The following is a 133024-nucleotide window of genomic DNA, read 5'->3' as shown; positions in this document are numbered from 1 at the left end:
GCACAGCCTGGGGGTGCTTCTGGATCTGAATCTCTCCCTGGCATCCCAGGTTGAGGCGGTGGCCAGAGGTGCTTTTTATCAGCTTCGGCTGATACACCAGCTGTGTCCATTTCTTGAGATGAACAACCTCAAAACAGTAGTACATCGCTAGTGATCTCTAGGTTGGATTGCTGCAATGTGCTCTATGTGGGGCTACCTTTGTACATAGTCCAGAAGCTTCACTTGGTTCAGAATGCAGCAGCCAGGTTGGTCTCTGGGTCATCTAGGAGAGACCATATTACTCCTGCGTTGAAAGAATTGCACTGGCTGCTGATACGTTTCTGGGCAAAATACAAGACACGGGTCATTACCTATAAAGCCCTAAACAGCTTAGGCCCTGGGAATTTAAAAGAATGTCTTCTTTGCCATGAGCCCCACCGCCTGCTAAGATCATCTGGAGAGGTTCGCCTGCAGCTGCTGCCAACTTGTCTGCGGCCCCATGACTTTGGAATGCAATCCCGGTTGAAATAAGAGCCTCCCCATCTCTGGTAACTTTTAAAAAGGCACTGAAGACACATTTATTCACCCAAGCTTCTAATTAGATTTATAGTTCTAAATAATTTTAATACTGGGTTTTAAATGTTTTTATTCTTTTAAATGATTGTAATTGTTAATTGATTGAATGTTTTAAATGATTTTTATTGTAAACCACCCAGAGATGCAAGTTTTGGGTGATATTAAAATTTTTTAAACAAACAAACAAACAGAGTCGAAGAAAAATAGGGCCCTCTCAACCCCTCCCCCCCTTACAAGTAATTGTGCTTGTGCAAGGCTGATGTGCTGATGCCTTGCCTACAGTCTACAGGCAAGGTTAACACTATGGAGCTTGCTGCGATGTAGGCTAGGCAGATCAGTAACAAGGAGGGCTCCTCTGCCCTGAAACCAGACGTTACCCAACCCGGGTTTGAAGATCGTCTGCGGGACTGTGGTAGGTAGGTAGGTAGGATAGTATTTATACTGCAGGTACTTCGCAGTAATCCTATAGTGGTTTTCTTGTGTTTTGAAGTATGTAATGAGGAAAGCCGAGTAGACCAGTCTTCCACGGTGGGCTGATACACTAAATCTGGAGTGGAAGGCTGGTCTACTAGCTGATCCCTATTGTTAGACCAGCTCTTCCCAGAAAAATGGTGCTTAAATCATCCAAATCTATTTGGGTTATTTGGGGGTGATTCATCGAAGACAGCTGGCCAAGCCAACCGTTTTTGATGAATCAAGTAGCTGATTCTGTAATTTGATTCAAGCTCGAATCAAATTACAGAATCTGATTCATACACATCTCTACTGTCTTCTTGGCCTATGCTTATTCACTGTGTAATTTGTGTGGTTTCACCATGCAGGCTATGTGTGTGTGAGATCAGGCACTAAAGGGATCTAATAGACTTAGGAGAGTGGCTCTAGGAGCTGTCAATCAGGAAAGGAGTGCCCTCCTCTAAAGAGAACACTGAGATGAGTGGAAACTGTTGCTTTCTGGCAGTTCTTTCTGAGGTGATTCTGCCAGTTAACTCTGAGGGAAAAGCCTTTCTGAGAGGAGTCAGCAATGCTTGGGATGAGCTCTGAGGCCTGTCACATTGTTGTTAGTCTTTAGTTCAGGGGCAGCTTGGCAATAAGGCCTGGTGCACTTTAGCCAAATTAACCTACCAAGTTAGAGACTGTTTTCAAAGCTTTATTTACTCTGCAGAGCAAAGCAACCCTGGGAATAATTTCCAGAGCAGGGCAGCACCCTAATGGGGACTGCCAAGGGGTTTTATATAGGCAGAAACAGTTTCAGCAGAATCAGCAATAACAACAAACCTGTCAGGTAGACCAGTAATACATCACCATATTGGTCTTTAAAGATTCTACGCCTTCCTTTGTTGTGTCATAAACACTATGTATCCTGCTGAGCTACTTCTTATCCGCAACCTTCCCGGCCTGTGATTAGCGCGTCCTGCAGGAAGGCACAGCAATTTCACATATTGTTGCTAAAATCAAGGTCTCTACGGCAAATGGGTGAGAAACAGACCAGATGCTTTTCTTCGTGGGAACAAATGGCTGTCAAAATGGAGGAAACTCTTATTCAGTTCAGCTAGGATGCTAAAATGGCTCTGCTTTAGTTAATTCTCAGGTAACAAGTTCAGGGTCAGCTTGGCAATAAGGTGAGGTGACGGTGCCTCACATGGCGCATGCACCCTTGGGCAGTGATTGTGGGCAGCTTGGCCTGCTTCCACTGCCCTTGGACCTTGCCTCACCTGCCTTGTTGCTGCTCCCTGACACCAAGGCATAGGGGCAAGAGCTGTCCTGCCAGAATTTCCTGGCTAGCCAGAGCTTCTCTAGTTTCCTGGATGCCTCGATGCTAGCCACACCCCCGACGCACTAGCATTAAGGAGCAGGGCCAGCATCAGGACACACTCCACCCACATTCATATTTTCTGGCTAGTGGGTGGATTCTTAGAGAATGGAAGCCATCCAGAGGGCTAGTGAAGCACTGGCTAGCCAGGAAATGTCCATGGGGGTGTTGCATGGTCCAATGGCGATGATGCTTCCTAATGCCAGTGCATCAGCATCAGGTGCATGCCTGACACGATCTTGGTTTCATCCCAGGCTTGTCAGTGCTTGAGCCAGCACTGCTTTAGATATAATTTCTACTGAAGGAAAAAGAGTCAGAGTGAGATTACAAATAACAGATAGTCAGTTTGTTGCCTTTGGATCAGTATGTTTTCTGTGTTCCTGTGCGTTTTCCTTTAGTTTACCTTGTAACCCATAAGTTCCTAAATAAATCCCTGAGTGAGGGTTCCTCTCAGTGTATCTGCTCCACAACACCTTCCATCTGACAGCTCCACTTTATTATTAAGGAAAGGGTGCTGCTTAGCAGACCTAGATCCATAGATCTGGGAGAAGTGGTGGAAAGAAAACTAACAGAAACTGGTTCCTTCATGTACTTCTCAATGGTTCAAGGGTCTTCCTCCCCTCCTCCCCATATGAAGGTAGGCCACAAACCAAACTGGAATAATGCCCATTTTAGCTGAACCTGAACCAAAATGAAGCCAAAAGAATTGATGATTTGACTCTGCTTTATGCACTGAAAATCTTCCAGTCTGGTTACCCCCAGAAAGAAAAAGCACTTGTGAAGACTATGCTACTAAGGACTGCCCAGTTATCTTATTTTTTAGCTCACAAACACCACTACTTTCTTATGTTTTAGGTTCAATAGTTCACAAATCCACAAACATGCAAAGTGAGTAAGTTGTTTCCTTTCTTTCCTATGTTTGCCTTCAACAAGAACCATGATAATAAAACCATATTTAATTGGATGCCTCCTATGTTTCTGTTTTAGATCTTACTGAGAGGCAGCAACAGCAGACCCTCATAAAAAGAGTCTTTGGAAGATGTATTTATCATACATAACCAAATCATACAATACTGCTAGGAACAAATGAAAGGATTTGGATGTAATATTATCAAGAGTTGCAGTCCTGTATTCTGGAGCAATGCAAGTGAAATCAGTGAAATCATTTTGGAGTCAATCATTTGAGGGTCATAGCCCAATTTAATAAGCAGTTGGATCCATAAAGCAAAAGTAGTAGTTCTTTTATTGCAGCCATAGTTCAAACAGACATAAAACAAAATGATTGTGGAAAGTTAGCTAAGGAATAAGAAAAATTCAAGAAGTGAAACTTTGCCCCATCCCTGTATTCTTAAGGCAGGAAAATCTGCCCATGTTGAAGTTATGCCTGTGAGGTTGCTGTTAAGGGCTCACAGCCGCTGGAATGAAAAGCTGTAGGAGCCTTAGGTGTAAAGGAAGTGGAAATATCAATCCCAAGAGAACATTTGGAAACTATAAGGAGGATATGATGCAAAAATGCTTTATAGAAGTATTCTAGTTGGTGCTTTCTACCAAATAATGGCTGACATGATGGGCAGTGATTCATTGATGTCATCAGATCTGCCTAAGGCAGGAAGGCTCAGACTTGCCCTGATGTTTTGATGGGCAGGACAGGGAGTGGGGAGGGAGTTTGGGAAGTGGTTTTTGCCTCTTTTCCCTCCCCACAATAGTGATATTTATTGCCAGAAACAAGTCTGTCAGAGCCGTGCAACACTCAGGAACAGATTTATATAAGTGTAAAGAGCTTTTGGAGGGAGGGGAGAACTGTGAAATTTCTCTCCCCTCCCCCCCCCCGCCCCATCCCAACACACTGCACACGGAAGCTTTCCGTGCAGGGATGCTGAAGGCTTTATGCAGACCCCTAGCTCTCTTTCCAGAGGGAAAGAGAGGGCTGTGCATTGTTCAGGGGCGTAGCCACCATTGTGCGAATGGGTTCAAAGAACCCGGGCCACCAATGGTAGGGGCTGCTGAACCCCCCAGGGGGGCATGGCTCAGGCTCTGGAAGAGCACTGAGTGAACTCCCCTCGCCCACACCCGGACTCCTAAGAGCCCCAAGTGAGCACTTCCCCGTCCTTTCCAGGCAGTGTTTGTGTACCACCTAAAGGGGGTGTGGCCTCAAGCTCTGAAGAGCCCGAGTGAGCACTTCCATGTCATTTCAGGCAGCGCTTGCTGCCTGAAAGCAGCTATTCTCTCCCTCTCTGGAGGGAGGGAAAGGGAAATAAATGCTTTCAGGCAAAAAGGACGGGGAAGCCATAGTGCTCGCTCATGGGTGGGGAGGAGATTCTCTCAGGGCTCAGGCACACCCCGTGTGTGTGACGTCACATGCATGGGTTGTCATTGGAGGGGTCACCAGTGTCATTAGATGTCATTAGAGGGGCCGCACCTAGCATTGTTGTTGTGGTTGTTGTTTTGCATTGTTTGCTTGCTTGCTATCCTCTCTGTTTAAATGGAGAGGACAGATTTTTATAATGTTCTTGTTGGAATTTACAGGCAGTCACCCTTATGAATATAAGATGAGGGTTCTCAAGGAGTATATAAGAACTGTAAATAGAGATGACTCAAGGTTACATACCTGTATATGTTTGAAATGTCATTCCATCACTTCCAACAAAGCAAAAAACAAAACAGAAAATTGCTTGGGACCCCAAGCCTGGATACCCTGGGCCACAGGCACCATAGGGGTATCATCAGTATGCCTCAGGAACAGTTTTTCAAAGTTAAGTAATCAGCTGCATCTGGATACAAAGGATCTGGTTGGATCAAAAAATTGCAGACATGTTGCTGGGATGTCCATATTTAAGCCATACAGCTGCTTATTTTCTGCTCCCAGGTGCACAGAATTTCTTTAGACCTGATCAGGGTGTGCAGAACTAGTACTTTTTTATTTGGAAAAGTTGAGCAATTCTCTATTGATGGAAAAAGTAAAGAAATGCTCCACTTTTCTGTTCTCTGGACCCCTCCTATTAAAATGAACAAAAAGGGGTGAAAAATTCAGGTAGATGATAGTATTTTGTATATTGATTAATAACAATGTAGAAATTAATCTATACAGTGCTGGAGGGCCTGCTGTAGCTGAGTGTACTTTTAGAAATGTATGCTAAGAAGAATATTTCTCATCCCTTGTAAGTGTGTTGTAAGTAGCTGAATTGCTGGCCAAGAAAACAGTTAAGCCAAAGAAGTTGGGTGAAATTGATTTCATGCCACTGAAATATGTGAGAGATGCAAAAACAATGAATAGTAACAGTGATGCCAGCCAAATGTTATTGCAAGATATTCTAGAGCAGAGATGGTGCCACCACAGAAAAGTCCCTCTTTCTTGTGGCCACCTTTACCCCCCAACAGTACAGGGATGCCCAGGATATGGTCCTGAACACAGATATTAATTGACAGACAGCTTCACATGGCAGGATAAGTTCTTTAGGTAACCTGATCCCTGACTGTTGTTTAGGGCTTCAAGGTCAACTTTGAATTGTGCCCAGAAATGAAGATCCTCATTGGTACTGAATAATGGAGAAATAAGATCACTCTAGATACAATTGTCATGCTCTCTCCAGCTGCACAATGCTAAACATTCACCCCAAACCAGTTACATTTGCATAGATATATCATTTGTGCAGCATGTTCATATCTGCAAGCAGAGAATTGAGTATCCAGCCAGTCCACAAAACTGCTTTCTAACGTGTGATTCATGGCAGAATGATACACTAGAAAGCAGATTTGTGGACTGGTTGAATACTCCACCCAGAAATGGGGAGTAGCCTACTGCATTTCAGAAAATAAAATTTGCATATATTCATGTTATACTAGCTCTTGGTATGGGGGTGGAAGTAATATACAATGAGCTGGTTCTGACAACCAGGTGGGAGGAACGTCCAGTCATGCTCCAAGCACCATCCACGCTCCTGAGAAATGTTTGTATGTTGGCGGAAATTGAAGTAGGTGGAAGGAGAAGTAGCTGTGTGCTAGCCATAATCTAAGTACTGTAGGATGGCATGGGATATGCTTTTGCTGGGTACTTGTTATGGGTTGGCTACCACCATACTATCCAGATCACAGCTAGCACAATAACTTCCCCTACCTTAACTTTAAGGTATTAAATATTAATTCTTAAAGTATTACAAATATTTTAACATGTGCCAATACATCATGACTAGTGTTTCACTTCTATGTAAGATGTTGCTTAAGGAAGTTGAGCAAAGAAAGTAACCTGTTTCAGACTAGTTCTGGAACTATTCTCACAGTACAGAAATGTAGCACGAGTTGGATGCTGCTCAACATAGTCTAGAAAGCTATATGGCAATTCTTTCCAAACCATTTTTTTGGTCATACGACTTCCGCAGTCCAGAGGTTAAAATCATTGTTTGCATTTTTTTAAGGCACTCCTGATCAGCCTGCCCATAATCTCCCAGTTCCACTTTACCGTACTACAATGTGGATGCCAGCACCAACTGTGGTGCCTCTCAACTGTCCTTCTGGATTAGAACATTTAGCTCAGGTATGCATTTTCAAATTAAGTCTGGGTTTGGGGATATTTGATACATAGGGGGAAAGTAATACCTTGATGATCTGGCAGGAAATCAAATCCTGTGGGAACACTGAGCCTATTTAACATAGGAGCATATGTGAAAAGCATTCAAGATCCTTTTAATAATCATTGAGATGGCTGCTTAATTTTGAACCATGAACATGCATTTCCCCAGTTAGGATTGATTATTGCTATTGCCATTCTTTCTCACTTAAATTAGCAATATTTAGCAATAAATCCAAAGACTCAGAAACATGCCAGGACATGATCCTAGACCAGCTCTAGAACACGAATGTTCCTCTATGTTTTTTCACTTTGGAAAGTTCATACAGTGCAGCATTAGATGCAGAAATGCCCTCTCTCTGCAACTGCTAGCTATGTTACTGTAAAGTGAGAGAGAAGACATTCTCTTAAATATCCAGGGCCTTAGCCATGACAGGATATGGTACAATATTGTATCAAATTGTATAATCTCATAAAACAGATTTTTCATAGGATTATAGTATACTAGCTTGTAGGGGTGTGCAGAACTGGTCCGGAGGTCCACGGTCCAGTCTGGGGGTTCGTGGGTTCATGATCGAACCAAACCTCACTCCCCCGGTTCCGTCCGGACCGGGACCGAACCGCTGGGTCTGGTCTGGCAGGTCCACAAATTTTTTTTAATAAAAAAAAAAAGTTAAAATCCAAAAGGTAACTACCTGTAACCCCTTCGGGGGGCTTGCTGTAGCCGCTGGGGTGTGCATGTGTCCATGCGGGTTCCCTCTCCCCCCGCCGGTCCCCCTCATCACCACTGCGGCAGGGTAAACATAGTCTTTTTGGCCCTTTCAGGCCTCTGTAAAAGCGAGCACCTGCCATTTTGGCTGCCGCTGCCGCACATGAACAAATGTCCTCTGCGAGGCCGTAGGCCATGCTAGGCCTCACAGAGGGCATTTGTGCATGCACGCCGGCAGCCAAAGTGGTTGCTGCTCACTTTTACAGAGGCCCCAAAGGGCCCAAAAGACTGTGTTTACACGGCTGTGGTGGTGATGAGGGAGGCCGGCGAGGGGAGAGGGAACCTGCACGGAACCCCCCCCCCCGCGCGCGGCTACAGCTAGCCCCCCGAAGGAGCTACAGATAGTCACTTTTTGGATTTTAAATTTTTAAAATAAAAAAAAGTTCGCGGACCGGTCTTGGACCGGGGTGGGTGCGTTGATGGGGGCCGGACCAAACTGGTCCGGTTCTGTTTGAGGCCAGTCCAGCCTTGAACCAAACTGGGCCAGATGGTTCCATGCGCACCACTACTAGCTTGACCCGTTCAGAACATCTGTGCACTAGTACTTGAAGGCAGGCAGCGCCCACTGAGGGGGGAAGAGGAGGAGGCAGGTGACAGCACTCCGGGCCCGGCAAGTTGTCATCTCCCCCCTCTGCCTCCTCTGCCACTGAGGGGCCGGGAGGACAGGCAAGCTCGCAAGCAGGCAGGCGGACGGAATGAGGCGGCCCCGCCCCACCCGGAGAGGTGTGCGAGTGAGTGGCCTGTGTTCTGGCCCACATGGCTTTCCCCTCCCTCCCTCCCTCTGTCATGCAATCAGCCCCTCACTGTCTGGAGCCTAACAGGAGGTCAGGTGAGCACAGGCCAGGCCTGTGGACTTGAAGGTGACATGACAGGTGGGAGGGGGTAGCTCACATCCTCCCCCTCCCCTAACACAAAGACAGATGCAGCAGCTGTAGGTGATGAGCAGCAATAACTCGCACCTCCTCCTGCATGCATGCACAGTAGCCTCCAGAAGTCTCTCAAGGAGGGGCAACTCTCACGAGATGTGCCACATACCATGTTTCACCTAAGCCTTTTATAGATAGATAGATAGATAGATAGATAGATAGATAGATAGATAGATAGATTTAATAAAAAATTGTTGCATGAAGCCTGGATCATATTGACTCCTATTATTAGCCTAAAGTTATGCACAGTCCTATTACTGAATTGAACTGCCTCTGGGTTTTGTACATAGGGAACAGAATGCAAAATAACTGTGCAAAATTATTTTGATGACATTCCAGTTTTAACATTTCATTTGTTTGTAACTCCTTAACAGATTGATCAGCTGTTTATTCATCAGCATCTTGAGCCCATGGGAAGTATGTATCTTCATATGTCACTTGAGGTTATTGATAAATTCAAATGTATTTCAAATAATATCAGCTTAGGTATTTGAAGATGGACTTTTAGTGCATACAATGCACGCGTTCTTATACAAAGAGGATATTATTACAATCAGCAAAAATTGGTCTAAAGAAGCCAAGAAGCCATTTCTGGCTGATTGTAAGAACTGCCGGAATCATGCCCAATCCTGGTGGCACTTTGGACCCTTTATGGGGTTAAGGGAGTGAGTGCTCACTTAGCCCCATTTGCAGGATCGTCTGCCAGCACCAGCTGCTTGCAGGTGGGGCTGGGAGATATGGGGCTTCTGGCCGGTGCTAGGGTGCGGTGGAGAAACCGACAATGCATGGCACACTTACACTGTGCATTATGTGATTATTGGGACCAGGACGATGCATGCTGGCCCCTGACCCCCCAGGAAAAGCCAGTTTCTGTGCAGGTGGGCAATTTGCACACCCAGCCAGGACTGAGGGATGGTCTGCAGGGAGGTAAGTACTAGCAACTTTCCTCTCCAGTCTCCCTTGGGGTTTTTATGGTGGTTATGGTGGCTCCGTTGAGTATGTCCCACTTTATCTTTATAATGGGATTTCCTTCATCCAAACAGGGAAGCACAGACTGGCCCCCTTCACATATAAAGGCAAATAGCTGTTGAACGGAGCTGCGGTTTGCCCCCATTCCCCCCGCTGTGCTCCCAGATGATCCCATCTGGAGTCTAGGAGACTAGGGCAGGGGGGGACTGGCTGCACAAGCTTCATCATTTGCATGAAGGAAAGCTGCAGCTACCAATCAGAGAAGGAAGAGCAAGGAGCTTCCTACCTTCAACTCTGGTTGAAGACAAGCTGCAGCCTTCATACAACTAGGGATGTGCACAAAACTGGTTTGCCCAGTTCGGTTCGAATTTGAACCAGGTTCAAACCAGGAGGGGGAGGTTCGGTTTTGGTTTTGCTCTCATGCTTCCTGCTCCAACCCCCCCCCCAAGTGCAGTTATGGGGCTGCTGACACCCCCATGATATTTTATGGAGAAAAACCTTAAAGGCACGTAAACTTCAAAAATCACTTAAAAACCAGCCCTTTGCCCAATTCCTTTCAAATAATTCTGGTAGCTTCCTTGCCCCCCTTGGACACTACCACCCAGCACACTCTGCTCTAGGCCACCCCTTTCCCCCCAACGTGAAGCTATACATTTGCTGCAATCCTCATTATTCCCTATGAGGAATTAAAAAATACTTTAAAAATTCACCAAAAATCGGAGTGTCTGATTGCCTTGGGGTTTTGTGGGTGGTAGGCATCCCTGGGTGCCTACCACCCACCCCACCTTTGTGCCCCTAGGTGCTCCACAATAGGGAATAATGGACTGGTTCGAGTCCCATTATACCCTATGAGAAAAATAATTAAAAATATTTCAAATATTCATAAAATATCGCACGACTGTTTGATTGCTTCAGGGTTTGGATGGTTGTTGGCACCCTATTGCTTCACAATAGGAAATAATGGGCTGGTTCAAGTCCCATTATACCCTATGAGAAAACCTTTTTCAAAAAATCATTCAAAATCGTACAAGTGTCTGATTGCTTTGGGATTTGGGTGGTAGGTATCCATGGGTGCCAGCTACCATCCCACTCACTTTTGGAGGTTCAAACTGGTTTGAAACAGTTCAAACTGGTTCAAAATGAACCCCCAGTTTGGTTCAAATTCTAACCTGCAGCTCGAACCTGATGGCTGGATCGGTTCAAATTTGAACCATCGAACTGAACCGGTTCAAATTCGAACTGGTTCAAATTTTAACTGGTTTGCACATCCCTACATACAACACAATGCCAGTTTCTGACTGGAGGTTTTGGCTGTAAAACTGAAATGCCATTGATGGTCCAGATTCAGGTTTTGTTCCAGCTCCATCCAGCTCCAGAAAGGCGGCAGGATAGGGACTGTTTGCAACTTTACCCAGGGAGGGCTGTGCAACTATGGGTAGGGCTGGTTGTGAGAACTACCTTCTAGTCAGATTAGTCTTTTATTCAGGTAAATACAACACTTACTGTCCTCTGAACTGTAATTTACATCATATTCCCGCTCACTGTGGGCAGTAGTTTGCTTATCAAAAGAAGAAAAATATAAAAGCTGGCTTTTTGAATGGTATAGCTGATCCTCTATGGGCTCATACAGCCTGTCTATCCAGACTCTAGGAACTTGGACACAATCAATCAATTATATGTCTAGAACGTCTTGAAGGAGCATTATGGCAGAATACTGAAGTCCTTGTACCTTTCCTAGCCTCGACCTGCTTTCCTTGTCAGTGCTTCCTTTCACTTTCATTAGCTTCTGGCATTAAAAAGATCTTACAGAAAACCAAAAGCTTCCACCTCATTCACTTTATGGGTCTATGTCTTGCTTCACAATAGCCCTTTAAAAAACTCATTCTTGCACTTTCCTACTGTACACTGGAGGTGGCAGTAGGAAGTGGGGTCATGACAATTAGCCTCACTTCCTGCCTGACCCCACACAGTACATTCAGCTGAAGCTGGACACACAGGCTACATGCATATACCAATTTATCCAGGCAATTTGGACCCTGGATTTTTCAAGGTATCAGATAACATAAAGTGTGTATGTGTACAATCTGTGTACCCTTTAGACTCTGTGTATGGATCTCGCTAAGTGCCCTGAGGTTGCCAATAAGTGTCTTTGTGCTTTCTGTTTGCACACTCCCATACGGTCACTGTATGCAGCGAAGTCTTCTGAACAGGCTGAACAATACTTGTGTTATTTCTTTTTCAGTGATAACTGGCTGGTTGGAAATTCCCAACAGATATGACTTAAAAAATACTTTGGGGCAAAAGATATACTTTGCTGCTGAGGAAGATGATTGCTTCACACTAAACTGTTGTATTCCATCAGTCAGACCTTTTACAATTAAGATCTTCAACAACTTGGACCAAGAAGTCATAGAGCTCCGAAGACCTTGCAAATGCTGTTGTTCATGTTTCTTTTGGTGCTGCAACAAATGTACTTCTTGTTTGCAAGAGGTAAAATATTTTCTGTCCCTAACTTTCCTGTTCTTAGGAGAAATATAGACTTTGCCAGTCACCAGAATGGTGAATGGATACTGGGGATATCTTTTCATCTAAATGAATTGGTATTTGGCTTTTTAACCACCATAGGTTGACTCTTGTGTGTGTGTGCTTGTGTGTGCGTCACTCATGCATACACTTTCTCCCTCCCTTCCTTCCTTTTAGCTGCCCTTTCCCAGGCTATATGCAATTGCTTGTGTAAATGACTGGCAACTCTTCATTAACTAATCTCTTGACTTGTTCAGATTCTTACACTTTTAGACCTCATTAATGTATTATCAAGGGTACTGTAGTTTCTGTCAGAAATCCAAACATGGATGCTCTTCTGTGCACTTAGCCACTTGTCTGAAGCAGCCCACACAGCAACCCTAAGGCTATTCAAGGAAATGCCACCCCCACCCCAAAGCTTAGGTGACATCCATCGGTTTCTCAAGATCAGGTTCAGTAATTAGCTGGTACATGCCTCTTTATATCTAATATTATCTAACAATTTCTCCCTAAAAATTTTCTTCGATTCTTATCCATCACTTATCAAAGCTTTCCTTTGCACATCTTTGGTTCACAGTTATTTCTCTCTTGCTGAACCCTCCGGCCGTATTTATGCATACATGTTAACCGCAGTTAACACTAACCAAAGTTAGAATTCCAAACTCCAATTAATGCCGCATATGTACAGGTAACCACTGTTAGCCTAACTGAAGTTGAAAGAAAGGGGAGCTCATCCCTACCACTTAGTCTCCCAGTCAGCAATGCAACCAGACTGTGGGAAAAGAGTCACCACATCGGCCTCGACTGACTATGATCTCCAGCAAGGCGTGCCAGGCACAATCATGCATTTTCGGCAGGGAAGCCCTTTAAATGCTCTGCAATGCCAGTGCCGCCATGGCACTGCCACCTCCACTCCCAAGTGGCCCTGCACCCTGGAAGCCCCATGCAAACTCCGATTTCCATGGGGGATTGGGGGCATGGGGGGATGGAATCCAGCTTTCATTACGGGGTGGGGGGGAGGACCCACATTTGCTAGAGCAGGATATGCAAATGGAGCAAGGCAAAGGATGGTGGGGTCTGTCTCACCATGACCAGGGAAGACTGCTATGAGGATATGCAGATGGAGCTGGGCAAAGGATGCTGGGGTGAGGGCGGGGTCTGTCTCACCATGACCAGGGGATATGTTGCGAGGGGAGACCCCAGCAGAGCACTCCAGCCAGAACCATTGCTAAGCTGCTGTAAGCAGCTTGCTGCCTAATGGGCTAACGATCTCATGAGAGGGCCAGTCTATCATGGAAATGCCTGTGTCCACTAAGGCATGTTCCTCACCTACGGACCGCGAGCTCACGGCTGAGCCGGCCACTTAACCACCAGGGAATCCAAGGGGGTCTTGCTCTAGTGGGGTCCCAAACTATGTCTGTGGAAAAATAAAAGGAGAAAGCCTGTTTCCCTCTCCCCAGATCCCCCCACAGCATTTCATGTACCCCAGAGTATATCCCCACACCCCATGTGCCATAGTCTGGCCGTGCGCAAGGCCTTGGGGGTAGGCCAATGGGACAGTACATTCACTCAAGTTCTAAAGATTGCGACCCTGCTCTATTAGTGCACCATATCTAGATGAGCGGGTGTGGGGAATCTAGGGAGAGGGCACTTGCCTCTGCTCCTTGAACCTGGGGCAGCTGGAACAACTGCAGGGGCCACTGGCAATGGCACAGTTGTGCCAAGGTGCGAATGGCCAGACAGGTGGCTGGTTTCCCAGTCACCTAGGCCACCATCCCCAGGAGCAGAAAAGCAGTCTCTGGAACACCCCTGCCCACTACTTCCCAACACAGCTGTACTTGGAGCACCCATGGACTGACACTCTTGTGAGCGGGCATAGTCCATGAGCAGGTGTAGTCCATTTAGTCTCCATGCTCATTGGGAAAATGTTGGAGAGTGGGGTGGCCATTCCAAGGTGCTGTGAAGAGTACAACTGTGCACATGGACGTGTGGGCAGGAAGGTGGCAAGACATCCGGGCAGCTTGTCTGTGGTTCCCAAGATTAGGAATGTGTGCCCGGAAAAGCACTCCCTATGGCTGCGAGTCAGAAACCATCCTCACTCTATTCAGAGCACCCATGGCCTGACGCTCTCATGAGGGAGGTGTTAGGTGGAGAAGGGGATGTATTGCCATCTTGAATCAGCTATGCTTTCTATGGGCACATTACTTCTTTCCTCTCCACACTGATGGTCCCTCTCATGAGCTGTCCGGGTGGGCCTCCTTTCCACACTCTTTCTAAGTGAAAAATAGAACTTGGCAGCTCTGGAATCCTTTCTAGGGGTGTGTCTTTCAAAGCTTGCCAAATGCACCCCCCAAAAAAACCATTCCCATGGATAGTGAGGGCAGTGGGCTGTGGAGAGTCCTGGTTTCCAGCCCCTGCCCCAGATAGCTACATTGCCTAATGGGGGCTGCGGGTAGGGGTGCACATCTGCCACATTGGCAGGTTGGCTGGTAGGGCATAGAGTTTGACAGTGGTTTGGCGGTGGTCCCCGAGACCAGGAAAGCACTTGCCCAAGTGCACGTTTCCAGAAGTTTCATGCATGGAGCATCCTCCCTCACTTCCCCTAGTCTGCCACTCTCATGAGATAGCGGTCCGTGGGGTAATGGACTGGCATCAAAGATGTTTCTAACCCATGGGGTACAGGGTTCTCTTGTTTCTGAGGTACTGAGTGTGGATTCTATGATAGTATATTAGAGTGGATTCATGGTGTCTCATTGAAAATCTCATTTGCTATCATAGAATCCACACTCAATACCTCAGAAACAAGAGAACCCTGTACCCCATGGGTTAGAAACCCATGGGGGTGGTTGGCACCCTATGTGCACTACACCACCACTCTCTCTGGGCCACCGCAGCACCCCCCAAGTGCACTTATGGGGCTACTGAAAGCTACATTATAACTTATTATGAGGAAAAACCTTAAAGACGCGTTAACTTCAACAATTAACCAAAAATCAGCCCTCTGCCCAAATCCTTTGAAAAAATTGAGGTAGCTTCCCTGCCCATAACCGGCACTACCACCAACCCCACACCGCTCTAGGCCACCCCTTTCCCCCCGACGTGAAGCGATACACCCTTCATTATATCTAATGGGGGGAAACCTTAAAGACATGTAAACTTCAACAATTAACCAAAAATCACCCTTTTGCCCAATTCCTTTCAAATAATTCAGGTTGCTTCCTTGCCCACCCTAGGAACTACCAGCCACCACACTCCACTCTATGACACCCCTTTCCCCCCGACGTGAAGCTATACATTTGCTGACACCTCCATGCTTCTTTATGGAGAAAAACCTTAAAGACATGTAAACTTCAAAAATCACTTAAAAATCACCCCTTTGCCCAATTCCTTTCAAATAATTCAGGTTGCTTCCATAGCCCACCCTAGGAACTACCAGCCACCACACTGCACTCTATGACACCCCTTTCCCCCCGACATGAAGCTATACATTTGCTGCAATCCTCATTATTCTCTATGAGGAATTCAAAAATACTTTAACAATTCACCAATAATCAGAGGAGTGTCCAATTGCCTTGGGATTTTTTGGGTGGTAGGCACCCCTGTCTGTCCACCACCCACCCCGCTTTTGTGCCCCTAGGTGCTCCACAATAGGGGATATGGACTGGTTTGGGTCCCATTATACTCTATGTGAAAAATAATTAAAAATATTTCAAATATTCAAAAATATCATAGGGGTGTCTGATTGCTTCAGGGTTTGCATGGTTGTTGGCACCCATGGGTGCTACACAATAAGTAATAATGGCCTGGTTCGAGTCCCATTATATCCTATGAGAAAATCCCCCCCCCAAAAAAAAAATTCATAAAAAATCGTACAAGTGTCCGATTGCTTTGGGGTTTGGTTGACAGGTACCCTTGGGTGCCAGCTACCATCCTACTGATTATCAGGGGTCCAAACCGGTCCAAACCGGTTCAAAATGAACCACCCCTGGTTCGGTTCGAATCCGAACTGAACCGGTGGTGGTTCGGTTCGGATCCGAACCTCCGAACGGTTCGCACATCCCTATGGAGCAGCCACATCCTCAGGCAGGTCTGTGCCGCCTCCTCTATTATTATAGTTGGGAAATGGCAACTAAACTGCGGTTATGGGCAAGTCTGCCTTCAAGAGTAAGAGTTCATAACAGGCAAAACTATGGTTGTCGGTGGCAAACCTTAGGGACAATTTCAGGTTCCATTTGGAATTTGTCAGGCAAACTGGAGTTAACTTTAGACCCTTAATGGTGGTTTTGCATATTCGGGCATGCTACAATTACAAACTCTGGCAGATTTAACTGCAGTTAAAGTGTATGTGTGAACTGGGTCAAATACTAGGTACTCTGCAGGGCTGTGTCTTTTTCAGATATTGTGAGCTTGCTAAAAAGACTGAAGGACAGCCTTTGATTCTGATTGTGTTGTGTTTTTAAATGTTTCTTTTAAGCTTGAAGTTCACGCTCCACCAGGAACCCCTATTGGTTATATTAAAGAGACTTGCCATCCTTGCCTTCCTAAACTTTCTATCCAAAATGAATTCAAAGAGGAAGTACTGAAAATTGCTGGACCATGTATAATGTGCGTATGTTGTAAAAATACCAATTTCGAGGTAAATTAATCCTTATTCTGGGCCCTTTGTTTTAGGATTATGAGGAACTAAAATGGATTTAGAGGGCAACCAGGATGGTGAGAGGTCTGGAAATCAATTCCTATGAGGAATGATTTAAGGGGCTGGGCTGGCCAGGTCTCCCCAGTCCTAATCCAACATCCTAACTACTACTACACCACACTGGCTCTCTGTTTAGCTGTTTAACTGTGTATCTCTCTATCTCTCTATCTGTTTTCTGCATCTTTATACCAGTCTTCAAATATTTGAAGGCCAGACATGAAGAAGAGAAAGCAGATTTGTTCTCCGGTGCCCCAGAGGGCAGGACTAGCAGCGATAGGTAGACATTACAAGGAAGCAGATTTAGCCTAGACATTTGGAATAATTTCCATTCTCTCAACGGTTATGCCCGTGTCAGGCAGGAGCAGTTGAGACGATCGATCATATGTTGCTTCACTGTTTGTTTTATAGAGATATTCAGCTAGCACTTTTGTCACCTATTTTGTCTCGATTCCCAGGTAGGCCATTGGTCTTTTATGTGTCTCTCCTTTGTCTGACAGTAGCATTAATGTTTCTACCAAGGTGGCAAAGTTTTGCTACATTGCAAGCTGTGTAAGGAAGCAATTGGTAAAATCATGAGTGTCTATATATTGTACTATATAATGTTATATTGTAAACAGTGTTTTCTAAGAAAGTATTGGCAGAATTATGATTGCTGGAAGTTACTACTTATCTATTGTGTTGTGTTTTGTCTGGTCAATGGCTGAGATAAAGATTCCATGCCAAGAATAATTTCCAAATTATAAGAACTGTTGCACAGTGGAGCAGTCTGCCTCGTGCTCTAGTAGGTTCTCCTTTGTTGGAGGTTTTTAAATGGAGGCTGGTCAGCCATCTGTCGGGAAGATGTAGGAGGTTCCTCCACTGAGCAAGGGGTTGGAGTCAGGAATATGGAGCACTCGGGGGATGAGTACCCCCTAATAATATCCCCCATGGAGCATAGGGGGATGGGTATCCTCAGGCTGCTGTCATTCACCCTCTGCTTTTCCTCACATCTCCAGGGGGCTGCCCAAAGCTTATTCACCCCCACACTTCCTCTTCCTGTAGCCACTGGTGGCAAGATGGGCATGCTGCCCTTTTACTGCTTCTACTTGATGCTTCGTTCACATGGTCGGCCTCAAGCGAGTCTGATATTGAGCCAGCCCAGTTCGGATCGAGGTTGAGCCAAACCGCTCCCCTGAGCCAGCTCGGGGCCAGTTCGGGGGTTCTACATAGGATTTAAAAAGAAATACTTACCACCTCCAGTGGACTTGGGGGGTACTGCTACAGCTATAGAGGAGTGTGGGGAAGTCTCCAATGGTTCCTCTTCACCCTACCAGCCTCCCCTTGTTTTGGGGCCTTCGGCCCTTTCTGCGCTGGTGGCAGCCATTTTGGAGGCCAGTGCGCATGTACAGCAACCTCCAAAATGGTGACTGACAGTGCAGAAAGGGCTGAAATGACCACAAAATGGGCCAAAATGACCCTTTTAAGACCAGAGGAGGCCAGCAGGGGAGGGGAATTGCCACAGACCCCACCATGGCAGCAGTCTCAAGACAACCGGAGGTGGTAAGTTTTTTCAAACCCCACCCCCGCAAGCCGAGCCTGAACCAGTTCAGACAGGGCCTGGCTTGACATGCAGAAAACCAGACTGGGCCTGATTCTGCTCGATTCCAGTTTGACTCGAACTGGACTGGTGTTTTCCAGTTTTGTGCACACTGCATCCACTGGTCACCACAACCTGGCACTGTGGTGGCCAGCGTGTGCTTGTGCATGCAAAAAAAAAATTGAAAAGGGCCACTGGTAGATCCCATCCTGTAGCCAATGGTGAGCTCCCTACCACCCTAGTTCATCTAGAAGTCCGTCGAAGTCACTTTCAACTCCAATATTCTATTATTCCAGGGGTGGAGCTACCAGTGATCTGTGGTGTTACTAGAACATGGGTCGCCCTCTCTTCTTAGGGCAATGTTCTCCCAACCTTCCCTCCCCCTCCCTACTCTGGCCACCTGGCCTACTGCTCTTCTGCTGGTGCTACTCCTGCCGCATCACCTGCCTGCCCACCTTCTTGCCTGCCTGCCTGCCTGCCTGCCTGCCTGCCTGCCTCCCTGTAGAGGTACGAGCACCAGAAAGGTCCCATCACAGGTAACTGAGTTGCAGGCAATGCACCAAAATTCAGCATTGGGGAGGGCCCATGCCACAAGGGGGAGGGACATACAAAGGGGGGGCAGTGGTGAACAAAGGCCCCCTTGCTGCTAGCTACACCAGTGTAGGACTTTGAACCAAATCTATCCTGCTTACTTGAGCTTCTTTTGATGCCTTAATCTGATTTTATGTGCTGTCAGTTATGGCCAGTTTATATGGTTTTTAGGCGGGCTGTTAGTATTTATAAACCTCCTAAGGACTGATATGGTGAAATGTCAAGACATAAATGGCATAAATAAAACATCTGCTCTCAGCACAGAATGTCTACAATTTGCCCATGTTTCAAGAGAGTCTCATTTAAAACCTAGGTGATGTCAAGAGATGGGCAATATTCAGTTGGAAGAATTACAAAGCACTGGGCTGGCTGCTTAAGGGAGACATTTACAGATGCTGACAACTTTGGAGTCCAATTCCCAATGGACCTTGATGTCAAAATGAAAGCCGTCATTATTGGGGCTTCCATCCTCCTAGTAAGTCTAAGGGTATAGAACTTCTTGTGGCTCTCTGAGATGATGCAGTATCTCATGAAATAACTGTCGGTCTCTCATGTACTCCAAGATGCTAGGTACTATGTATCTCACCCTATAGCATTTGCCATTTAAATAGTTTCAATTTCAAATATTTTCTGTAAATATGGGGAAATCTCTGAATTTTAGTTTAGTTTGAGGGTTATCAAATGATTATTTAGTGAGTTTTGTTGTTTTTCCTTGCTGTTTAGGATTACATGTATTTTGAAGGTGAACGGAGGATGTCGCGAGCAGCAGTGATTTAGTTCAGAAGGCAACACTGTTCCATCAACACTTCATGACTCAGCATGACAGTCATTGTATTTTATGTAGTGAATTCATAAACATCAGATGGGATCCTTCCTTGGATGCATGCACCACACTCACAGGGGAAAGGAGAACTCTCAGTACTTGTGGTTCTTGAGGCAAGGATCAGACTCAGGCTTTGTATGCAGAGATAACAAAACACAAAGCTAAAAGCTCATATATTTGATTTTTCAGTGTTTCACTTAAAACAGAAATAGTTTATTTGCTGAGATGCTTATAAGATCTGAGAGTATCTAATATCTGCAAATTTTAATAAATCTGTAAGCTGCCTCCCTCATACACAAATGGAAATAATAAACTGGGGGAAATGCCTATAGTAACTTGACATAAAGGTAGATTAAATAAAGATAACTTTATCATTGGTTATAAAGAAATTGGAATAAAAATGCAGAACAGAAAGGGCTGCTTACTCTGGCTAGTATCAATTGTGTCTGCTTGAGGAGCCTTCTTCCCCTATACGGAAGAACTGCCAGTCCCCATATGCTGTAGGGCAGTGACTCTAGTGGAACCTTTAGCCTGGGCCTCAACACTCTGCTGGATTTTGATTAGGAACTATGAGATGGGTTGTCTCTGCACCTTTGGTCCTGTGTTCCTTCTGTTTTCTTTGCTTGCTTCTCTGTCGTCATCTACTGCATTATTTTTGCTATGCTGTCTTTTACTTCTTCTAAGTGGAATACTTCACCTGCTAGACAATATGCTTCTTCTCTAGCCTCCTTTCAAAAAGCTTCTTACTTTTCCTTTGCCTTTCCCTGGTTTGCAGAACTACCCCGGAGTGCTGGCTGAACACTCAAACTATGTTTTTAGGTGAATGTGAAGAATTTGCTTAGCTATGAGCAGTTCTGTTACAGTATCAATCTGAGCAAAGTTTTGGTCTTGGAAATGATGAGGAGACATAAATGCAGTTATGGGTAAAGGGGGTACGGGAAGGCAAAAATTAGCTAGGCAAGGTAATAAAATATTAATGAATATTCTTAACAAGAATCTCACTAAGAGGAATTTAGCTTAAAGTCCAAATTGTAGGTTAACCAGCTTAAGGTTTGCTGTAGAAAGGGCTTGAGTGCAGGAATAGGGAGAAGAGAAAGGGGATGAGGGGAGATAGAGGAGCAGAAAGTTAGTTTTACTTATTCTTGTTCTGCAGGTGCATTCAGTGCACTTGTAGATAGGTACACGGGCAGATATCCATGCAGATAAGCAGGGGAAAGAAAGAGCAAGTAACATAGAGCAAGTAACATAGGTTCTCACATGCTTGTGAACCAGTATGATAAAGGTCCAGATAGACTCCTATGCAGATTCTGAGGCCATGTAGCTTGGCCAGGGGTGCATGTGGTCAAAATAATGCCCTGAGGCAATTCCCAAGCCATGCACCCTCTCTGCAGAGGATGAAACTCAGAACAATGAAGTTCATGGTTGCATGAACTGATCAACTTTGGGTGTGACCCCAATGAGCCAAAGGCTGGAATAGCTTGGAGAAGTGTACTTGTAGGTCTGAATGGCTGAACTTAAAAGCTTATCTTGGAACAGGGATGTCCAGGTGCAGAGATATATTTTCTAAGTTTTAATGAGTTCCCTCCATCTGGTCACTTGCCAGCTAATTAAGCTGCTGATGGTGGAGTGGGGAAGTGCCATTCTTATCTGAGTTGTTGCAGAGAGGATTAGCAAGATTATCTCTCTTGTGAAAGGGGAGTTTGCTACTTCTCTCATAATGCGTCTTTGACTTAGGGACTGCTTTGCTAGTTGCCTTCCCTTTGACAGAGACAAAGAGAGGTTTGGGACTGCCTCCGTTCAATCTCCATTACTGTGACCTTGGGCTGCATTGCCTCGTATTTTGCTCATGCTAAGTGACCGGTTGCAAGTTTTGCCAAATATGGGCATGTGCTGAGTTCATGATCCCATGAACTGAAGTATCCAAAATGGAAACTGTGATCCCACAGTTCCAAGCATATGGTGGAGTGGCTTCTGTTATTCCAAAATAAAGCTCTTCTGGCAATACCCTTCATCATCATCATCATCATCATCATCATCATCATCATCATCATTATTATTATTATTATTATTATTATTATTATTATTCAATTAAAGAAAGCAACCTAAGGTCTACAGGAATAGTTGTGAGTGTGGCAGCTCCAACTGAGCTCCAAAAGGTGAGTGAATTCAATGGTGCATGATGTTCACACCATGAGGGTGGGAGATCTGATTTCCAGTCTGAGGTATTGTACTGGCCTTCAACATCATAACCATGGAAACACAATTTGTCTGGGTCCTCCATGTTCTAGTGCTCTACCTACATATCCTGATGGCTTCAGGGGCTGCATTCCTTACCCATTTTTAGCTCCTCTTGGGAACGGTTCAAGAAGCCACCTCCAAGAAATCAGAATCTGGAACAACTTGAGTATCAGCTCCTCCAGTCAATTAACACAAAAGAGAAAGTTACAGGCATTGGGGGAGGGTCTGGAGAAAGCTCCCTGCCTTGGAGAATTCACTTGGGCTAAATGTACATTTGATCTTCTACTAGTTTAGTTTTGTTATCTTTTGTTTTGTGGCGGGGGGATGCAACCCCTGCTTTCTCTCCCTTGCTTTCCCTTTTCTGCCCCCCCCTTTCTGCTTTCTGCTCTCCCACTTTCTGCTGTCCCCCCATGTTAATGCTTACTGCATCTTCTCTTCTGCTTCCCCCCTTTCTGCTTTCTCATTCTACTTTTGTGCCACTTGCCCTTACTTTCCTGCTTCCCCTTCTCTGCTTTTGTCCATGCCAATGAGCTTAGGTAAATACTCAAGTTCACTGGGATGGAAGGATGCTTCTGCCTTGGTGACTGCTTCCTACCTTGACCCTTTCTACCCTGCATTCTACCTGTTGGACCCACCTGCGATTTGCAAAATGGGCTATCGTCTCTCTGCAAGGCAGGTTTGGGGAAATCCCCTATAGCAATCGTGATTGTCCATTGTTCATTCTACCGTGACTTGTGAAGTGGATTGCTACTCCATTTATTATATACATTTCCAGGGCATTCAGATGAATTTTATGTTTCTTCAGTATTGTTAGATCAACATACAGGAGTCACCTATAAAGTTGCTAAATTCTGTGCTGCTGCAAGTAAGTCACAGAAGGGATTAGCTATAGACACTCCTGATCTATAATTACAATTAGTTGGGTTTTTTTTTTAAGAGAGTTGTATTAACATTAAGGGAACTAAGGGCATGGGAGTCAGGAATCAGTAGTGGGCCCTCAAGAGGTGCCCATGATACCAAAACATTGATGCCAGCCCTGCCGCTCAGACTCAACTATTCAGCCACTGTGACAGTGGGAAACATTAAACATATGTGTGCTGCTGTGTATTTTGGGCTGTAGGAAAATGGGTGTTATAAACATGTGTATTATTTTTAGTTGTTCCCAAAACAGATTATATGGAAATAACTTTATTTGTGTGTTTGTTTATATACTTCCTTTTATTAAAAAATCCCCAGGTGGTTTACAGTATAATTAAAACAATGCACAATTATGTTGTGTATTAATACATAAAAATACAAATATTAAATTTAAATATAAAAATACTACATCTCTATTTAAAAGTTAGAAACCTATATAAAACAGTAAAACACAAAACACAGAACAGCAACAGGAAAAAAAACCAGTTCTCTCTCTCTCTCTCTCTCTCTCTCTCTCTCTCTCTCTCTCTCTGGTTTTGTTTGTTTGTTTGCAACAGCAAAAAACCAGTTATCTCATATAAAAGCCTGGGTGAAGAGTCATACTGTTACTTGTTTCCTAAAAACTGTGATGGAGACTGACCTAATGCCAGCTGGGAGAACATTCTAAAGCCTGGGGGCAATGACCGAGAAGACCCTGTCCAGCAAGCTCAACAGCTAGGCTGCCCTCACCGATGGCAAGCAGAGCAGAACCTTCTCTGATGAACTTGTCAAGCAGGCAGAAAGAAACCCTTGGGAGCAGGCAGTCCTTCAGATATCCAGGGCCCGAACCATAAAAGGCTTTACAGGTCAAAACCAGCACCTTGAATTGGACCTGGAAACAAATTGGTAGCCAGTGCAGCTTTTTCAGAATGGTTGTAATATGGTCCCAACCCTAGCTGCTGCATTTTGAACTAGCTGTAGTTTCTGATTACTCTTCAAGGGCAGCCCCACATAGAGCATATTACAACAAGTCACCATCCTAAGGTGACTTGCTGGTTTGAACTTGTTTACTGCCATAACAGAAACTCTTCTGTAACATTAGTGCACCCATTTCCTCTATCAAATCTAAGATGATGTGGCCATGGCACGATATAATTTGTGACAAAGTTCACAGGAGTTGGTCTCTCAGATTTTAAAAAGTCCTAGAAGCCTTCGAATATGTGGGTGTGCTTCTGGGAACACACAGAGTTCTTTCTCTTGTGACTGAGCATCCAGTCATATAGGACTTTCATCTTGGCTCTCTTCAGCCTTGACCCTCTAATTTACTATCAGCAGGAGCAGGGTGTGGTTTACTTTCCATTTCCTGCCAGCTCTTGGCAAAGCTTCCCTTGGTTCTTTTATTTGATGTTTTCTTTCTTTTTATTCCTCTCACACCTTGCTGTTTTCTGCTTTCCCCACCTCTACACTACAAGGAAGCTTGCTAAACTCCTTTCTTAGCCTGCAGCTAAGGAGAGAAGAAGTGAATAGAAACCAGGAAATAACTATCAAGGTACTGATTCCCCACCCCACCTCTGGCAAAAGAGGGGGCATCCAGGGGGAGAGGGGCCATTGCTTCTTCCCCAGATGCAGCCATTCAATTAATTCAATGGGGCTTACTCCCAGGTAAGAGTGTATAGGGTTGCAGCTCCCCCCCCCCCCGCCCAAAGAAGTCCTGTGGGTGCCCATGCCTCAAAACAGAAAATAGAAGCAGAGGGTGGTGAGTAGAGACTAGAAATGGTTCTTAAAGGGAGTATAAAGGAATATTTCATTGGGCGTGCAGAGGAAGGAGGGTTAGGGACTTGGAAGATAGCAGGGTTGGGAATATAGGAGATTTTTGGTAAAAGGTTTTAATAGGTAATGATAACCAACCTACAATTCATACTTTTTGTTTAGAAACTATTGCTTCTGAAGTGTATTAGAAAGCAAAGTACTTTAAAATAGAGCATTTTCTGCACACAAAATACTTGTGCAAACTAAATGACAGTGAGTAGTGGAAATGTATTTTGTGCAAGCTATCCTGCCAGAACTCTCTGAACTGTTAATAAAGTGCGTAATGCAATGTTATTTCTCTGCAAAACAGAGGAACTGTTCACTTGAAATCCCTTCAACAACGTTACTTTCAAAAGCCAGGATTACTGAGCTTGCTTTTCGGTGATGGAGCACTGAACATCTGTATAGTGTGAGCAAATGTGTTTAAAGCTGAAAATTAGTTTTCACACATCAAATGCACCAAAGATGCACCCAAAGTGAGCCCTGCAGCACACAAATTGTACATTTGTGGAAATTCCATCTAAATCCTGTAATCTGTTGCCAGCCATGCAAGTGCAACACATGCCACTATCTGCCTCTGGACATGGAAATCATATGGAAGGTGGAATTTGTGCGTAGTGCACCTTCTGGCTGTGAGCTCTCCTAAGGCAACTGCTTCTCAGATCCAAATACAAGTGGACTTCATTATCTGTGGGGATTTCGTTCCTGCCAATTTCTGCAGATAATGAAACTGCAGTTAATGAGTCATTGAGGCGGGTCTCACGATCAGTGAGATCCGCCTTGAGAGGGTTAACGGGAAAAGCGGGCTTAGCCCACTCTCCCCGCACATGAGCAGGCTGCAGCCTTGGGTGGCCGGACTGGCCACCCACACGACTGCCAGCTCCGTCACGGAGCCAGCGGGGGCTGTGGGGTTAGGGGGCCATGCAGCCCCCGGAAGTTCCAGCATGCTCTGCATGAGTGCGCAGAGCATGCTGGAGAGACTCCCGAGCCGGGAGGCTGCTTTTCAGCCTCCTGGTCAGGGGTCTCCTCGTGAGTTGCCGTGCCGCAGAGCCAAGCTGCGGCAACACACAATCTGGAAACCCTGGTTAGCAGAGTGCTCGCTCTGCTAGCCTGGGCTAAGGGGAGGGCTTCACAAGTGGGTTACCCGTTTTGCGGCAACCGTGCTCGCCTGTGAGCCCAGTGCTTCGCATGGTCCGCTAAAATCGGGCTAGGCTCCCCTAGCCCAGTTTTAGCCGATCGTGAGAATAGACCCATTGAGTGAATGCAAATTGTGGGGTTAGGTTCCTGGAAGGCACATACTTAACAAATGCATGCTATTTTAATGTTTAATTTTAATTGTACAATCAGACCCAGGTGTCATACATGAAGAAGTTATTAATAAAGAAAGGAGGACTAAGTAAACAGGGATGTGCACGAACTGAGGTTTGTGTACTGGTTCAGCACCAAACCAATTCAGACAAGTTTCGAACCAGTTCAGCACTGCAGGGAGGAGAGCAGAGAGCAGGATCTTTTAAAAAGAGGAGAGCAGGTCCTTACCTGCTCTCCGCTGCCCCATGGAGCTTCCTGCTGCAGTGTTGCTTGTCCCAAGAACCTGTGCATGGTGCTTGCACACACATGACATCCATGCATGCGTGGGTGCCATTTGTGGGATAAGCATGGAATTACTGATCACACAAATGGCACCTACCTCTGTCACGCATGCATGAGTGTCATGTGCATGCCAGCATTGTGCACAGTTCTTGAGACCAGCAATACCACAGCAGGAGGCTGCAGGGGGGGGCGTGGCCTTCATTTGCATGCTGGCACCATATGTATGTTCTTTGTACAAACACCACCATATGTGGTGGTGGAAGCTGCATGTGGCTTTTTAAAAGATCCCGCTTGCTGCTCCCCTCCCCATGACACCAAACCAAGTTTGGACCTCGTCCGAACCACTTTGGTCTGTGCACATCCCTAAAAGTAAATAATAACTGTTACTGTGGGTAACTTGTCAAGATTAGGGCTGGGATTTTGATTTCACAAGTTAACCATCACAGTGGATCTGTTCTAAACAGGATTAAGTCAGGATCCTGGCCTATATGTTTTTGAACACAAACACCCAATATTTCAGCTCCTCATTTCCTGGATTAAATAAAGGCTTTTTACTGTTACTGAAACATCTGATATCAGTTGTAGAAAAGATGTACATTTTATAAGATTAGTATCTTGTTTTTCAGAAACCATAGTATAGGAAACCATGGAAATGAAATGTAAGTACAATAATTTTTAGGATTTGGATTTATTTATTTTTAAGATCCCTGGTTTATGGAAGTTGGAATGTTCATTTTCTGCATGGATCGTCAGTGGAGCTTTGCTTGTATAAGCTTGTCCTTTATTGCCACATACAAAATGCTGCTAATCTTTACCAAGGTTATAAGTCCAGGAATTGTACTGCATTGTAGAAGCCTGTGTTAACATATGTTTAGCACATAGACTGCATGCCTTGTGCTGGCTTAGTAGTTGATGCTCTCTGCTTTGAGAACCTGAGGTGCAGTTACTGGGATGCTGAGGTGTGTGTTTGAGCTAAAAATCTGAAGGCCCTGGGTGGGTGGAAACAAACCCAGTTTATTTCGATTTCCCCCCAAAGGATGTTTTTTTCTGAGAACTTGGAAAAATTGGATTATGAAATAAAAACATTAACACAATTAAAACAGTTAATTTCTCTTTATTTATTTATCATATTTTTATACCAACTGATATATACATCTCTAGTTGGTGTACAAAATTTAAGATATTAAAAAAACACAGATTAAAATACACAAAACAATAAAACAATAGTATAAAAGTTATTATAAAAATTAAAATTATTAAACATTCTAATTAATTTTTATTTAACATATTTCTAATATCAATGTGATGGTTTATCAGAATGAACATTTTATATACTAACAAATGTAAACTTTATCAATTGAAGTATAAACATTACAATCTATTAGTGTAGATGTATTTGTCAACATTCTCAGAATGTTAACAAACGAATTGTGATCCCAGTGAATTAATCTTTGTGGTCTACTGTGATGTTTTCTCCTCCATATGTGTATGATGGAACAGGTTTCCTTAAGTTATTTTTGTCATTAGCAGGCAGTGGTCTCACATAGGGAAATGAGAAATACGTGGACCTGGAAAATGGGTAGTGGGTTACAAGAGTAATACAACACAGCCTCAAAGTCTTTCCATTCTTCCAGCACCTTTGCCACCAGCTCCAGAATATCCAGGTTATCAAGCTACACAAATCCCATATGGATTTCCTCAGCATGTATCTCAGTCTGCTGTTCCAGGTAGGTAGTTGTAGCATATGCAGACCTCCCAGTTTGATCAAAGAAATGCAGATTTATTTAGCGGGAATATTCAGATTTTTGTCATGCTGCTACAAATAGTTTTGCTGATAGAGATTTCAAATTGTTATAGGCCTGTTATGATGGTATAATGTTAAGCCACAGCCTAAAAACCACTGAGAAAGTGCCCATCTTCTGCGTGAACATACACTTGCAGGATGTCCTACAGCTGCAGTCACCTTTTCTCAGAAGGAAATCAGCTTATGATTCAATGAAGCAAAATTATAATCTTATTAGTTTTGAACAGAATCTGAAGAGCGATGCATCTCTGTGTGCCTCTTGGACACTCTAGACATCTACTAACAACTAGTAGTATGTACACAACTGGTTTGCCCAGTTCAGTTGGAGTCCAAACTGGACTCAAACTGGACTGGGAATGTTGGGTTTTGGCACCCTGAACTAGAACCTGAACTAGAATGGCTTGCTGGCAGGCCATTTTGGAGATGGAGCTTGGTTTTCTATTCTTATTCATCTGTAACAAGGATTCAGAGGCATCTTGTCTCCAAACCTTTGAGTAGCATATAGCTATCAAGACTGGTAGCTATTTATAGACTTGTCCACATCACTTCTCCCTCCATCAGGGGCGTAACTATAATAGGGCAAGGGGAGGCAGTTGTCTGGGGGCCCACTGCCTTGGGGGGGGGCAGAGGCAAGTCACATGACTGACTCCCCCAGCCACGCACCTGCCTAGGCTTCCTTCAGTTGTATTTATCTTCTGAAATTGATGTGAGTGTTAAGACCTGGAGCTACCAGAACAGCATGTCTTTCTCTAGTATCATTAAATGACTTGCATCGTCCACAATTTACAAAACCTTTAAAAAAATAATTTAGGATGATGTTCTATTGTGGCACATAGGAGATAGATAGATAGATAGATAGATAGATAGATAGATAGATAGATAGATAGATAGATAGATAATTTTACTATGCTTTTTGTTAACATTTTTCAGCCTCATTTAAGATTTCTGTATTTCATGAGCTGAGCTTCAGTTAGAGGGGGTGCATTTTAAAATCTTGTCTCTGGGCTCATTCCAACCTTGCTACACCCCTGCCCTCCATGTAGGAACCTGTGTTCCTGTCAATTCCCAACTGCATCCTTGCAGTGTGGGAGAAAATGTTGCAGCATAGTACAATATACCAAGTGTTCTTACCTTGTCTACTTTGTGGTGGGTGGGGGAGAAATGGCTGCCACTTAGTTCTATTTATGAATGAAGGTGTGAAGCAGATGCAATGAATTGCTTACTTAACTTTTAGTTACTATCCCCTTGTGTCTTCAGAAATCTAGAGACTTGAACTCATGTTCTGTCTGGGTTTTTATTTCTTTTTAAAACCCCTAGGACAAGCTGGTTCAACTTTTCCAGGTCAACAGACAGCTTATGGAGCTCTCCCAATTCAAGCACAGCCTACTGTACGAGCTCCTGTAATTTGGATGTCAGTACCATCTGTACCTTCCCAATGTCCTCCTGGATTAGAATATTTAAGCCAGGTATCTCCCTTTATGTTTCTCTTAACTGATAAATAAGCAAGCATACAAGTAAGTAACGCCATAGTAAGGATGCACCCTCGGATGCACTCAAATGGTTTTGCCATTATTTTTCCTTTTTGAGGTTTCAGCAGAGGCGGCTCGCCAGTAAAGGTGGGAGGGGCTGCTCCCCCTCCCACCAAATAAACATACAAAACAAAGAAGATAGCACAGATGCTCAAACCTACAGACAGCCAGCAAATCTTCCAAAGCATGGAGCTTTCTCCAGCCCCTTCTTCATGCTTGTAAGTTCCTTTTTTTTTTTAAACTGGCTGGTACAACTGCTACTAAAGCTGTTCCAGCTTCTGATTCCCAGGGGGCACCTCCTGACACCAACTCCCAAAGGAAATTAAAGATGAGTAGAAAATAAACTTCCTTGTGGCTTCAGGGACTGTATTTTCTACACATTTTTAAATATCCTTGAGCGGGGGCGGGGGGGCAGTGCCAAGAAGTGCCCCCCTAGGAATCAGAAGCTGGAACAGTAAAACTGAAAAAAGAAGTTACAGACACAAGACACGGAAGAAGCTCTGTGCTTTATAGGATTTGTTAGCTGCCTGTAAGTTTGAGCATCCCTGCTAGCTTGCTTACTTTGTTTTCTGGGAGGGGGAAGCAAGCCCTTGTTTTCTCCCTCCTGCATTCTCCTTTCTTCCCCGCTTTCTCCTTTCTCCCTGCCTCCTGCCCCTATTTTTTCTGTTTTCTGTTTCATCCTTTCTGCCTTTTATCCCTGCTTTCTGCTTTATCCCCCCTTTTCTGCTTTCTGCCTTTTGACTCTGCTTTCTCCCTCTTTTTTTGGTTTCTGCCCCATTTATTTATTTATTTATTCATTCATTCATTTCATTTCATTTCTAAACCGCGCCATCCAAAGGCTCTGCTTAAAAAGACACAAGAACACACACCATTTAAAACACAGCTCAAGACAATATAAAAACAATTCAAAAACAATTCAAAACCCATTTAAAATTAACTAAAATATTTTTAAAAAACAATTTAAAAACCTTGGAAGGCCCAACCAAACAAGTAAGTTTTTAGGGCTCTCTTAAAGGCTGACAGTGAGCCTAAACTGTGGATATCTGCCAGGAGTGCATTCCATAGGCCAGGAGCAGCTACAGAAAAGGCCCGGTTCCAAGTCGCAACCAGACGTACTGGTGGTAACTGGAGATGGACCTCTCCCGATGACCTCACTGTGCGATGGGGAACATACAGAAGAAGGCGCTCTCTAAGGTAGCCCTGACCCAAGCCATTTAGGGGCAGAAGCCAAAATAAGCCCCTTTTGGCTTCTGCCCCTGCTTTTCTGCTTCCCGCCCCCCCATGCATTCCTCCATGTTGGTGGGCTTGGATAAATACCCAAGCCCACTGGCATGGAAGAAAGTGGGGGGGGGGAGGCTCCTGCCTTGGTGATTGAGCTCTCCCCTGCCCCCCAGCCCCATTGCCCCCCAGTCACTACTGGGCTTCACAATTTGAAAATGCTTTGAATTTTCTATCATATGCTGAACAGCAACCTCCAGTGCAAGTGCACTCAGCAATGCAAGTGACTGCAATGGAAACCTCAAGGAAAACACCATGTACCAGGGCCTAGTTTTCTCCCATGCATGCAAATATTGCAGAACATGTCAATGATTCCATTGAAGAATGGTTAGATAAACATAGAAAAAAAGTTAAATGGAAATGCTTATTGACTAGAGATATATTTAATGAACGCAGATAGTAGTGCACTTAGATATCTGCTGTTGTGTCAGATTTTTTATTCATTTAGAGAAGGAAAAACAGTGCAAAAATTCAATCTTTTCATTCTTGATATTATTATGATGCTTGGAATGATGTGACATATATGTGAAATACATATAGCATTAAAACAGTATTAAATATAACATTAAAACAAGTAGTACCATTTATATGAATCAAAGAAATATACTGATTGAGCCCTACAACATTAAATAATTGCATTTGCATAATTATTTCATAATTCATTATTTTAATGCTTGTTTGTGTGTTTGTTTTTACCATTGTAACAGATTGATCAGATATTAATTCAGCAGCAGATGGAACTTATGGAAAGTATGTATCTCTCTATGTTACTGAAAACATTCTGAGAATTTTAAATGATTGTGGCTGTGCTTTATAAGTTATCCTTAGGATTCAATATATAGCCACAAAGCTACACAGGGAATATTGTTCTCTTTACTTTTGTTTCCTAAAGTATTGCTCATTTGAGAAGATGAAAATATAGATAAAAATCGAATACGTTTACTTACTTTTGGACTAGCAGAAGTGTGTTTCAATCAGTATTACGCTGCTTATACTGTATCTGGTATTCTTGTATGCACACCCTTCATAAATGATAAATATGTTTACTTTGAAAAATAATTATTTTGGCTCTCTGAACTGATGGCATTCTCTGCTACCTAAAAAGTCCCGAAGCAGTTTCACATAATAATTTTTTAAAGCTACAGCATTAAAATTAACTTTAAATATTCATTCCTAAGAAAGCACAGTAAATGTAAAAGCATCCTAAAGACATCAGCAGATGAGCATCTAAGTTCAGTTGCCTTCCACCAGTGGTGTATATTTTCCAGAAGGAAAGAGAAGGGTCAGTCGAGTCAGTGATGACTCCTGGCGACCACAGAGCCATGTGGTTTTCTTGGTAGAATACAGGAGTGGTTTCCCATTGCTATCTCCTGTGCAGTATGAGATGATGCCTTTCAGCACCTTCCTAAATCGCTACTGCACGATATAGGAGTTTCCCATATTCTGGGGAACACAGCAGCAGGGATTCGAACCAACAGCCTCCGAGTCAGTTTTAATGTCCTCCAAAGATGGCTAAATTTGCTTCTGGTTGGATCACATTCCAAAATGCAAGAATGAGCACAGAGAAGCCATGAGATTAGAGCAGCTCCATCCCTGTTGGCTTTTAGGAAACAATTAAAGACACAACTCTTCACCCAAGCCTTTGAACTATTTGGTAGGTTTTATAGGTATATTAATTTAATCTTTTAATATGTTTTAACTGTTAAAATTTCTTGGCTTGTTTTATTGCTGTAAGCCACCTAGAAACTTCAGTAGTGGGTGGCATACAAATATGTTAAATAAATAAAAATGAATAACAACAACAACAACAACAACAACAACAACTTCATGTCCTCCAAATTCTGTAAATGCTGGAGCAGCACCTTCCCTGCAGATCTAATGTGAGGAGATGCATATTTATGTAGTTTTTGTAAATAATAATAGCCTGGGTTTTTTCCCCACCATTCAAAGAGTTTCACAGAAAAAAAATTAAAACAACATACAAAAACATGAGCAAGTATCACCAGATAAAAAAGGCAGAGAGATCAAACCCAACTGTGCCATACTCAGCCAAAATAAATATTTTTAACTCACTAAGGAAGGAATGTAAGGGAGTATGCCCAAAAGGTACACACAGGCCTCAGAGACAGTCATTTCCACCTCTGAAAAGTAGCTAAAGGAAAAGAAATACATATTAATAAAAATATGCCCAGATAACTCAAGCAAGTGAAGAAGTTACATTTAATCTAACAAAGAAAACATCCTTTTTGACACTGATATTGCCAGCCTCATCTTGGGTATCCTATAAAAAAGGGTAAGGACATCTGAACTGTTATGCTAGTCAATTTAATCCAACATATAATTATGCCACTAGATTTAATGGCCTGGTACAAAATATGGATCTGTAATAGTTGTAAAGTATACCTGTAGTGATAGTCAGGCTTGAGGGAGGACTAGACATCAATTAGAGTAAGTGCTTGGAAAGTGAGCCTCTCCAGATAATGAATAAAGCCCTGGAGAATCAAATCTCTGTGGCCCAATCAGAGTGAGGTGCAGGGTTTTCTGGACAACAATCTATAGAGAAGTAGGAGAAGGGTGTGTTAGAGTTCAGTTCTTCCCTAGGAGCCTCGGAGTGAGGTGTGATTAGCAACTTCTGTAAAGAAGGGGAAACTAACAGCCTTGGGCTGGGAATCAACTGGAAGTTCCTTAACTAGAAGTAAGTGGGAAGGATAGGGATCAGTTTAGCTAGATGAATCAGGGAATTTATTCTTGTTTAAGTGCTTGGATCTGACAGCATAGTTCTTGTAGTTTCTGGGGAAGAGTTTTACTTGAATGGGAGCAGCAATTGTTGATGCCTCCATAGTTTTCCTTATCATCCAATTATTAATAAATCCTTGTTGTGATTATAGAATGTCACTCCTTATTGGGTCCTGCCCTTGTCACACACTCATGAAGACCCAAGAATGTTCAAGCCATTCTTGTAGGGATGGGTTTACCACTTTACTCTCCCAAAATATTCCCTTGGAAGGTGAATCTGCTCATATAAAAGTGTATGGTGGCAGACTATCCAGGACTCCTCACAGCTAGAGGAGGGAATTTTGTATCTCCCCCTACACACACACACACACACACACACACACACACGAACATTACAATACTACTATTTCAAGCTGGTCTCGTCTTTCCCCAACAGTGTTCCCTCTAACAGGGATTCCCAGATATTGTTGACTACAACTCCCATAATCCCCAAGCAAAAGCCACTGCAACTGGGGATTTGGGGAGTTGTAGTCAACAACATCTGGGAATCCCTGTTAGAGAAAACACTGCTCCCCAGCCTCCACAATAGTTCTTCTCTGTATTATATTTTAATCTTATGTGAATAACTAGCCTCCCTCTCCCTCACACATTGGCCATATTCGCATGAAATGTGGAGCCATGGGTCCAATGGACCTGCGGATCTGCTCCCTACCCACTCCCACTCCCCTGTCCCAATTCAGATGTAATGGAGAGCAGGCTCTAGGAGGGGCCTCATGGAAACTGCAAAGAGGAGTGGGGCCAGTTGTGTGGACTTCCTTCCTGTATGAAGGACAGCCCACACAGCCAATCACAGCCAGAGAGAGGGAGGACCTTCCTCCCTCTACTCCGGCTACAGCGAATGCAGCCTCCAGTTCTGTATTCGCACGTAACGCTGGGGAACTGAAACTTTGAGTTTGAGCGGTGAAACTCACTACAACCCAGAGGTTCAAATGCAGTTTGGGGAGCGAAACCTCAGGTTGCTCTCTGTGAGGAACTGGAGTTTGAACAGGGTGTTCTGCATTTGGATGTACAGGTTTGGCAACCTCTGGCCCCTTCCAGCTCCAGTTTTGTGTTACATGTGAATTCAGCTACATATTTATCTGGCTATGGCAGTAGCAACAGCTCAGCACCCCAGACACTAGGGAATTTAGTTTTTCTATGATAAAAAGATAAGTTGTGTTGTGAGCTGCCCAGAGAACAGTTTGTTATGGAACATCTAATATAGTTGTTGTAGTAGTTGTTGTTGTTTTGTTGTCGTCATCATCATCATCTTCATCTTGATCATCATCATCATCATCATCATCATCATCATTATTTAATTAACATGTCCTGTTGTCTCCAGCACAGAGAAGCCTCTGTAACAGCATCTCAAACACTGAGTAGAGAGACAGGAGAGGGAGAAAGAATAGGAAGAAGAATAGAGAAGGAAAATATTCCTCTACTCAGTTTCTACCACCATAATCCCTGCCAGGTAGAAGGAGCTAATGCCGGCGGGGGGGGGGGGGGCAGGTGACTCACCAGGGCCCTAGTTGAGGACTCACAGATAAGGATTAAGCTTGTGTTGTACTTCTCATTGCATACATGACAGGATCAATGTTCCCTCTAAGGTGTGCACATGTGCGTGCACACACAAGCTTTTTGATGTCCACTCAGTCGATTTTAGATCCCGCTCAGGTTGAATCAGGAACGTCCCACTCTGAATACATGTGCGCACACACTGCCTTGATACTGTCACCTAGAACAAAACCCATTCTGCACACAGATGAAAACAATTAGAGGGAATGCTGGACAGCATCCAAATTCTACTTAGAATTAATTGAGCTATTTCCCATCTCCACCCCCATCCGTCCCCATTTTTCTTTGTTAAGAATAGCTTTATTTGATGAGCCCAGTTTCAGACTCATCAAATAAAGCTATTCTTAACAAAGAATAGTTTCAGAGATGCCAGTGTTTAGCCAGTCACTTTATCTTTCCAACTTCTTGATACATCTTCTTTTCCTTCATTTACTGAGAAAATGGAACATCCATATTTCATTGTGATATCTACCTAGTCAGCTAGTTGGGTGCTTGGAGAAGCAGATAATGCATATATAGCTATATGTCTTCTTTCATTAGTCATTTTGTTTGGCAAGCTGGACAGATAGGGAATTGAGCATTCTTTAAAGATATTATTGATGCAGATTTGAAAATAAATTTGGTGGTTTGGTTCCCCCCACCTTCATCTTTGTGAGACCTATGTTGATCCATTGAAGAGCTGTATTGATGTTGCTTCCTTTTCAGTGATAAGTGGTTATGAAACTGCCAACAGATATGAAATCAAAAACACCCTGGGTCAATGGGTCTACTTCGCAGCCGAGGAAAATGATGACTATACCCTGAACCGATATAGGCAATTTCGGCCATTCACCATTAAGATCTTTGACAGTAAATGCCAAGTTGTCATGCAAGTGAAAAGAGAAGGGCAACATTTTGGTTGCCCCTGTCCTTGCGTTTGCTGTTTGCAAGAGGTAAACATTTTTATCATCCCTTGGCTTTATATTTTGTTTTTCATATGTCATTAGCTTTGCTAATCAAATGACAGTGAGGGTTTTTTTTAATATCTCTTTTTTCAGACTTCAAATTTGGCTCGTTCTCAGTGCATGTTTGCATTTTTACTCTTATGACTTCCATCACTTTAGCAATAGCAATAGCACTTACATTTATATACCGCTCTATAGCTGGAAGCTCTCTAAGCGGTTTACAATGATTTAGCATATTGCCCCCCAACATTCTGGGTACTCATTTTACCGACCTCGGAAGGCTGGAAGGCTGAGTCAACCTTGAGACCCTGATCAAGAGCGATCTTGCAACCTTCTGGTTACAGGGCGGCAGTTTTACCACTGCGCCACCAGGGGCTCTTTAGCCTTTTTATTGTGCAGAATTTTCTGAGTTTGCATAATCAGACATTTCCAGTATAGACAGTCAAGTAGCCACAAGGGCGGGGACAGATATCCCAGGGCTGTGGGGGCTGCTAGGTCACCACTTGACCCTACCCACAGCACCACCTTACTAGTATTGCTGTGGCAGCAGCTGCCAGTTACTGCACACCCTCTTCCTAAGGAAGAAAGAAAGAGAAGTGGAAGGAAATGTGTCAGCCAAATGTGCCAGCCAAAAGAAAAAAGAAGACAATAAATGTGCCAGCCAAATGTGCCAGCCAAAATAAAAAAGAAGACAATAAAAAAAATAATTTGCTAATAAAAAATTACTATGCCCAGTCCCTACAGAGGAGAAAGGAGGCAGTAGATTTGGTATGAGTCAGGGAGCTTCCTCCTTCTTTTCCTCCCCATTGCTGCAGGTCCCCCACCCCCACCACTGTCCTATTGGCTGAAATAACCATTGATCAGGGCTATTCCAGCTTGTCATTGCTTGGGGATGAATTGAACCATCACCACCCCAAATAAGCCAAAAGGTGGGGGGAAATAGACATGCACATGTATTTTTCTCCCCTTTTTTGGTCTTGTGAAGCTGGTGATGGTCAAGGCATCCCCAAGTAATGAGAAGCCCTGATTAGTTGCCATTAATAGCACAGCAGAGAGGAAGCTGCAACAACAGGGGGGAAGGGAAGGAGAAAGCTCCCCATCTTACATCAAATCGACTGCCTCCTTTTCTCTCTTCATGAGCTGGACACCGTTAGCAGCCCGCTGTCTTCTTTTTCCTGTTATGTATTTATTTTTGATGGGGTGGGGGCCAACCTCTCCTGTCTGTACTGACTGGATGCCCTCCGTCATACCCTTTATTGTACCTGTTTCTAGCAGTGATCCATCTCTTGCCTTATCCCCAAGTAGTGTCCTTTCCATTTACCTTCATCCTTAGTTTGTCTGTAAATTCTTCAATGTTTTGTGTGATTTGGCCTATAAAAATTGTAAGATTGCCTGTCATTCTCAGTGTGTTCTTTTTTTCTTTCTTTCCTTTCCTTTTCCCCCCGGAAGCTTGAAGTTCAGGCCCCACCAGAAAGAGTCATTGGCTACTGTAAACAGACATGGCACTGCTGCCTGCCTAAATATGCTATTCAAAACGACGCCAGAGAGGACATGCTTAAAATAGATGTCTCTTGTTCATCATTTCAACGTTTTGCAGATAGTCATTTTGAGGTAAGTAACTGAAAACCTGTATTAGTGTGTCTGTGTTTCACAGTTCTCAGTATAGGCATATATTATATCTGAACACTGACTACATTAGAACTACTGTACAGATTTCTAGAATGGAGATGAGTGCTCTGCCTCCAGAGGACAACTCGCCCCTTTACATCTCTGCAACTCTTGGGCCCAGTGCATCGCACTGTGATACAGTTGCCCTTATCTACTTTATCTTTATTTAATACGGTATACCACCAACTCTACAAACTCAGGGCGGTGTACAAAGCAAGAACAGCATCCGAGATGTATTAGGGGAAAAGAAAAAAAAGATATAGAGGACAAACTCCTGGCGGAAAAGAAATTCCTTCATTAAGGTTTTAAAGGCTGAAAGGGAGGAGGCAGACTGAATCTACATTGTACAGGTTTAGACAGGTTATGTTTCTCTCTTGCTCCAGAAAGACAGGGCCATGCAAACCACAACTACTCCCATGAGCCAGTAGAAGATAGCCACTCCTAGTTCTGGTTCTGTCTTGCTCCGAGTGACAGGACTTTCACAGCTTCACTGCTCTGTTGCATATAATCCATTTCTGATAAAACTTCTACTCTGTTTATGGTTTGGATGACATGGCTGTTTGCAGAGGACCAAGCTGCCTTACTGAAAGCTCCCTCCTAGAAGAACCTTCAGCTTCTGAAAGACCAGGAAATGCCACAAAAGGGAATTACAGCTGCAGAGGGATATGGCAGCTCTCTGCTCAGTCATGCAGGCAGAGATTTCAACACCTGAGCTTCCTGGCTCAGCTGCCAGGACTTTTGCCCCGTAGAATGGAAACTCAATTAAGAATATTTTCATGATACAACTTTCAGGCTTGGAGTTCCTTGAGTAGATCTTTTGACTCCCTGACAAACCACAAAATCCCTAGATTTTTCACAAAGTTCATCTCCCAAGGACAACACAAGGACAACCAGCTGGCCAAGCAATCTACTGTACATGTTTTCATTAATGGCTCATCTAGCACACTTATTCAGGATGGTCAGTCAAGAGAACAGAGCTCATTTTGAGAGGTCTGAACTGAGCATCTGTGGAACCATACAGCTGTGGTTCTCGGCTCTCATCCTTATGCCCCAATGCCTTCATGGATCTTTCATCACATCTCCAGCCTTGTGACATAGGACCCCATCTCTCATTTGGATCTGGTCTGGCTCCAGGTCTCTGCGGAAGATTGCATTCTGCTATAATCCTCAACACCAGCATGCCCTCCAGATGCTCCAGGTCAAAATATATGAACCCACTTGAAAGGACTTCCTTGGCTGGTGTGGATGGTAACAAGTGGCAGAGTTGCCCCTGCTAAGTGAGCAAAGAAACACCTTTTAAAGTGGCGATTCTCTTATGTTTAGCAGGGGGAGAGCAATTGGCCCTATCCAACCCCAGCACAGCATCTCTCCAGTGGCTGTTCCTGGTATCTTCCTTATGTTTCTTTTTAGATTGTGAGCCCTTTAGGGACAATGAACCATCTTATTTCTGTCTTATTTATTTTTCTATGTAAACTTCTTGGTGAACTTTGGTTGAAGAGTGGTATATAAATATCCATAGTAGTAGTACAGCAGCTGGCTTATAGACAATTCTGGCTCTTACCTGCAATGTGTTGAACCAAGTTGTGATCTTAATACACAAGGCTACTCTTTCTACGTTCCTCTGACCAGGCATCAACTCCTCTTGCAAATCCTCCTTTAGCTGAAGTACTTAGTCAAGCAACTGCCTTTTCATCTCTTCCCCATGTGCATAGGTTCTTACCTGGGAATTAAAGAAGATCCATTAAGCCATCACTTTTGAGCATCTCCTCAAGGTGTCCCTTAAAATCCTATCTTAGAAAGGTATTAATTCAGCCGGCAACTGTCAGGATTCCCAGAGATGCCAGGGATTGAACCTGGGACCTTCTGCATGCAAATCATGTGCTCTATTCACTGAGCTATGGCCCATCCCCAAATATTTTTGCAAATTAGAGGAGGGACAATCTTGTATAATATGTTACATGATATACATTGAAGCGAGTCTCACGATTAGTGAGACTCACTTGAATGGGACAGACGAGCACGCCGGCAGTCCTGGGCGGCAGGATCAGCTGCCAACATGACTGCCAGTTCCATCACGGAGCTGGCGGGTGCTGCGAGGATCGGGGGCCGCGTGGCCCCCAGAAGTTCCAGGATGCCCCACATGAGTGTGCCAGGCATCCTGGAGAGACCCCCAGGGCCAGGAGTATTGTTTCAGCCTTCCAGCCCGGGTCTCCTCATGTGTTGCCGTGGCTGTGGCAATACACAATCAGAGAGATGAGGTTAATGGAACGCTCACTCCGTTAACCTCGGCTAAGCAGACAGGTACTTGGGAGGTTTGCTGCCAGGAGCCACGCAGCTCCCGTGACAGCAGACGATTGGCAAAAAGTGGGCTATGCTCCCTTAGCCCACTTTTTGCTGATCATGAGAATCTCCTCATTGGGGCTACTCTCACGATCAGCAAATATCGGCCTAGGAGAGCCTAGCCTGATTTTTGCTGATCGTGAGATCCACTGGGCTCAGCTGCAAGCCCGGTGGTTCTAAAGTGGGTAACCCGCTCAAGTACCCCTCCCCTCAGCCCGGGTTTGCGGAGCGAGCGCTCCACAAACCCGGGCTATCTGATTGGGAGTAGCCATAGCGCAGCTCCGTGCTGTGGCTACTTGTGAGTAGACCCCCAGAGAGGAGGCAAAAGGCTGCCTCCTGGCTCCGGGGGTCTCCCCAGTATGCCCTGCGCACTCGCACAGGGCATACTGGAGCTTCCGGGGGCTGCATGGCCCCCGAAGTCCCCAGGCCCCGCCGACTCCATCACGGAGCCAGCAATCGTGTGGGTGGCTCCTCCAGCCATGCAGGGCTCCCTCCCCACTTGTGTGCGGGGAGAGCAGGCTTAGCCCGCTCTCCCTGCACACTCGCAAAAACTGTGTCTCACTGATCGTGAGACCCAGTCCACTATCATACATTGAGGCTATTCTCAAGAGCAGCCTAACAAAGGCTAGGGCAGCCCAGACTGGGTTAAGCGGCTCATGTGGAGAACTGGGGTCAATGCCAATGCTGGCACTGCCGCCCAGCCTAACCCGCCTTTCTATCCCAACCTTCTACCCCCAGTGCCGGGGTAGCTCGAGCCACACAGAGTCGAGTGCCTAGAGGGCCCAACTCATGGGGGAATCCCCCAAATTTATTAGACTGCTTGCATGGTGCATTTGGGGAATCCTGGAGGCCAGGACTTATTTCCCTGGCCTCCAGAGATCCGCCCTGCCAGGAGCAGCGCAGATCATGTGGGCACACGAGCAGCAAGTCCCAGACATGGAGCATGATCATCTGCAGGGGAAGGTATACTCAATCTTGCCTTTCCCCCATGCCCTTCCAGCCCTCAGCAAATGGTTGTATGTGCAACCTTTTAAAATTATCCTAGAACTACATTTCTATCTAACTTTCAGAGCTCTCTTCTTTTCTGAGCAAATATTTGCTTCCTCCTAACAGACCAACACAAATACCTCACCTACAGCATACAACATTTGACATACATTTTGTCCAGACAATTGCCATTTCCTGTACTGGTGATCATCTGATAGAACTGTCATGCTTTAAGCTTGCTGGTAGATGCCCTTTGCTTTTTTCCGGTTTGTATCCAAATGACTGATTTTTATTTATTTCCTTTTTATATCCTAGCACTTTAGTTTGCCTCTTTATATTGACCTATTGTTAGAATATAAACAATACATGTGATTTAAGTATGTGATTATTTCTTAAATATCCCCTGGGAAAAATATCCCCCTTACTCACTGAGGAGTGTGTATGTGTGTATAAAATAATAATAACCCAGCATGTTCATTGCCCTTACAAGCATCCAATGAAATATGCTCTTGCTCAGAGAAGATCATTCCACAATACAGTTGCAACCAATTTGTAAACCTCTTTGGGATTATTTTAATGAAAAGCGGTATAGAAATGGAACAATAAATAAAAAATAAACCAACCCTCTTGTGTATCCCATGGTTCTCTCTTTGAGAAGAATAAACAGACTTTTGAGAACCAAAATTTCCAAAACTTCCACTGTATATTGCATCACCAGCATTCATCGCCACCTTATCTTGACAACACAGGCTTTGTATAGCATAGCATAACACAGTAACATGGTCTCAAGTTGCATAGGTTACAAGTTTCTCTTTCCAACCTATATAACATGTGGACCCCCCTGACCTTGCAGTTTATACAAGTATGAATGTTACAGAATATTTTGAATAAATGTCTATTTTTTGGAGTAAACTTTTAAAATGTATTTAAAAATCAGGTGAAGTCGCCAGATGGGAGTTCTACAATTGGAAGAATTACCAAGCAGTGGACTGGCTTGGCAAGGGAGGCCGCTACAGATGCTACCAATTTTGCAGTCCAATTCCCACTAGATCTCGATATTAAGATGAAAGCACTCATGATTGGGTCTTGCTTTCTCCTGGTAAGTCTAATAGTCTCAACTTTACTAATGGTACAGTCTTATGACTCACTGTGAGGGTGTTGTGCCAGCAGGCACAGTTCTTTTCTTGGGTCTGAGATGGAGAGACACGCACACAGGTGGGCATGAATAGATGTCATTTTAAATGGCGTCTAATAAAGGGATATAAGGTTTACATCCTTCAAAACACACACCTTACTGGGGATCCCGTTGCAATAGGAAATGTGGCTCTGGCGGGGTCTGAGGCACTTTGCACACTAGTCCACTGGTGAGATCCAATTAGCACTCTAAGGGGGTTGCCTTTTATCACTGATTACAAATAAGCTTCTCTTGCTGGCAAATAGAAACTCGTGAGCAAAGCATTGCCAACACAGGTGCACAGAGAGACAGTATAATGAGCAAGGTTCCCACACAGAACACTGATAAGGCGATGCAGCTAATGATATTAGTAACCAAAACAAGGAGCTCAGCAGAGATGAGAGGGAGAAACAATGTCCACTAACTCTCAAGCAAGCTGGCTGTCTTGTGCCTTCTACACAGGGCCTGGCACATGCATTACACAGTATTTCGTGGCTGAGACCCTGACACAGACACTAAATTTCCCTCCTCGAGATACAATAGACTTCCGCAAGGGGATCTATCTGTATCATGGCATAACAGAGGATCCACTCCACTTCAGGGTATCTTTGTTGCCACCACTCAGATCTAATTAGACAGGATCTGAGACTAGCTCTCACCTCTACCCCCACTTATTTGTGTAGTAGCGTGGTGGTGGGGGGTCTCTCTTCAGGTGATTTGGGAGAAGAAATAAAATGTTCTTGTTAAAGTCAAAGCATTAGTCTGAAATGGCGAATTCTGTAACTTTAATGGCAGGTATTCCCATGAACAGGTGGCCAAGGGCTCCAGTCCCAAACTCCTGATCATGGAAACACCTGCCATCACAGTTAAAGTGTTTGGCTCTTCAGATGAACACTGCTGCAATCCTGAGCAATGGAAGGTAGGGATGTGCGAAACGTTTCGGATACAATACGTTTTGTACCCAAAACAGCCTCTTTAAGGTGTTTTGTAGACAAAACAAAACACCCATTTCCCAGATCCAAAAGTTTTGTATACAAAACAAAACGTCCCTGTTTCGGCTATAAAACATTTTGTTGTTTCGGACCTCCATTTTGTGGTGATCTCTCAGTCAGTCTCCATTTTGTGTTTGGCATCTCTTTCAATTTCCCACTCTTCCAGACTTCCGATCGGTGACCTAAAGCATGGGCTGACCTGATGACAATTCCCTCCTTGTTCTGCATTGGCTCTTTTGCTTCTTGCCACTCTTTACTGACTCTACATTGGCCAGGGGAAGGGTTGCTAACCCATGAGGTGCTGGGTTCTGTAGTTTCTGTGGTGTTCTGAGTGTAGATTCTCTGGTAGCATATGAGAGTAGATTCTTGTTTTTCACTGAAAATCGCATATGCTACCAGAGAATTTACACTGAACACCTCAGAAACAACAAAACCCAGTACCCCACGGGCTTGCGGGTGTGGGGGTGGTTGGCACCCTATGTGCACTACACAACCCCTCGCTCTGGGCAACTCCAGTGCCCCCCAAGTGGAATTATGGGGCTGTTGAAAACTCCATTATTCCCCATGGGAGAAATCTTAAAGACATATAAACTTCAACAACACAAAAAAATCAGCCCTTTGCACAATTCCTTTGAAATAATTCTGGTAGTTTCCTTGCCCCCATTAGGCACTACCACCCACAACACTCCGCTCTGGGCCACCCCTTTCCCCTCAATGTGAAGCGATACATTTGCTGGAATCCCCATTATTCCCTATGGGAAATTTCTTAAAGATGCGTAAACTTAAAAAATTCACAAATAAAACCAGCCCTTTGCCCAATTCTTTTGAAATTTGGGTGGTAGCTTCCACCCATTGAACACTACCACCACCACCCACTATTTTTGTTCTGGGACCCTTTTTAAAAATCCAAATCGATTCAGATTCGGATTCTGAAAATTTGGCTACAAAACAAAACAGGGGAGATTCGGATTCTGAAAATTCGGGTACAAAACAAAACGAGAAAATTCCAAAATGCACACCCCTAGTGGAGGGGATAAAATGAGTTATGCATCAGTGTGGGACTCCCAGAGGCTATTCTCATAACTGTAGGAAAGCGGGCTAAGGGAGCTCAGCCTGCTTTCCTGCAGTCATGGGAACTGCTGGGAGCATATGTGTCCCCCCCCCCAACGAGGTTAGCAGAGTGGAGAAGGTAAAAGCATGCTCTCCTCACAAAGCCCGGTAAGGCACTCTGCTAACCCCGTTTTGGTGATTGTGTGCTGCTGCGGCGTAGCTCTATACCACAATGACACATGAGTAGACCCCCGACCAGGAGGCTACAAGCAGCCTCCCAGCCTCGGTGGTCTACCCAGAATGCCCCACACATTCCCATGGGCCATCCTGGGACTTCCGGTGGCTGGGCAGCCCCCGATCCCCACTGTCCCTACTGGCTTCGTGATGGAGCCAGTAGTCGTGTGGGCAGCCGATCTGGCTAAGCTCGCTCTTCCCACACAGCCCAGTAAGGCTCTCCACACAGCTCATGTGGAGAGCCTTCCAGTGTCCTTTGAGAAGCTGTACAGGAGTATGTCACCTTAAGTGGCGCAGCGGGGAAATGCTTGACTAACAAGCAGAAGGTGGCAGGTTCGAACCCCCACTGATACTGTATTGGGCAGCAGCTATATAGGAAGATGCTGAAAGGCATCATCTCATACAGCGTGGGATATGGCAAGAGTTAAACCCCTCCTGCATTCTACCAAAGAAAACCACACGGCTCTGTAGGTGCCAGGAGTTGAAATTGACTTGACAGCATACTTTACAGGAGTACAGCCATTATTTCAATAACAAACAGGCCTATAGTATTCTAGCCTTTGTGGAACCCACCCCACAGTTTTCCTAATTTAAAATTAGATTTCCAAGATATGCTATAAAATAAAATAGGAAATAGATCTGAATTTTAGGCTTTAATATTGCTGATGACTGTTTCTCCCACCCACAGGATTTCATGTTGTTCGAGCATGGATCACAAGTTCAGCAGCGACCTCGGTTCTCTCAATAGGGCTGATTGGTATTTTGCTGGCTAAAACTGAGGAACAAACCTACTTATAGGAGATAATTAAATTATTTCTGAAACCTATGGTGATAGCTGTTCTTACACCTGTGGTGCCAGAATATTCCTACTTGGGTTGCTCGAGATTCAACAAGATTTTGAACCTGTGCTAACTATGCAGGGGCACCTTTTAAAATGGTGGCTCTCTTTTATCTAGTAGGGAGAGCAACTGTCTCTATTCAGACCAGGATAGAATCCCTCCAGGGGTGGTTTGCAGGTATCTCTCTTGTTCCCCCTTTTTGATGATTGTGAGAGTCCCTTTGGGAAAAAGAATAATCTTATTGCTTCCAATGTTAACCACTTTTAAATATTTTTTAAAGTGCTATATATACATATTTTATGTAGTATTCATCGTATTCATAAATATTTGTTGTAAACATATTTTAAAGAAATAAATAAATTTGGAAATTCATGTGGATTTAATTGTATTCTTTAAGGTAATCTTCAGAGGCTCTCCTCTGGGTGCCACTGCCCACAAAGGTGTGATGGATGGCCACCAGAGAGCCTTCTCAGTAGTTGCCCCTCATCTATGGAGCTGCCTCTCGTCTATGGAACCCTCCCTAGAGTGGTTCATCTAGCAACAACCTTGTATTTGTTTAAGCACTCAGCGAAAGCCTTCCTCTTTGAACAAGCTTTTAATTTGTAACGGCTGTTTTTCTTGATGTCTCCTGGCTCTGTATCAGCTTATTGACTGTTTTAATTGTTTTAGGGTTGTTTGGTTTTGCTGTTGCTATTTTAGATTTTGTTTTTAATGTTCATTCATTTATTTGTCTGTCTGTCTGTCTGTTTGATTGATTGATTTATATACCACCCTTCCAAAAATGGCTCAGGGCGGTTCACACAGAGAAATAACAAATAAATAAGATAAACAAAATGGATCCCTGTCCCCAACAGGCTCACAATCTAAAAAGAAACATAAGATAGACACCAGCAAGAGTCACTGGAGGTACTGTGCTGGGGGTGGATAGGGCCAGTTACTCTCCCCCTGCTAAATAAAGAGAATCAAAAGGTGCCTCTTTGCCAAGTTAGCAGGGGTAACTGCTAACAGTTTTGCAGACTGTTTTGAGGACACTCATCAGTTGAGCAGTATATAAATATAATACATAAATAAACATTTTTTTGCAACAAATACATCATATATACTGATTCAATTCCTCTGAGAGCCATTGGGGACCCCACTGGGACTGTTGCACCCGCCTAGGGAAGGATAACAGGCTGTTCTGAGGAATGGGCGGTCCATGAGTGTAACTGGACTGAGTGAAGTAGGAGGGCCAGTTTCTGCTTTCTAGGAAACCTCAGGAAGGTGCCTTCTGCTGGTTCCCCCTTGCATTATCTTGATAGCAGGTGTTGCAGCAGACTCGGGCTTATTTTTAATCCAGTGGAATTTTTTTTAAAGACACTTTGAGGCCATTCACACAATCAAAAACTGTGTTCTACCTGTGTTTGGGAGCTGTGTGTGCTCCCATTTTTCAGTTGTGTGGAAGCAAGGTAGGAGGAAAACTTGGGTAGCTTTTCATTCTGCCTTGCTTCCACACAATCACTTCTACCCAGGTTTTCCTCTTACCTTTCTTCCACACAACCAAAAATTGGGGGTACACACAGCTCCCAGTCCCAGGTAGAACACAGTTTTTTATTGTGTGGATGACCTCATTATCTGGCAGCTGCTGGCCGAAGTTGGCTCTAGAGGAGGAGGGGGCAAGTTCCCCCTTAGAAAAGTAGTTGCTCCCCCACCTGCCCCCATTTCTGTTTCAGAAACATAACATGTGGGACATAGCTCATCCGCCCAGAAATGCACTTTGCCTCTTCTGTGCCCCCTCTCACATCTAGTTCTGGTGCCACCATTGCTGCTAGCAACTGGCTGTTATGTTTATTGCACGATGGCTCATGAGGCACTGTGTGTTGCATGAGGGGAACATGGTGGCTGCTCTTCTGGCTTGAATGCTAGTCTTGCTGATGCTTGTGCAAAAGGAAGACCTGTGTCTGCTGTTAACTCCTTCTGCCAAGATATGGGCGCTGTTTAAGATATGGGTGCTAATATAAGGAAGAGAGGACACAGGCAGCAACTGGTGGTCCCACTCCGCAGGCAAACATTGGCTGTGGCCTGGCTCAGTTTTTCCAGATGCCACTGGGCCCTGGCAACAGCTGAAGAGTGTTGCCAGGTCTGCATCACAGGCCTCCTATTCCTGGATGAAAAGAAACAAGGTGCTGCTTCTTTTTTCAACCTTTAAAACCCCAAACAGCCAAGGATGAAAGTATCTTAACAGCAGTCTTCACCCTTATCAATTTGCCCATCCCCTGAGATGTTTGGAAGCCCTGCCCTGGCTCTCCTCCCCATCTCTTTAGCCAGCACACAGTTTGCTCCTGTTCCACTGGAGTGAGGGCGGGGGGAAGCACTTGAATGTTCTGCACATCCTTTTGTGGGGGATGCTTCACAAAAGAGATATGCTGTTTAGGAGTCATGACGCCTATTTTCCCCTCTGTTTCTTACTTGTGTAGGTTGCCTTCATATTGCTGCCTCAATTGCAGCAGTGATGTTGAAGATTTCTGGTGCAGAGTGCATGGGAAAGAACATAAGACCAGCCCTGCTGGATCAGGCCCACGGCCTATCTAGTCCAGCATCCTGTTACTCACAGTGGCCCACTAGATGCCTCTGAGAAGCCCACAGGCAAGAGGTGAGGGCATGACCTTTCTCTTGCTTTTGTTCCCCTGCAACTGGTATTTAGAAGCATCTTGCTTCTAAGGCTGGAAAAAATGAGAAAAATTTATATTTTTATATATGTGTGAGCAAATTAATTATAGAAAGGTTAATCAAAGGGAACTGACAGAATGTAGAACTCATTTTACTCCACTTCACAAGTGCTAATCTCCTCAATACAGAAAGCCTCCCTTTTATTAAGTAAGTTTGAACAAGAATCTTAGACCAGTGGCCTCCCTAGCCATTTGTACAAATTGTGTTTATACACAAGAACATAAGAACAGCCTTGCTGGATCAGGCCCAAGGCCCATCTAGTCCAGCATCCTATTCCGCACAGTGGCCCACCAGAGCACACCATTGTGCTCAAAGGATGGAACACACTAAAAGTCTATCTAACTCAGTATCCCGTTTCCCAGAGTGGCCAGCCAGATGTCTCGGAAGCCCACAAGCAAGGTATGAAGGCAACAGCCGAACTGGGAGTTCTGTTGCCTTCCCAGCATTTGGTATTTGGTAGTACACTGCCTCAAAGGCTGGAAGTTCTGTTTAGGTGTTGTGACTTAAAATGATTAATTAACCTATCCTCCGAGAATTTGTCCAAAATATCATTGTTCATGTCAAAGAGAAGGAGACTTCATCATGCAAATTTGTTTTCTGGGCCCAGGTTAAGATTGATATGTGTTCAGAAAGCAAACACATAAAGCAAACAAAAGCAAGAGCTTAACCTTCATCTTCCTGAAGGGCTGATAGTTATTCAATCTGCCTCCTGATTTACAGTCCTGATGCCTTCAAAAATCACAGACTTTGGCATGGTAAGTGAATGTATGAATCTTCCTTAAATGTATCATTATGAACAAACTTCTGAACAAGTATATTATCATTATTGAAAGGTTCTTTTTCCTCTTCCAGACATGTATAAAACAACAATAATCATGTGTGCATCTGAGGTCATCTTTGGAAAAATGTTATCCAGGAAATAGTACTTCCTCACAAATAGCACTGATAGGCAAAAACAGTAGACAACACCTTTCATGCACACTCTGTTATCCCACGCCCCCCCCCCCCACATGCACATGGGAGAGAATGCCTCAGTACCCACTTTGTCTCTACCCCACTATCTTCCCTGGTATGAACAATTCCTAGCTTATGCTTTCTTTGGAATTTTACAGATGATAGACTACAGTCACACTAACCGAGTGAACCTATTTTTATCTTCTTTCTCCAATGAAAGCTTGGGGTAGCATAAAGTGTTTTCTTCTTTCCCCACAACAGCCTTATGAGGTAGGCTAGGATGAGATGTGCTGGCTAGACCCAAGTCACCCAGTCGAGATTTGAATGCAGTATCCTGGGTCCTTGTCAGACACTCAGACCACATGGTCCTAGCAAGCAATGGACATCAGATGCGAGGGGAGGGCAATCCCAATATTTCAAGCACTAGACTATGTACTGGCACTAGCAAAAACAACAACATAGGAACATAGGAAGCTGCCATATACGGAGTCAGACCATTGGTCTCTCTAGCTCAGTATTGTCTTCACAGACTGGCAGCGGCTTCTTCAAGGTTGCAGGCAGGAATCTCTTTCAGCCCTATCTTGAAGATTGGCGAAAGTGGCCCCTAAATTGGTCCACAGCTTGCAGACAAGCGCTATCTCGGGAAGAAAGATGACAGACTCATTGTGTCTGCCGAGAGAACTTTTTTACTCTATACAGAATGAAAGTTGGAAAGGTCACCTCCTCTTATTGGATCAAGTTAAGGCCTTTGACAAAGTGAACCACAATTATCTGTGGACATTGTTGAAAGCTAAAGGTATACCACCCCTTTTCTTTACTTGGATACAGCTGCTCTATACGAAAGCAGAGGTGACACCACAGATTAATGGATGGCGGGGCGACCCGATTACTTTGCATTCAGGTGTCCGCCAAGGATGCCCACTGAGCCCATTACTTTATGTTTTGGCCTTGGATCCAATCCTGATCAGGATTCAGAGAGAACCACATCTGCAAGGACTCTCGGTCTCTATCCCCCCGCCCTGCGAGACACGAAGGAGTGATGAGCTGAACTACAGACACTAGCAACATTTTCCTGAGCACATCAGCTTCTTCTTCTGGATTTGAGATCTTATCATTCGTTTTGTATGTACTTCTCACACCTCCACACCTGAAGACTTTTTGGACCTCATTTGGGTATCTTCACATATAGTTTTTGTATTCTTCAATTGCATGTTGCAATTTCATATGGTTTTATGTTAATGTATGTTCATATATGTGTTACAGATATGTTTGCTTGTTGCTATGTATGCTGATAGTTGGTTATTTATTCATTCAATATATATATATTTAATTCTAGTTTACAGTTATCATTTTCCTTGTCCACAGGTATCTTCTTCTTGTTGTTTTTGCTTCCTCATTCTGGGGACCCCAGTTCTTTTTCTTGTATGTACTGGCACTGGCAGTAACAGGAGAGGAGAGCTGGTCTGGTGGTAGCAAGCATGACTTGTCACCATAGCTAAGCAGGGTCTGCCCTGGTTGCATATGAATGGGAGACTTGATGTGTGAACACTGCAAGATATTCCCCTCAGGGGATGAAGCTGCTCTGGGAAGAGCAGAAGGTTCCAAGTTCCCTCCCTGGCAGCATCTCCAAGATAGGGCTGAGAGAGATTCCTGCCTGCAACCTTGGAGAAGCCGCTGCCAGTCTGTGAAGACAATACTGAGCTAGATAGACCAATGGTCTGACTCAATATATGGCAGTTTCCTATGTTCCTATGTTCCTAACAGCTGGCAACCTTCGACAGCTAATTGCAAGAATGTGCTGTTTGCCTTGTAAGAAAGTTGATATTTCACAATTCATACTTCAAAATGCTTTCCTTGGCTTGCTATTAAATCTCAGGAAAGGAACTTGCTAGTTTGGCTTGCAAAGTTGAAATCACTTAATAAGCTAAAACATTCTCTGACTGCTCTGTCTCTCATTTGTGATTCTGGTTCCTGTTTTAATCCCCCCTAAGTCCCTCCCTTTCCCCCACTATCGCGAAGGAAGGGTGGGTCCCTAAGGGCTTTGGGCGATCTGTGTTGCTTCCTAACCTGGAGCTCGGGAAAGCATAACCAAACCATACCGAGTTTTAACTCCTAAGCAACCCTCTCTAGTCTGTTTACGAGTGCAGTCTTAATCGGGAAAGGGTAGAGGTGGAGTATTCAGGCAGTTGTTAGGTTTACTTCTTTCCAAGTGCTGGTGTAGCAGATCAACGTCTTTGTCACAGAACAGCTCACGTGAGGGGTGGGAAAATGCTGAATCATCCCTGGTGAGCTACCTGGCTGGACTTCTCACAAAACTAATCAATATTAGTTTTAATAGTTTTATAATCTATATTAGTGAGCTGCTCTGAGACAAAGGCTTTAATCTGCTATAGCTGGGAAGTTAGGAGGATGCTGAATAGTAGTGAACAAGAAATGAAATCCTGGATTGCGACAGTTTCCGTGATCAGCAATATGTGTATATACTTCCATCAGGATTATTGATGGCACATCCCTGAACACAAGTGCTATGGAACACCCCATACACAAGTGTGGGGAATACACCATATTTTAAATAGTATTGCTAATTTTCCACACATTATACTCGAGTGTAGGTTATACCTGTCTGTGGGAGAATGTTATAAGAATGTTCATAAGTAGATCTGCTGCCTGCATGGGATGAGTTTTCTGATCAGTAGCAGCAGCAGGTGTGTTTCAGATTCCACTTCCTGTTCCTCTTGGCAGCGCTTCCCAGACTCAATCATTCTCTGATGTCTGACTCTCCTCCCTTTTCCCTACCCCATGTTGGCTTTCTTGGTTCCAAAATTACAGGCAAACAGAACGACCCTATATAGGAAATGGGAATGACTAGAATTTCCTTGTTAACCATTTGTTTTCTCCTTCCTAGATGATACATCATTGCACAGCAGGTACTATATTCCGTAAGGAAGTGTAATTCAATCAGCATAGCTTCTGAGTTAGGATTCTTTGTCAGAATTTGAAATCTGAAGCTATATTTTAACTATAGCTTCAAATTATAAAGCTAGGCATACTGTACATCAAGAACATAAGAACAGCCCTGCTGGATCAAGCCCAAGGCTCATCTAGTCCAGCGTCCTGTTTCACACAGTGGCCCACCAGTTGCCACTGAAAGCCACAGGCAGGAGTTGAGGGCGTGCCTCTCTCTCTCTTTTTCATTTTAGAAGAAAAAGCATAACATGAAAAAGCTCTCAGTTTGCTTTTCTTAATGATAAAAAAGATTATCATTTTTGAATTATGTCTTGCTGTGGCATTTTATTGCAAATTATAGATCAGTCCATTTTCATCAATCACAGAAATACAGTGAGTCATAGAAAATTAAATATTTATGCATTTGGTTTGTAGTATATTTCAGTTTTAAAATAGTCTTTGTTGTTTGTTTTGGTTTTGCTATTACAACAGATTGATCAGATATCTATTCAACAACAGATTGATCTTATGGAAAGTATGTCTCTTGCTGTGTTAATTTTAAAAACTGGTATTCAGGGGAAAAAATCAGATTTGTGGTTGTGCTTTGGTGTTTCTTATGATTAGATATATTAAATGTATGTATTATTTACAGAGCTACGTGGGAATTATTTGTCTTTGTTTCCCAAAGCTTTCCCAAAGCACTGCTCATTTTCAGCTTCTCAAATGTAATCAAAATACAATATGATTGCCTTCATAGGGTCTATGAAATGTGTCTCATTTAATCAGAGACTGTGTTGATTATTAGGGATGTGCACAAATCGATTTTTTTGATTCAATTTGTGCCCAAAACAAATCACCCCTGAATAAAAATCAGTCATTTGGATATAAACAAGAAAAAAAGCAAAGGGCATCTACCAGCAAGCTTAAAGCATGACAGTTCTATCAGATGAGCATCAGTACAGGAAATGGCAATTGTATGGACAAAATGTATGTCAAATTCTGTATGCTGCAGGTATTTGTTAATGTTGTATGCTGTAGGTAAATGTTGTAGGTGAGGTATTTGTGTTGGTCTGTCAGAAGGAAGCAAATATTTGCTCAGAAAAGAAGAGAGTTCAGAAAGTTAGACGGAAATGTAGTTCTAGGTTTATCTTAAAAGGTTGTGCATACAACCATTTGCTGAGGGTTGGTAGGGCATGGGGGGGGGGGTAGGCAAGCTTGAGTTTACCTTTCCTGAGATGATCACACTCCATGTGTGAGACTTGCTGCTCATGCACCCACATGATCTGCATTGCTCCTGGCAGCGTGGATCTCTGGGTGCCAGGCAAATGAGTCCTGGACTGCAGGATTCCCAACATGCACCATGCAAGCAGTGCAGTAAATAGGGGGATTCCCCCATGAGTTGGGAGCTCTAGACACCCGACTCTGTGTGGCTCGAGCTGTGTGTGCTTGGGCGTGCTCGTCTGCGGGGAGAGTGGGCTAAGCCCACTCTCCCCGCTAACCCAATTCAAGCAAGTCTCACTGATCGCGAGACTTGTCTCAGTATATATCATGTAACATAATATACAAATCATCCCTCCTCTAATTTACAAACACATTTGGGGATGGGCCACAGCTCAGTGAATGGAGCACATGCTTTGCATACCGAAGGTCCCAGGTTCAATCCCTGGCATCTCTCGGAATCCTGACAGTTGCAGGCAGAATTAATAGCTTTCTAAGATAGGATTTTAAGGCACACCTTGAGGAGATGCTCAAAAGTGATGGCTTGGTTGATGCTTGCCAGATCTTCTTTAATTCCCAGGTAAGAACCAAGGCACATGGGGAAGAGATGAAAAGGAGTTTGCTTGACTAAATACTTCAGATGAAGGAGGACTAGCAAGAGGGGTTGATGCCTGGTCAGAGGAATGTAGAAAGAGTAGCCTTGTGTATTAAGATGGCAACTTAGTCCAACACATTGCAGGTAAGAGCCAGAATTGTCTATAAGCCAGCAGATAACTCTACTACTACTACTATGGATATTTATATACTGCTCTTCAACCAAAGTTCACCAAGCAGTTTACATAGAAAAAGAAGTTTACATAGAAAAATAAATAATACAGAAATAAGATGGTCCACTGTCCCTAAAGGGCTCACAATCTAAAAAGAAACATAAGGCAGATACCAGCAACAGCCACTGGAGAGATGCTGTGCTGGGGTTGGATAGGGCCAGTTGCTCTCCCCCTGCTAAACAAAAGAGAATCGCCTCTTTAAAAGGTGTTACTTTGCTCAGTTAGCAGGGGTAACACTGCCACTTCTTACCATCCACACCAGCCAAGGAAGTCCTTTCAAGTGGGTCCATATGTTTTGACCTGGAGCATCTGGAGGGCATGCTGGTGTTGAGGATTACAATAGAATGCAGTCTTCTGCAGAGACCTAGAGCCAGACCAGATCCAAATGAGAGATGGGGTCCTATGTCACAGGGCTGGAGTGACCATCCTGAGCCATTACTGAAAACATGTATAGTAGATTGTTTGGCTAGCTGGTTGTTAGGCTGTCCTTGGGAGATGAGCTTTGTGAAAAATCAAGGGATTTTGTGGATTGTCGGGGAGTCAAAAGATCTACTCAAGGAACTCCAGGCCTGCAAGTTGTGTCATGAAAATATTCTTAACTGAATTTCTGTTCTACTTAGTCAAAGTCCTGGCAGCTGAGCTAGGAAGCTCAGGTGTTGAAATCTCTGCCTGCATGACTGAGCAGAGAGCTGCCATATCCCTCTGCAGCTGTAATTCCCTTTTGTGGCATTTCCTGGTCTTTCAGAAGCTGAAGGTTCTTCTAGGAGGGAGCTTTCAGTAAGACAGCTCAGTCCTCTGTAAACAGCCATGTCATCCAACCCACTTATTATTATCTTATATAGAGTCGAAGTTTTATCAGAAATGGATTATATGCAACAGAGCAGTGAAGCTGTCAAAGTCCTGTCACCCAGAGCAAGACAGAACCAGAATTGGGAGTGGCTATCTTCTACCAGCTCATGGGAGTAACTGTGATTTGCATGGCCCTGTCTTTCTGGAGCAAGAGAGAAACATAACCTGTCTGAACCTGTACAATGTAGATTCAGTCTGCCTCCTCCCTTTCAGCCTTTAAAACCTTATTGAAGACATTTCTTTTCCGCCAGGAGTTTGTCCTCTATATCTTTTTTTTCTTTTCCCCTAATACATCTCGGATGCTGTTCTTGCTTTGTACACCACCCTGAGTTTGTGGAGTGGGTGGTATATTAAATAAAGATAAAGTAGATAAAGGCAACTGTATCACACTGGGCCCAAGAGTTGCAGAGTTGTAAAGGGGAGAGTTGTCCTCTGGAGGCAGAGCACTCATCTCCATTCTAGAAATCTGTACAGTAGTTCTAATGTAGTCCATGTTCAGATATAATATATGCCTATACTGAGAACTGCGAAACACAGAAACACTAATACAGGTTTTCAGTTACGTACCTCAAAATGAGTATCTGTAAAACATTGAAATGATGAACAAGAGACATCTATTTTAAGCATGTCCTCTTCATGGAAAAATCCATGATGGTATTGAGGCATGAGGATGAGAGCCGAGAACCACAGTTGTCTGGCTCAGTTCAGACCTCTCAAAATGAGCTCTATTCTCTTGACTGACCATCCTGAGTATGTGTGCTAGAAGAGCCATTAATGAAAACATGTACAGTAGATTGCTTGGCCAGCTGGTTGTTAGGCTGTCCTTGGGAGATGAACTTCGTCAGGAAGTCAAAAGATCTCCTCGAGGAACTCCAAGCCTGAAAGTTGTGTCATGAAAATATTCTTAATTGGATTTCCATTCTACTGGGTCAAAGTCCTGGCAGTTGAGCCAGGAAGCTCAGGTGTTGAAATCTCTGCCTTTATGACTGAACATAATGCGGCAATATCCCTCTGCAACTGTACTTCCCTTTGGGGGCATTTCCTGGTCTTTCAGAAGCTGAAGGTTCTTCTAGGAGAGAGCTTTCGGTAAGATAGCTCAGTCCTCTGTAAACAGCCATGTCATCCAATCCACTTATTATTGTCTTAAATAGAGCTGAAATTTTATCAGAATTGGATTATATGCAACAGAGCAGTGGAGCTCTCAAAGTCCTGTCACTCGAAGCAAGACAGAACTAGGGATGTGCACAAATTGATTTTTTTAATTTGATTTGTGCCCCAAACAAATCACCCCTGATTTGTTTTGTTTCCAAATCTCCCCACCACCACCACAACCACCCCAGATTCAATTTGTGTTTGCTTCAGTTTGATTTGGATTCTTACTGATTCTGACCACTTAACAAGGACCTAGGTGCACCAAATTTGAGTGGTGGGTAGGTCCCCATGGCTGCCACCTACTGTACCACCCAAAATTTCAGGGCAGTGGGACATTTTGTTGATTTTTAATGAACTTTTTTGTCATTTTAACTGATTTTGAACATTTCTGCCATAGGAAACAATGGGGGTTTGAAATTGCCATATCCTAACCCTAACACAGATCCCGAGCTTTCTTTCTTTCTTTTTTAAAAGCTAAGCTCCAGCCTTGTAGAAGGGGAGTTGTGGAGCAAAATGTGCAGTCATTATTTTTCAAGTTTTTGGATTCTTTGGTCTATAATAACTTTTCCTCATAATGAAAGGCAGGCCAAAGAAAGGCAGGACACAGTGTAATAGGAGCCAAGCAGAACTGTCAAGAAGTAAGATGAAAAGAAGAATAAAAGACTGTTGCTTTGTATACACACATACACGCATGCTGTGAGTTTCCACTGACCCTCAAGTGGGCACGTGGAATGTTGATCATGGTCTTGCAGACTTTCACTGTGATGGCAGAGTACCACTTGGTAAAATATACTAGCTGAAATTCTAATTAACATCTTCCCAGTGCACCAGGAAGATTCACCTGAGCTGAAGAGAGCTAACAGCACCACTTGGAGCTCACAGGATGGAGGGGCAATTTTAGCCAAAATCTGCTCCCCCAAGAAACACCCTGCACCACCTGAAAACCATGTCCCTGATGGCTATGCATCCCTCAGGGAATATTTTCAGGTGGCACAGCACATTTCCAGGGATGCTGAGTTTTGCAAAAATCACACCCCAAACTCTGTGCACTCTGCACTGAAGTACTGTGGGAACTCTTTACCATCCTGGTGCACTGCCACTTCCTTAATTAGGATGTCAGCCACTAACCGGGATGGGGTTCACTCACTAATGAGAAAGCTAGCATGGGCTGCTTTCATGTAGTGCAGTACTGCCTGGAGTGGGGAAGGTTCATGTACTGTATATCTTGCTCCATTTTATAGACTCAGAATGGCTTACAGTATTTTTCTAAATTAGGAATTATGAATACCTTTAAACAAAAAGTTGTCAAAGTAGTTTAGATAGCACAAAGAATGAGAAAATGTGTCCCTACAACTGTACCAGATTTGGTTCATATTGGTCCAGGTGTTGCAAAGTTGATGTTGGTGGGAGACACACACACAAGGACTCACAAAATGCCTGGTGATCTCATAATCCTACTGGAAAGTAGGCTAAAAAGCAAGCATAGCAGGACCAATGACATGACTGAAGACAAAATTAAAGATTGACTGTCAGTCTGGAGTTCATATAATTATGAATTTTCCTTCTCGTTACTACTTAGCATTGCATGTTTTTTTAAAATGGTACAAGCAGAAGAGAGCGCAACTGAACCGCTGAGCTCACAGGTGACATGGACATCGCAGGGATTAACTCACCCACTTCTGGATTATGTTTGCTTCAGAAATGTTATAATTCATTCTTACAGATGAATCAATGACATGAATTGTACTAATTTCCATTAGCACTTACTGATTCCCATTAGTACTTATTTAGTGGTCTACCAAGGAAGACCACTAGAGGACAGATATCACTGTTGCTGCCACTGAATTACTGGCAGTAGCCAAAGATTTCCAAGTTTCTATCAAAAAGTATATCTTCTATACTAGCTGAACGCACACAGAGCATCTGTGCGGAAGTACACTGAGCCTGTGGCATCCCCTCCTCTCCTCCCACTCTCTCCCCTCCCCAACTTGCTCTCTCTGTCTGTCTCCCCCCAAAACTCTCTCACCCACAACCCTCTTGCTCATGCTCCCTGCCCCCCACAACCCTCTCGCCCTGCTCTCTGCCCCACAACCCTCTCAAACGTGCTCTGCTCCCCACAACCCTCTCGCTTGCACTCCGCCCCCACAACCTTCTCACTCACTCTCTGCCGCACAACCCTCTCGCTCTCCCCCCACAACCCTCTCGCTTGCTCTCCCCCCACATCCCTCTTGCTCGCTCTCCCCCACATCCCTCTTGCTCGTGCTCTCCCCATCCCTCTCTTTCTCTCTCTCCTCCACATCTTACTCACTCTCTCCGCCCACATCCCTCTTGCTCACTCTCTCCCCCCACATCCCTCTCGCTCACTCTCACCCCCCCATATCCCTCTCACTCGCTCTCACCCCCATCCCTCCTGCTCACTCTCCGCCACATCCCTCTCACTCGCTCTCTCCCCCCCCCACAAACCTCTCGCTCGCTCGCTCTCCCCCCGAAAATTGCTTCACTCGCTCCCCCCTGACAACTCAGCCCTCATCCTTGGCCCGCCAGCAGCCGCTCTCACCCCCACAACTCAGTCCTCCTCCTCAGCCCGCTGGCAGCCACTCCCCTTCTTGAAGCAGATTCGTCTATCCTTTGATTTTTAATGATTTTTGAATGTTTTAAAAAAGCTTCAAAAATGTCCAATAAGTAGCTTGTTTCATGACAGAAAATTACAAAAACTTCTGGAACTGTAGCCCCCCTGCCAGACCGTCATCCCATCCCTGCGTGAAGGAGTCAACCCTTTGCTTTTTAAAAAGTGCAATATGTCCCCCCTCTTTCTGCCAAATAGCCACCTAATGGTGCAGCAGGGAAATGACTTGCTTAGTGAGCAAGAGGTCGGTGGTTCAAATCCCCGCTGCTAAATTTCCCAGAATATGGGGAAACACCTATATCATACAGCAGCGATATAGGAAGGGGCTGAAAGGCATCATCTCACACTGCGCAGGAGGTGGCAATGGTAAACCCCCTCCTGTATTCTACCAAAGAAAACCACATGGCTTTGTGGTCGCCAGGGGTTGACAACTTTACTTTACTTTTTGCCCAGCCCTTTACATTTTCAGATTGGTTGGACTTAAAGAGTTCTGAAATTGGGCACACATGCAGCCCAAGATGGCAGGATTCTATACCTTTATTTCGAGGAAATTGGCTAATCCTGTGATGTTTAGTGCTCCCCCACCCCACTGCAGTAAAGCTGCCAGAAGATGTTTATCTCTATAGTACTTCACACTTTGGGAAAGTGGTACTAACAATTACATCTGAATAAACAATTTATTTAATCTCTTTGCAAATGCACTATGCTCCAGTTGGTTTATGATCCAAAAAGTCATCATGAGAACTGTGAAGCAAGGGGCATGCTTTGTGGTTTTCATTTATTTTCCTTATGAATGTAGTCTATGCCCAAGTTAGTTTTGTGTTTGAACTGTGGAGCAAGCAACCCATGTAGTGTCCCAGTTAGTTTGTGAATGGTCAAGAAGGAATGTGAATCCTTTGGGACTTGCCTAATCATTTTATTATTATTTTGGCAAATGTGCTCTGGTGCTTTGTGGATCAAGAAGATGTATGGATTCTTTATGGGTTGTGAAGTTTTTCCCCCTCCAGATGCACTGTGACCCAGACCTGTGGGTTTGTGAAATATATATATAGAGAAAGGAAGTTTATTGGGTGTGGTGTGCAGGGGTGGAGGTCCAGAGTCCAAAATTACCTAGCTTCACCTCTGTTGTGTAAAGTTAAAAATGAAGCCTTAGGCAATGTGTGTCTACACTTTTGCTCAGCCCTGCCAACTGAGCAAAGATTCACCTTTCAAAGTGGTGATTCTCAGGGGCGTAGCTAGGGGAGAGGGGGCCCGTGTTCATCCCTCTCTTGGGTGGCCCCCCAGAGTGAGGGAGACAATGAAGAAAATAGGGAGGGATGGGGCTGGAGGGCCCTCAGGAGCTGGTGGCCCATGTTCTTTGAACCCTTTTGTTCAATTATAGTTACGCCCCTGGTGATTCTCTTATATTGAGCAGGGGGAGAGCAACTGGCTCTATCCAACCCCAGCACAACATCCCTCCAGTGGCTGATTGGTGTCTACCATATGTTTCTTTTTAGATTGTGAGCCCTTTGGGTACAGGAAGGGAACCATCTTATTTCTGTATTATTTATTTTTTCTATGTAAAACGCTTTGAGAATTTTGTTGAAGAGCGGTATATAGGAACATACGAAACTGCCATATACTGAGTCAGACCATGGGTCTATTTAGCTCAGGATTGTCTTCGCAGACTGGCAGCAGCTTCTCCAAGGTTGCAGGCAGGAATCTCTCCCAGCCCTATCTTGGAGATGCTAGGGAGGGAACTTGGAACCTAGATGCTCTTCCAAGAGTGGCTTCATCCCCTAAGGGGAATATCTTGCAGGGCTCACACATGTAGTCTCCCATTCATATGCAACCAGGGCAGACCCTGCTTAGCTAAGGGGACAAGTCATGCTTGCTACCACAAGACCAGCAATCCTCTCCTTTGAGAGAGAAAAAATTGTGGAAATGGGTGCTGGACGTAAACCGCCCCCCCATTACCTGATGTGCCTTGTAATCCCCCCCCCACTCGAGTTACAGTACTACCTGCATATACTTCATAACCTTGTGGGTTTCCAAATCCTTGTGTGTAAATCTTTGTAGATATATTATGTACAACCACTTTGTATATAATTGTGCTTTGGCAACGTACTGTATGCTTTGATAGTTAATAAAAAAAATCTTGTCCTATCAAAAAAAATTAAAAATAAATAAATCTTGTCCTATCTTGGAGAAGCCAGGGAGGGAACTTTAAACCTTCCGCTCTGAGCGGAAGGCTTCATCCCCTGAGGGGAAGATCTTACAGTGCTCACACATCAAGTCTCCCATTCATATGCAACCAGGTCAGACCCCACTTAGCTATGGGGACAAGTCATGCTTGCTACCACAAGACCAGTGGTGGTGGTGGTGATGGTAGTAGTAGTAGTATATAAACATGAAGCAGCAAAGGATGGTATCAACGCATCCGCTCACTGCACTGTTCTCGTTCCACAATAGGTAGCAACAGGGCTTGTTCTTGGCTCCACTGCTCTCGGTCTGGAGTGAGTCGCTCAGTCTCCTCTGAGCCCTCACCTACCCCGGAGCGCCTTGCCTCCCTTGGCTGTTCCTTATTTTTCTGCAGCCCCTCCCTTCCCACCCACTGTATTAAGAGGATGGTTTCCTTAGAGGCTCCCTGCTGGCCTCTCTCTGATCACTGTCCACAGCGGCCGAGGTAAGAAGACGATAGAGACCACGAACAAGCGCCAAGGTACCGATTTTCCCTCGGGTAAAGGGCAGCAGCAGCAGCAGCGGATAGTGGGTAGAGGCAGGAACTGGCTCTTACTTTACAATCCTCACTTTTGGCAGCCTTCAAAATCTCCGTGCCTAGGGCAGGCACTTACTGTCGCTCCAGTTGGCAGACAGTCTTGCACTATTAGTTTTCAGTCCCAGTTCAAAAAGTTACCGGCAAGCGGAGTGTGATTGTAAACAGGAAATGAAAACTAGGACCTTTCCCCAATAGCAACTCTCTGGTTTAACCCTTGTATGACCTGGACAATCCAGAAACAACAGGAGAGACGCTTCCCCACACACACTCATATATCCTGAGAAAACTGCACCTGTTAATTTCTGCCTGTTACCCAGCGGCTACCGTCGTTTCTACAAACAAGGGGTTGTGTTTCGCCACACGGCCTTCCTTGCGTGGCAGAGTCTACACAACTTCTGAAGCTGCCTTTTGCTTTAACACATCGGTCACTTCTGTGCGTTTTAATAGATCACAAAAGCATAAAACAACATTAATTATTTACTCTCAAACTACACCCTACAGCTCCGTGTAGTTCTGTGACTGCCCTGCCCCTCCCTGCTTTCTGTTTATCATGCAATGCAACTGCAGGATAAAAAGGGGGCGGTCGGTTTTTTAGCCCAGAAATAAACAACGACACAGGTCTTCATGTCGTTTACTTCTCTGGGAGAACAGCAGCCGCGATGGAAAATGGAAGGATTTTGCGAAAGGAAGATTCGCAAAATCCTTCCATTTTCCATCGCGGCTGCTGTTCTCCCAGAGAAGTAAACGACATGAAGACCTGTGTCGTTGTTTGTTTCTGGGCTAAAAAATAAGTTGGGGAAGGGTTATTTTTGATAACAAGCTGTGAAACAAAGAGTTGCACAGCTGTGTCCTCCACCCTCCTGTAGACCTGCTTTTTCCGATTTTTGTTTTTAAAGCCTCAAGTGTGTTGTAGGGTTTTTCTAGAAATTGGTGTGTTTCAAACCCTGTTCAGACAATGTATGAGAGTATACAGGTGTCCACAACTCATTCATATGTTTGTGTGAATGAGTAACCTGTTTTCATTTTAAAAGTGAACCTTGTCAGGGTAGAGGCCCCTTCAACTGCATGGTACAGTCTGAATAGGGCTACAGATAGGAAGTGTACCTGTATTCAGTGTAACATGTAAATAACTGTACTGATGTTCAGATTTGTACCTGTGTACACTGTATACTTGTATGATTGTTGAAGATAGTGTCTGAATATCAGAGGCCTGGAATTTGTTATAAGCTTTTCTACTGTTTATAAATTACAATGCTTAAATAGGATTTTCTCCTTGGTTCTAGACCTGAGTCCTGTTCAGACATTATAAAACAGAGGAGCCACCTAATGGCACCACAGGGAAGTAACTTGCCTAGGGAGCAAGATATTGCTGGTTTGAATCCCCGCTGGTATGTTTCCCAGACTATGGGAAACTCCTATATTGAGCAGCAGCGATCTAGGAAGATGCTGAAAGGCATCATCTCATACTGCGCGGGAGATGGCAATGATAAACCCCTCCTGTATTCTACCACAGAAAAACAAAGGGCTCTGTGGTTGCCAGGAGTCAACACCGACTCAAGGGCACAACTTTACCAACTTTATACTCAGGTACAGCCTCCCCAGTGTTAGTTCCTCCCCAATGTGTTAGTCATCTCCCCTGCTCTGCTCACAATTTCAACAGCATTCATCTGAACATCTGCATTACGCAGCGTCTAGATAGGCTCCTAGGCAGTGCTGGGGAGGAGACAGCTGTCGTGGTGCACGTCGGCACCAACGATGTGGGGAAATGCAGTCGGGAGGTCCTGAAAGCCAAATTTAGGCTGATAGGTAGCATTTTGAAATCCAGGACCCCCAAGGTAGCATTCTCAGAAATGCTACCTGTTCCACGCGCAAGTACAGTGAGACAGGCAGAGCTGAGGGGTTTCAATGCGTGGATGAGACGTTGATGCCGGGAGGAGGGCTTTAGATTTGTTAGGCACTGGGACACATTTTGGGGCAAGCAAGGCCTGTACAAAAGGGATGGGCTGCACTTGAACCAAGATGGAACCAGACTGCTGGCGCTTAAAATCAAAAAGGTTGCAGAGCAGCTATTAAAATGACACCTGGGGAACAGCCGATGGGAGCTGGGCAGTATCTCGTTTGGCAAAAGCCATCCTTTAAAGTGTGAGGCTGCAAAGAATTCAAATAAAACAGATGGGGACGGAGCAGAACTGCATAAAGAGCAGACGGGAGGCTGTGCCAGCAGGTCAAAGAGTCAAAGGAATAGCATACATCAGGGGAAAGATTCAGTGTATAGGTGCTTGTATGCCAATGCCAGAAGCCTCCGAGCCAAGATGGGTGAGCTGGAGTGCTTGGTTGCTAATGCAGAAATAGACATAGTGGGCATAACAGAAACATGGTGGAACAGTGAGAACCGGTGGGACACTGTTATCCCTGGGTATAAACTCTATAGAAAGGACAGGGAGGGGCGCCTTGGAGGAGGGGTAGCACTGTATGTTAAAGAAGGGATAGAATCTAACAAGCTAGAAAACCTAGGTGGACTGGAGTCCTCCACAGAAATCCTGTGGGTGACTATACAAGGCCGGAAAGGAATCGTGCTACTGGGGACATGCTATCGCCCTCCGGATCAAAATGCCGACAGTGACTGGGAGTTGCAGGAGGAAATCAGGGAGGCATCAAGGAGAGGCAGGGCTGTAATTATGGGTGATTTCAACTACCCACACATAGACTGGGTAAATTCACATTCAAGTCAGGACAAAGAGGTCAAATTTCTAGATACGCTAAATGACTGTGCCTTAGAACAGTTGGTCATGGAACCGACCAGAGAGAAGGCGACCTTGGACCTAATTCTGCGTGACACCCAGGACCTGGTGCGTGATGTCAGTGTCATCGACCCTTTAGGGAACAGTGACCACAGTGCCATCAAATTCAGCATACATGCGGGGAGAGAATCACCAAGGATGTCAAACACAGACATTTTAAATTTCAAAAGAGGAAACTTCTCCAAAATAAGGAGTATGGTGAAAAGAAAGCTGAGGAGGAAAATCAGGAGAGTCACTTCGCTCCAGAGTGCATGGCGTTTACTCAAAACCACAATACTAGAAGCCCAGTTAGATTGTATACCCAAAAGGAGGAAAGGTACCACTAAGTACAGGAGGATGCCAGCATGGCTAACGGGTACCATCAAGGAAGCCATAAAAGGGAAGAAGACTTCCTTCCGAAATTGGAAGGCCTGTCCAAATGAAAAGAACAGAAAGGAACACAAACTCTGGCAAAAGAAATGCAAGGTGACAATAAGGGAGGCAAAACAAGAGTTTGAGGAACATTTAGCCAAAAGTATCAAGGGGAATAACAAAAACTTCTTTAAGTACATCAGAAGCAGGAAACCTGCCAGGGAGGCGGTTGGGCCATTAGACAATGAGGGAGTGAAAGGGATTATTAAGGAGGATATGGAGGTTGCAGAGAAACTGAATGAGTTCTTTGCGTCTGTCTTCTCAGCAGAGGATACTGAGCATATACCTGTTCCTGAACCAGGCTTTTTAGGGATGGAGGCTAGAGAACTGAGTCTGGTAGAAGTGACAAGGGATGATGTTCTAAACTGTCTGGAAAAACTGAAAGCTAACAAATCACCAGGGCCGGATGGCATCCATCCAAGAGTCCTCAAGGAACTCAAATGTGAAATTGCCGACCTCCTTGCTAAAATATTTAACTTATCCCTGAAATCGGGCTCTGTACCAGAGGACTGGAGAGTAGCAAATGTAACACCGATTTTCAAAAAGGGATCCAGGGGCGATCCGGGAAATTACAGGCCGGTTAGCCTAACATCCGTTCCAGGCAAATTGATGGAAAGCATCCTCAAGAATAAAATTGTAAAGCACGTAGAAGAACAGGCCCTGCTGGGAGTGAGCCAGCATGGCTTCCGCAAAGGTAAATCTTGCCTCACCAACCTTTTGGCGTTCTTTGAGAGTGTCAACAAGTATGTGGATAAAGGTGATCCAGTTGACATAGTCTACCTGGACTTCCAAAAAGCTTTTGACAAAGTTCCTCATCAAAGACTCCTGAGGAAACTTAGCTGTCATGGAATAAAGGGACAAGTACACGTGTGGATTGCTAACTGGTTGAAAGACAGAAAACAAAGGGTAGGTATAAATGGAGAGTTTTCACAATGGAGGGAAGTAAGAAGTGGGGTCCCCCAGGGATCTGTACTGGGACCGGTGCTTTTTAATTTATTCATAAATGATCTAGAAGTAGGCTTAAGCAGCGATGTGGCCAAATTTGCAGATGATACCAAACTCTTCTGGGTAGTGAAATCCCAAACGGATTGTGAGCAGCTCCAAAAGGATCTCTCCAAACTGGGGGAGTGGGCGACAAAATGGCAAATGCAGTTCAATGTTAGCAAGTGTAAAGTGATGTACATTGGAACGAAAAACCCCAACTTCAAGTATATGCTGATGGGATCTGAGCTGTCAGTGACGGACCAGGAAAGGGATCTTGGGGTTGTGGCTGACAGCTCGTTGAAAGTGTCTATTCAATGTGCGGCAGCTGTGAAAAAGGCAAATTCCATGCTAGGGATCATTAGGAAGGGGATTGAAAATAAAACGGCTAACATTATAATGCCCTTATACAAAACTATGGTGTGACCACACTTGGAGTACTGCGTACAATTCTGGTCACCACATCTTAAAAAGGACATTGTTGAACTGGAAAAGGTGCAGAAGAGGGCAACCAAGATGATCAGGGGCCTAGAGCACCTTTCTTACGAGGCAAGACTACAACACCTGGGGCTTTTTAATTTAGAAAAAAGACGACTGCGGGGAGACATGATAGAGGTCTATAAAATCATGCATGGCGTGGAGAAAGTGGAGAGAGAGAGATTCTTTTCCCTCTCACACAACACTAGAACCAGGGGTCACTCCATGAAATTGATTGCCAGGAGGTCTAGGACCAACAAACGGAAGTACTTTTTCACACAATGCGTGATCCACTTGTGGAACTCTCTGCCACAGGATGTGGTGACAGCCAACAACCTGGATGGCTTTAAGAGGGGTTTGGATGACTTCATGGAGGAGAGGTCTATCAATGGCTACTAGTCAGAGGGCTGTGGGCCACCTCCAGCCTCAAGGGTGTGCCTCTGAGTACCAGTTGCAGGGGAGCAATGGCAGGAGAGAGGGCACGCCCTCAACTCCTGCCTGTAGCTGCCAGCGGCATCTGGTGGGCCACTGTGCGAAACAGGATGCTGGACTAGATGGGCCTTGGGCCTGATCCAGCAGGGCTGTTCTTATGTTCTTATGAAGAGATGGACACTGTTGTTGTGATGGCAGGCATTTCCATGGTCAGGAGGCTGAGGCTGAACCCATGTACTACCTCTGATTAGTAACATCTGAATGGGGCTTCGGACTCATTCCAGTTCAACCCTAGCCCCACAATATACCATTGCCTTATGGGAAGATGATCACATAGCATAGCCATTCAAATAAAGTTAGTTGCAACTTAAGTCCCATTAAAGCAAATGGAACAAGTTAGTTTCAAGTCTCAACTAACACTTTTCAATAGAATATGCAATCTGATCCTAGGCATATTTACTCAGATATAAGGCTCATTCATGTTGCCTCATTCAGAAGTTATGAAATCGCCCTGCTGTAGCTGTGTACAGTGGGGTGAAGAGGGAGGAATCCCCACACTTGCTGTGTCACCCTTGTGGCCTCCCCTCTCCTGCTCACCCTTACAGCCGGATTTGTGGAAGAGGGGAGAGCTGACCTGGCCCAGCCGTGGATGCAAGGCGGTGGCAGCGGGCCCGGCCATGCAAGGCGGCGGCTGGCGGGCCCAGCTCAGCCGTGGATGTAAGGCAGCACTCGGCCCGCTGGTGGTGGCGGCCGCACTTGGCCCCGCCGGAGACGGGGGGTGGAGAGAGAGAGGTAGCCAGCCCCAAAGAGCACACAGATGCTCTGTGCGGGGTCGGCTTGTAGATATATAATGCCTATATCTATATAATATTTATCGCCTATATATAGTTATATAGGAGAGAGAGAGAGAGAGAGAGAGAGAGAGAGAGAGAGAGAGAGAGAGAGAGCACCATGAGATGGACTCGAGGTGCTATACATTAAACAAAAAAAAATTACTGTAAAAATACAGCCAAATAGCAAGCACAATCCATCACATAGACATAAGCTACCACCCACCAACCGGCCATATAAAGGCAGATTAGGTGACACAGGATGGTGCCCCAGGTGTGTGTGGGGGGGGGATCCAGACTTGCATCCCCACACTTCATGTGCATGCTTCTTGCCTGTGTGATGTGAGGATACATTGTCTGAACTAGTTCACTGGGGTGGTGATGTGTACTGCAATATTCAAGAACCAGGTATCAATAGGTTTAACATCCATAGGCCAATTCACACATTATGTTCAACGCTTATACAGCAAGTGTACAGTTTACGCAGGTACAGATCTGTACACAGGTACAGTCATTCACGTGTTATGTTGAACACAGGTTAGAAGTACACTTCCTGTCTTTACATGCATTTGAAGGGCCTGTACCCAGGTTCACTTTTAAAATGAACCCAGGTGCAGTCGTTCAGACAGTACATGCATGAGTGTACAGCATAATGTCTGAATTGGGCTCCTGTGTATACAACACTCATTGTACGAGTGCATTGTACTCTACACTCATTGTACAAGTGTCAACCATAACATGTGAATGGGCCTATTGACAAACTGTATTATGGTCAATAGGCACACAAAAGAGATGCAAAGAACAAAAGAGCATCACAAAACAAATTAATACATAAGAACATACAGAGTGTAAACAATACTGTAGCATAAGTGAGTGTGAAACAGAAGCATTTTTTGAACATGCTATCCCCATAGGGATTAGTATAGAGGAAAGTAATGTTAATCCAGATAAAACACAGGTGTAAATAACCCTGGCCTCATAAAAAGATAAGACAACACTGCTGGATCAGGCCCAAGGTCCATCTAGTCCAGCGTCCTATTTCTCACAGTGGCCACTCCTCCCACTTAGGGACCAATTGTCTACTTGTTCTAATAGTAAAGGACACAAATGTTTACTGTTAGAATGACTTCCTGAGCAGGGGCATAGAGACTATGGAGAAAGGGGGGATGCTTGTACTCCAGCCACCAGGGTCTGGGAGGGCCACCAAAGCACTCCCTCACCCTTGTCCAGGGCACCCCCCTGGCCCCTCCCACACTTGGCTGGCATTTGAAGCATTTGCTGTCTGGAAGCATGAGGCATGACCCTCTCCTCCCTAGCCAGTGATTAACTGAAACACTGGCCCCTGCATCTGACATCACACACAAGGAGGTGGGAACAATGCAGAGGATGGAGCCCATCAGCATCGGCTGATCTTTCCTTCCCCAGTCAGCAATTTCCTTGTGAAGGCAGGGAAAGGAACTCCTAGTCAGCAATTCTTGAACTGCTGACAGGGGAAGGGAAGATCTGCCGATGTTGGTGGGCCCTGCCCTCACCATTGGCCCTGCCCCCTTGCCTCTGATGTGAGATGCAGGGGTGTGGCTTGGAGTATGTGCACACTTTGCATGCACGATTGTAAAGCCTAGGGGGTGGGGGAGCCATCGGAAAACTTCATCTTCCAGCCGCAGCCAAGCTCCCTATACCCCTGTTCCTGGGATTCCTCTGCCAGCAGCTAACTAACATAAAATTCGACTGATCCTCCAAGTAGTGAGACCATTAAAGAAATTATTGGAGATTTCCAATAATTTTTATAAAAAGAGCAGTAGATGATGATCCATTAAATTCAACCTCTGCATTTTTGCGTGGACAGATCCTGCCAGAGAGCAGGATTCCTGGATATATTTCTGTGGTAAATTCACCTGATCTTTGCTGCCACCAATATAACCACAATCTAAAATTTCTTCAATAATCACAAAAGTTTCTTCCACAGTTGCTGGATTGGGCTTTGGGCATGGTATGAACGACAAAAGATGTCACTCCTCTTAAAATGTAAAAAATATAATTTTTATTTCAACAGACCAGAATATCATCCCCCTTCCCGCTTCTCCATAGCAGTGGAAAAAATTTAAATGCTTTTCTAGGTGCCTTCCTGGTGGACAGTTAAGACTGTGGCTTCAACTAAGAGGATACAATTATTCCTCTTATAATCCAGCAGCCAATTTCCTCCTTTTTATTCAGAAGTACTTCCCTAACAACTATTATGAGTTGCCAACTCCATATGTTCAAATAACAGGCTGCATGCTGGGTTGCAGGCTGTATAGAAAGAATTGTATCAAGCGATATAATTTCTAATACAGTACATTTTGTAAGTTTCAGTAATTGTGAGAAATATTGCTTATACTTTTGTCAGACAAGAAAACCTCAAATGTAGTGTGACCACAATTGAAGCATGCATGCAAAAGAGCCAGGGTTGTAGAAGTAAGCAGTTCACAACATTGGAAGAATGGCAGTGCAAATAGAATAATATTTGAATAAGAAGGTGGATTTTCAAACTCAGTGCAGAAACCAGTGCTTCAGAGGCAAGGAAATTGGGCTGAACGTGGAATTTGTATGTGTCTCAGCAGTTTATTTCACAATCCACAATAGTTCTTTGAAAGCAAAGTAGCCTCCATGGACTAACTTATCTTTCCATAAGGATTGACCAAATGTAACATGTTTATATTTTTGTCAGTGATGCCAAAAGTTTGGAAAAATCTGATATCAGTGGTAGAAAAGGTTTGTTCATATTATTTTATTACCTTTTTCTCCCCCAGAAACAATTGTATTAGAGAATGGCTATGCAACGTGAGTACAATATTTTTTCTGTGTATGTGTTTAGATATCTCTCTGTTTTGGAACTTGGAATGTGTATTTTCTGCATGGACCATGAGTAAAATGTTGCTTCCATTAATGCCTCAGTTCTCCTGCTTTTGCGCTTATTGACAAAAAGAGAAGGATGCTAAATGATAGGGGTGCTGAAAAAGCAGGACTTGAAATGGCACAGTAGAACCCTGCATCAGCATCTCATTAGCACATAGAATGTTTATGATGTACTTGATCAGCCGTCAATCCTCTCTGCCATGCAGGGGGGTGGAGTAACTGGGGATGGGTTACTGATGCTTGGATGTCAGTAATGCAGACAAGACCTAATAGAGTCAAAATTGCTTTGAGCAAACTCTCTCTTGAGAAGAGATCTGGTCTTGTGGTCGCAAGCATGACTTGTCTCCTTAGCTAAGCAGGGTCCAACCTGGTTGCATATGAATGGGAGACTACATGTGTGAGCAATGTAAGATATTCCCCTTAGGGGATGAAGCTACTCTTGGAAGAGCATCTAGGTTCCAAGTTCCCTCCCTGGCATCTCCAAGATAGGGCTGAGAGAGATTCCTGCCTGCAACCTTGGAGGAGCTTCTGCCCGTCTGTGTAGACAATACTAAGCTAGATGGACCCATGGTCTGATTCAGTATATGGCAGCTTCCTATGTTTTGACAGTGGCCAAAGATGATATTATTGTACTTAGGTGCCTCATAATAAGGCATATCAGCAGGCTAATAACTGTGCAACCTGGTGGTCTGGTTCAATGTAGCACAAACCCATGATTTCTCATTATGAAAACAAGCCTAGGAGGGCTCCAGCTCAAGTGCTCACCCTCTTTAGAGGAGAAGACTTTAGCTTTTGTAAACCACTATTTCCGAGTGGTCCCACTCAGAAAATGGACCTGTGGTTTCCCTTCCCTAAGTCCAATTGTCATCTTTGGTTTTAAGGTGATTTCGCTGCCATAAACTGTATTCTTGCCCAAACCAGGAGCTGCAGTTATCCCTTGGCTCAAACGAGAGTTGAGGGAGGAAGCTACTTCTTCGCTCACGCTCCTATTGGCTGCATGGGCTGTCCTTCAGGAAAGAAGGAAGCCTGCACATCCAGCTCCCCATCCTCTCTGCAGTCTCATTGATCAGCCCCGCGATTCTGCTGTGCAGCTGAACCGGCCCATTATGTATGAACTTGGTGAACTATGGTTTGTTCAGAGCACAGTTAGGTAAACCAAATGTGTTTGATATACTAAAACATTGTAGTATATCCTGCCTATTCACAGGTTTTGAATTTGTCATTTGTTGAACTGGAATTTTACATTTCATGTATTTACTTCTGCTGCTGAACGCCGCATAAATGTATACATCTAAACCTTATCAGTTGTAATACAAATGTAGAAATAAAATAAATAAATAATAATAATAAATAAAAACAAATTAGCACTTTTAATATACTGAAATTCAGGTGTCAGTATCCTGAAAAATATCCAAGATATTTTTAGCACTATGTGTAAATCAATTAATAGATTTTAAAATATCTTATTTTCATTAGTAGGCCTCAATATGAAATTGTCCCCCATGGGGGTCTGAAGAGTCTATGGCAATTAAAAAATATGAGTATGTGGTAGAAAAGTAATACATTAAAACTTATCTTATATTTCCATTTTACCAGCAAAGGAATCGGAATCTGTACCGCCACCTCCAGGTTATCAAGACTCATGTTATCCAGCTCCACAAATCCCACATGGATTTCCTGGATCTGCTATTCCAGGTAGACAGTGTTGGTATTTGCAGAATTTCTAGTTTGACTAAAGAAAAGCAGATTTATGTACAGTACTAGGCATTCCTATTGCAGTCATACAGTTTACAAACTGTTTTGCTCATCTAACTGCTCAGAATATGTATAGGCCTGTAATGATGATACCATGTTTGCAGGGATTCCCAACCTGTGGTACTCCAGATGCTGCTGTACTACAAATCCCATCACCCATAGCTACAATTTATTGTGACTGGGGATGGTGGGACTTGTAGTTCAGCAACTTTGGGATAACCACAGATTGGGAACCCCTGAGCTAAGGTATAGAACTTGAACACTGAGAGAGGCTCCGTCACCAGAGATTATCATCTTCTTGAGTATTATTGCAGAGAATTAATCAGTTGTAATTTTCTCATTTTTTGATGCAAATAGTTTACTGATAATCTAATGATAAATTACATTCTGAAATAGTTTTGAACTGAAACTGCAGAGGGCTCCATCTCTACATCGCGTGCAGGCCTCCAACACATCTGTCAACAAGAAGGCAGCAAAAAACTGTTTTACAACAGTTCTAGCCTGCTGATTTTTCTCTTAAATGCCATGTATAAACAGCATTGTGTGCACCATCTAGTGGATTTTTCTAACATTTGTTGGAATTAAAAATCTGGACCTGGATGTTTTCATGGAAGATACAAACAGCCTTCCCCCTGGGCCTTCCTCACCTGCCCAGAGTGATTGTGAGAATCACCCCATAGAGGCCATCCACACAATCAAAAACTGTGTTCTAGCCGGGTTTGGCTGCTATGTGTGCTCTCAATTTCCAGTTGTGTAGAAGCAAGATAGAAGGAAAACCTGGGTAGAAGTGATTATGTGGAAGCAAGGTAGTAGGAAAACCTGGATAGCTTTTCCTCCTACCTTGCTTCCACACAAACACTTCTGGTTAGTTTCTCCAGATGTTAGCCTCCATATTGCATGTAATATGGAATATGCTGAAACTGACAGATAAAGATGTCATTCACACTCAAAAACTATGTTCTACCCAGGTTTGGGAGCTGTGTGTGCCCTCAATTTTTGGTTGTGTGGAAGGAAGGTAGGAAGAAAACCTGGGTAGGAATGATTGTGTGGAAGTAAAGTGGTAGGAAAACCTGGGTAGCTTTTCCTCTTCCCTTGTTTCCACACAACCAAAAATTGGGAGCACACACAGCTCCCAAACCTAGGTAGAATACAGTTTTTGATGTGAATGTGTGATGAATGATATGGGATTGACCTCATGGTGTGCAATGTTACATGAGGGTTGCAATGTAACGTGCACACAGTTGTGCAAGAGTGCTGTTGTACTAAACTCATGGATTGCACAAACACAGTTGTGAAATTGATGGCCTTTGTAAATCATGGCCATTAATTGTGCAACTGTGTTCACACAATTCTTGCATTTAGTGTAACTGTTTAAATGTTATGTTGCAACATGCACATAATGTTGCACAGTAAATAGTTTAAATGAATACATAAGGGAAGGAGAGCTGGCCTCTTGGTACCAAGCATGAATCGTCCCCTTTGCTAAGCAGGGCTCACCTTGGTTTGCATTTGGATTAAAGTCTAATGCTGTCTTTAGTGCTGTAAAATATTCCCTTTAGAATACTGGGGCAAAAATACTATAGCTCAGTTGAAAACCATCTGCATGACTTCATGCAGAAGATCCTAGGTTCACTTCCTGGCATCTCCAGGTAGGGCTGAGAAAGACTCTTGCCTGAAACCTTGGAGAGCCACTGTCAACAATCAGTATAGACAATACTCTAGATTAGGGATGCTCAACTTCGGCCCTCCTGTAGATGTTGGCCTACAGCTCTCATAATCCCTGGCTGTTGGCTACTGTGGCTGGGGATTATGGGAGCTGTAGTCCAAAAACATGCCTAAGTTGAGCAGGCCTGCTCTAGAGAGATGTCAGTATAGACAACACTAAGCACATGGTCTAACTTGCTATAAGGCAGTAGGGACGTGCACAAAACCAGTTTGTCTGGTTTGGTTCAAATTCGAACCAGGTTTGAACCAGGGCAGGGAGGTTTGGTTTTGCTCGAACCCCCCTTTGGTTCATTTCAAATTCGAACCATTGAACCAAACCGGTTCAAATTCGAACCAGTTTGCACAACCCTATAAGGCAGCTTCCTATGTTACAAAGACAGCATAGTGGAGAAGCAATACATGATGCAGCTACGAACCCTACTGAAATGAGCACACTTAAATATTCTGTTTTCTTTCAATTACAATTATTATATATCTTCAAAAATATAGAGTATAAAATTAAGTTATCTAATGAGTCTTTTAGTCTTTCAAATCCCTTTAGGATAACTTTCTCCAACCTTTCTAGGTCAGCCAGGAAATTATGGAGCTCTTGCAGTTCAAGCTCAACCTAATGCACCTCCTCCTATAATTTGGATGCCAGCACCTCCAGCAGTTCCCAAATGTCCTCCTGGACTGGAATGCTTAAGCCAGGTATTAGCCAGAAAAACATTTTCTGCTTTTCCTCTTACCTTATAGTCAAGCACACAAGTAATTAAAACAGCAGTTAATAAGGCTATTCTCATGATGAGGGGAAACTGTGGAAAGGGAGCCCAGCCTGGTTTTTCCCCATTGTGAGAACCACCAGGCCCATGGGTTGGCCCAGTGGTTCAACGGTGGGTAGACCGCCAAAGTAGCCCTCCCCTTAAATGAGGTTAGCGGAGTGAGTGCTCCTCTAACCCCGTTTCCTCAATCGTGAGTTGCCACAGATCTGCACCATGGCGACTCATAAGGAGACCCCCCACCAGGAGCCTACAACAAGCCTCCCATCCTTGGGGGTCTCCCCTTAATGCCCCGCGCAAGTGCACAGGGCATTCTGGGACTTCTGGGAGGGGGAGGCAGCCCCTGATCCCCACAGCCCCAACTGGCTCTGTGACAGAGCCAGTTATCGTGTGGGCGGCTGTTCCGGCCACTCAGGCTCAACTACTGCTCATGTGCTGGGAGAGCAGGCTTGGCCCATTCTCCCCCCTAAACCCCTCCCAGCTCTACACACCGATCATGTGGAGCCTCAAAGACCAATGTATGCAATTGGTTGGTAATATATTTCAGTTCTAACCGATGCCTTTGCTTTTTTGTTTTTCACCCTGTCTACAGATAGATCAGATATCAATTGAACAACAGATTGACCTCATGGAAAGTATGTATTTTGATGTGTTAGTTAAACAGATTGGTATTCATGGGGGGGGGATCAAATTTGTCCCTGTGCTTTGTCTGGATTTGCTTATAACTGGATATATTAAATATGTGTGTGTTCTGTACAGAGCTAAACAGGGAATATTATTATTTTTTTCTTTCCCAAAGCATTGCTCATTTTTAGCTTCTCAGAGATAACATGCTTGCTTACATGTAAACTATCAGATATGTCTCATTTAATCAGGGACTGTGTTGGTTATGTCTGATATTAAAGAAATGTACATCCTTCATGTAGGTATTCCCCCCACTCCCAAACAAAGTTATTATTATCCATGGCCTAAGCAGTCCTTGAACCAAGCCCGTTTGTATAGGGCAAAAAGAAAAAAAAGAAAGAAAGAAAAACAATCACAGTGGCTGACATCCTGACTAAAACAGTGCCCATGTAGCAAAGGAAGTGGGTAAACAGCAACTGCATTCCCAATTAAAACAGCTCAGGCACTCACATGGTGGGAGCAATTTTTGTTAATCTCCCCATCCCTCTGAAGTACTCTTTGCCACCCAGAAATATGTCCTTAAGTCAGTTGTTTCCAATCTGGGAGCCTCCAGAAGCTGCTGAACTACAACTTCCATCAGCTCCAGCTACAATTTATTGTGGCTGGGGATGATGGGAGTTGTAGTTCAGCACCATATGGAGGTTCCAGTATCTGGAGGTTCTAAGTGCTACACAGCCCTCAGTTCAGAATGATGGAGAAATTCACAAAAATTAACTGTGTCTGCATTGCTTTTGTCAGAAATGGAGCTGCTTCGTGCATACTGCATTAGAATGTCAGCCATTAGAAGATATTTTAAAAATTGTTTCTAAAAAATACTGTAGGTAAATATACAACACAGACATAAAAGCATCCTAAAAACACCAACAGAAAGAAATTTCAAGTTATGTTGCCTTCAGCCAATACCAGCTGATGAAACGTCAACAGAGAACTAGCTAAACCTTGCTTCCAGTGGAAGCATATTTCAAAGGGTCAGCACTACCACAGATAATAAGGACCTCATGCCCTGAAAGCCCTGTAAATGCCAGGACATGGAGCAGCATCTCCCCAAGAACTATACTTTATTTTTTTTTAAATGATCTGACTTTTCTTAAATCTCCCACCCTATCCCCAAAAGCTTACATACAGAGGCTCAGGTAAAGCTGTACAGGTATGTATTGTGTATGAAGCTGTATTGGTTGTTTCTTTTTCAGTGATAAGTGGCTATGAAACAGCCAACAGATATGAAATTAAGAATACCCAGGGCCAGTGGGTCTATTTTGCAGCTGAGGAAAATGACGACTTCACTCTCAACTGCTATGGGTCATTGCGGCCATTCACCATCAAGCTCTTTGACAGCACACAACAAGCCGTCATGCAACTGACAAGATCTTTCCAGTGTTCCATTTGCTGCTGTCCTTGTGTTTGCTGCTTGCAAGAGGTAAATCGTTCCTTAACCCTCAGTCAAAATCAGAGTGGCTTGTACCTCATTTGACCTATACCGCCATCAGCATGTTCTAGGAATATGAATCATGGCCATTCAGGCTCACACGGTGATGATGGAGCTTCATCTAATAAATACACGAGCTGGAATGGCATGTGCTCACCACTGAGAAAGCTAATATAAACCGCCTTCCTGAGGTGGCCCCTTAACAAAGAAATTCTCAAAGTACTTTACATAGTGAAAAGCATTAGAAAAGCATTCCCTGACACAAAAGGGGTAACTAATTCTTGGTAAACCATACTGAGTGTTTGCCCTGAAATTCCTCAACCATGTTTGTTAGTCTTTAAAAGGGAAAGTGGAGACAGATTACGACATGGAGCACATCTAAAGATCTATGCTTAGGCAATACGTGCAGCAAAGAAGAGGTTCTTTTCTGCCCGTATTGCCTCTGCGAGTACACGTCTGGAAGAGTTTTTCAGGGTTGTGAAGGGACTAGTATCTGCCACCCCTCCCTTGAATCAGAATTTGGAATCATCAGTTACCCGCTGCAATGTGTTTAAAGAACTTTTCGCAGATAAAATCTCTCGGATTCAGGCCGACTTAGATGGAGACTCCACAAATAATTTAATGTCTGAACTGGAGATGTCCAACTATTCCTCTTATGTGATTTGACTGGATCAGTTTCAGTTTGTGACTCATGAGGATGTGGACAAGCTGCTTGGGGCGATGAGGCCTGCCACTTGTTCTCTTGACCCTTGTCCAACATGGCTTCTTCAATCTAGCAGGGAAGCTGTTGTAGGCGGCCTGGTGGAAATCATAAATGCTTCTCTGAGGGAGGGCAGGATGCCTTCTTGTCTTAAGGAGGCAATTATTAGACATCTTCTAAAGAAGCCTGCATTAGATCCCTCAGAGTTGAGCAATTATAGGCCTAATTCCAGTCTCCCATGGTTGAGCAAGGTAATTGAGTGGGTGGTGGCCTCTTAGCTCCAGTCGGTCTTGGAGGAAACTGATTCTCTAGACCCTTTTCAAGCTGGTTTTTGAGTAGGCTATGGGGTGGAGACTGCCTTGGTCGGCCTGATGGGTGATCTCCAATTGGCAATTGAAAGAGGAAGTGTGACTCTGTTGGTCCTTTTGGATCTCTCAGTGGCTTTCGATACTATAAACCATAGTATCCTACTGGAACGTCTGAGGGTGTTGGGGGTGGGAGGCACTCTTTTACAGTGGTTCCGCTCCTACCTCTCGGACTGTTTACAGATGATGTTGATTGGAGATTGTCGCTCTTCGAAATCTGAGTTTAAGAATGGTGTCCCTCAAGGCTCCATACTTTCTCCAATGCTTTTTAACATCTACATGAAACCACTGGGAGAGATCATCAGGGGATTTGGAGCTGGATGTTACCAGTATGCTGATGACACCCAGATCTACTTCTCCATGTCAACTTCTTCAGAGGATGGCATATATTCCCTAAATGCCTGCCTGCAAGCAGTAATGGGCTGGATGAGGGAGAATAAACTGAAGCTGAATCCAGATAAGACAGAGGTACTCATTGTGCGGGGTCAGAACTCTAGAGACAATTTTGATCTCCCTGTTCTAGAAAGGGTCACACTTCTCCAAAAGGAACAGGTTCACAGTCTGGGAGTACTTCTGGATTCACACCTCTCCCTGGTTTCTCAAGTTGAGGCGGTGGCCAGGGGTGCTTTCTATCAGCTTCGGCTGATATGCCAGTTGTGCCCGTTTCTCGAGATCACTGACCTCAAAACAGTGGTACATCTGTTGGTAACCTCCAGACTTGACTTCTGTAATGCGCTCTATGTGGGGCTGCCTTTGTACATAGTCCGGAAACTTCAGTTGGTTCAGAATGTGGCAGCCAGGTTGGTCTCTGGGTCATCTTGGAGAGACCACATTACTCCTCTGTTGATGGAACTACACTGGCTGCCAATAGGCTTCCGGGCAAAATACAAAGTGCTAGTTATAACTTACAAAGCCCTAAACAGCTTAGGTCCTGGGTATGTAAGAGAACGTCTTCTTCACTATGTGCCCCACCACCCATCGAAGTCACTTGAGGAGGCCCGTCTCCAGTTGCCAGCAACTCGTTTGGTGGCTACACAGAGACGGGCCTTCTCAGCTGCTGCCCCAAGATTGTGGAATGCGCTCCCTACTAAGATACAAGGCTCCCAATCTCTGTCAATTTTTAAGAAACCTTTGAAAACACATCTCTTCAACCAAGCTTTCTCAGCTTTTTAAAACTTGTTTTTAAATTGTTTTGGCTATTTAATTGGTGTTCTATGATGTTTTAATTGTTAATTATTATTTTATGCAGTTTTCTAATTTCTGTTTTAATTGATTTTAATGCTGTTTTATTGTAAACCACCCTGAGCCTTTTGGAAGGGCGGTATAAATTTTTAAATATAAATAAATAAATAAAATAGGGTGGGTTCACACGACTGCCACACACTCTTGAAGTGTAGAAAATGTCAGTAAACTGTTGGGAGATTAGAACATGCGCTCCGGGAGGTGTGACATCTCAGCCCACACAAGTTCCCATGCCACATTACTGAGATTATACCAATTCTATCTATATCTCTATAGATATTGATCTATATCTAAATTCTATCATTCAAATCTTGATGAAAGAAGTCTGTAGAATCTCAGGAGAAGTGCTGCATGAGCCAGGCTTGGGTCATTCACTCATTCAAGCTGGTAGCCATTATCACCACATCCTGTGAGAGAGAACTGCACAGATTAACTTTGCACTGTGATATTGCATCTGACCAATTTCAATACTTCCAAGCAGCAGCCTCTTGTAGGACAAAAGATTACTATAAGCCTTTTCATATCTTAGGCATCAACATGCTGTAGGTGATATGCAGAATACACTAATGGACTTTGCCATTTCTCATGGTTTGAGTAAAGCGTATTTGCTTAATTTCTAGAGCATACCTTTGTCTTTTTCTCATGTACTTATTAGTGAAGGTACCTCCCTTTCCTCTTTCATTCATTCTCAGAATTCACATTTCATGAACCACTACCATAGTAGTGTCTTTTCTATCCCCCACCCGCTGCTTAAATCCTCAAGGCCTTTTCTTTTCATTTACCATCATTTTTAGCACATCCCAATTCTGATTACAAACCCTGCATTTCCTAGTTTTGTGTGTTATTATCCTTTATTTAAATTTAACTTCATTTTTTCTTGAAGCTTGAAGTTCAGGCCCCACCAGGCACAATCATTGGTTATGTTAAACAGAAGTGGCACCCCTGCCTACCTAAGTTTGCTATCCAAAATGAAGGTAGAAAGGACTTACTCAAAATGGCTGGTCCGTGTGTGCCTTGCCGCTGTTATAAAGATATTCATTTTGAGGTAAGTTAACAATAAAATCCTGATTCCTTCTTTCTGATCCTTCAGTACTGGGGATATATCGGAAGGTTGGTTATCAGCCACATTTTCAAGATTACAGTGAGCACGGTTAAGAGTTCACGACATTCGCCAAGCTCTGCACACACCTGCGGAGTGTGATGTGAGAACTCATGATTTCTAGGCAATCATAGTCCAATCACAGCAGTTAAACTGCACTAAATGATAACTAGGACTAATTCTCTATCTGGGTTAAATGTGGTTTAACTGCAGCGGTTGGCCCAGAAATTCCAGGTTATCACATCACAGAAGCAAGAGCCTGGTGATCATGGTTAACTCTTTAACTGCGCTCACCGCAGTCATGGCCATAGTCATGGCTGACATCCTGAATGACACTGTGGTACACTCTGAACACTGTCAAGCACACAACTCTATGCTTCTGAAGCACTGGAAGAGTGCACAAATTCATTGTGCTTTTGTGCAGAAATGCAGGTTTGGCTTTGCATGCATGGTAGTCTTCAGAGCACGCACTTGGCATCTGTCTACTAGATGACAGATATTTATATACAGATTGTCAACAAAAGTTCCCATAGAGAAATAAAAATAAATAAAGATGGGCCCCTGTCCCCAAAGGGCTTACAATCGAAAAAGAAACATAATATAGACACCATCTGGGTGGATGCTCTGCTGGGGTTGGATAGGAACAGTTGCTCTCCCGCTGCTCAGTAAAGAAAATCACCACTTTAAAAAGGTTCTTCTTTGCTCATTTAGTAGGAGAAGCTACAACTGTGTTGCCATTCTTAGCTTCAGTAGCAGAGTGGGATAGCAACTTGTTCAGGGTTTGGGAACTAACGCTCATCCCTTGTACATGTTTTACTTTGCAGGCTATATAATAAGAACATAAGAACAGCCCTACTGGATCAGGCCCAAGGCCCATCTAGTCCAGCATCTGGTTTTGCACATTGGCCCACCAGATGCCGCTAGAAGCCACAGGCAGGAGTTGAGGGCATGCCCTCTCTCCTGCTATTACTCCCCTGCAAGTGGGACTCAGAGTCATCCTGCCTTTGAGACTGGAGATGGCCCACAGCCCTCCGACTAGTAGCCGTTGATAAACCTCTTCTCCATGAAGTTATCCAAACCCTTCTTAAAGCCATCCAGGTGTCATCCGTCACCACATCTTGTGGCAGAGAATTCCACAAGTGGATTATGCGTTGTGTGAAAAAGTACTTCCGTTCGTTGGCCCTAGATTTCCCGGCAATCAGTTTCATGGGATGACCCCTCGTTCTAGTGTTATGGGAGAGGGAGAAGAATTTCTCTCTATCTACTTTCTCCACACCATGCATGATTTTATAGACCTCTGTCATGTCTCCCCGCAGTCGTCTTTTTTCTAAACTAAAAAGCCCCAGGTGTTGTAGTCTTGCCTCATAAGAAAGGTGCTCTAGGCCCCTGATCATCTTGGTTGCCCTCTTCTGCACCTTTTACAATTCAACAATGTCCTTTTTTAGATGTGGTGACCAGAATTGTACGCAATACTCCAAGTGTGGTCGCACCATAGTTTTGTATAAGGGCATTATAATGTTAGCCGTTTTATTTTCAATCCCCTTCCTGTTTGGAGAGATCCTTTTGGAGCTCCTCACAATCTGTTTTGGATTTCACTACCCGAAAGAGTTTGGAATCATCTGCAAATCTGGCCACCTCGCTGCTTACCCCTGCTTCTAGATCATTTATGAATAAATTAAAAAGCACCGGTCCCAGTACAGGTCCCTGGGGGACCCCACTTCTTACTTCCCTCCATTGTGAAAACTCTTCATTTATACCTACCCTCTGTTTTCTGTCTTTCAACCAGTTAGCAATCCACACGTGTACTTGTCCCTTTATTCCATGACAGCTAAGTTTCCTCAGGAGTCTTTGATGAGGAACTTTGTCAAAAGCTTTTTGGAAGTCCAGGTAGACTATGTCAACTGGATCACCTTTATCCACATGCTTGTTGACACTCTCAAAGAATGCCAAAAGGTTGGTGAGGCAAGATTTACCTTTGCGGAAGCCATGCTGGCTCACTCCCAGCAGGGCCTGTTCTTCTAGGTGCTTTACAATTTTATCCTTGAGGATGCTTTCCATCAATTTGCCCGGAACGGACGTTAGGCTAACCAGCCTGTAATTTCCCGGATCGCCCCTGGATCCCTTTTTGAAAATCGGTGTTACATTTGCTACTCTCCAGGCCTCTGGTACAGAGCTCGATTTCAGGAATAAGTTATATATTTTAGCAAATAATATGTTGTTTACCCTTTTACCCTGCAGCTTACATAAGTATGAACCACAGGTCATTTAGGATGAATGTCTGGTTTGGTTTGGTTTTTTCATGTTTGTAGTCTGTAAAAAAAAACAGCAGTAAAATAACAAAAATTGTTTTTAAACGTCAGGTGAAGTCACTCGATGGGAAATCTAAAGTGGGAAGAATTTCTAGGCAGTGGACTGGTATGGCCAGAGAGGCTGCTACAGATGCTAGCATCTTTGGAATCCAGTTTCCATTGGATCTGGATATTAAAATCAAAGCAATTGTGATGGGGGCTGCCTTCCTCATGGTAAGTCTAATTCTTACACTTTGCAGTCTGTTAATGACATACGTGTTCATTATGGTCCAGTGTACTGAAGAACTGGCTTAAAGGAACTAGTAGTAGGGATGTGCACAAAACCAGCTTGGCGTGTTTGGTTTGAATTCAAACCATCTTTGAACCAGGATGGGTAGGTTCAGTTTTGGTTTTGCTCAAACTTGCCCTCCCTGATTTGGTTCCAATTTGAATCGGTTCTAAAAGGTTCTACATAGGTATAATGGGGACACAAACTGTCCCATTGCTCCCTATGTAAAGCACCTAGGGGCACAAAACCAGGGTGGATGGTAGGCACCCAGGGGTGCCAACCAACCACCAAAACCCAAAGCAATCGGACACCCCTATGATATTTAATGAATTTTTGAAGATTTTTCCAATTTCTGCATTTCTCCCATAAGGAACAATGGGGATCTTAGGCAGCCCCATTCCCACCTTTGGGACATGCCAGGGCACCTCAAAGTGAATCTGGGGGCACGGTGGGTTGTGCCACTACACCCCCCGGGCAGCCTCAAGCCGGTGGGTTCATGGGTCCCCCGCCCCGGAACCTTTTTAGTTACTGTCCTTTTAACAGGTCTGTCTCTATCAGAGTAGCTTCTCTGGTAGGTGTGTGTGTGTGTGTGTGTGTGTATAGAAAGATCTTCAGAGAGATTCACTGAGAAAACTCATACAGCCACCAAGAATCTAATTTGTGTTTGGACTTGCTGTGTATTTCTCTCAGTGAATCCCTATAAAGCTCTTTCCATACACACATATATAGAGACCAGAGAAGCTACTCTGATAGAGATAACAAACCCTATTTGTTAAAAGGAGAGTAACTAAAAAAATTCCTGGGGGAAAAACCATGAACCCCACCGGTTTGGGGATGCTTGGGGGGAGTTCTGGCACAACCCACTGTGCCTCCAGAGCCACTTGTGCCTTAGCATCCCCCAAAGGGGAGAATGGGACAGCTGGGCTGCCTCAAAACTAGGGATGTGCGGACCAGTCCGGTTTGGGGGTTCGGGGTCAAACCACCCCCCGGTTCCGTCAGACCGGAACCGGACCGCTGGGTCCAGTCTGGACCGGTCCGTGAATTTTTTGTTTTTTAAAATTAAAGTATAATTTAAATACCTTTAGCCCCCTTGGGGGGCTTGCTGAGGCCGCGGGGGAGGGGGGGTCCACGCGGGTTCCCTCTCCCCCCACTGGCCTTCCTCATCACTGCTGCGGCCGCCACGGCTGGGTATCTTAGTATTTTCAACCCTTTCGGGCCTCCGTACAAGCGCGCGGCCGCCACGCATGCACCAATGCCCTCTGCGAGGGCTGGGCCCGGGGGGTGGGGTTTGATGGGGGCCAGACCGAACTGGCCTCAAACCGAACCGGGCCAGACAGTTCCATGCACACTTCTACTCAAAACCCCTTATTCCCTAAGGAAGATATGCAAAAATTGAAAAAAATCTATAATCACAGAATTGTCCGATTGCTTTGGGGTGCAGTGGGTGCTTGGCACCCCTGGGTGCCCACCACCCACCCCAGTTTTATGCCTCTAGCAGGCCACCATACCAACACACAGTGACACAACTAAGATGACAGCCAACTGGAAACCAAAAAACCACCACAGAAACAGACCTGCTGCTGTGCCCACACAACTGCAAAGCCAAGGGGACCATACCAAACCACCTCACAGACTACACAACAACAGCCACAAACCAACAAGACCAAACAAGATAGCAAAAGGCAGTAAAACCAATCCGGCCGGCAAACTGCAAAGAAAGAGGGGCAAGGCAAAAGCACACCAACACACTGAAGGAGAACTTAAAGTAGCACATGCCACGCACCTGGTTCTTCTGCTCTTCTCGTCATGTGCAATGGATGCATTTTTCCTGTGGGGAAATAAATGCCTCAGAGTAGTTCTTCACATCATTGCTGGAGACCACACAGGGCCCCAGGCATGTGATAGCACCAGAGCACATATGGTCATCATTGGCGTGCATTCGTGTTTGTGTTTGGTGAGTACGTGTGTGTGCTGCTAGCTAGATGAGGGGCCGCAGTTGGCCTTCAAGAGAGCCCTAAAAACTTATTTGTTTGGCCTGGCTTTCCAAGGCTTCTAAAGTGTTGTGTGTTTTTAAAAGTATTTTAATTGGTTTCAAATGGTTTTAATTGTTTTTGAATTGTTTTTATATTGTTTTTAGCACTGTGTTTTGAATTATGTGTTTTTATGTCTTTTTAAACATTGTTGTACACCGCCCAGAGCCTCTGGATGGAGCGGTTTATAAATGTAATAAATAAATAATAAAGAAAGAAAAGGGGGTTCTGAAAAAATTAAAGAGATTGGAATGTCCGGCTCAGAGACGGGTCAGTGGAGGCTACGCACGATGTGGTGTGGCAGGAGACCAATTACACATCATGGCCAGTGATGGAGGCTGGTTTATGTCCCAATTATACCCTACGTAGAACCTTTTAGAACCTGTTTGAATTGGGTTTGAATTTGAACTGAACCATGGGGGTTCGAGCAAAAACAAAACTGAACCTACCCACCCTGGTTCAAAGCTGGTTTGAATTTGAACCAAAGAGGCCAAGCCAATTTTGTGCACATCCCTAATCAGGACTAAAAAACTAATTAAAACTGGAAACCCTATTAAAGCCCTTTTTAAAAAAAAAAGCTTATTTAAAAAGGAGGGTTTTGAGGTTCTTTTAAAAATAATAAAGGAGACTGACAAAGCCCCTTGAGTACAGCTTACAATATCTTGGTATTAGATAGTGAGGTCATTCAAGCAAACTGTGTTCTACCCAGGTTTGGGAGCTGTGTATACTCCCAAGTTTTGATTGTGTGGAAGCAAGGTTAGAGGAAAACCTGGGTCGAAGTGATTGTGTGGAAGCAAGGTAGGAGAAAAAGCTACCAGATTCTCCTCTAACCTTGCTTCCAGACAATCACTTCTACCCAGGTTTCCCTCTAACCTTGCTTCCACACAATCAAAAATTGGGAGTACACACAGCTCCCAAACCTGGGTCGAACGCAGTTTTCGATTGTGTGAATGACCTCATTGTATTAGGATTATCATGATAATCCTTGATCTAGCAGGGTAGAAACCAGTGAGAAGCAGGTAGGGAAGCATGATGAACAGATTATATCAATGTGCTGAGGGATTTTAGCTTTGATGTGAGTACAGGATAATTTCAAAGTAGCAGGTTTTCTCATTGTTTCAGTGTACCACAGGTACAATGTGTGGAATGTCAGCCAAAGAAAAGCAAAAGACAGACTGGCTGACATCCTGATTAATGGTGTGCTTGCGCGATGATCAGAGTCGCTCTTGCACAAGAAGACTGTGGAACTCCAGAAAGTTTGGGTGCTCTGTGATGATGGCACAACCACTAGTGGAAAACCTTCTGTGGGAGATGTACAAGGTTGTGCTACAAGGTTGCTCAGGGATGTTGCAGAACAGTCATTGCTCAAGGATACTGCAGGATAGTCTTTGCTCAAGGATGTTGCACAACCCGACAGATTCTTCTGCTAGGAGGGCAAGAACTAGTCTAGACCTGATATTCCTTTCCTTGCACAACATTCCTGTGCTACATGCTTAAGTTATTGCAATAGCATTATACTCGCACAGCACTAGCCTGAAACAGAAAATCCCAACATAGTTAAATTCTCCTGCATAACATCAAGCACAGTGCCCTTCCACCAGTGCTTTGTTAGGATGGCAGCCAATGAAGCTATTTAGGGATGTGCAAACCAGTTTGAATTAGAACCAGTTAGTATTCAAACCGGTTCAGTTCGATGGTACAAATTCAAACCAAACCAGCTATCAGGTTCGAGCTATAGGTTCAAATTCAAACCAAACTGGAGGGGTTGGGGTCAAACCGTTTTGAACTGGTTCAAACCTCAAAAAGTGGGTGGGGTGGTATCTGGCACACTTGGTTACCTACCACCCAACCCCCAAAGCAATCTGACATTTGTACAATTATGAATTTTTTGGGGGGGAAATTTTCTCATAGGGCATAATGGGTCTTGAACCAACCCATTATTCCCTATTGTGGAGCACCCATGGTTGCCAACAACCACCCAAACCTCAAAGCAATCGGACACTCATACAATTTTTTATGAATATTTGAAATATTTTTAATTATTTTTTCATAGGGTCTAATGGGACATGAACCAGCCCATTATCTCCTATTGTGGAGCACCTAGGGGCACAAAGGTGGGGTGGGTGGTAGGCACCCAGGGGTGCCTACCACCCACAAAACCCCGAGGCAATTGGACATTTCTCTGATTATTGGTGAATTTTTAAAGTATTTTTAAAGTTTTTGAATTCCTCATAGGGAATAATGAGGGTTCCAGCAAATGTATAGCTTCACATTGGGGGGAAAGGGGTGGCCTAGAGCGGAGTGTGGTGAGTGGTAGTGCTCAAGGGGGGCAAGGAAACTACCAGAATTATTTGAAAGGAATTGGGCAAAGGGCTGATTTTACAGTGATTTTTGAAGTTTACAGGTCTTTAAGGTTTTTCTCCATAGGGAAGAATGGAGGTTACATCAGCCCCCTAACTGCATTTGGTGGGTGCTGGGGTGGCCCAGAGTGAGTGGTGGTGTAGTGCACAAAGGGTGTCAACCACCCCCATGGGTTGCTAATCCATGGGGTACTGGGTTTTATTGTTTCTGAGTATATATTCTCTGGTAGCAAATGAGAGTGCATTCACTGGGAATCTCATACGCTACCAGAGAATCTACACTTTCAAGCATAACTTGTCCCCTTAGCTAAGCAGGATCCACCCTGGTTGCATATGAATAGGACACTAGAAGTGTGAGCTCTGTGAGATATTCCCCTTAGGGGATGGAGCTGCTCTAGGAAGAGCAGAAGCTTCCATGTTCTCTCCCTGGCATCTCAAAGATAGGGCTGAAAGAGATTCCTGCCTGCAACTTTGGAGAATCCGCTGCCAGTCTCTGAAGACAATACTGAACTAGATGGATCAAGGGCTCAGTATATGGCAGCTTTCTGTGTTCCTAAGGTGGGGGAATATAGCACTAAAGTTCACCACCACCACCTTGGTCCCAAGCCAGGCCAAGGCCCTTGTGCAATTGCTTTAGGAGGGGAGTTCATATTTAGGAGTACAGAGTTCATATGTTATGTATTTTTCTTTTCTTCACTATTTAGGATTACATGTTTTTTGAACGCACTGGTAACAGGCGAACGAGTAGTAGTAACAACGATAACGGGATGCACGGCGTTCACGGGATGCACGGCGTTCACGGGATGCACGGCGTTCACGGGATGCACGACGTTCACGGGATGCATGACGTTCACGGGATGCATGACGTTCATGGGATACACTGAGATCATGGGATACATGGACATTGCAGGTGTTAACTCACCCACTTCTGCACGATGTATTGTCTACTTTCTGACATAATGTCACTCTGTGGCTTGCTTACCAACATTAGTTACAAATCCAGTTTGTTGGAGGAATTTTAATTTTAATTTTGCTTATTTCTGTAAAGTAAAATGGACTGTATTATTCATTCATTCATTCATTCAATTTATGTACTGCCCTTCCAAAATGACTCAGGGCAGTTTACAACAGGATAGAAACAATTAAAACCACTTAATTAAAATCAAAACTATAAAAACTGAATAAAACCAATTAAACATGCAAAAAGCTAAAAACTCTGGAAAACCAGGGCAACTATCTATCTATCTATCTATCTATCTATCTATCTATCTATCTATCTATCTATCTATCAAATTTGTACACCACCCCAAACTTTCATTTCTGAGCAGTTAACAATAGCATAAAACAAGTTAAGAACATAAACAAAAACTTGGCGGTAATTGGAGACGGACCTCCTCAGATGACCTCAGTGGGCGGTGGGGCTCGTACTGAAGAAGGTGGGGCTTGTACTTAGATACCCAGGGCCTAAGCTGTTTAGGGCTTTATAAATTATAACTAGCACCTTGTATTTTGTCCGGAAGCCTATTGGCAGCCAGTGTAGCTCCATCAACAGAGGAGTAGTGTGGTCTCTCTAAGATGACCCAGAGACCAACCTGGCTGCCGCATTCTGAACCAACTGAAGCTTCTGGACTATATACAAAGGCAGCGCCACATAGAGCGAATTACAGAAGTCAAGTCTGGAGGTTACCAACAGATGTTCCACTGTTTTGAGGTCACTGATCTCGAGAAACGGGCACAGCTGGCATATCAGCCGGAGCTAATAGAAAGCACCCCGGCCACCGCCTCAACCTGAGAAACCAGGGAGAAGTGTGAATCCAGAAGTACTCCCAAATTGCGAACCTGTTCCTTTTGGGGAAGTGTGATCCCATCTAGAACAGGTAGATCAAAATCATCTCTAGAGTTCTGACCCTGCACAATAAGTACCTCTGTCTTATCTGGATTCAGCTTCAGTTTATTCTCCCTCATCCAGCCCATTTCTGCTTCCAGGCAGGCATTTAGGGAGGATATGCCAGCTCCTGAAGAAGTTGACATGGAGAAGTAGATCTGGGTGTCATCAGTGTACTGGTAACACACACCTCCAAATCCCCTGATGATCTCTCCCAGTGGTTTCATGTAGATGTTAAAAAGCACTGGAGAAAGTATGGAGCCTTGAGGGACACCATACTTAAGCTTAGATCTTGAAGAATTTCCAATCGAAACCATCTGGAATCTATCTAAGAGGTAGGAGCAGAACCACTGTAAAAGAGTGCCTCCCACCCCCAACATCCTCAGACGTTCCAGAAGGATACTATGGTCGATAGTATCGAAAGCCACTGAGAGATCCAAAAGGACCAACAGAGTCACACTTCCTCTTCAATTGCCAATTGGAGATCATCCATCAGGCCAACCAAGGCAGTCTCCACCCCATAGCCCGCTCAAAAACCAGTTTGAAATGAGTCTAGATAATCAGTTTCCTCCAAGACTGCCCGGAGCTGAGAGGCCACCACCCTCTCAGTTACCTTGCCCAGCCATGGTATGCTGGAAACAAGCCTACTGCTCAACTCTGAGCAATCTAATGCAGACTTCTTTAGAAGAGGTCTAATGATTACCTCCTTAAGACAAGGAGGCATCTTGCCCTCCCTCAGAGAAGCATTTATGATTTCCACCAGGCCGTCTACCACAGCATCCCTACTAGACAGAACAAGCTATGTTTGACAAAGGTCAAGAGAACAAGTGGCCTCACCTCTCCAATCAGCTTGTCTAAATCATCCTTAAACAATTTAAAAGAGTTTACAGTAGTTTAAAAACTCTGGAAGGTCAGGCTATACAGAGGGCTCTCCTGAAAGACAGTAATGAACTCAAGTTATGGATTTCTGCCAGGAGTGCATTCCACAGCCCAGGAGCAGCTACAGAGAAGGCCCGCCTCTAAGTTGTCACCAGACAAACTGGTGGTTACTGGAGACAGACCTCCTCAGATGACCTTAACATGAGGTGGGGATCATGCAGAAGAAGGCACTCTCCATGATATGATAACTCCAGAGGCGTAACAATAGGGCCTTACTTACATTTATATACCGCTCTATAGCCGAAGCTCTCTAAGCGGTTTACAATGATTTAGCATATTGCCCCCAACATTCTGGGTACTCATTTTACCGACCTCGGAAGGATGGAAGGCTGAGTCAACCTTGAGCCCCTGGTCAGGATCGAACTTGTAACCTTCTGGTTACAGGGCAGCAGTTTTACCACTGCGCCACCAGGGGCATTGAATTCATATGGAGTAATAAAAAAGGTGTCTTGAGGATGTGCAGTGTCATTCATCTGGGATTAGGAGAAAGGGCTGCTTGCTCAGGGTTATAAACAAATTGTTTTGCAGTTTTTATTTTTCTCTAAACTCAACAATAACAGCCATTATTGCTAGCTTGATGAACTGTGAATACTAATAAAATTATATCTGCTTTAATGGAATTACAATTAGTACATGGATTTAAAAGGATGGCATGAGGTGGACCAGAATGGGTAAAAAATTGTCAATTTGAAGTTCAATTAGACATTTCTTTTTAAAAAAGAGATACACAAATGCAGAATTACTAATGGGCTTTTAGCATGATGAGATTTTAAAAAGTTATTGCATTTTTGGTTATTTATTGCATTTTTGGTTATTTATTGCATTTTGAAATTTTTGGTAATTTTTATAATTTTTTAAATTTTTAAAATAAAAGTTTTCTGAAACATGTGTGTCAGTCAGATGTATGTGGGGGGGGGGGGGCGGGGGGGGCCACGGGGGGGGATTTCATTACTTGCCCCGGGCGCCGTTTTCCCTAGTTACGCCTCTGGATAACTCGGACCTAAGCTGTTCAAGGCTTTAAAAGTAATAACCAACACTGTATTTTGCCCGGAAACGTATCAGCAGCCAATGCAGCTGTTTTAGAACAGGTGTAATATGGCCCCTCTGAGTTGCCCCAGAGACCAGCCTGGCTGCCCCATGCTGAACTAACGGAAGTTTCCGAACTACGTACAAAGGCAGCCCCACGTAGAGCACATTGCAATAGTCAAGCTGGGAGGTTACCAGCTGATGCACCAGTGTTTTGAGGTCATCCTCTTCGAGGAATGGGCACAGCTGTAGAATCAGCCAAAACTGATAGAAAGCACTCCTGGCCATGGCCTTCACCTGAGATACCAGGGTGAGGCCTGGGTCCAGGAGTACTCCCAAGCTGCATATCAGTTCCTTCTGGGGGAGTGTAACCCAGCACAGGAAGATCTAACTTACCCCTCAGATTCTGAGCCCCCACAATGAGCACCTCCATCTTGCTTGTAGGCAGGCATTTAGAGAATGAGTGCCATTTCCTGAAGATGAAAAGGAGAAGTAAATTTGGGTGTCATCAGTGTACTGATAACACCCAGCACCACATCTCACGATGACCTCACCCAACAGTTTCATGTATTGAAAAGCATTGGTGACAGAATGACAAAATGGATTGGCCACCCAGACAATTACTGGCTACAACACGGAGCCGGTTGGGGCGGCCAGGTTTGGGGGCCTCCCGGACCCCAGAAGTCTCATACAGCACCATGTGAGTGTGCAGTGCCTTTTGTGGAGCCTACTGATGCTGGGAGGCTACTCATGAGTCAGTGTGGTACAGAGCCATGCTGCAACAACACATGATCAAGGAACCCACTTTGGGGGTGCAAAACACTAGGGAGGGCTAGCCCAATTTCTCCCAATCGTGAGAAGCAACGGGAGCCGCACAGCTCCTGGTGGCGGCTTGGTGGCAACCCCGTTTATGAAGCCCGGTGCTTAACCTGGGTTTTGGGTGCAAAAGTACCCCAAAGGCAGGTTTCTTGATCGTGTGTCGCCATGGTGTGGCTTCACGTTGCACAGAGTCACAAGTAGTCTCCCGAGCAGGAGGCTGCAACAAGCCTTCTGGCATCAGGAGCCTCCCCAAAAGGCACCACACACCCGCACAGTGCCATATGGGACTTCCAGGGGCCGGGAAGCCCCCAAACCCTGCCACCCCAACTGGCTCCATAACAGAGCTGGTAATCATCTGGGCAGCCAATCCGGCCGCCCAGGGAGGGCTGCCTGATCATCTGCGGGGAGAGGGTGTTGTGAACTACATCTGGTTTCACACTCTGTACATGCTCAGAGGGAAAGAGGGAAAGTCACATCATACGCAAACTGAATTGGTTCTTGGAGATGGTGGCCATGTAGGATCTGGGCGCGCAAACAGAGATAGAGAGAGACACACTCAGAAAGTTCAATGGGCTTTATTATAAAAAGTTGCTCAACAGGATAAAATAAGCCACATTAAAAACATGTTTCCGATTCAAAGTGTAGTGTAATGTGTCTAACTAACATATGTGTGTGCAATCAGTAATTACAGCTATCTAACAATCTAACAAATCCTAATAAAACATTTAGAGAGAAGCAGGGAAAGAAGAAGGAGGCGGCTTAGGAAGGGGGTAGCCGTGATTAGTAAGGAGGAGGAAAGTGGGGAGCAGCCTAGGCTGTGCGTTGAATAGGCATCTCACCAGGTTCACGAAGAAGGCTTCAAAGGAATTGTTCATTGCTGGAACTTGAGAGCGATGCAGGCTTCAGATGGAGGAGAAATGCGGGTGCTGGAAAACAGGAGCCTGGGGTGCAAGCTTCAAGTAGTCAAAAAGGCTGGAGTCGGCTGCTCAGAGCAAAGTGAGGAACCATGGCTGGGTAGTCTGGACTTCTCACTGTGCAGCAGAAATCACAGACAGTTCCTGTCCATGGACAGATTTCCTGCTTTTAGCCCCGCGGCTTTTAGCAGCAAACTCTGGGATGGCTCTTGAGCAAGTATGCTTATTAGGCAAGATTGCTAGGGAGTATCATGGCTGGGGAGTCTTGACTTCTCACTGTGCAGCAGAAGTCACAAACAGACAGTCCCTTCTCCCTGGAAAGAGATCCTGCCTCTAGCCCCGCGGCTTGGGTGGGGGGGGGGGCGGATTTGAAGCCAGAATTCTCCAGTTCTTGTCTGGCATTCAGACCAATATACTATATTGGTTTAGCAAGCATGGAAAGTCAGTCATCTCTGGAACAACTCTAAAATTTCAAGCATCAGACTATGCGGACTGTGAGAAGAACATAAACATTAAACACATAACTGTAAGGCTGTGCAGCATGGGTTGTAAGAAAGTTGATATTTTTACATTCATATTTCAAAACACTGCCTGAGGCACGTCATTAAATCTCAGCATACAAATACCCTGCTGATCTGGCTGGCTTGCTACCACACAAATCCCATCTTAATGTCTTAGAACTGCACCCATTTTCCTCTGTCAGGGGCCTAGTGCAAAGTCTAATTTGTGAGAAAATTTACAGGTGCTCAGATCAGGAATCCACTTTCAGTGCTAGGGCTCAGTCCTTGAAGATAATAAAAGATGGATGGGTGTATTAGAATGTGCAGAATTCCTTTATCTTGTTACTCTTGTCTCTAGGCAGACTTCAGTCCCCTGCCTATCAAGGGCACCCTGGTCTGTGTGCCCACTCTCCGAGAGGGCCCCATGATGTTACCCAAGGGGAAAAGGGCATCTTTTATATTTCTGGAATGGCTTGACCTAGGAATTGGAAGTTTGGCACAGATGTAAGACAGGTTATCAGGACTCTGTGCTCTGATTTTGAAGAGGATTGATTAAACCATTGATATTTAATTATTTTTTCATTTTAAAAACACTTCCCAAAAGTTCTATAAGTAGCTTGTTTCATGGCAGAAAATTACAAAAACTTCTGGAACTGAAGGGCCCACCTCTTTGGACCATCATTCCTCCTTCATGTGGAGAAATCTTCCCACTGACTTCATTAAAAATGTTAATCATCATCCCTATTTACACCATTTATATTTCCATGGCCTGGCCTAACGTTCTGAAACCGGGCACATATTTAGGACAGGTTATCAGGATATGGTGACTTGAACTTGAAGCAGATTCATCTATCCATTGATTTTTAATGATTTTTAAAAATGTTTTTAAAAAACTTCAAAAAAGTCCAATAAGTAGCTTGTTTCATGACAGAAAATTACAAAAACTTCTGGAACTGAAGCCCCCTGCCAAAACATCATATCACCCCCACGTGAAGGAGTCTGCCATTTGCTTTAAAATAAAGTACAATATGTCCCCCCTCTTTTTGCCAAATAGCCACCTAATGGCACAGCGGGGAAATGACTTGCTTAGTGAGCAAGAGGTTGCTGGTTCGAATCCCTGCTGGTGTGTTTCCCAAAATGTGGGGAAACACCTATATCATGCAGCAACGATATAGGAAGGTGCTGAAAGGCATCATCTTACACTGTACAGGAGGAGGCAATGGTAAACCCCTCCTGTATTCTACCAAAGAAAACCACAGGGCTCTGTGGGTGCCAGGGGGCCAACACTGACTTGAGAGCACAAATTTACTTTATTTTTTTGCCCAACCCTTTACATTTCAAGAATGGTTGGACTTAAAGAGTTCTGAAATTGGGCACACATGCAGCCCTAGATGGCAGGACCTTGTATTTTTATTTCAAGGAAATTGGTCAATGCTGTGATGTTTGATGATTTTTTCCCCTACTGCAGTAATGCTGCCAGAAGGAGTTATGTTTATCTATATAGTACTTCACACTTTGGGAAAGTGGAACTAATTTACATCTGAATAAACAATTTATTTAATTTTTTTGCAAATGCACTATGCTCCAGTTGGTTTATGATCCAAAAAGTCATCATGAGGACGGTGAAGCAAGTGGCATGCGTTGTGGTTTTCACTTCTTTTCCTTATAAATGTATTCAATGCCCAAGTTAGTTTTGTGTTTGAGCCGTGGAGCAAGCAACATGTGTTGTGTCCCAGTTAGTTTGTGAATGGTCAAGAAGGAATGTGAATCCTTTGGGACTTGCCTAATCATTTTTATTTTATTTTATTTTATTTTTTGGCAAATGAGCTCTGGCACAGATCTGTGGGTTTGTGGATCAAGAAGATGTATGGATCCTTTATGGGTTGTGTAGTCTTTTCCTCTCCAGATGCACTGTGACCCGGACCTGTGAGTTTGTGAAATGTATATAGGGAAAGGATGTTTATTGGGTGCAGCGTGTGGGCGTGGAGCTCATTAGGTCCAGGGTCCAAAATTACCTAGCTGCACTTTTGTTGACTAAAATTAAAATTGAAGCCCTAGGCAAAAGAGCGATATATAAATATTATAGTAGTAGCAGTAGTATGTAAACACGAAACCTAGGATGGTATAAATGCATCCGCTCGCTGCACAGTACTCGTTCCACAATCGGTAGCTAAAGGGCTTTCTCTTGGCTCCATTGCTCTCGCTCTCGAATCGCTGATCGCTCAGTCTCCGCTACGCCCCCACACCCACCACGGAATGCCTTGCCTCCCTTGGCTGTTCCCTATCTTTCCGCAGCCACTCCCTTCCTTCCCACTGTATTGTATTACAAGGGCGGTTTCCTTAAGAGGCTCCCTGCTGGCCTCTCTCTGATCACTGTCCTCAGCGGCGGAGGTAAGAAGACGATAGAGACCACGAACAAGCGCCAAGGTACCGATTTTCCCTCGGGTAAAGGGGAGCAGCAGCAGCGGATAGTGGGTAGAGACAGGAAATGGCTCTTACTTTACAATCCTCACTTTTGGCAGCCTTCGAAATCTCCGTGCCTAGGGCAAGCACTTACTGTCCTTCCGGTTGCCAGACAGTTTTGCAGGTAACGTTAGTTTTCAGTCCCAGTTCAAAAAGTTACCGGCAAGCGGAGTGTGATTGTAAACAGGAAATGAAAACTAGGACCTTTCCCCAATAGCAACTCTCTGGTTTAACCCTTGTATGACCTGGGCAATCCAGAAACAACAGGAGAGAAGCTTCCCCCCACACACTCATATATCCTGAGAAAACTGCACCTGTTAATTTCTGCCTGTTATCCAGCGGCTACCGTCGTTTCTACAAACAAGGGGTTGTGTTTCGTAACACGGCCTTCCTTGCGTGGCAGAGTCTACACAATTTCTGAAGCTGCCTTTTGCTTTAACACATCGGTCACTTCTGTGCGTTTTAATAGATCACAAAAGCATAAAACAACATTAATTATTTACTCTCAAACTACACCCTACAGCTCCGTGTAGTTCTGTGACTGCCCTGCCCCTCCCTGCTTTCTGTTTATCATGCAATGCAACTGCAGGATAAAAGGGGGCGGTCGGCTGGAGCACTTTAACTCTTCCTTTCGCAAAATCCCTCCATTCTCCCCCGCGTCTGCTGTTCTCCCAGAGAAGTAAACGACATGGTGACCTGTCTCGTCATTGTTTATTTCTGGGCTAAAAAATAAGTTGGGGAAGGGTTATTTTTAATAACGAGCTGAGAAACAAAGAGCTGCACAGCTGTGTCCCTCACCCTGCTGCAGAGCTGCTTTTTCTGACTTCTCTTTTTTAAACCTCAAGTGTGTTGTGTGGCCTTTCCAGAAACTGGTGTGTTCCAAACCCTGTTCTGACACTCTACACTGTAGGAGTACACAGGTGTCCATAACTCATACATATGCTTGTGTTAATGATGTAACCTGCATTCCTTTTAAAAATGAATCTGGCCCCCTGGGTAGAGGCCCCTTCAACTGCATGGTACAGTCTGAATAGGTAGGAAGTGTACCTGTGTTCAACATAACATGTGCAAAACTGTACCGATGTTCAGATCTGTACTGTATATAATGCATAGTTTTATGAGTGTTGAAGATAGTGTCTGAATATCAGAGGTCTGGAATTTGTTATAAGCTTTTCAACCATTTATCAATTACAGTGCTTAAGTAGGATTGTCTCCTTGGTTCTAGACCTGAGCCCTGTTCAGACATTATAAAACAAAGGAGCCACCTAATGGTGCCACAGGGAAGTAACTTGCCTAGGAAGCAAGAGGTTGCTGGTTTGAATCCCTGCTGGTATGTTTCCCAGACTATGAGAAACACCTATATTGAGCAGCAGCGATCTAGGAAGATGCTGAAAGGCATCATCTCATTGTCCAACTGCACGTCCCTGTCTCCTCTAACCAGCCTGGCTAGGCTTATCTGTCCCTGGCTCCTCTAACCAGCCTGGCTAGGCTTATCAAGGGCCTCAGAGCAGGGACAGGGAGGGGATTGAACGTCAGCCTGTGCTTCCTCTGTCCTAGGCTGCTTGTTCCTTCTGCCTGCCCCTCTCCGGGGCCCCTGACACTCTCCACCAGCCCCTTTCTCATCCCTCCTCACAGGCTATGCATCGCCTGCCCCCATTTACAGGGCCAAGGCCCCTCTTTATTACATGTAATTGATTACCCCTCATAGCTGTTGCTAATGCCTCTCCCCCTTCTCCTTCCTCCTGCTCAGACCCCCTCCCTTTGGGAGGCATGCTGCTGATATTATACTCACACGCCTTATCAGGGCTCTGCTCCTCATCTATTGGAGCTGAGTCTCTGCCCCTTGGCAGTCTTTCCTCCGTCTCTTGCAGCTGCCACCCATCCCTGTTGCCTTGTGCCCTCTAATCACTCCCTCCTCGGAGCTAAGGACAGCCAGCCTCGCAGTCACTCATACTGCGCAGGAGGAGTCAATGGTAAACCCCTCCTGTATTCTACCAAAGACAACCACAGGGCCCTGTGGTCGCCAGGAGTCGACACCGACTCAAGGGCACAACTTTACCAACTTTATACTCAGGTACAGCCTCTGAAGTTCCTCCCCAATGTGTTAGTCATCTTCTCCCCCCGCACTGCTCACAATTTCAACAGCATTCATCTGAAAAGATGGACATTGTCATTGTGATGGCAGGCATTTCCATGGCCAGGAGGCTGGGGCTGAACCCATGTACTACCTCTGTTTAGTTAGCTGGGGCTTCGTACTCATTCCAGTTCGACCCTACCACCACAATATCCCATTGCCTTATGGGAAGATGATCACATAGCGTAGCCATTCAAATAAAGTTAGTTGCAACTTGCAACTTAAGTCCCATTAAAGCAAATGGAACAAGTTTGTTTCAAGTCTCAACTAACACTTTTCAATAGAATATGCAATCTGATCCTAGGCATGTTTACTCAGATATAAGGCTCATTCATGTCGCCTCATTCAGAAGTTATGAAATTGCCCCGCTGTAGCTGTGTACAGTGGGGTGAAGGGGGAGGAATCCCCACCCTTGCTGTGTCACCCTTGTGACACAGCAAAGAGGGTCTCCCCTCTCCTTCAACAGGAGTTTGGCTGGCCATAGTTTGGTGAACGTCTGCGGTGCGATTTGGAGTAAAGAATCGAAACTTCAACCATGCTCAATTACAGTGAACTTGAACATCTGAACTGGGCCACTGAGATGGTGATTCCTTGTTGATTAAGAAAGTTGCCATGGCTGTTATCTATGAGCTTATGGGTATAAGAACTGTTGTTTGCATAAGTAGACTATTGCCATAAATCAGGAAAACACAACTTCAGCCATCCAGCTGTTGTTGGACTACTACTCTCATAATCCTTAACAATGGTGGCTAATAGTCAGGGATGATGAGTGATGTAATCCAACACTTTCAGGAGGGCTGAAAGTGTGCAGTGCTGCCATAAATGAAGAATGCAGCTGAAATAGTGGAGTCCTATTCTCACAATGTATCCATGGTGAGGAAGCGAGTAAGTATAGAGGCAAGCGGGTTCATAATAATAGGATTTACTGACTGCATGAGGGCACTCTGCATATGCAGTCCTTGGTCCACATGGATTTTGGAGACACCAGAGCCCTCTTCAGATGTTAGCACCCCAGGCACTCACAGTTGAAGTGGGCAAAAGTGGGAGCAAGTCTTGCTGCTCCACAGTGGTTGTTGACCCCACCTACTATCTCAGGCAGGGCCAGAGAATGCTCGGATGGCCTCAGTGAATTAAGTGAAAGGCTAGAATGGACTCCATGTTTGAAGACCATGTTCTCAACCTCTGCTGATTGTCTAGAGGGTGACAAGCGTGCCAGTGGGTACACTTCTCGCACTCCACGTGCTGACTGAATATGTGGTTAGAACATGAGCAGAGTTTATATCTAGAGATTAATTACATAAATAAATATGCAGCTCTGTGGGAGTGTTTACATTAGTATGTTAACAGTTTTCTGTGCCTTCAATTTTTCCCTTAAAATATAAAGCGCAAGCTGTGGAACTGCCATGTCTTAAAAGATTTAAAAATATTCCACCAAAAGTAATTTATCCCTAAAGCTGTGAATGAGTTTGAATACAACATTGAAAACACATTAAATGTGATTTATTGCATCTTTTTCCTTATCAGATGTTGGCTGCTGTAAAAACATCTGAAATAATACCATGGTACATATTTAATTTTGTCTGTTAAATATAAGTAGCATCAATATGCTAAATTAGATCCAAGTTGATTTAGATTATCAGAACATTTTCCCACTGAACATTTAAAAAATAAACCTGTATCATGAATTTATCTCCCACCTGCCCATACCTCTGAATCCATAAAGCAGTGTCACAGCAATATAAGATGAATATGTTCTTATATTCATCACCAAGGAGGATGGTAATCCAAACTGTCCCTTAGTGCATGGATACAATAGTAAGTATTTCATCCACATTTGGGGACATCATTGGATTGAGCCCTCACACCCCTTGTGATTATTTTATATATCTATATCTATATCCTGCCATGAGATGGCCTCGGGGTGCTATACAACACATTAAACACAAAAAATTACTGTGAAAATACAGCCAAATAGCAAGCACAATCCATCACATAGATATAAGCTGCCACCCACCAACCAGCCATATGTAAAGGCAGATAAGGTGACACAGGATGGTGCCCCAGGTGTGTGTGGGGTGGATGGAGACTTGCATCCCCACACTTCATGTGCATGCTTCTTGCCTGTGTGATGTGAGGATACATTGTCTGAACTTGTTCACTGGGGTGGTGATGTGTACTGCAATCCTGAAGAAACAGGTATCAATAGGATTAACATCCGTAGGCCCATTCACACATTATGTTCAACAATCATACAGCAAATGTACAGTTTACACAGGTACAGATCTGTACACAGGTACAGTCATTCACATGTTATGTTGAACGCAGGTACAGAAGTACACTTCCTGTCTTTTCATGCATTTGAAGAGCCTGTACCCAGGCCTGTACAAGTGTAGGGATGTGCACAGAACCGGTCCGGAGGCCCTTAATGGGCCTCCGAACTGGTTAGAAGAACCAGCGGTTCTGCCGGTCCGACGCCGGTGGAGACCTCCCCCACCCTCTTTAAGGGTGGGGGAGGGTGCACTTACCCTTTACCATGCAACGTGCGTGTGTGACGTGTGGTTTGTGCAGCAGCTGTGCGCGGGTGGCAGCAGACACATGGGCACACATTACTTGCTTATTTCCGGCCAACAACGGGGGAAGGGGTGGCAGGTAGGTATGCTGTTGTCCCATGGATTTGGGGAACTTAACTGAGCGCCGGAAGGGGGAAAGTGGCGGGAGGGGTTAGTGCACCCTCCCCTGCTCTTAAAGAGCCACCCGCACCGGCTCCACGGTTCCGTGCACATCCCTATATGACTGTCGACCATAACATGCGGATGCGCCTATTGTCAAACTGTATTATGGTCAATAGGCCCACAAAACAGATGCAAAGAACAAAAGAGCATCACAATCACAAAACAGATCAATACATTAGAACATACAGAATTTAAACAATACTGCAGGATAAGTGAGTGTGGAACAGAAACATTTTTGACCATAGGAATTAGTATAGTGGTAAGTAATGCTAATCCAGGTAAAACACGGGTGTAAATAATCCTGGCCTCATAAGAAGATGAGAAGAGCCCGGCTGGATCAGGCCGAAGGCCCACCTAGTCCTGTTTCACAAAGTGGCCACTCCTCCCACTTAGGAACCAATTGTCTTCTTGTTCTAATATTAAAGGACAAAAACATTATTTACTGTTAGAATGACTTCCTGAGCAGGGGCATAGGGACCATGGAGTAAGGTGGGGGTGATTGTACTCCAGCCACCAGGATCCGGGAGGGCCACCAAGGCACCCCCTCACCCTTGTCCAAGGCACCCCCTTGCCTCCTCCTGGACCCGGCCAGTGAATGAAGCATTTACTATCTGGTAGCATGAGGCATGCCCCTCTCCTCCCTAGCCAGTGATTTACTGAAACACTGGCTGAGCTGGGAAGAAAAGCCCAGCCACCCAGAGTTTCAATGAAACACTGAATTGGGGAGGGATGGGAGAGGGTCTGAATACATCTAGCATCACACACAAGGAGGTGGGAACAATCCTTGATTCCAATGCTGGAATCGCTGATTCCACAAATTGGAATCCCTTCCCCTGCCTCCTTGAGAAGAGAAGGAGACAGACCAGGGAATATCATCCCCCTTCCCCCTTCTCCATAGTAGTGGAACAATTTTAAATGGTTTCCCAGGTGCCTTCCTGGTAGACAGTTAAGACTGTGCTTTCAACTAAGAGGATACAATTATTCATTTTATAATCCAGCAGCCAATTTCCTCCTTTTTATTCAGAATTACTTCCCTAACAACTATTATGAGTAGCTCAATTTGGTTTGTTTCTTTTCTTTTTTTCTGAGAGTAGGAGGCTAGAATGTAACTTTTTCAAAGTGTCACTGTATCAGAAGTGTATCAGAAAGCTCCTACTAATATTGTCTTGGGAGGTATTTCTCTCCCTTTAGCATTTTCCTGGGCTTTCCTCTTCTCCTTCTCTCCTTATTTCACCAGGGTGTTCTCCACACAGCAGGCTTGACTGTGAGGCTTTACTGAGAGTTCAAAGGTGCCCCCAAAATCCAATGCAAAAAGTTGTTTTTTTTTAACCCTGGATATAAATCATGGTCCACTCTAAAACACAATGAAAAACCCAAATAGTGTGTGAAGTGCTCCCCGATAGCTCGCAGGGACTTCAGGGTAAATCTAGCTGATATGTGAATGCACACCCTCTATTCCGGAGGGGTTGTGAGCCAAAAGCCCTGTGTGAAAAATGCCCAACTCTCTCTGTCTATCCTCAGGCAACTGTAAAACCTGCAGCTGAACTCTGCTTTTCTCAGTAACCTCACCAGCCCGAATTAAAGCCACACCGCCTAGCAACTCCCATAGTAACAGTTACTAGGTTAGGCTCATATAACAGTATAGCAGGCAAATAATGAAAAAACTCTGGGGCTATTCTCACAACCAACAAAAATCGGTCTAGCAGAGGCTAGCCCGAATTTTGTTGGTCGTCAGAACCACCGGGCTCACAGCCGAGCCCGGTGGTTCTGGAGTGGCTAACCCGCTCGAGAATCCCTGGCAAAAAGCAGGTTTGCGGAGCGAGCGCTCCTGCAAACCTGCTTTTTACAATCATGAGTAGACGCGGCGCGCCTTTGCACCACGCCTACTTATGAGCAGACCCCTGGCCAGGAGACTTAAAAGCAGCCTCCCAGCTCGGAGGTCTCCCCAGTATGCCCTGTGCACTCACGCAGGGCATAATGGAGCTTGCGGGGGCCAAGCGGACTCTGCTCCCCCCACCCCCTGCCAGCTCCGTCTCGGAGCAGGCCATCATGTAGGCGGCCGATCCGGCCGCCCAGGGCTCCCGGCCCACTCGTGAGCAGGGAGAGTGGGCTTAGCCCACTCTTCCCACTCACCAGACAAAACCGGGTCTCACTGATCGTGAAACCCAGTCCACTATATCCTCAGTTAAAATAAACAGATTCTCTACACCTTCACCCAAATCACTTGTGGTGCGGGGGCAGTGTTAAGCTTGGCTAGACTAAAGAGTAGTGAATTTGGCTTTATGAATTTTAAAAGCAGGGCTGCTCTGGACATAAGACTTGGGTTGTTTTCAATATATGAGAATAGTAGATCCCCTGACTCTGTATGTTCAAATAACGGGATGCGTCAGTAACATAATATTTCAGGCAGGCTATAAGGAAGGAATTGTATCAAGCAATATAATTTCTAATACAGTACATTTTGTAAGTTTCAGTAATTGTGAGAAATATTGCTTATACTTTTGTCAGACAAGAAAACCTCAAATGTAGTGTGACCACAATTGAAGCATGCATGCAAAAGAGCCAGGGTTGTAGAAGTAAGCAGTTGACAACACTGGAAGAATGGCAGTGCAAATATGATTTTCAAACTCAGTGCAGAAACCAGTGCTTCAGAGGCATGGAAATTGGGCTGAACGTGGAATTTGTATGTGCCTCAGCAGTTTATGTCACAATCCACAATAGTTCTTTGAAAGCAAAATAGCCTCCATGGACTAGCTTATCTTTCCAGAAGGACTGAGCAAATGTAACCTGTTTATATTTTTGTCAATGACTCCAAAAGTTTGAAAAAATCTGATATCAGTAGTAGAAAAGGTTTGTTCATATTATTTTATTACCTTTTTCTCCCCCAGAAACAATTGTATTAGAGAATGGCTATGCAACGTGAGTACAATATTTTGTCTGTGTATGTGTTTATTTATCTCTCAGTTTTGGAACTTGGAATGTGTATTTTCTGCATGGACCATGCGTAAAATGTTGCTTCTATTAATGCCTCAGTTCTCCTGCTTTTGCGCTTATTGACAAAAAGAGAAGGATGCTAAATATTAGGGGTGCTGGAAAAGCAGGACTTGAAATGGCACAGTAGAACCCTGCATCAGCATCTCTTTAGCACATAGAATGTTTATGACGTACCTGATCAGCCGTCAATCCTCTCTGCCATGCAGGGGGGTGGAGTAACTGGGGATGGGTTACTGATGCTTGGATGTCAGTAATGCAGACAAGACCTAATAGAGTCAAAATTGCTTTGAGCAAACTCTCACTTGAGAAGAGATCTGGTCTTGTGGTCGCAAGCATGACTTGTCTCCTTAGCTAAGCAGGGTCCAACCTGGTTGCATATGAATGGGAGACTACATGTGTGAGCAATGTAAGATATTCCCCTTAGGGGATGAAGCCACTCTTGGAAGAGCATCTAGGTTCCAAGTTCCCTCCCTGGCATCTCCAAGATAGGGCTGAGAGAGATTCCTGCCTGCAACCTTGGAGGAGCTGCTGCCTGTCTGTGTAGACCATATTGAGCTAGAGGAACCAATGGTCTGACTCCGTATATGGCAGCTTCCTATTTCCCTATATTTTGGTAGTGGACAAAGATGACATTATTGTACTTAGATGCCTCATAATAAGGCATATAGGCTAATAACTCTGCAGCCTGGTGCAGTCTGGTTCAAATGTAGCACAAATCCACGATTTCTCATTATGAGAACGAGCCTAGGAGAGCTCCAGCTCAAGTGCTCATCCTCTTTAGTGTATGAGAGGAAAAAATATGAAGCTTCCACTAGCTTTTGTAAACCACTATTTTCCAGTGTTCCCACTCATATGTATAGCGGAACTGGTGGTCCCTTCACCTCCGGTTCCCAAACCTGAACATATGAACCCAGGCAATTAAGATTAAATAAGAAAAATGGACCTGTGGTTTCCCTTCCCTAACTCCAGTTGTCACCTTCGGTTATAAGTTGGTTTCACTGCCATATACTGTATTCCTGCAACACCTGAGGTACATCCGAACCAGGAGCTGCAGTTATCCTTTGCCTCAAACCAGAGTTGAGGGAGGAAGCTCCTTCTTCACTCCAGCTCCTATTGGCTGTGTTCCTTCATGAAAGAAGGAAGCCTGCACATCCAGCTCCCCATCCTCTCTGCAGTCTCACTGATTGGCCCCGCGGTTCTGCTGCACATCTGAACCAGCCCATTATGTATGAACTTGGTGTACTATGGTTTGTTCAGACCACAGTTAGGTAAACCAAATGTGTTTGATATCAGTAAAACACTGTAGTATGTCCTGCCTATTTACATGTTTTGTATTTGTAATTTGTTGAACTGGAAATTTTACATTTCATGCATTTATTACTGCTTGGAAACTTCAAAATTTAAAATGAAGTTTGTTTAACTGAATGCTGCATAAACATAGACATCTAAACCTTATCAGTTGTAATACAAATGTAAAAATAAATTAGCACCTTTAATATACTGAATGTCACGTGTCAGTATCCTGAAAAATATCCAAGATACTTTTGGCACTATGTGTAAATCAGTTAATAGATTTTAAAATATCTTATTTTCATTAGTAGGCCTCAATAGGAAATTGTCCCCCATGGGGGTCTGAAGAGTCTATGACAATTAAAAAATAGGGGTGCATGGTAGAAAAGTACTATATTCAAACTTATCTTATATTTCCATTTTACCAGCAAAGGAATCGGAATCTGTGCCTCCTCCTCCAGGTTATCAAGACTCATATTATCCAGCTCCACAAGTCCCACATGGATTTCCTGGATCTGCTATTCCAGGTAGACAGTGTTGGTATTTGCAGGCTTTCTAGTTTGACTAAAGAAAAGCAGATTTATGTACAGTACTAGGCATTCCTATTGCAGTCATACAGTTTACAAACTGTTTTGCTCTTCTATAACTGCTCAGAATATGTATAGGCCTGTAATGTAAATTAAATTTTAACTCCGTAGCCAAATTTTGTTAATTGCTTTTAAGATGTATAATGAGAACCTATAGAGTTTTCTATAAATTGTTCTGCTGTTTGCATGCATGGATTGTTTGGTCTAGGACCGTAAATAAAACTTGACTTGACTTGACTTGACTACTAGGTATTCCTATTGCAGTCATACAGTTTACAAACTGTTTTGCTCTTCTATAACTGCTCAGAATATGTATAGGCCTGTAATGATGGCACAGGGTTTGCAGGGGTTCCCAACCTGTACTACAACTCCCAACAGCCACAGCTATAATTTATTGTGGCTAGGGATGGTGGGAGTTGTAGTTCAGCAATATTGGGATAACCACAGGTTGGGAACCCCTGAGCTAAGGTATAGAACTTGAACATTGAGACAGACTCCGTCACCAGAAAGCATAATTTTCTTGAGCATTATTGCAGAAAGTAAATCCGTTGTAATTTTCTCATTTTTCAATGCAAATAGCTTATTGATAATCTAATGCTAAATTCCATTCTGAAATAGTTTTGCACTGAAACTGCAGAGGGCTCCATCTCAACATCGCTTGCAGGCCTCCAACACATCTGTCAACTAGAAGGCAGCAAAAAACTGTTTTACAACAGTTCTAGCCTGCTGATTTTTCTCTTAAACACCATGTATAAATAGCACTGTGTGCACCCTCTAGTGGATTTTTCTGACATTTGTTGGAATTAAAAATCTGGACCTGGATGTTTTCATGGAAGATACATCTTGGCTTGACTACAGCTGTCTTTATTTTTTTTAAAAAAATACCTTGAATATTTGTCAAAAGTATGTAGTGCAGATTTCTAATATATTTCTAATACTGATGTCACCTCTCTGAAAAAGTACATGATGCAAGTTATACCAATGACAAGACATAATTAAATATAAAATAACAAGAATTAAAGAAAAGCAATGATAGATCTTCCTAGTTTGGTTGTTTTATTTACTAGATGTTATGGACAGACAGATAGACAGATAGACAGATAAAATGACATCAAATCAGTGTTGACTCTTAGTATTTCTGTTCCCGTGGACAAACATTTATTGCCAAGGAAAAACTATTTCCTTGTATAATGATTACACACACACACACACACACACACACACATGCCACTTTAAAAAAAAGTTCTCAAAGCACTTTATGTAGGGTGGATTTGCACAAAACAGAGAATGATAGGCTCAGCCAAATGATTGGTTTCTAGAGCACACATGCAACCCTGAATTCTGGTGGGACAGCTATGCTAACTAGCTTCCTGTTGGGATGGCACATGTCCCCAAAAGCCCCACGCACTATCAGCACAGACGCCATGAATGTGTTTTGATTGCACGCAGGGCTTTTGGGGACACATGACATGGGGACACATGGCGCAAGAAGGTAGAAGAGGCTGTGGAGAGCAGGTAAGCACCTGCTTTCCTTTGTCTTAAAGTTCCCTTTCTAATTTCCTTACAAATGTTCAAACTGCACTTCAGGCTGTGGTTCAGGCACCTCCCAGTGTTGTGTATTCTATCCTAGTTGTGGTCTGGAATCCCACACCTGTAACCAACTTCAGACATTGGTTAAAAGATGTTAGCCTCCAGATGGCATGTAAGGCAGTATATGCTGAAACTGACAGACATAGAGGCTTTTCTCATGACCAGCCTAAGCCTACTTGGGCAGCGCAAGGGTTAGGCTGGTTGTGAGAAGCAGTGGGATCCTCATAGATCCCTTTGCTCCCCTCCCACCTAACCCCCTTAATAAACCGGGCTACCAAGAATCACAGAGATGGGCATATAGAGCACCCATTTGAGGTGGGAATCCCCAGTGCAACGCGTGTGCCGCACATTGCATTGAGGGATGTCTGGAGGCCGGAACCATATCCCTCCGCCCTGCTCCATGCTTCACGGAGCTGCACAGAACAGGGCTCTCTGTAGAGGTGTGCGGGAGGCATGCTGAAACTGACCTGCCTGGTTGTCTGGGAGGTGCGGGGAGGTAAGTGGAAAGCAGCCTTCCTCCCACACCCTCCCCACCTGCCAGAGCGATTGTGAGAATCACCCCATAGAGGCCGTCCACTCAGTCAAGAACTGTGTTCTACCTGGGTTTGGCTGCTATGTGTGCTCTCAATTTCCGGTTGTGTGGAACCAAGATAGAAGGAAAACCTGGGTAGAAGTGATTATGTGGAAGCACGGTAGTAGGAAAACCTGGGTAGCTTTTCCTCCTACCTTGCTTCCACACAAACACTTCTGGTTAGTTTCTCCAGATGTTAGCCTCCATATTGCATGTAATATGGAATATGCTGAAACTGACAGATAAAGATGTCATTCACACTCAAAACTGTGTTCTACTCAGGTTTGGGAGCTGTGTGTGCCCTCAATTTTTGGTTGTGTGGAAGCAAGGTAGGAAGAAAACCTGGGTAGGAATGATTGTGTGGAAGTAAAGTGGTAGGAAAACCTGGGTAGCTTTTCCTTTTCCCTTGCTTCCACACAACCAAAACTTGGGAGCACACAGCTCCCAAACCTAGGTAGAATACAGTTTTTGATGTGAATGTGTGATGAATGATATGAGATTGACCTCATAGTGTGCAATGTTACATGAGGGTTGCAATGTAACATGCACACAGTTGTGCAAGAGTGCTGTTGTACTAAACTCATGGATTGCACAAACACAGTTGTGAAATTGATGGCTTTTGGAAATCATGGCCATCAATTGTGCAACTGTGTTCGCACAATTCTTGTATTTAGTGTAACTGTTTAAATCTTCTTCTGCAACATACACATAGAAGCTTCTCACGATCAGTAGAAAGTGGGGTAATGGTGCTTGGCCACTTCCTACCGATTGTGAGACCCTCCAGGCTCACAGCCGAGCCCAGTTTAGTCAAAGCGGGTAACCTGCTTAATTGCCCCTGCCTTAAGCCCAGGTTAGCAGAGCGAGCACTCCACTAAGTTGGGCTTCCTGATCGTGAGTTGCCGCAGCATGGCTCCACGCTGCGGCAACTCACGTGTAGATCCCCGACCGGGAGTCTAAAAAGCAGCACTCGCGCAAGGCATGCTGGAGCTTATGGGGGCTGCATGGCCCCCGATCCTAACAGCCCCTGCCGGCTCCGTAACAGAGTTGGCAGTTCTGTGGGTGGCTGGTTTGGCTGCCCAGAGCAGACTGCCTGCTTGTGTGTGGGGAAAGTGCACTAAGCCCACTCTCCCCACTAACCTTCCCCTGGTGGCTCCCACTGATCGTGGGAACCACCTCATAATGTTGCACAATATCTGCATAGCATCCTGATCCCAAAAGTCAGTCTCCAGAAACTGTAGGTTTGACAAAGCTTTGGTTCTCCATGTTCTGTGAACCCACCAGTAAAAAAGTAGTAAGATGGTTCCCTATCCGACAGGTGCTCACACTCTAACTAGAAATACAAAGAGGACGACAGCAAAAGCTACTGAAAATACTGGGCTAAAAAGCAGGTGCCACTTTTTAAAAAAGGGAACTATTTTAAAAAGGGAACTATTTATTTAAAATAAATAGTTAAATAAATAGCTGGGATAAGTCTCAATAGCACTTTGCCAGTCTACATTGGTTCAGCTGATATTGCATCTGCATTAGAAAAAAATGGCCACAAATCAGGTGTGAACAAAAGATGGGAAGAAGACTTGCAAAATATTGGAATGCAATACTGTAGAGTAGTAACAATGTTGTCTAGATTCTCTGTGAAGGCTGAGTGGCTCATTTGGAGAACAGCATGGACCTGAGCCTGTCTAGTCACTGTAGTATGCTTGGAGACCCCCCTCCAGATCCATCTACCATTTGTCTGAAGTTAACTGAGTAGTGACTGGGTAGAGGGTTTTCTCTGTTGTGTTACTCCCGCTATGGAATTCCCTCTGCAGTTCAGCCTGCCTGTTTGTGATTTTCATCCTCTGAACTGAGCTGTTTCGTTCTAGTCTGCTAAACTTTGTGGCACCTTTAGTATTATAGTTAGTGGTGTGCATGGTTTGGTCTGGAGGCCATTGACAAGGCCTCCAGACTGGTCCGGAATCCCCGTGGTTCGGTTCGGAAGGGTGGGGGGGGGAGTTTCTCTTTAATGGGGGGTGGTAGTACTTCCTCCCCCCACCGCTCTTCCCCCTCTGGTGCTGGCAGTTTCCAAAACGTTCTTGGGGCAGCAGAGTTCCTCCCTGCCACCCCGTCCCCATCGATGTCCTTGCTAGCGTAAAAGTAGACAGAGCTGGTGGCGCGCATGTGCCCTTTGCAGCGCTCGCGCTCATCCCCGCCGCTGGTGTGCGCTGCCGCATACGTCATGCTGCGCTCGTGTGCAAGCAGCGAGGACGAGCACGCGCGCTGCAAAGGGCGCATGCGCGCCACCAGCTCTGTCTACTTTTACGCTAGCAAGGACAACGACGGGGGCAGGGGCGGCAGGGAGGAACTCTGCCGCCCCAAGAACGTTTTGGAAACCGCCAGCGCCGGAGGGGGAAGAGCAGTGGGGGGGAAGTACTACCACCTCCCCTAAAAAGAAACTCCCCCCCATGCCAGACCACAGGAATTCCGGACCGTGCACACCCCTAATTATAGTGGCTGCTGTTTTCTGTGCTGTTTTGTTAGAATGTTATTGTATGTATCACCTTGATAGGTTTTCCTGAAGGGTGGCTTATAAATAGTTTAAATGAATACATAAGGGAAGGAGAGCTGGCCTCTTGGTAACAAGTGTGACTTGTCTCCTTTGCTAAGCAGGGACCACCTTGGTTTGCATTTGGATGAAAGACTACATCTGAATGCTGTAAGATATTCCCTTTAGGTGGGGAGGGGCATAGCTCAGTTGAAGACCATCTGCATGACTGCCTGCAGAAGATCCTAGGTTCACTTCCTGGCATCTCCAGGTAGGGATGAGAAAGACTTCTGCCTGAAACCTTGGAGAGCCTTGTCAATCATTATAGACAATACTCTAGATCAGGGATGCTCAACTTCAGTCCTCCTGAAGATGTTGGACGACAACTGCCATAATCCCTGGCTGTTGGCTACTGTGACTGGGGATTATGGGAGCTGTAGTCCAAAAACTTGCCTAAATTGAGCAGGCCTGCTCTAGAGAGATATCAGTATAGATTAGGGACGTGCCAAACGTTTCGGATACAAAACGTTTTGTACCCAAAACAGCCTGTTTCGGGTGTTTTGAAGACAAAACAAAACACCCATTCTCCAGATCCCAAAGTTTTGTATACAAAACAAAATGTCCCTGTTTCGGCTACAAAATGTTTTGTTGTTTCGGGCCTCCATTTTGTAGTGATCTCTGAGTCAGTCTCTATTTTGTGTTTGACATCTCTTTGAATTTCCCACCCTTCCAGCCTTCTGATCGGTGACCTAAATCATGGGCTGACCTGCTGACAATTCCCTCCTTGTTCCCCATTGGCTCTTTTGCTTCTTGCCACTCTTTACTGACCCCACATTGGCCAGGGGAAGGGTTGCTAACCTATGGGGTGCTGGGTTCTGTTGTTTCTGTGGTGTTCTGAGTGTAGATTCTCTGGTAGCATATGAGTGGATTCTTGTTTTTCACTGAAAATCTCATATGCTACCAGAGAATCTACAATGAACACCTCAGAAACACAAAACCCAGTACCCCAAGGGCTACTGGGTTTTGTGGGTATGTAGGTGGTTGGCACCCTTTGTGCACTACACAACCCCTCGCTCTGGGAAACCCCAGTGCCCCCCAAGTGGAATTATGGGGCTGCTGAAACCTCCATTATTCCCTATGGGAGAAATCTTAAAAGACACGTAAACTTCAACAATTCACAAAAGATCAGCCCTTTGCCCAATGGAGAGGAGAACTGGTCTTGTGGCTGAGCATGACTTGTCTCCATAGCTAAGCAGGATCTGCCCTGGTTGCATATGAATGGGAGACTTGATGTGTGAGCACTGCAAGATATTCCCCTCGGGGATGAAGCCACTCTAGGAAGAGCAGAAGGTTTCAAGTTCCCTCTCTGGCTTCTTCAAGATAGGGCTGAAAGAGATTCCTGCCTGCAACCTTGGAGAAGCCGCTGCCAGTCTGTGAAGACAATACTGAGCTAGATAGACCAATGGTCTCACTCAGTATATGGCAGCTTCCTGTGTTCCTATGTTGTTGTTTTTGCTAGTGCCAGTACATAGTCTAGTGCTTGAAATATTGGGATTGCCCTCCCCTCGCATCTGATGTCCATTGCTTGCTAGGACCATGTGGTCTGAGTGTCTGACAAGGACCCAGGATACTGCATTCAAATCTCGACTGGGTGACTTGGGTCTAGCCAGCACATCTCATCCTAGCCTACCTCATAAGGCTGTTGTGCGGAAAGAAGAAAACACTTTATGCTACCCCAAGCTTTCATTGGAGAAAGAAGATAAAAATAGGTTCACTCGGTTAGTGTGACTGTAGTCTATCATCTGTAAAATTCCAAAGAAAGCATAAGCTAGGAATTGTTCATACCAGGGAAGATAGTGGGGTAGAGACAAAGTAGGTACTGAGGCATTCTTTCCCACCTGCAAACCACCCCTGGAGGGATTCTATCCTGGTCTGAATAGAGACAGTTGCTCTCCCTACTAGATAAAAGAGTGCCACCATTTTAAAAGGTGCCCCTGCACAGTTAGCACAGGTTCAAAATCTTGTTGAATCTCGAGCAACCCAAGTAGGAATATTCTGGCACCACAGGTGTAAGAACAGCTATCACCATAGGTTTCAGAAATAATTTAATTATTAAATTAATTACAGAAATAATTTAATTATCTCCTATAAGTAGGTTTGTTCCTCAGTTTTAGCCAGCAAAATACCAATCAGCCCTATTGAGAGAACCGAGGTCGCTGCTGAACTTGTGATCCATGCTCGAACAACATGAAATCCTGTGGGTGGGAGAAACAGTCATCAGCAATATTAAAGGCTAAAATTCAGATCTATTTCCTATTTTATTTTATAGCATATCTTGGAAATCTAATTTTAAATTAGGAAAACTGTGGGGTGGGTTCCACAAAGGCTAGAATACTATAGGCCTGTTTGTTATTGAAATAATGGCTGTACTCCTGTAAAGGTAAGGTATGCTGTCAAGTCAATTTCATCTCCTGGCACCCACAGAGCCGTGTGGTTTTCTTTGGTAGAATGCAGGAGGGGTTTAACTCTTGCCATCTCCCACGCTGTATGAGATGATGCCTTTCAGCATCTTCCTATATAGCTGCTGCCCAATACAGTATCAGTGGGGGTTCGAACCTGCCACCTTCTGCTTGTTAGTCAAGCATTTCCCCACTGCGCCACTTCAGGTGACATACTCCTGTACAGCTTCTCAAAGGACACTGGAAGGCTCTCCACATGAGCTGTGTGGAGAGCCTTACTGGGCTGTGTGGGAAGAGCGGGCTTAGCCAGATCGGCTGCCCACACGACTACTGGCTCCATCACGAAGCCAGTAGGGACAGTGGGGATCGGGGGCTGCCCAGCCACCGGAAGTCCCAGGATGGCCCATGGGAATGTGTGGGGCATTCTGGGGAGACCCCCGAGGCTGGGAGGCTGCTTGTAGCCTCCTGGTTGAGGGTCTACTCATGTGTCACTGTGGGATAGAGCTATACCGCAGCAGCACACAATCGCCAAAACGGGGTTAGTAGAGTGTCTTACCGGGCTTTGTGAGGAGAGCACCTCGCAACTAATCTACTTTTTCTTTCCTAATTAATCTCTGAGACAACTACAGCTGGGAGTATGCACGATATCTGGCATTCTTACTTTTTCTCTCCCTCCGTTTACTATTTTTGAACTTCTCACTGAGCTTCCTAGAAGTAATTATGGAATGATTTACGGGGATAAGAAGAGGGCTGGTTGAAATGGATGTTGACTGACGAGATTTCACTGCTTAGATTCTTTCTTTTTTGCAGAGCCTAATGCCTGTATTTTTATCAGCCTAGTTTTCATTTAGAAGAATTTTTTCTATCTTTCTTCTCATTGTATTCCCCATGATGGTTATTTCAAAAAATATAATAGAGGTTAGGGAAACTAGTTTAAACATTTGTATATGTAAATATTCATACATATTATAATTGCTGTTTTAATGTTGTCCTGTATATGTAATTAGTTTCTGCTAAATTAAAGAATTACTTTTATATTCCTTGTTATTTAACAGCTTTTATCAAAAATTTTGTGAAGATGGAAATCTTTAAATTAAAAGCTCAATTTTTAATATCATGAGTAAAATTTGAAATAAAATTTGATGATATTGTACAAGATTGTGGTAATGCAAATTTTAGTTGGTCTTTAAAATGATGAGAGTCCCAGTTAGTTATCTCATTTTATCTGTTATTTTACCCTTTCTTATTGTCTATCTTTTTTTTTTTTTGGTACAACAGGTTTTGGATACCAGTCATGAATATCTTTTAAATTGTCATATAATTGATGTGTGAGGGTTGGGAATTCCATCAAGGCTCTGTGTTTTTTAAAAAGAAAATTTTACATTTATATTTTATGTTTTTATGAGGTCGGCATCTTCTTACTCTAGGAGTAATCTTTTTCCCCCGTTCTAATTTTTTGATATTTTGGGTAGTTAGAGGAGAGGTTCAAAGATTATTCTTTCAATCTTTAATATACTAGACTCTAGATTTATTTTGATCTTTTTGGTTTTAATAAGATTTTCATAGTTGAGAGTGGAAATGTTCTCTTGCATTTGTTTTTGCTTTGTGTTGTCATGGACCTCTTAGGAGATAATGGTGTAGTGTTTTGTAGGGAGGAGAGCCAATGTGCAGTGATAATGGAGATATGCTGAAGATTCTGTTGCATGATTTGGCGTGGAGCTTTATATTCTGGCTGGTCATTGTTCCGCTTTGAGGGACCCATCTATGTATTCTGTTGGTGTTATAATAACTATATTTTTATTTTGGAGTTCCTGTCTAGAATTTATGGTGTTTTTGTGTCTGTATGAAATTAATAGCTTTTATAAATCAGGTAACAACAAATGGAACCTTCATTTCTTGTTTATATAACTTAACATTGAAACCTGGATCTGGAATCTTTTCCATACCTTCTTATTTGTTAAGATAGGTGTATAGCATTTATAGTTTCTTACAGAAGAAGCCTTCTTTGTTTCTCGTATCAGTGGGTAAGGTTGTTAAAAGACATTAAATATTTTTGGTTTTCTTATAGATTATCTTAGATTTTATCCATCTAGCAGAGGAACAAACAGTATTATTCAGTATTCTGCTTGGAATTATTTTATTATTGTTTCTGCTTGTCAATCTGAGGAATTGGGATGGAAAAGATCAGAGGCGATTCTAGCTTTGGGGACTTTATTTCAAGAAAGCTTCTGGATAATTTTTAAACAGGTTTTGAATTAAAAGAAGGATGAAATTTATGTAGGGAAATGATAGTTATTGATCTCATGGATTTCAGTGAGCTCATTTATGAAGGTTTTATTTTTGTTGCGTTTGAACTTTTCTTTGACTAATTACAATTTTTTATTGATGATATACTAATAATAATATGTTTATTAATATTTTCTCTGAGCTTGTGGGTATGGGATGGAACCCTTACTGCAGAACATTGTGGATGTTTTGCTCTGTGCCTGAATCAATTATAATATTCATGTATATGTTTTTTTGTTTGTTTTTGGCTCTCCCCCCTCTTCATATTGTTTAATTGCTGGATGCTCAGTTGGTTTAGAGGCCTGAGATTTTATGATGGTTAGACTGAGGTCTATGTTTTACTCTCTAATTACACACATACACACACATACATACATACATACATAATTACTATTTGTATCTTGCATATAGAGGAGGTTTTTAAGATGGATATGTTCTTGTTTGTAATCATGTATGACTCTCAGAGATGCAACCTTTTCTGTTTTTACTTATATTACTAATAAAAGCATCACAAAATCTTAAAAAAAAATTATAGAGTATAAAATTAAGTTATCTAATGAGTTTTCCAGTCTTTCAAATCCCTTTAGGATAACTTTCTCCAACCTTTCTAGGTCAGCCAGGAGGTTATCTCGCAGTTCAAGCTCAACCTAATGCACCTCCTCCTATAATTTGGATGCCAGCACCTCCAGCAGTTCCCAAATGTCCTCCTGGACTGGAATACTTAAGCCAGGTATTAGCCAGAAAAACATTTTCTGCTTTTCCTCTTACCTGATAGTCAAGCACACAAGTAATTAAAACAGTAGTTAATAAGGCTATTCTCATGATGGGGGGAAATCGTGGAAAGGGAGCCCAGCCCAGCTTTCCCCCATTGTGAGATCCACCAGGCTCATGGGTGAGCACAGTGGTTCAACGGTGACTAGCCCGCAAACCAGCTCTGTCACAGAGCCTGTTGGGGCTGTGGGGATCAGGGGCCGCCCGCCCCCCCCCCCAGAAATCCCAGAATGCTTCATGCACTTGTACGGGGCAGTAAGGGGGGGGACCCCCAAGGATGGGAGACATGTTGTAGCTTCCAGGTCAGGGGTCTCTTCGTGATGAGGAGACCCCCAATCGGGAGGCTACAACAAGCCTCCCATCCTTGGGGGTCTCCTCTTAATGACCTGCACAACTGCAAGGGGCATTCTGGGACTTCCAGGATACCGGGTGGCCCCCAATCAGAGCGTAGAGCTGGTCTTGTGGTAGCAAGCATGACTTGTCCCCATAGCTAAGCAGGATCTGCTCTGGTTGCATATGAATGGAAGACTTGATGTTTGAGCACTGCAAGATATTCCCCTCAGGGGATGAAGCCACTCTGGGAAGAGCAGAAGGTTTCAAGTTCCCTCCCTGGCATCTCCAAGATAGGGCTGAGAGAGATTCCTGCCTGCAACCTTGGAGAAGCCACTGCCAGTCTGTGAAGACAATACTGAGCTAGATAGACCAATGGTCTGACTCAGTATATGGCAGTTTCCTATGTTCCTAATCCCAACAGCCCCAACTGGCTCCGTAACAGAGCCCGTTATTGTGTGGGCAGCTGCTACTGTTCATGTGAGGGGAGAGCGGGCCAAGCCCGCTCTCCCCCGCCAAACCCCTCCCAGCTCTACACACTGATCGTGTGCAGAGCCTCAAAGAATAATCTGTAAGTGGGTTTACGGATAGACCCTGAAAGCACAATGACCCTGCTAAGTAAGCAAAAATATACCTTTTAAAATGGCGATTCCCTTATATTTAGGGGCGGGGGGGGGAGCAACTGGCCCTGTCCAACCCCAGCACAGAATTCCTCCAGTGGCTTTATATTTCTTTTAATCTGCCTTATATTTCTTTTAGATTGTGAGCCTTTGGGGGAGAGGGGGAAGTCTTATTAATTAATTAATTATTTTTCTTTGTAAATCACTTCGTGAACTTTGGTGGAAGAGCAGTACATGAGTAGTAGTAGTACCTTGCTTCCACACAATCAAAATTTGGGAGCGCACACATATCCCAAACCCAGATAAAACACAGTTTTTGATGGTGTGAATGATCTAACTGTGTCATAGAATGTTAAATAATTACTTTTCTTGCATTTTTGCAATTGGTTGGTAATGTATTTCAGTTTTAACTGAAGCCTTTGCTTTTTGTTTTTCACCCTTACTACAGATAGATCAGATATCAATTGAACAACAGATTGAGCTCATGGAAAGTATGTATTTTGATGTGTTAGTTAAACAGATTGGTTTTCAAGGGGGGGTGGACACAGATTTGTCCCTGTTCTTTGTCTGGTTTTGCTTATAACTGGATATATTAAGTGTGTGTGTGTGTGCTGTACAGAGCTAAACAGGGAATATTATTATTTTTTCTTTCCCAAAGCATTGCTCATTTTTAGCTTCTGAGAGATAACATGCTTGCTTACATATAAACTATCAGATATGTCTCATTTAATCAGGGGCTGTGTTGGTTATGTCTGAAATTAAAGTAATGTACATCCTTCATGTAGGTATTCCCCCCCACCCCCAAACAAAGTAATTATTATCCATGGACTAAGCAGCCCTTGAACCAAGCCCTTTTGTATAGGACCCCCCCCCCACAACAAAACAAAACAAAACAAAACACAGTGGCTGACATCCTGACTAAAACAGTGCCCATGTAGCAAAGGAAGTGGGTAAACAGCAACTGCATTCCCAATTAAAACAGCTCAGGCACTCACATGGTGGGAGCAATTTTTGTTAATCTCCCCATCACTCCGAAGTACTCTGTGCCACCCAGAAATATGTCCTTAAGTCAGTTGTTTCCAATCTGGGAGCCTCCAGAAGCTGCTGAACTACAACTCCCATCAGCTCCAGCTACAATTTATTGTGGCTGGGGATGATGGGAGCTGTAGTTCAGCACCATCTGGAGGTTCTAAGTGCTGCACAGCCCTCAGTTCAGAATGATGGAGAAATTCACAAAAATTAACTGTGCCTGCATTGCTTTTGTCAGAAATGGAGCTGCTGCATGCATACTGCATTTTTGATTGATTGATTGATTGATTGATTGAATTTATATACCACCTAGTATAAAAATCTCTAGGTGATGTACAGAATTAAAACATAAAATATAATACATTTAAAATCCATAAGATAAAATTTTTTGATAAAAACACATTGAAATTTAAAAATCAAATCTCAGTTGAAGGCCTGGGAAAACAAGTATGTCTTCAGGGTCCTCCTAAAAGCAAACAGAGAAGTAGATGCTCTTATTTCAGCAGGGAGCATGTTCCAAAGCCCTGGGGCAGCCCCAGAAAAGGCCCAGTCCCAAATTGCCACCAAACGAGTTTGTGGCACCCGTAGTCGGACCTCTCCAGATGATCTTAATAGGTGACAGGGTTCACAACAGAGAAGGTGCTCTCTTAAATACCCTGGACCTAAGCCGTTCAGAGCCTTATAGGTAAAAACTAGCACTTTGTATTTCATTCAGAAACATGTCAGCAGCCAGTGCAGTTCTTTTAGAATTGGTGTAATATGGTCTCTTCAGGTAAACCCCGAGACAATTCTGGCTGCTGTATTCTGTACCAATTATCATTTCCGAACTACATAGAGTACATTACAGTAGTCAAGCCTAGAGGTTGCCAGCATATTTACCACCGTTTTAAGGTCACTAGTCTCCAACAATGGACGTATCTGGTGTATCAGCTGAAGCTGATAAAAAGCACTCCTGGCCACAGCCTCAACCTGAGAAACCAGGGAGAGTTTGGGATCCAAGAGCACTCCCAGACTACGAACCTGATCTCTTAGGGGAGTGTAACCCCATCCAGAATAGGCAGATCTAAACCATCTCTCTGATCCCAACACCCTACAGACAGTACCTCTGTCTTGTTTGGATTCAACTTCAGTCTGTTATCCCTCATCCAGCCCAATATCGCTTCCAGGTAGGCACTTGGGGGGTCATGCTATTTACTGATGAAGTTGGTATAGAGAAATAGATCTGGGTGTCATCAGTATATTGATAGCATCCCAGACCCAGCTTTCTTGATGATCTTTCCCAGCGATTTCATGTACAGTAGATGTTAAAAAGCATTGGAGATAGTATGGAGCCTTGCGGAACCCCACACTTCAGCTTTCATTTTTCAGATAATCTCCAAGCGACATCATCTGGAATAATTAGAATGAGGGATGCTCACAAAACCGGTTTGCCTGGTTCATTTCAAATTCGAACCAGGTTTGAACTAGGGTGAGGAGGTTCAGTTTTGGTTTTGCTCGAACCCCCCTTTGGTTTGGTTCGAATTTGAACCTGGTTTTAACCAGTTTGAACTGGTTTGAGCCTCCAAAACTGGATTGGGTGGTAGGCACCCATGGGTATCAACTGCCACCTAAACCCCAAAGCAATCGGACACTCATGATTTTTAATGAATTTTTGAAAAACTTTTATTATTGCCCATTATTCCCTATGTGGAGAATCTGGGGCAAAAAAACTGGGGTGCATGGTAGGCACCCAGGAGTGCCTACCACCACTGAATGGCAAAGCAATCTGAGACTCCGGCAATAATTTGTGGATTTTTGAAGGTTTTTTTCATTTTTTTATTCCTCCCATAGGAAAAAATGGGGATTCCAGCAAATGTATCGCTTCATGTTGGGGGGAAAGGGGTGGCCCAGAGCAGAGTGAGGTGTGTAGTAGTGACCAATGAGGGCATGGAAGCTACCAGAATTATTTCAAAGGAATTGGGCAAAGGGCTGGTTTTTTGTAATTTGTTGAAGTTTATGCATCTTCAAGGTTTTTCTCCATAGAGAACAATGGAGGTTTCAGCAGCCCCATAACAGCATTTGGGGGGTGATGGGGTGGCCGAGAGCGAATGGTGGTGTAGTGCACAGAGGGTGCCAACCACCCCCATAGGGTACATGCTAACCCATGGGGTACTGGGTTTTGTTTCTGAGGTGCTCTGAGTGTAGATTCTCTGGCAGCATATGATATTTTCTATGACAATCCATGAATCCACTCTCATTTGATACCAGAGAATCTACACTTAGAACACCTCAGAAACAACAAAACCCAGTACCTCATGGGTTGTCACCCTCTGTGCACTACACAACCACTCGCTTTGTGCAGTTATGGGGCTGCTGAAACCTCCATCACTCCCAATGGAGAAAAACCTTAAATGATGTGTAAACTTCAACAAATCGCAAAAAATCAGCCCTTTGCCCAATTCCTTTGAAATAATTCTGGCAGTTTCTTTGCCCCCATTGGGCAATACCACCCACTACACTCTGCCCTGGGCCAACCCTCCCCCCAACACGTGAAGCGATACATTTGCTGAAACTGCCATTATTCCCTATGGGAAAAACCTTAAAGATGTGTAAACTTCAACAAATCACAAAAAATCAGCCCTTTGCCCAGTTCCTTTGAATTAATTCTGGTAGCTTCTTTGATATGAACCAGGCTCAGTTCGGTTTGAATCCGAACTGGCAGGTCGAACCCAATGTCTGGTTTAGTTTGAATTCAAACTGTCGAACCGAACCTCTTAGAATTTGAACTGGTTCAAATTCAAACTGATTTGGCCATCCTTAATTAGAATGTCAGCCAATAGAAGATATTTCTAAAAAGATTTCTAAAGAAATATAAAACACAGACATAAAAGCATCCTAAAAATACCAACAGAAAGAAATTTCAAGTTCACTTGCCTTCAGCCAATACCAGCTGATGAAACATCAACAGAGAACTAGCTAAAACTTGCTTCCAGTGGAAGCATATTTCAAAGGGTCAGCACTACCACAGATAATAAGGACCTCATGCCCTGAAAGCCCTGTAAATGCCAGGATATGGAGCAGCATCTCCCCAAGAACAATACTTTATTTTATTTTTTAAATGATCTGACTTTTCTAAATCCATACCCCATCCCATCCCCAAAAGCTTACATACAGAGGCTCAGGTAAAGCTGTATGTATTGTGTATGAAGCTGTATTGGTTGTTTCTTTTTCAGTGATAAGTGGCTATGAAACAGCCAACAGATATGAAATTAAGAATACCCAGGGCCAGTGGGTCTATTTTGCAGCTGAGGAAAATGACGACTTCACTCTCAACTGCTATGGGTCATTGCGGCCATTCACCATCAAGCTCTTTGACAGTACACAACAAGCTGTCATGCAACTGACAAGATCTTTCCAATGTTCCATTTGCTGCTGTCCTTGTGTTTGCTGCTTGCAAGAGGTAAATCGTTCCTTAACCCTCAGTCAAAATCAGAGTGGCTTGTACCTCATTTGACCCATACCGCCATCAACATGTTCTAGGAATATGAATCATGGCCATTCAGGTTCACACGGTGATGATGGAGCTTCATCTAATAAATACACTAGCTTGAAAGGCATGTCCTCACTATTCAGAAATCCAATATCAACGGCCTTCCTGTGGTGGACCCTCAACATGTGATAGGATTCTGACTGAAGGCTGGGAAACATATATATAGATCCCGCTTTATATCATAAGCTCATAATGGCATACAGCATTTTTCCAAAAGTTGAAATTCTGATTATTATTTATACACCTTTCTAGAAAGAAATTTTCAAAGTACTTTACATCATGAAAAGAATTAGAAAAGCATTCCCTGACACAAAAAGGGTAACTATACTGAGTAAAACCATATACTTGGTAAACCATACTGAGTGTGTGCCCTGAAATTCCCCAACCATGATTGTTAGTCTTTAATATATGGTGGGTTCACATGACTGCCACCCACTCTGTGGAAGTGTGGAAAATGTCACTAAAATGTGTGGAAAATGTCACTAAAATGTTGGGAGGTGAGAACATGCGAACATGGGAGGTGGTGTGACATCTGAACCCACACAATTTCCCATGCCTCATTACTGAGATTATACCAATTCTATCTATATCTCCATAGATATTGATCTATATCTAAATTCTATCATCCAAATCTTGATGAAAGAAGTCTGTAGAATCTCAGGAGAAGTGGTGCATGAGCCAGGCTTGGGCTGGCTCAGATATAATGCCCTCTGGGCTTTATGTGTACGCTCTCTCACTGCCCCCGCTCCCACCCCCAACATCTTACCAACATTTTCCTTACTTCTAGACTGCCCGACTATCATGTGAATGACCATAGTATCATTGTACTGAACCTCTGGAGCTGGACAAGCATGGAGGGTCAGGAAATGTCCTTAGGGTTCCAGTACTTTTATTTTTCATGAGTCGAATGTGACTTACTCCCAAGTAAGGTTGTATAGCACTGCAAACATATTGATTTTAAATACTTCCCACACTCCTGTTGTCCATTATTTTTGCACTGGAGCTCCAGAAACTGAAAGTTTGCATCATAATTTATTGTACTGTCCATTGTATTCAGAACTATGTTGCAAATCCTTTGGAATCATAAAGGTAAAGTTGCACCCTCAACTCCTGGTGTTTACTCATGGCAACCACAGAGCCATGTGATTTAAATTTTCGAACTGTTCCAGATAAGATATGGAGGATGTTCTCATGATCAGCCCAGCCCATGGGATAGGCTGGTCATGAGAAATGGCAGTATCCTCACAGATCCTGACACTTCCCACCCACCTAACCCTCCTAAACAACCCAGCTGTTAGCCGAGTTTCAGGGTGCACTCGTTCCCTTAATGCGGCTGCTGTGTATCATGTTTCTCCTTGGACCGAGTTCAGCCCGAGGAGACACAGAGATGGGCGCATAGATTTCCCACCTGATGGGGGAATCCCACAATGCAATGCGTGTGTCACACATTGCATTGTGGGATGCTTGGAGGCTGGAACAGCAAGTTCTGGCCACTGGATCCTTCAACCCTGGTCCGTGCTTCATGGACCAGGGCTGCTCTTGTGGGATCATGAAGCACACTCCCAGTGCCAAGCCTTGGATCACCTGTGGGAAGATAAGCTCTTTGGAGCCTTCTTTGACCCCCCCCCCCCCATACTCCCCACCTGCTCTCAACAATTATTTTCCGTCCCCTTCCTAATGATTCCTAGCACGGCATTTGCCTTTTCCACAGCTTTGTGCTGAGTTGACCTTTTCAGTTACCTGTCTACCATAGCCCGAAGATCTTGACATCTCAGAACCCATCAATGTATTTGTGAAGCTGGGCTATTTGTACGGATATGCATCATTTTACACTTACTTGGCCTGCATTTGCCATTTTGTTGCCCACTCACCCAGTTTGGAGGGATCCTTTTGGAGCTCCTGACAATCGGTTTTGGATTTCACTGCCTTTAATACTTTAGTGTCATCTGCAAATTTGGCCACCTTGTCGCTTCCTTCAATTTCTAGTTAATTTATGAATAAACCAAATAAGATCTTATTCTTTGCCATGGCAGCTTTACGGAGCTCTACAAAAATTATTTCGGACAATGCAATTGACTGCCACTGCTAGAGAACTGTTTTAACTTGATGTTGATATTGCATCTGACCAATTTCAATACTTCTAAGCAGCAGCCTCTTGTAGGACAAAAGATTACTGTAAGCCTTTTCATATCTTAGGCATCAACATGCTGTAGGTGACATTCACATTACACTAATAGACTTTGTCATTTCTCATGGTTTGGGTAAAGTGTATTTGGTTAATTTCTGGGGCATACCTCTTTGTCTTTTTCTCATGTACTTATTAGTGAAGGTACCTCCCTTTCCTCTTTCATTCATTCTCAAAATGCACATTTCATGAACCACCACTATAGCAGTATCTTTTCGGTCCCCACGCCCCACCGCTTACACCCTCAAGGCCTGTGCTTTTCATTTACCATCATTTTTAACACATCCCAATTCTGATTACAAACCCTGCATTTCCTAGTTTTTTGTGTTGGCAATATTATCCTTTATTTAAATTTAACTTCATTTTTTCTTGAAGCTTGAAGTTCAGGCCCCACCAGGCACAATCATTGGTTATGTTAAACAGAAGTGGCACCCCTGCCTACCTAAGTTTGCTATCCAAAATGAAGCTAGAGAGGATGTGCTTCAAATGGCTGGTCCATGTGTGCCTTGCCGCTGTTTTCAAGATATTCATTTTGAGGTAAGTTAACACTAAAATCCTGAATTCCTGCTTTCTGATCCTTCAGTACTGGGGATATATCGGAAGGTTGGTTATCAGCCACATTTTCAAGATTACAGTGAGCACGGTTAAGAGTTCACGACAATCGCCAAGCTCTGCACACACCTGCGGAGTGTGATGTGAGAACTCATGATTTCAAGGCAATCACAGTCAAATCACAGCAGTTAAACTGCACTAAATGATAACTAGGACTAATTCTCTATCTGGGTTAAATGTGGTTTAACTGCAGCAGTTGGCCCAGAAATTCCAGGTTATCACATCACAGAAGCAAGAGCCTGGTGATCATGGTTAACTCTTTAACTGCGCTCACCGCAGTCGTGGCCATAGTCACTGGCTGACATCCTGACTGACACTGTGGTACACTCTGAACACTGTCAAGCACACAACTCTATGCTTCTGAAGCACTGGAAGAGTGCACAAATTCATTGTACTTTTGTGCAGAAATGCAGGTTTGGTTTTGCATGCATGGTAGTCTTCAGAGCACACACTTGGCATCTGTCTACTAGATGACAGATATTTATATACCGCTTGTTGACAAAAGTTCCCATAGAGAAATAAAAATAAATAAAGATGGGCCCCTGTCCCCATAGGGCTCACAGTCTAAAAAGAAACATAAGACAGACACCAGCAACTACCACTGGGTGGATGCTGTGCTGGGATTAGATAGGGACAGTTGCTCTCCCCCTGCTCAATAAAGAAAATCACCACTTTAAAAGGGTTCTTCTTTGCTTAGTTGGTAGGAGAAGCTACAACTGTGCTGCCATTCTTAGCGTCAGTAGCAGAGTGGGATAGCAACTTGTTCAGCATTTGTAGAACTAACTCTCATCCCTTGTACGTGTTTTACTTTGCAGGCTATATAATATGTTGTTTACCCTGTGACCTTGCAACTAACATAAGTGTGAACCACAGGTCTTCTAGGATGAATGCCTGGTTTGGTTTGGTTTTTTCATGTTTGCAGTCTGCAAAAAAAAACCAACAACAAAAAAACAGCAGTTAAATAACAAAAATTGTATTTAAACATCAGGTGAAGTCACTCGATGGGAAATCTGGAGTGGGAGGAATTTCTAGACAGTGGACTGGTCTGGCCAGAGAGACTGCTACAGATGCTAGCATCTTTGGAATCCAGTTTCCATTGGATCTGGATATTAAAATCAAAGCAATTGTGATGGGGGCTGCCTTCCTCATGGTAAGTCTAATTCTTATACTTTGCAGTCTGTTAATGACGTAGGTGTGCATTATGGTCCATTGTACTGAAGAACTGGCTTAAAGGAACTAGTAGTAGGGATGTGTACAAAACCAGCTTGGCCTGTTTGGTTTGAATTCAAACCAGCTTCAAACCAGGGTGGGTAGGTTCAGTTTTGGTTTTGCTTGAACCCGCCCCCCACCCACCGGTTCAGTTCCAATTCGAACCGGTTCTAAATGGTTCTACATAGGATATAATGGGGACTGGAACCAGCCCATTGCTCCCTATGTAAAGTACCTAGGGGGACAAAACCAGGGTGGATGGTAGGCACCCAGTGGTGCCAAACATCCACCAAACCTCAAAGCAATCGAAAACCCCTGTGATATTTAATGAATTTTTGAAGATTTTTCCAATTTTTGCATTTCTCCCATAGGGAATAATGGGGATTTGAGTCAGCCCCATCCCCCCTTTGGGATATGCCAGCACATCCCAAAGTGAGTCTGGGGGCACGGTGGGTTGTGTCACAACTCCCCAAAAGCAGCCCCAAGCTGGTACGGTTCATGCATCCCTACCCTGCAGGAATTTATTTTAGTTACTGTCCTTTTAACAAGTCTGTCTCTATTAGAGTAGCTTCTCTGGTAGACATATATGTGTGTATAGAAAGATCTTCAGAGGGATTCATTGAGAGAACTCATACAGCCACCAAGAATCCAATTTGTGTTTGGACTTGCTGTGTATGAGTTCTCTCAATGAATCCCTATGAAGCTCTTTCCATACACACATATATACAGACCAGAGAAGCTACTCTGATAGAGATAGACTTATTAAAAGGAGGGTAATTTAAAAAATTCCTGGGGGGAAACCATAAACCCCACCGGTTTGGGCTGCCTGGGGGAGTTCTGGCACAACCCATTGTGCCTCCAGACCCACTTGCGGAGAATGGGCCAGCTGGCCTGCCTCAAAACCCCATTATTCCCTAAGGAAGATATGTAAAAATTGGAAAAATCTAAAATCACAGAATTGTCCAATTGCTTTGGGGTTTGGTGGGTGCTTGGCACCCCTGGGTGCCCACCACCCACCCCAGTTTTGTGCCCCTAGCAGGCCACCATACCAACACACAGTGACACAACTAAGATGACAACCAACTGGAAACCAAAAAACCACCACAGAAACAGACCTGCCGCTGTGCCCGCACAACTGCAAAGCCAAGGGGACCATACCAAACCACAGCACAGACTACACAACAACAGCCACAAAGCAACAAGACCAAACAAGATAGCACAAGGCAGTAAAACCAACCCGGCCCGCAAACTGCAAAGAAAGAGGGGTAAGGCAAAAGCACACCAACACACTAAAGGAGAACTTAAAGTAACACATGCCACGCACCTGGTTCTTTTGCTCTTCTCTTCATGTGCAATGGATGCGTTTTGCTGGTGGGGGGTGGAAATGCCTCAGAGTGTCTGGTCCTCCACATCTTTGCTGGAGGCCACACAGGGCCCCAGGGTCATGGTAGCACCAGAGCACATACAGTCATCATCAGTGTGCATGCGTGTTTGCGTTTGGTGTGTGCATGTGTGTGCTGCTAGCTAGAAGAGGGGAAATAGAAGGGGGCTCTGAAAAAATTAAAGGGATAGGAAAGTCCGGCTCAGATGTGGCCCACACATGACATGGTGTGGCAGGAGACCACTTTATTTATTTATTTATTTATTTATTTATTTATTTAAACATTTTTATTCCTCCCAAAACTTATGTCTCTTACACGTCATAGCCAGTGATGGAGGCCAGTTTGCATCTCCATTATGCCCTATGTAGAACCTTTTAAAAACTGTTCAAATTGGGTTCGAATTTGAACTGAACCATGGGGGTTCGAGCAAAACCAAAACTGACCCTACCCACCCTGGTTCGAAGCTGGTTTGAATTTGAACCAACCAGGCCAAATCAGTTTGGTGTGCATCCCTAATCAGGACTAAAAAACTAATTAAAACTGGAGACCCTATTATAGCCCTTTAAGAAGAAGAAAAAGTTTATTTAAAAAGGAGGGTTTTGAGGTTCTTTTAAAAATAATAAAGGAGACGGACAAAGCCCCTTGAGTACAGCTTGCAATATCTTGGTATTAGATATTGTATTAGGACTATCATGATAATCCTTGATCTAGCAGGATAGAAACCAGTGAGAAGCAGGCAGGGAAGCATGATGAACAGATTATATCAATGTGCTGCGGGATTTTAGCTTTGATGTGAGTATAGGATAATTTCAAAGGAGCCAGCTTTCTCATTGTTGTGGAACAGTCATGGCTCAAGGATACTGCAGGATAGTCTTTGCTCAAGGATGTTGCACAACCCGTCAGATTCTTCTGCTAGGAGGGCAAGAACCAGTCTAGACCTGATGTTCCTTTCTTTGTACAACATTCTTGTGCTACATCCTTAAGCTATCCCAATAGCATTATAGCTCTAGCCTGAAACAGAAAATCCCAACGTTGTTAAACTCTCCTGCACAACATCCTTGTTCAAGCACAGTGCCCTTCCACCAGTGCTTTGTTCGGGTGGCAGTCAGTGGAGCTATTCTTACTCTTTCATACCTATTTCACTGTACTAGGTCATCCTTCAAGTGTTTCTCTTTTTGTCTTTAAATGGTCCCAGTTAAAATAGTTTTTAGGGTAGCTATAAAATAGAAATGAAAACCCTACCATGTATGCTTTTTCTGTAAATAGCATAGCCAGTCTAGGTCAGAACTGTAAAGCTGGGGTACTTGAACACAGCACACACATGCCATTTGCTGTGGAAGAAAAACCAATCTTCTGTTAGAGTTTTTGCAGCGCAAGTACTATGCCAGGTATGTGTGTGATTCAGATTGGGATCATGGTGATCTCAATCAGGAGAGGAGCTTTGTCTTGTGGTAGCAAGCGTGACTCGTCCCCTTAGCTAAGCAGGTCTGCCCTGGTTGCATATGAATGGGAGAACAGAAGTGTGAACACTGTATGATATTCCCCTCAGGGGAAGGAGCCACTCTGGGAAGAGCATCTGGGTTCCAAATTCCCTCCCTGGCTTCTCCAAGATAGGGCTGAACGAGATACCTGTCTGCAACCTTGGAGAAGCCGCTGCCAGTCTGTGAAGACAATACTGAGTTAGATGGACCAAGGGTCTGACTCGGTATATGGCAGCTTCCTATGTTCCTATGCTGGGGGAGTATAGCACTAAAGCTCCCCACACCACCACTACCATGGTCCCAAGCCAGACCAAGGCCCTTGTGCAATTGCTTTATGGGGTGGTGGGGAGTGGGAGCCCTTAGTCCAGAGTTCATGTTATGTATTTTTCTTTTCTTCACTTTAGGATTACATGTTTTTTGAACGCAGTGCTAACAGGGGAAGCAATAATAGAAACAGGCGAAGAAGAGCTGGTCTACACGGAGCTCACGGGATACATGGACATCGCAGGCGTTAACTCACCCACTTCTGCACGATGTATTGTCTACTTTCTGACAGAATGTCACTCTGTGGCTTGCTTACCAACATTAGTTACAAATCCAGCTTGTCTGAGGAATTTTAATTTTTAGAGACTTGCTTATTTCTGTAAAGTAAAATGGGCTGTAGTCTTCACATCACTTATGCGAGGGTATTCTGTATAAATAACATAAAAATCACAAAACTTACAATTTTAAATAACTAGCATTTAGAGCACTTACTGACTTCCATTAGTACATCTCTCTATTGTTGCCAAAGAAGACCGATAGCTTTCAGGGAGGTGGGCAGACATTGCTCCTGCTGCTGATGAAGTAGCCAAAGATTTCCAAGTTTCTATCAAGAATAATCGGGGCTATCAAACAAGGCTTTGCCACAACTATTCTCCAGGCATTCCGCAAGGGCAGAATCCTTCACCCTCCCCTATATTGTTGTGCAACAGTGACCAAAGTGCCCTGAATGATAAGAGCCATAAGATGGCCTCACACACATTTTAGTGGCAAGTAAGTGGGCCAGAACTGTAGGTTCCTGGAGAGCGTGAGCTCCCGTCATGAGCCACAAGCTGCAATCATTTTCATGATATCAGATTGCTAGTGTTTGCTTCCCTCTGCCATTTGACATCTGCCCAGCTTCAGATCTCTGTTACAAACGTTTGGTGGCAGAGGGAAGCCAATACCATATTTCTCCAAATCAAAGGCACCCCAGAATTTAAGATAATCACCTTAAAAAATATGAGTTAAATAGAGGGTATATGATTTACAAAACAAGCCCTCAATTTCTAACATTGGAAAACTTGAAACAAACAAACAAACAAAACTAGAGGCTATTCACACGAGTGTGCAAAAACTGCCTAAGATTGCCCAGCCCAGTTTTGCACATACATGTGAACCACGAGGATCGTGCCCAATCCCAGAGGCTACACAGTGGCAAACCTGCCTATGAAGCCTGCTGCTTAAATGACGTTAAGTGAGAGTTCTCATTTTTCTGATCGTGTGTCTGTTGCAGCTGCTTGCAGCCATGGTGGGCACACTTGGAGGGGGATCCCGTTATTGGGGCTCCAGCGGGGGGCAGGGCACTACAAGGCATCGCTTCTCTGCACCCAACCCCCAGAGCTGCTGGGTGAGCTGCCTCTAATCTGGGATGGTTGAGTGATTGTCTGTGGGGAGGGTTGGGCAAACCCGCTCTCCCCTCAGACCTCCAAGGAGCTCTTCTCCATGATTGTGAGAAGAGCTCCCTAGTCTTGGATTCAAGCAAATACAGTGAGGTAATTCACATGATCAAAAACTGTGTTCTATCCAGGTTTGGGAGCTGTGAGTACTCCCAATTTTCAGTTGTGTGGAAGCAAGGCAGGAGGAAAACTTCCTCTTACCTTGCTTCCACACAATCACTTCTAACCAGATTTTCCTCTTATTTTGCTTCCACACAACTGAAAACCAGGAGCACACATAGCTTGCAAACCTGGGTAAAACATAGAGGTTATTCACACCTTCGAAAACTGTGTTCTACCTGGGTTTGGGAACTGTGTGTACTCCCAATTTTTGATTGTGTGGAAGCAAGCTTAGAGGAAAACCTGGGTAGCTTTTTCTCCTACCTTGCTTCCACACAATCACTTCTACCCAGGTTTTCCTCTAACCTTGCTTCCACACAATCAAAAATTGGGAGTACACACAGTTCCCAAACCCAGGTAGAACACAGTTTTTGATTGTGTGAATGACCTCATAGTTTTTGATTGTGTGAATGACCTCAGTATTAGCAACCCAATACTGGCTTCAGACATCACCAAATGGCTGCAACTTGTGGCTCATGCCAGGAGCACGTGCTCCTCAGGAACCTCTGGTTCTTGCTTGCTTACTTGCCATTGCTACCTGTGAAGCCTCCCAATATCTCTGACTCCTTGTCACTTAGGTGATTCTCATGATCGGCTAAAATAAGCCCAGGTTAGCGGAGCAAGCGCACCACTAAACTAGGCTTTCTGATCGTGAATTGCTGTGCCGTGGCTACATGCTGCGGCAACTCACTAGTAGATCCCTGACCGGGAGTCTGAAAAGCAGCCTCCCGGCTCGGGGGTCTCTCCAGGATGCCCTGTGCACTCATGCAGGGCATGCTGGAGCTTCTGGGGGCCGTGCGGCCCCCGGTCCTCCCAGCCCCTGCCAGCTCTTTAATAGAGCCAGCAGTTGTGTGGGTGGCCGCTTCGGCCGCCCAGAGCAGACTGTCTGCTTGTGTGTGGGGAGAGCAGGCTAAGCCCTCTCTCCCCACTTACCCTCCCCAGGCGGCTCCCTCTTATTGTGGGAACCGCCTCACTGTACTTCGTATGTTATGGCCTATGGTCTCAATATTTACATTTTTTCTGGGTATGAGTGAGTGAGAGAATATAATAGACTGACTTAGATATACTACATTAATACTGCATTATACACTACATTATAATGTAGTGGGAGAGCGAAAAAGTGGGTATGGAGTGGGGGCAGCAATATCACAGGTAGCGGGCAGAGGGAGGTATGGCGGTGGGAGTTGGGCAGGCCGTTACAGGGGGAAACGGTCCAGGCAATTGAGGCCTGTTCTTTTTTCCGGACCTTCTCCCAACCCTCTGATCCCAGGGAGCTGTGAGAACACTCCCTTGAGGATTAGGGTGCTGCTGCTGAATGCCAGGTCAGTTAATGCAAAAACACCTCTCATCCACGATTTGATTGTGGATGAGCGTGCTGACCTGGTATGTGTGACGGAGACCTGGTTGGATGAGCTGGGCGGGGTTGGTCTCTCTCAGCTCTGTCCTCCAGGTTTCCAGATCATGCAGCAGCCCCGCCCCGAGGATCGGGGAGGAGGCGTTGCAGTCATCTTTAGAGAGACCCTCCCCGTTTCCAGGTGCCCGGTCAGGCAATCTCAGAATTTCGAGTGTTTGTCCTTGAGGGTGGGCCTCCAAGATAGGCTGGGGATTCTGCTGGTGTACCGACCACCCCGCTGCACTTCAGTCTCCCTACCTGAGCTGGCGGGGGTGGTCTTGGAGGTGGCCTTGGGTTCCCCCAGGCTTATTGTTTTGGGGGATTTCAATGTCCACGCTGAGGCCCCCCTAGTGGGTGTGGCTCAGGATTTCATGGCCTCCATGGCAACCATGGGCCTGTCTCAATTGGTATTGGGCCCTACCCACGTGGTGGGACACACTCTGGATCTGGTTTTTGCCGACTGGGAAATAAATGATCTGGAGGTGGGGGAATTTGAGACCACTCCCTTGTAATGGACAGATCATCATCTGGTGGGGTTTAGATTGACTGCTCCGTCTGCTCTCTGCAGGGGTGGTGGGCCGATTAGGATGGTCCGCCCCCAGAGGCTTATGGATCCGCTTGGATTCCAGATGGCTCTCGGGGAGTTTCCAGTGTCCAGAGCTGGTGACCCTGTCAAGGCCCTGGTTGATCTCTGGAATGGAGAGATGGCCCAGGCTGTTGACACGGTTGCCCCTAAACACCCTCTCCAGCTTGGTGGAGCCCGATCTGCTCCTTGGTTTTCCTCGGAGCTTAGGGTGATGAAGCAACTCAGGCAATGGCTGGAACGATGCTGGAGGAAGAGTCGTCACGAATCCAACCGAACACGGGCTAGAGCCCATTTTAGGGACTACTCCGTGGCGGTGGGGTCGGAGAATAAATGCTTTTTCTCTGCCTCCATTGCATCTGCTCACTGCAGACAAACAGAGCTGTTTCATGTGGCAAAAACCTTGCTCCACCCCCCCAGACAATGGGGGAGGAGTCATCTACAGCTCTTTGTGATCAGTTTGCCTGTCACTTTGCAGGACCACCTGCTCCCAAGGGTTGCTGCCCGTTTGACGAGGACATCTGAGGGGGCCCTGCTCCGGGTGCCGACAATGAGAGAGGCCCAGCTGTCGTACACTCAGGATAGGGCCTTCTCTGTTGCTGCTCCCAGACTTTGGAATGCTCTCCCTGTGGCCATTCGCTCCTCGGACTCCCATCATGGCTTTTAGAAAGATTGTTAAAACTTGGATTTTAACCCAGGCTTTTACATAATCGTTTTTACTGCTGCTTCTTTGTGTTTTTATCTGTTGTATTGTTTTTATGCCTGTATTTTATATGTTTTTATTTTTTTTTTAGCTTGATGTTTTATTGCCTTTTTATTGTATGTTTTAACTTTTGTAAACTGCCTTGGGGTTGTCTTTTAATGAAAGGTGGTATATAAATGCAACAATAAATAAAATAAATAATACTATACTACATTAAGTGGGCTACAGTCTTTGAGAGCTTATTCCATATGGTTTTATAGTGTTACAAGCCTCTGTTCTTGCTGTAATCGACTAACATTGTTACTCCTTTGGGAAATATGAGACCTGAATTCAAATTCACATTCAGCCATGGTGCTCACTGGGTGACTCTGGGCTAGTCACTTTCCTCTCAGCCTAACCTACCTCATAGGGTTGATGTGAGGATGAACTTAACCATGTACACCACTCTGGGCTCCTTGGAGGAAGAGAGGTATATGAGTGTAAATAAGTAAATGTGTACTATAGGATTTCAAACAT

At 44.3% G+C, this 133024-nt stretch overlaps 4 protein-coding genes across 15 annotated transcripts; all 4 read left to right on the top strand.

Annotated features, from left to right (window-relative positions):
• The first annotated feature begins 1502 nt into the window (after positions 1-1502).
• Positions 1503-20231, top strand: LOC128348952 (phospholipid scramblase 1-like). Of its 7 annotated transcripts, XM_053304740.1 has the most exons (9): positions 1533-2028; positions 3353-3512; positions 4896-5231; positions 6778-6896; positions 8999-9041; positions 11836-12083; positions 16591-16752; positions 19293-19454; positions 19703-20231. In XM_053304740.1, the coding sequence occupies exons 3-9, from the start codon at positions 5177-5179 to the stop codon at positions 19754-19756; spliced, it is 843 nt and encodes a 280-aa protein (XP_053160715.1). In that variant the 5' UTR covers positions 1533-2028; positions 3353-3512; positions 4896-5176; the 3' UTR covers positions 19757-20231. The 7 variants fall into 7 exon arrangements, with proteins under 7 accessions (XP_053160722.1, XP_053160715.1, XP_053160716.1 ...); XM_053304741.1 differs by lacking the exons at positions 3353-3512; positions 4896-5231 and adding an exon at positions 3221-3253; XM_053304745.1 differs by lacking the exons at positions 3353-3512; positions 4896-5231 and adding an exon at positions 3221-3257.
• A 4151-nt stretch (positions 20232-24382) lies between these two features.
• Positions 24383-48083, top strand: LOC128351484 (phospholipid scramblase 1-like). The gene is made up of 9 exons (XM_053311066.1): positions 24383-24486; positions 26963-26995; positions 27971-28063; positions 29458-29606; positions 31655-31697; positions 36003-36229; positions 37691-37852; positions 42174-42335; positions 47982-48083. The coding sequence occupies exons 2-9, from the start codon at positions 26983-26985 to the stop codon at positions 48015-48017; spliced, it is 885 nt and encodes a 294-aa protein (XP_053167041.1). The 5' UTR covers positions 24383-24486; positions 26963-26982; the 3' UTR covers positions 48018-48083.
• A 13337-nt stretch (positions 48084-61420) lies between these two features.
• On the top strand, positions 61421-88174 carry LOC128351483 (phospholipid scramblase 2-like). Of its 3 annotated transcripts, none has more exons than XM_053311065.1 (9): positions 61421-61471; positions 70286-70316; positions 71988-72086; positions 74437-74561; positions 75222-75264; positions 76504-76730; positions 79930-80091; positions 82506-82667; positions 87817-88174. In XM_053311065.1, exons 2-9 carry the CDS (start codon positions 70304-70306, stop codon positions 87994-87996), a joined length of 1011 nt encoding a protein of 336 aa, XP_053167040.1. In that variant the 5' UTR covers positions 61421-61471; positions 70286-70303; the 3' UTR covers positions 87997-88174. The 3 variants fall into 3 exon arrangements, with proteins under 3 accessions (XP_053167040.1, XP_053167039.1, XP_053167038.1); XM_053311064.1 differs by having other exon boundaries at positions 61446-61507; XM_053311063.1 differs by lacking the exon at positions 61421-61471 and adding an exon at positions 65606-65682.
• A 7333-nt stretch (positions 88175-95507) lies between these two features.
• On the top strand, positions 95508-132721 carry LOC128351481 (phospholipid scramblase 2-like). Of its 4 annotated transcripts, XR_008319795.1 has the most exons (11): positions 95508-95622; positions 103413-103443; positions 105237-105335; positions 115434-115552; positions 116992-117034; positions 120785-121011; positions 123662-123823; positions 124887-125048; positions 126144-126372; positions 128375-128505; positions 132284-132721. XR_008319795.1 is itself a non-coding variant. In XM_053311062.1 (10 exons), exons 2-9 carry the CDS (start codon positions 103431-103433, stop codon positions 128483-128485), a joined length of 936 nt encoding a protein of 311 aa, XP_053167037.1. In that variant the 5' UTR covers positions 95508-95622; positions 103413-103430; the 3' UTR covers positions 128486-128505; positions 132284-132721. The 4 variants fall into 4 exon arrangements, 3 of the variants coding, with proteins under 3 accessions (XP_053167037.1, XP_053167035.1, XP_053167036.1); XM_053311062.1 differs by lacking the exon at positions 126144-126372; XM_053311060.1 differs by having other exon boundaries at positions 128375-132721.
• The last annotated feature ends 303 nt before the right edge of the window (positions 132722-133024 follow it).

The sequence above is a fragment of the Hemicordylus capensis genome, chromosome 3, assembly GCF_027244095.1.
Source record: "Hemicordylus capensis ecotype Gifberg chromosome 3, rHemCap1.1.pri, whole genome shotgun sequence".
NCBI classification, from domain to species: Eukaryota; Metazoa; Chordata; class Lepidosauria; order Squamata; family Cordylidae; genus Hemicordylus; species Hemicordylus capensis.
Note: the sequence above shows the minus strand (reverse complement) of the source record. Positions and strands in the feature narration are given on the sequence as shown.

Excerpts from the sequence above, each read along its gene's own strand:
- LOC128351484 (XM_053311066.1), top strand. Across the intron at positions 28,064-29,457 it reads ATCTCAGTCTGCTGTTCCAG|GACAAGCTGGTTCAACTTTT; the intron begins GTAGGTAGTTGT and ends TAAAACCCCTAG. Across the intron at positions 31,698-36,002 it reads GCAGATGGAACTTATGGAAA|TGATAAGTGGTTATGAAACT; the intron begins GTATGTATCTCT and ends CTTCCTTTTCAG.
- LOC128348952 (XM_053304740.1), top strand. The coding sequence starts at position 5,177 with ATGTTGCTGGGATGTCCATATTTAAGCCATACAGCTGCTTATTTTCTG. Across the intron at positions 5,232-6,777 it reads TGCTTATTTTCTGCTCCCAG|GCACTCCTGATCAGCCTGCC; the intron begins GTGCACAGAATT and ends CATTTTTTTAAG. Across the intron at positions 9,042-11,835 it reads GCATCTTGAGCCCATGGGAA|TGATAACTGGCTGGTTGGAA; the intron begins GTATGTATCTTC and ends TTTCTTTTTCAG.
- LOC128351481 (XM_053311060.1), top strand. Across the intron at positions 105,336-115,433 it reads TCCTGGATCTGCTATTCCAG|GTCAGCCAGGAGGTTATCTC; the intron begins GTAGACAGTGTT and ends CAACCTTTCTAG. Across the intron at positions 125,049-126,143 it reads TGGGGGCTGCCTTCCTCATG|CAGGCCACCATACCAACACA; the intron begins GTAAGTCTAATT and ends TTGTGCCCCTAG.
- LOC128351483 (XM_053311065.1), top strand. Across the intron at positions 75,265-76,503 it reads ACAGATTGACCTCATGGAAA|TGATAAGTGGCTATGAAACA; the intron begins GTATGTATTTTG and ends TTTCTTTTTCAG. Across the intron at positions 76,731-79,929 it reads GTGTTTGCTGCTTGCAAGAG|CTTGAAGTTCAGGCCCCACC; the intron begins GTAAATCGTTCC and ends TTTTTCTTGAAG.